The 138,429-nt window shown below is 38.1% G+C and overlaps 1 long non-coding RNA gene across 2 annotated transcripts; it reads right to left on the bottom strand.

The window, feature by feature from the left end:
- Nucleotides 1-52,805: 52,805 nt before the first annotated feature.
- LOC128942901 (uncharacterized) lies at nucleotides 52,806-98,650 on the bottom strand. Of its 2 annotated transcripts, XR_008483653.1 has the most exons (7): nucleotides 98,567-98,650; nucleotides 92,863-93,025; nucleotides 92,651-92,751; nucleotides 90,343-90,415; nucleotides 71,408-71,519; nucleotides 53,631-53,867; nucleotides 52,806-52,997 (listed from the first exon to the last, which is right to left on the bottom strand). It is a non-coding gene; the product is annotated as an uncharacterized LOC128942901 (long non-coding RNA). The 2 variants fall into 2 exon arrangements; XR_008483654.1 differs by lacking the exon at nucleotides 71,408-71,519.
- Nucleotides 98,651-138,429: the final 39,779 nt, after the last annotated feature.

The raw sequence follows: 138,429 nt of genomic DNA, 5'->3' as shown, positions 1-138,429 counted from the left end.
TTCCTTACACCACTCCCTTGCTAGCATAACACAGACAATTAGATCCAAAAGTTCTGTTTAGACCATGTCTTCTAAACAACCAATTTCTGTACAGTTCAGAGCACTGTCAGGGAGCCCAATGTCTCCAAGTATTACTGGAAAGAGAGATATTGTCAGGACACAGTTTAGGTGCCCTGGGTGAAACAGAGAGAGTTACTCCCAGGTGGTAAGCACCCAAGCACCTTAGGCATTCACTAGTACAGAACATATTAAACTTCATTTCTCACAGTCAGACTCCTCACTTCCCTTAGAAGTCAGACACTTTAGGGGGCTAAGAGTACACACTCAAGCACTGGAAATGCACCTGAACATTCCCCCCTTTCTGGGCTTGTGAACAGCTAGGAAAATATCTTCAAATGTTTTCCTGAGTTTAAAAAGACCATCTACAATTTTATTCTGTGGTGACTAATCAAATATTTGCATATGGTTCATTAGAATTAAGCAATACCATGTCTCTCTAAAATTGTCCTCAAGAGAACCAGCACAAATATCTTTACACCCTGGCTCCTTGACGAGAGCTGCTGCAAACACCTGCGTCAGAACCTGCGCCGCCACTTTCCACGAGTGAGAAGTGTTTGGCAGAGAAACAGGCTACCTAAAGGTCACTTCACCTCTCCTCACCTCTCTCACATCCACATCCCTGTCCAAGAGAGCTGCAGTTTAAGATCTTCAAGCTCAGCCTGCAAATGAAATTCTGTGTAAAAGTCAGAAGATGAGGAGGAATGGGAGGGAGGCTGCGGAGCCCGTTTACCAAGGCAGTGACTTTCACAGAGCCCTGAGCAAGCACACACAGCTTTGCAGTGGCCCCACACTGCTGTCTCTACTTGAGCAGAAATCATTTGGCTGTCTGAAATAACAGCACAAACCAGAAGAAACAGTTTTCTGTGAATAATTTGAGTTCAGCCATTCTTCCTTGCAGCAGATCAGACTCAGAGATGATACCAGCTCACTCTTGCATGTGAAAAGCAGTGGGGATGATCAAGTGCAGTACTTATTCAACTGAAGAATGGTGTGGGGCCCAAAAACACAAAGGGATTGTGAGGTGCAATAGGGAATAGGAAATGGTATTCCAAGAACCAAAGAAAACTGCAGTTGGGAATGACACTGTGCACCTGCTAAAAGCTGGAGAAGATTTGACTTTGCACTGGAAAATAATTAAGATTATTGCATTCTAATAGGTGAATAAAGTGAGACCAGGAAGTGGAAACTGCTGATAAGACTGTAGAAAAAAATCTCACTCAAATCTTGTCCCCCTGTAGAATGCCCCAGATCAGCCAAGCCAAGCTCATAAAATTAGGGAATAATAAATAAATGCCTCAATAAACAGATAATTGCCTTGTTCCTGTTCTGAGACTGAGCCACACTGTCTTGAAAACAACATTTAAATAATCCTTCTAGAAACCCCAAATATAAACAAATATTATTTATCTCTTCTCCAAAGCAGGAAATTGAAGTAATGAGATTAAAATATTTTTCCAAAGCTACAATTCAAGCCATTTGCAAATAGGATTAGATCTCAAGATCCTAGACCAGCCTTCTGCACACTAGAATATATGAACTCTTTATTAAGCTTTGGGGAATACTTTCTTAAAATAAGAAAAAAAAAAAATCTCTTTGTCTAAATCTGTGTGTTAGACTGTAAATGTAGTAGTAAGAACAGTGCAGTTTACTGATTAGGAAAGGATTACATGTTGATAAAAAAACCCGATCAGATGGCTGCACACACTGTAGAGCAAAGAAACACTTCACGCAAATGAGAGTGCAGGGCAGGTGCACAGATTATTCTACAGAGCACCAGATGCAGCAGTTGGTTTCACCCATGCTTTGCATCTGTGGGTAACCTTAAAACAGTACTGAGGGGATTTTTTACCTTTCAGTCTTTCTTGATTTGTAGTTCTGATTCATTGTAATCCAGACATTAATATTAGTTACAGGGAGAAAATGAGAAAAAAGAGATGCTTATCAGGGTGTTCTGAAGCTTAATTAATATTTGCAAAGCTCTTTGAGCTTCTTTGATGAAAGAAGCCATAGAGGGCAAAGTACTATCTTATTATTATTATTTTTATTATTATTAATTAGTTTTCTATTGAATTCACTGTGTCAATATATGGATTGTTGAACCCACTTGCTTCACCAATTGTTGTACTGTGCTCTTTACAAGTGGTCTTTAGAAGCTTCATTGTGGTGATTGAGAACATTGAAGAGGAAATAAAACAGAAAATAAAGTCTACTTACAAGTTACAGACCCAAGTTTGAAACAAGCGTTTTCTCCACTGATCTGGAAGAAATTGTTGCCATAGCAATGATTGCATTTGATTACACTGATTATTTCCTTAGGTACTGGACTGTCCCTTGAAACACTGAGCTTCTAGATATTTGGGAATAGTCTGCCAAAAAAAAAAAAAAGTAAAGAAAACCCAAACATGACTTAGGAAGTTTAGTTCTCTGTTGTAGTTATTAATTCCCCTGTGTCCTGCCCATGACACACTCCTCTGGGAGCAGGTGAGGTGCTGCCCGTGGAGGGCTCCAGGGCACAATTGGAGCTGTGGTCACAGGAGGGCCCAGGACAGCTCTGCACGGGGCCAGCAGCCCTGCCCACCCCTGTGCCCAGCCCGGGCTGACTCCTGTGACCCATTCCCTACCTGGGCACCCCCCATTCCCTGCCTGGATGGAAAGTGCTACCTGGCCTCCTCCACAAGGACCAGAGGCATATGAGCAATACAGGGTTTTTCCACTAATTGCCATTTAAACCCACAAACAACAGATGAATCATTGAAAAGAAAATCCATATCTAGAATTCATTTGTAAATCAGTCAAACTTTGACTTCATATTTAAAAGTTAAGGCTACTTGTTTCAGTGTCCACATACTCAATTTTCAACACTTCTTTTCTGTAAAGACAGGAATGTTAATTAAAAATATTAATTTAAAATTTCCCCCAATTATTTCTCTTTTTCATTGAAAACAGTAACCAATCTCATCACAGCTAAGCTCATTTTGAACTCTCTGGGAAATAAATACTTTTAGCTCAGTGCTATTTTATGTACTTCCATTAACTACAGATAGGAAATCTGAAATTAGTATGATTATTTATAATTGTATTTTTTTAAATATCAATTACTGCTTTGTGTTGCTGCTGAAGTTAAAGTACTGGTTGTCAGCTTATGTAAATCTACATTGTTGCAGTGGAAGTTTATCTTCCAGCATCTGAGAACCAGGTTTCTGCATACCAAATTCCAAATCTTTTAGCTGTGTGTGACTCACTAGCAAGAAAAAGCTTCTCCCTCCTGTGCACAAGGGTATTCAAAGGCTGCATTTCCATTTAGAAAAACCATGGTTATACACTTTAGGTAGTGTGCATTGATTTATTTCTTCAGCCAAGGGTAGAGAGGAGCACAGACTATAGGAAAAAACTGCTTTTTCAAGGGTCCCCAGAGCAGCCTCTCTTGTGCCAATCACTCACTTTTATCAGTCACTATTCCCACAGCCATTTCATACACAGGACAGTTTTCCAGCTGGACACCAAGCTTGACTCCATTGCACAGATTTGTTTATAGCTCACACTTCTCCCCTTTCCCCTCCCCCTATTTATGCCAGGAACAAGCTGCATTATTTTTCTCTTTGTGAGGACATCATTTAGTTTTCACTCAGCCTTTAACAAGGTTATACACCCATTAAGAATTAAGCATGTTTTGCCACCAACAGATTTGACCGCTGGAACATACTCATTTTTTAATATAATGCTGTTTTAAAAAAGGAAGGCAAAGCTAAAATCATTATTATGAAAATGAGACTAGCATTTGGAAAGAAAAGACAAGCAATTTCACAGCAAACAAAGGGATCCGTAATAACACGTCTCTATAGTCAGCCAAATGCTTTGATTATTTTTTTAAGCAGTCATTTTCTTTTATTTGTAAATTTGGGATTATAATGAAAGTTGGCAATTGAGTAGGTTACAATTTTAAAAAGATCTGCCAATAGGAATGGCAGTGAGAGTACTGAAAGCTACTATGTGAAATGAATAAATTCTGTGGAGAATATATAAAATCTTTTACTCTTTGGAAGTTTGCATAAAGCTTGGAAGCCTTGGGAATAGCTGTGATTGCAGGCTGGAGAGCTGTGTGGGGATGTCCAAGCTGCTGTGCCCCCAGAGCTGGAGTGCAGAGCCCTGTACAGAGCCCCATCCTGCAGTGCTCTGCCTCCCTCAGCAGAACTGGCACTGGCAGCTCATCCCATGGAGCTCAGCCCTCCATGGGCTGCTCCTCTCAGACGCTGGGATATGCTCACACTTTGCACTGCTACCTCAGAAATGCCTGCACACCATCTGCATTGCATTACAGACATGCCAAGGAGGTTAAGTGTGCTGTGCCTTGTTCACACTGATTTCCTAACTCTGACTTCCTTGATTTCCAAGGAAAATCCATTAGGACCCATCTCATTTGTTTCTTCCCATTGACTACCAAAGGTGCTAAATCATTCTATAAAATGTTTCTCAGTTTATTACCTAGCTTGTTTTATGACTGCAATAATTGCTAGACTTAGTTCTTTAATCTTCAACACATCATCTCAATGAATTCACTTTATTAGATACATTGAGGGCTAAACTGCTTTTGTATTGAAAAACCCTGAAAGGTATCTGACTAGACTTGAAATATCAAATCTTACGACATAATTTCAGATAACATAATGATAGCCACACCGTTCAAGAATATATCCCATCAGAATATTTTCATTCTCTAAATGAAGGATGAGAGCAAACACATCTTAATTACCTATTTGATTGTGTCTCTATAGGTCTCATTGCTTTGAGGCCTGAAGCTAGCATTTCTAGCAATTAAAAATGTGGGCAAACAAGATTCTTGAGGCTGCTGTTGCTTTTAATCCCTGAAAGCTGGATGGTGCAATCCTCAAAGATCCTTACCAAATGGAAATACCGTACTTACAACTTGAAAAATTTTTCACCACAGTGCAGATTTCTGGCTCCTGTCCAAGAAACATTCCCTTCTCCTCAGCCTGCTTCTCAAACCCTGTAGCTGTTCTTAGCAACTGATGATATCATCTGACCTTTCCCTCTATTCTCACTCTCTGAGGGTATGTTCATACTTGGGATTGAATATACTATTGAACTGGAGCTGATATTTAATTCCGAAATATTAATCCTGAAAGAAGAGAATGCGTACTGACTGGCCCAAAATGGATGACACGTCACTAGGGTATCTTATACATAGAAAGCATCAAAATAAACACACAGGAGGTCAATTGCTCTGATTCAAATAATAAAATTCTCTACTTCATCTACTTGGGTTTTTTTCAAAGACATTTATTATTATGCACAGGAATAATATTTAATGTCATGGAATTTCGTACTGCTTAATTATTTTACTGAAATTCTTGTAAAGCTAGAGCTTAGTGTTCCCAACAATGCAAAATACTGACACAGGAGTGACCCCTCAGGATTAAGACAGTTGCCTGCATAGTCCGCCCTGTCTCAAAAGGTGCTCAGTTACTGTTGCCAGAGGACATCTTAAAACCAGAATAGAATTACAGGTTACCTTTCTAGACTGTCTCCCCAGTTTCAGACTTTGCTTTTCAGAGACTAGCTCAGGCAGAAGTGATGTGTGCACATTTAAGAGCTAGCTGACTTGCTGTATACATTACAGCATATGCACTTTAGTCTTGCTGCTGTTTGCTACATTGCTATTGAAATTACTGTAAGGCTTTCTTTCTCACTGATATCAGATACTGCCACTTTTGCAATTACTAACAAAATACTGGATGGAATAAGTATAAACATGTTACTTTCCCCTCCAATTCCTGCATTTTAAAGGCTTTGAAAGAAATTTGAGCTTAGCAATAAAAGCTAGCACAAAAGAAAATGAAATAACTTAATTGTGGAAACTTACTTGGAATTTTTTTTCACTTTCAAAGATATATTTGTACTTCCTCCATATTTAGACACTCAGTAATCTCAAATTATTTCATTGCTCTGTGAACATTGTTGGTAATTTTGATTACACCAAAAATTGGCTGCCTTGGCCAAATGAATTTTTTTCACTGCGTTTTTTTTAATTCAAGTAATTGAAATGCTTATTTGGCTACCACCTATACATATAGGGGGGTCTCCTGTGTGTATAGTGTATATACTTGTCTCTCTAATCTCTTTTGGTCTAACTGAATCAGCTTTCCTAACATTCTGTAGAAGAAAATAACTTCATGGAAATCCTATTCTCCAAAGTAGTTCTTATGTTGACAGATTTATTTCATTGGGTCTCTAAACACATTATTCCTTCACAGATGCTAAGTATATCATTTCATAGGCCATTTACCTTTATAGTTATGGACATTTTAGGAGTATTGAAGTATTAAAATACTAGATCTTAAGCTATATGCACTGTAAGTTTAAAGATAAATAAACTGAATAAGTGTATATACATCTACCTCTCTGCACACTATACAACAAAGGCACGTATCAGCATGAGGTGGGTATAAAGATTTTATCAGCAGAAATTTGGAATAACCTCATTGATTCTGAGTGGTGCAGCCCCAAAATGAATTACAATTGTCAAACTATGAAGAGCTATGCAATGCCAGTAGAAGGTATTACAGGAAAGTTTTGCAGAAATTGATAAACTTCATTAATACTGTTTTCTTGATAGCCCTTGGCTCTTGAGGTTGGCACTTTAGAATCAGAAAATAATAAATTTCATACATCCAGTTGAGATGGGCAGATATCTGTCTACATCACAATGTCTGGCTTCTCTACTTTTTTAATAACAATTTTATGCATGAGTGAAATGCTAGTTTTCCAATGGTATTTTCATACAAAACCAGGTAAGCATATTTTACCTCTAAGTCAGCGAATTCTCTCAGGACTGCTGCAAAGTAGATGTATCTCACATAATTCTGCCTACATCTCCTGCACTGAGGGAAAGCCAGAAGATGTGAGCACTGCAGCAGTCATTTCTGGAACAGACAGCACAGCAGGTTTGTCAGAGCTGCTTGTTGAGGTGGCAGGGGCAGCACAGCCATGGCAGCGCAGGCCAGGGCCCAGCAGAGGCTGGCTTTCATTGAGTGCTCTTGTGACAGCACAACGTGGCCCAGATAAGCAAGCTTAAGGCCAGCTTCATGTACAAAAGTGCAGGGGATCACTTCACACTTGTCACTCTTGGCTGTCCAGATGGTAACAGGGAAACTATAACCACCCAAAACCAGAACCAATTCTCCAGCACATGATCCCTCACGTGGCAACAGCTCCATGGCAGTGATCTACATTTCTGTCTTCACCAAGACACTTTGTACAAGAAACTGCCTACACAGAATCTCCAGGGCATCCTGCCTGCTGCAAGCCTTTCTGCTACTGATCACAGCACACCTGTATTCCATTTTCCACATAGAGGAGTAAAAATAAAAAATCAACTGTAAGTTTAGAGTAAGGTCAGTAATTTTAAAGCCTTCAAACTGGCATGGGTCAAACTATCTTGTGGTTTCTTTTGTCATCCATTACACTTTCTGGAAGTGGTTATCATCTAAAGTACTACAGGGAACATTCCCCTGAGAGGCATTGTGTGGAGCAGAGGGCAGGCTGCTCTCCATCAAAGCCCACAGCTGTGAAATATACTATACTACTGCAGAGCACCACGAGCCAGAGTCTTCACTGAAGTCCCAGAGTAAAACTAATCTTTTTAAACAGACATTTATCCATTGAATCACCAGTATGATAGCCCAATTTTCAAATAGAAACAACTTAAATTAATCCTATTTGAAGGAGCATTTTAAAAGTAACAAAAAAGAAAAAAGAATGGCATTTACTCTTTTATTTATGTCATTTTCAATATAGATAGAGCCCACAGAAATACTCATAGTTAATATAAGAAAGCACTTCTCAATGTAACTATCTTGCAGTTGCTCTCATTATGCTACACTTTAAATACTTGAGATTAAATTTTCCCTCTGAATGTCATTTAAAAATAGTTTTAGGAAAGTAATTCATCCATTTTTTGAGACAGGGGCATTTTTCAAATGTGAAAAATAAATCAGTTATGAGAAAGCTTAACAGCTTCATGATTTGCAATGGGAGTTTGCAAAGTTTGGCAACAACTTAATTTTTAGGATACTGCATTGGAGGTAGAATATGCTCTCTACCAATCAGTCCTAAGTGAACTGTAAGGTTCAGAATTATTATCTGTGCACACTCTTAAAAGCTGACATCAAAATCCCCTAAAAATTTAATCTACACTGAGCAACCTCTTCCCTTTAATAAACATGCCTAACTTTAATTTCTTCATTTTTTTTCTTTAACATTAGAAAAAATTATGGTCCTGGTAAGCAAGTACTACATAATAATACAGGAGAAATATGGCCTTTCAATTTCTTACAGAGAGAGAACCTTATACAAATAAGAAATGTAGCTTATTTAGATTACATCTGCAGTCTATCTTGTTAAAACAGATCAGAGGTTTTCCCTGATTCAGAGCAAGTCGGGTCATGAAAACAGAAACCATCACTTTTCACTTACCTAGCAATACAATTTACCTCTCCAAACCCTTCAAGCTACTCTCATTATTAACAAACTAGCTCAATGTTACTGCAGATGTGCAGATGCCATATGAGGTTTTTGTTATTGTTTCTTTTTATCTGTTGCTTCAGATAACGACATACAGATACAGATATTAAACTGTTGCTTATTTAAAAGATAGTACCAAAACAGAGAAACTGAAGATTATTCTGAATTTTCTTTCTCTTCCCAGGTTTTCTCACTACTGGTTTGATTTAAGCCAGTTACCAGTTTGCTATTAAAGGAAAAAAATCCCATGTAAAGCCATAAAATGAAATATTTGTTAATCATATAATCTTTTCTGTTATGTTTTTACTGAAAAATACTTCGTCCAGTGGCACAAAATAGAGCTCTACTAGTCATGGCAGGATGGAGTGTAAGGGCACTTCTGAGAGTTATAAATATTTGTTTGCACTCCCAGTCTGGGTCATCTAGCCCAGAGAAGGATTTGTGTGGCAGACAAGGCCACCACTGAGTATATCCCCAGCCATCCTTTCCCTCAAAGGGGAAGAGAGGGAGCCCTGATCTATTGAAATTCTTGGATTGCTTGGGCACAGTGGGGCAGGAGTCTTCTCTCCATTAACGTTTTATTTACTGCCCTGGGAAAAAAATGTTTCCCTGCTAGAAATTGATTTAAAAGTGTATCAGGAGATTTTAAAGAGAAAGAGCTGCAAAGAACTCACCACTGTTACAAGCTTTATTAGGAGCTATATTGTAGTGCTACAATTCAATAATGGCTGGAGATAGTATGCTGGTTTGAGGCATAAATTTCCTGTAGTGGTCTCCTGTTCAGTGCTTAGGTCAGGATCATGAAGTCAGACATTCTATAAACAGTTATTATAAAAGTATTAGCCTTCCTGGGTCTCAAAAAGAAGAGAAAAACAAGTCTAAACTATAAGTTATTTTCCTGGCTTACTAAATCACAGGCAGGGTTTTGGTCTTGGTGAGCTGCAGCTCAACAAGGTATTCCACATTTAATCTACTCCAGTCCTGTCATTACTTGTCCTTATGTCACTTTTTCTGAAGTTGCAGCAGACACATTTGCCAGCACAGGTGTATGCAAAGCTCTGCCGTTTATCTTTAAACACAATAGCACTGATTTGGCCCCTCAAGAGCAGGCAGGACAGGCTCTGACAGAGGGAATTAAAGTCTCACTCTGGGCAAAGTTTGATGAGGTTTTCCCACTGTCACATTCAAAACAGCACCAAAGGGAAAGAAATTGCTGTACAGGCTATAATCCATATTGGAAGCCCTCCTTTGGGGTGCAGGGGTGACCTGCTGGGTTGGGGTAGGGGGTGTCCCAGGTCCTGGTGGATGATCATGTCCCTCTCTGCCCTGTGGGGCACAGGGAGCCTAAGCTGGCCCTGCTGAGGTGCTCACAGTTCAGGCTGCAGCCCCTGGGCTGGTGCAGAGACTTCTCCTCACACCTTTCCATACAGGACAGACATCTGGACATGTGAAAGGTACGGGCCTTCGTGCACCATTCTGGAAGCCAGAATTAGAGTCAGAGTAAATCTAGGAGCCATGTAACCCTGTCATTGGGATTCTTCTCCCAAACAATTTCTTATGGTCTAAACTGGAATTGCTGAGCAGCCTTAGGCAAAGTGTGACTGGTTGGGGCTGTGTAATAGAATAGGACCAAGGAAGTGTAAGCACATTTCTAGCCCATCTAAGCAGCTCTGTGACCTTTGCCAGAAGCTTTACTTCATTTAAGTCCATTTGATATTCTACATTTTTGTCCATTTGGACTCACTAGACAGTTAATTTTAGAAGGGGTTGTTCTAGGAAGCTGAATGGTTTTTAATATGTGGTACTGTGTATAAGGGGCTTCCTAGAGGTTTGCTAAACTAATTGATAGCCAAGCAATTAACAGCATTATATCATGATCAGCAAAATATTTCAAGACACACAATATTTACATTTTAGAACTCACTCTTATATTTTATAGTAGCTTCCAACTCTCCCACTCAATAATGAGAAAATGTCCATAATTCTTGAATGGCATCTTTTACTATTTATGAACATGGAGAATGGTTTTTCTGTCCTTGAATACACTTAAAATCTACACAGAAGAGTAAATATTTATCCCAATACATGAGGATTTAGCTGTGTGATTTTGATTTACATTAATAAATACAAATATTTACAGTACATTTCTCCCAGAATTTTTATGCTCAGATTTGGTCAAACAAAAGAATTATGAGGAATAAAGTATCAAAAAACTACTCTTCCATCAAGAATATTCTCCAATATCTAATGCAAGTAATATCCGACTGGAAACACCTTAGCTTAAGAGTCCCCTAGGGTGCTTTACAATAATACCCTTTCTCTATTTAAACCAGTAATATCAGAGGTAACACGAAGAGGAAAGAAGAACATTTGCAGCTTTGGAACCAGCACTTCTGTACCATACAAGATCCCTTTTCTATTCACTTCTAGGATAGGCCAAAACTTTGCAGAAACTGCAATACCACTGACGCACCTGAGCCAGTTTTAAAGCAGCTAACTCAGGCACCAATGGCAGTGTACCCACAATAACACAGAATTCAGACAAGAAAGATTTGTCCTGCACCAGCCCATATCACACTGGTAGTATCCAGCTTTCTCAGCAGTTCCTATAGTCACATGCATTACTGCACAACTTAAACTTCCTTAGCAGGAGATCTTAGGCTATTCTAGGTGTCTAAGTTTCAGCAGTTGTCTTTTTATTGGGAGAGACAAAAAAAAAAAAACATCAATAAAAAATATGCATTGCTTAACTAACTTACTTAACTAACTCTTAGAGCTGAAAATGCACAAACACATTGAAGACCAGCTCAATGTTTTAACACAGCCAACAGTGACGATGCTACCTTGAATTCTGTATGTTGACTGGTAGCTCTGGCTCTTCCTCACTCGTTCACTTCAAAGTTCTCAACAGCAGCAACACTTCCTGCCCCAGTGAGTTGTGGTGTTGGATTTGGTGCCAGCACATTTGTCTTGAGCACTGAGCCAAAGAGGAGTCAGATTTATGCAGAGTTACAAAGTCCTGGTGAGGATGGGCCCTCTCTATCTGAGATGAGACATGCTCCTGGTTAACCAGGTGACCCTGGTTAACCAGCACCACAGTATGAATTTACTTCATACAAGAAGCATGAATTTACTTCACATGCTTTGACAAGATTCCAGCCATAGTCTCCCATTAGCACTTGGCAAAGTCACCTTCAAAATCACTCAGATCTACTTTTTTCTTACATGCATTTTTTCCTTTTAAAGGCTTCCCATGACAAAGACCCTGAGGGAATACTTCTTCCTTTTTCCCAGTGGAATTAATCTATTCAGTGTCTCACTATAATTTTTAACAATTAGTTCCTTTTTCATTAAATTAAATGGTAGTGGGATTATTTTCCCTTGCAATCTGAAATAAAATGTAAACTGAATAAAGAATGTTTATGGCAGAATCTCAATTGAGAGATAGAAAAATTAACAGTAAAATAAGAAATCCACAGATGAGTTCATCCCATCCACCAGGCAGATACCCAGTGTCTGCTGTATGCTGCCTTTGCTGTGTGTTGTGCTGCCATCAGATGCACCCAGCTGCCATCAGAACTGCATTTAAAATAAAATGCTCACTTTGCATGCTGGGAACAATACTTGCTGTCCAGCAGCTCCCCTAATCCACCTTTCTCAACTCACAATTCCCCACTAGGATAAAGAATCATATAGCCAGCTGCACAGATAACACAGTCGTAGCCAACACGCATTCCCACAAGTCTTAAAGCTAAATTTCCATTTAACAGTTTAGCAGCAAAAATCTAGGATTACAGGAATAGAGCTAATAATCAGCTCCTGGGAAAGAACCAATAAAATATTAAAAATGAGTGCAGTGATTAAATAAAAATATATATATAATAAAACAAACACAGTCAAGCTATTGACCCCACAGCATAGGCAGAGCAGCTCTTCTCTGCAAGGAAGAACAGAGCTTTTTCACTGGTCACCCGTGTACTGTTTCCCCTAAGGAGAAAACTAAGGCCAAAAGCTACAACCTTAAACCAACAGATAATTCTCATCTAAATGGTGTTTTAAAACCAAATGCTTCAGGTGTCTGTTCTCTTGGGAAATGACACACATGAGCACAGACTGCAAATGGCTCAACAGTTTCTGTTTGCACGACTGTAAAAATAAAAACAACTAAAATACTGCTATGGGTGTCCTTGATTTTATTCCTTTGTCAATTTAGAGGAATTGAATTATTTTGACTTTTTCCCAAGCTTATATGGAAATACCAGTTTTCATACCTACCAAGAGATACTTTGATGCTATACAAATTAATCACCAGTTTTCCTCTAAAAATCAGGCATCCTCCAGGTCATTCTGTGCCCTCACATTTCCGAGGATGTTTGAAATGCTAAGTTGGCCGTCTTTTAGGTTTTGGGGTTTTTTGTCAATCCTCAGTCTGGGATTTAAAACTGCAGTTTTTCTAACATTTCTGCAGTTATTGTACAGATAGAACTTTTATTCAAAAACTCAGTCATAATTTTTTCAGAGTTCATTAGTTAACCCACATAGCCTGCTGTACAAAACAGATGTTATAAAGCCCATTTCTCAGACTGGAAGTCCTCTTACTGAGAATTCTTTCTTGCATAGTACCAAACTGAAACAAAAGTCATGTCAGTATTTCCAGACTTATTCCTTTAAACTATATTGTCAAAAAAAAACACAAAAAACCATAGAGACAGACCAAGTCCAATCAAGTTTGAAATTCTGGGTGTTTTTCAAACAAGAATGAACCATAGACCCATACATAGACCACCTAAAAATTACTAAAGAACTGGAACAAAAATATAAATACAGATTTTTGATTGTGTTCACCTATGTTTCTCTACCAGTATTACCCAGACTTCTTAATGGGGAATAAAGGACATTTCAGCACACATGAGTTAGAGGATAGTTATATCCCAAGTTTTAAAAGCTGACCATTAAAAATGCGAAATTCTCAAGGTGGAGCTGTTAAACAGGAAAAAAAAAAAGTATTAAGATTAACTGAAATATTTAGATGGTTTTGTCTTTTCTCCAGAACTGACTCTTTAAAAAAGCCTCAAAGCTTCTTTGGCATTTCCTTTTGGTTGCAGCAGTGTTGGTGCCAGCAGTGTGGTTATAGGTCAGCTTTGGAGCCAAACAGGTTGTGGGGTACAATGTCTCTTCTCTGTGTCCCTGAATTATTAAATAAAATCCTCCACCAAGGAATTTTTGTACATACTGGGGGCTCAAGTTGGGGAAGAAATGTAAGGAAATGTGAAAACATGGGATTGAAAGCATCTAAATGAAACCTTATCCATTTTTTTCTAGACATTCCTTTGCTTATTTCCCTCCTTGCTGCAGCACACCCTCCAACAGAAGGTACAATCCCTTTTTACTGCAATAATAACAAAAAGCTTTTTCAACAGATGAACTTTGCAGGAGTAGAGATAGAAAACTTAGTATTTTTCTACAAGTCAAGTAAAACAGCCTCAGGGAGCATCAGTAATTTGCTCACAGTCACTGGGAAATTCTAAAATTATTTATGTCTTATCAAGGTCTTGCTTCCTACCACGAGCAAAAGATTACCCTTCTCATTTTACACAAGGTTAGTTCCAAAGGAGAATCAAATGTCTGTCTTCACAAGAATAATAATTTCACACAAGAAAAGAGAAATTCCTTCAAAAATAATGCAATGATCTCATTGGTACAATTTTTCTTCAATTAGAGCAAAAAATGCACAATTCTCACATTTGTTCTACATCTCCAATTTTTTTCTGTGTACCCAATTAAATGTGTTTGCAATAAACATAAATAGACCTTCTACAATACTGTAACCTTTTAGACAACAATCTCACAGTATATCAGGTTTCCTATCATCACAAAACACCTAGGAAAGTGTAATGTTTACAGCTGCTTCTGTATTTCAAACCTTGACTTTTTGCACCTCCCACGCATAACACACTTTTTGAGATTTTTCACAAGGTGAAGGACACTGATTGTTCAACACTTGGTGTTCAGCACTGGACATAACCCCTTCAGAGAGCATGGCACTGACACAGGGATTAATTAACCGAAAGTGACAGTAACCAAGCCAATGAAATGCAGAGTTTTGTTTTCTGATAGAATCTTTCAAGAGAATAGGTTTTTTTTCCAGATTGTCAAGGAGTCTTGGTCTCTGTTCTAAAACTTGCAAACTGCCTATCTTGAACTTTAATACAAAAAATATTTGCCATCTGCACTGATTGTCCTCAACAGGGTTTACAGATCCAAGAATCCAAGATTTAGAGTGCAATTTCTTGTTGACGTATACATTGTTAGCAATAGCAGCTTCCTGTATTGGCATGGATTGCCTACCCCAAGTGTTCAGCACGTTAAACAGAGAAATAGAGAAAACACAGGTGTCATGTACAGGGAAGGATAAAATCTGCAAGTGCAACAGATCATCCCATGTCTGATAGTGAAACTAACAGTGTCACATAGGGATTCTCTATGAGCATTTTGGTCCATTTCTAGCTATGAATAAAAAAAATCCATGTACAGAACTAGGCCATGCCCACTGATTGCAGAAGCAAGTACCTGAATTGTATTGCTGTTACAAACATCCAGAATTCAGTTTTAAATGTTTGTAATTATTTTTTGTACGTGTTTTGCTGATAGCCCATTACTCGAACCAAAACCACATGGCTATGTGGTGACATTGCTGAAAATCAGCAAGCATTTTGTATTTGGCAGTTAAGGCCAGGGAGTCAGACTGATGAATAGTGCAGAGCACTGTAATAAAAACGTTTGATTCATATCAGGAAGAGTGCATTTGATGGGAAGTGTTGTGTTTATGACACACTAACAAGCATGCAGATTGAGTAGATAGTGTTAGCATTTTCATCATTCAATCTTAGCCACTCCAATAAATAATGCTGGTTTGTGGTTGACAGGACTCTTTTACCACAGTATCTCAGATGAGTATATAAACATTTCTACTTCTAGCCACAGTGCTTTCCTTTGTTAAGGAAATTAGGTTCAATCCCATTATTTATTTGCCATGAACTTGCCAAAGGTCACTAAAATCGCCTTTGGGAGAGGCTGGAAAAGAGCCCAGGTTTATTGCATGTAAATCACCAAAACATTCAGCCCTCAAAACCTGCTGAGTAGAGAAATATAAAATATAAATAACTTGAAATGGCTTTCCTCATACAAGGGTCTAAATGATAGGCTGGCTTTGGCTTAGATTGGATCTTTTTCAATTTAAGCCTTTAAATAGTTAAATATTTCTTTCTAATAAATAATAAATTAATTGAGTATTTCCTCTCATATTTGGAGAGTATATATTTCCTATGACTAGATAAAAGGTATGCCCAAAATAGGTTAGAATTATGAAAGATGACTAAGGGATACAGAAACTTGATTTCTTTGGAAATGCAACAATAGTTGGGTGCCTGACTGCATTAGCTCTAAAAATAAAGGTCCCAGGCAACTACCAAAATCACTTTGCTCTTCAGGTGTGTGCTTACCTGAAATCAGATGTAGTGGCTCTGTTGTACTTCTCTGGAGTTCAAAATCAGGTTACATTTCCAGATCTGAAGTACCCCTCAATTTGCATAATTTGCAGAATCTCTTTTCTCTTTAACCCTAATGCAAATAAAATTATGGATGTCTATAAATACTGGAAATTAATGTAAAAAGCAATTTGTATAAAAAGAGGTTAAGTACTGTTAAGGTACTTACATATGATTTTATAAAGTCTGGGGATGTTTTTTTCCTGTCATTTGAAGGGCCATGTGTGGAAGTTGATGACACAAAGCATGACTAAACTCAGAAAAAAATCATTAAAAAAGGCTAAACTTGCAATGGTTAAAAAGCCCTACTTATTAATTAGGAATAATTTTTTAAAAGTCAAAATGTAAGGTGGAGACAGAAATGAGACAGAAGAGAGACTGGGAACCAGAAGAGATGTTGATAATGAAAGGGTTTGATCTATTGAGAAGGTGACACATCAGAAATTTGCCTGGCCAAAGCCAGGATTTCAGTCTCCCCTTAGACATTCAGAGAAGACAGTTCAACCTGGTGTCATGGTTTAGAAATGGTATTTTCCAATTTAGTCTCACAATAAAGCCAGGCAACTGCTTCCCCTCCCACCCCACTCCAAATGGAGGCACAAAAGGCAAAGATCATGGGTTGAGGTAAGGGTGATTTACTGGAAAGAGCAATGAGGTAAGAAAATGAACAGTAACAGCACAATATTAATACAAAAGGTATAAGAAAGGAAAACAATTTACACATAAAGGCCCTGACAAGAAACAAAGACCAGACTGCTCCAGCTGCCACTTCTTCTTGACTGGCAGGAGCCCCTTTTCCCTGGAAAGGAATCCCTTTCCTTCAGCCCCCAGCAATTCCATGAGGTGGTATAAAATAATCTCTGTGTCCCACCCATGCCCCCTCCTGGCTACTGCAAAAAATTAACCTCGTCCTGGCCAGAACCAGGACATCTGGACAGACTCCTGAGTCACACCCTTACAGAAATTGAATATTTTATCATTAATTTTTGATGAACAAGGAAACCATATATTAAGTTTTGCATCTAAAAAAGTTCGTATTGCACGAAGTTCCTTTATGCACTCTTGGGCTTTAGCTGCTGTCTAGAGTAAGAGTTGTCAGAGTTTGTAAACTGTACAGGTCACATTTGAATCATCTCATCTGCTGTCACTCATGAGGCTGCATTTGGCCACCAGGCTGGGGGCTTTGCTAATGGTTTATCTGCTCTAAAGTCTATGTGTTGGCAGACCTAAATGCAGCATATTCCACAGCTCATGCCTGATACTGTCCTATAAAATAAAACTATGGACATTCATAGCTTCAAGCAATGGGATGTGTGGCACTCAGTGTGCAAAGAGAACATCAACTGCTTCAAAAAAGCTGAAATTTACCTAAATGGCTTTTCCAGAAGAGAAAATAGACATACAATTCCTACAGGGCAAGTTTCTGGCTTACGCTGAAAAAAAAGACATATAAAATCCACACAAACTATCAAATTATCTACAAGAGCAATAATTTCAAAACCAAATCAATTATATGTTTACTCTTTCAAATTGCAATTAATGATGGAAAATGATCATTTAAAAAATTATTTTAAGCGTACATCCTTCAAAGGCACACTGGACAACAACCCTGTGGTGCCCAGAATAAACTATTCCAGATAGTCAACAGGTAGCATCTCAGGAAATGAACTAAAGGCAAGACATGATGTAGCAATTCTGCATTTTCATTTCTTTACTGTTTAATTACACAGTGGTTTTTCCTCTATTGTGTTTTCATATTGCTGAAATAGAGCAAGAGTTTTTTCATTGATGTAAGTATGGCTTGCTTTTTTAAACTAAAAGTTTCTTTAATATAAATGCTAACAAAACCAAAAAAAAAATAAGAATGATAGTTTGTAGGAAAAATGAACAGTTCAATGCAGGAAAGGGCAGCAATATGTAGAAACCCTGGGCCAATTTTTTTCACATAGAAGATTACAGAGAACACATAACTCTCCTAAATATAGAAAGGGTTAAACTTACTCTGTCTTAAATAGTTTGTAGCAGTCTCAGAAAGCAGGAGATAAAACCTCAGAAGATTTACAAATAATTGTGAAAGAGTAGCATATCAAACCAAACACATTGTAAAAATATTTCATTATAGGAAAAAGCAATATGACAATAGTACAACAGTGAATGTGACAGCCTAACAGACTAACAGAATATTGCCCATTTAGAAATGTCCTAGAGGACATACTGAGAGAATGAATGCTCTGTTAATGAGAGATTCCAAAGATGATTCCTGGCAAAAGCAAATTTAGCATGGCCCAAAGCAGCAGAATTAACAAGAGCAATGGAAACAGCAGAGAAAAAAAAAAAAAGAAAAACCAGATCTGCTCACAGAATACAAATAGTCAAACTAAAACAAAAGGAGAATCTAGGTGCTAGGGTTCTAAATAGTCAATTTTATTTAACTTTATACAATCAAAATGATCCCATGTTTCAAATACATGATTCACAAAGCAAGCAACCAAAATCAAGCAAACAATTAAAAAAATCCAAACAGCAAAATCCCAAAGATTAAAAGCTGTCACCAGCCTTGAACAAGCAGAGTCTCCAAAGGAATAAAGGAGCCTGTGCTTTTTGGTTAGAGAATAACTACATTGCACCAGAAATGGAAGAAAATGGGACTTTCCCACAAGTCATTCAGCAACCAATTAAAAATATTGTCCATGAGCACAAATCCTCAGCTGAATGAAGCTGTAGCTAATATGAATTAGTTATGACCTTAGCTGTGGTTCTGTTTAGATCTAGCAGCTGGCAATCCTAGTGGAACACCCATCACTTTGCACTTATCCTTACTTACAGAAAACTTGGAGGCCTGAGAGAACATAACAAGCTCTCTTATATTTATAATCAAAATTAGAAACAGATGTCAAATTATATCCCTGAGCCCTTATGCCCCAGAATATAAGGCACAAGGAAAGGGGCCAGGTAAACATGGTTCCCTCTAGTCACTGATTTAGGAACACCACATATTAGCACTGAGAATGTCTACAGGAATTGGAAGCCATGGTCAAGATCACCAAATTAGAAATTCACATGCCCCATGAATAGACAACATTAAGTAAACCTTAACATGACAGAAAGCCAGATATCTTACAATGTCAGAAAAAGGAGTAAAATAAAATCCCCAAAAAACTATAAAAAAATGTATTGCTACAAACAGTCACAAAGGGTCTGTATATTAGGCTGCCATATAGAATATTGTCTGGAGTTGTCACTTACACTGAAAATTTGTTAATTACCCTGCATCTTGGAATCAGAATTGGCAACAGCTTTGCCATTTTGAATGATGTGTGATATTAAATATCTGTCAGTACAACGAATATGTTTCAAGTGCTGGATGTACTTATAGTTTTTAAAGACAAAATACATTTTTCTTATTGCTAACGGAAAAATCCAAAGCTGAGCTAAATGACAGCAAAGGAGGAGATAGTAAGAGAATTAATTGCCTCAATACAGTCAAGGGCCACAGAAGAACAGAAGTGCACATGACTACGATGAATGACAACAGACATCAGGTACAATACAGGAAATCTTGAATTAGAAGCAAACATTTTCACAAAGAGGATGGCACATTCTGGGAACACATCTCTTAGGCAGAGCAGCTCCTATCCAGCAGAAGCCTGCCTGGACAAAGGTTGGACCTGCTTTGTGCAGGGTGGTGGACTAGAGATGTCTGAAGGTGCTTTGCAGCCTTCATGGTTCAGTGATAAGGGACAGAGCTTTACAGGAGTGTGAAAAGCCACTTCAGTTTTCAGCATCTGTTTCTCCATTTTAAGATTCTCCCAGATATTTCGTGGTTCTGTCTAAAGGGAAAGGCAGGCACTAGGTGGGACAAGATGAGATGAAAGTATAGTAACCAAAACCAACTCAGTTTGAGGGTCTCTGTTACCACAGACTGCAGAAAGTGGGGGGCTGGTTGTTCATCTGTACACAACAGTATTTTGTGAACCACTGCTACTAGGAAGCCCAGGATACAAAGGGATAACAGATACATTTTAAAATTATATTTGTATAACTTCAGTTTTGTGAACAAATGAAGGCTCACTACAGTCCAACCACATCCAAGCACATATCAAACAGCTATTCAGCAGTACAGTTGGAGTTTGGTTCTGAAACAAAATCTCTAAATTCTTATAAACTATTCTGATAAACTTTTTTAAATTAGCTTTTATAACTTACTGATTCTTAAACTATACCATTTTCAGATAATGTATTCTCACTAATTTAAAGAGATGCTTTGAACTGCTCTCCTAACACCATCTCAACAAAACAACCAAAATGAAAAGAATTGACTTGATAAGTATGATGACCTTGCTCCAGGCACTCAGACGTGTACCTTACACCACATGCAGCAGCCAGCAGTTGCCTTCCTTAAAGTCCCCACTATTGATTTGAAATCTGTGGAAAGTAAGCTCTTCATCAATTCTATCCCACAGTTCCTAATGCATTCCTGAAGAGATTGATGTTTCCTGAGTGTTCAGATCTGGACATATTTAAAAAAAAAAAAAAAATCAACATTTCAGAAACTAACATTGTTTGCTTGAATATTTTTCATTTATTTTTATTGTTTCTATCATGCACAGCTATGTGTGATAAGCAATTACAAAAGATCCTTGATGAAATTGCATTATATTGTGTTATGCTTTGTGCTATATATGTGACACAAGACATTTATCTCCAAAAAGTCAAATCAATCAAAATATGAGATGTGTGGAGGACAATAAGGCCTAGTCATACACCTATTTGACTTGTAAACTGTTGGACCTGATTTTTAAGGTAATATGAAATACAGTAGAATGTTTCTTTTATTTTTATTTTTCTAGTTCACAGCCTTATAAAATAATCAATCACAAAAAAACATGGCAGTGATGTTAATTACATTCACCTAAAGCTTGTTTAGAACCAGCCAACTCACACAGCAGTTGTACAGCAATTTTCTCTGGTTTCCTTGAATTGGCACCCAATTAAATATATTCAATAGGTTTCTTCATTGTTATATCAACCATTGCTGCCTGCATGATGTACCATGCTGAATTTTGTAACTTGACAGCAAAAAGTCAAAGCAAAGAGAAAGGAGGTCAAAAATAGTTTCCTTAAAAAAATAATTCCATTCCTGGAATCAAAATGCCACCAAGAATGCCAGTATTTTCCTCGAAAATGTACATAACTTTCCACATTATCCCAGTCATTTGAAAACTACAAATTCTACATAGAGTCTATAGTTCTAGGATTCAAGATAAGCATCAAATAACTCTGAGGAATATTTGACTATTTTGGAGATATTTTTACAATTCTGCTGGGGCTGATGCATTTCTATGATACCTTCCTGCCTTAGCAAGAGAGAAATCAGACACTGATCCATTTGCTCTTTTTTTTGTACATTACTCCCCCTCACGTTCCCTCCCTCAATGGCTGTTCTTCAGAAATATCACAGGCTTTTACACAAAAAAAAAAACAAACATAAAATATCTTTGCAATAACAAGAAACCCCTGAGAATATTTATTCACAGGTATTTAAAGTTTTTTTCATTTATTCCCATAAGGCTCTCAAATATTACTCATACCCTAAGCAAACCTTTTCCTCACTGTCATTCTGTTGAGAGCCTATTCTGTGAATTATGTCTCAAGAGATTCAGCAGTCCTTTGCCTTCCAAAATCTTTTGTGCAATTCTCTTTTTCATTAAAAGCAGGATGTTCCTTCATCATCTCCCCATATAGGCAGAGTAACTTCAAAATTCAATAAACACCTATAGCAAGCTGTGACTGTTTCAGAGGACTGGGAAGCAATGAATACTGTGTTCTAGTTTTTGAAAATCGTGCAAATAATCCATACAATTATGGAATTAAATGTGACATATAACACATGTCAATATTGACATATGAAAGAAAGTTTTACATGTGAACCTAGTGAACAAGGATGATTAAGAGAAACAAAGTAACCGGCATATCACAAACAAGAAAGGTACAACAAATAAAACTGTAACTTTATATTTCTCAGGGCATGAAACACAACATGAAACAGAACCATGTGAGCTTCTAGACTGAAGCTTCCAAGAAACCTGTGAGACTGGCTTAATGAGAAAGCCAGTTTTCATTAACCAAGAAAACAGAAATTTCCTTACAAAACTACCAAGAGCATCACAAGCATTGATTTAAACTTCCTGACAATAGTTTTTTACCCTGGACCCAAAGCAGCCAATGTCCATTTGGCACATCCTCCCACCAGCTGAAAATGTGTGCAACAGTGATACTGAAGACATGTTTTTCTCAAAGGGCCAATTTTTTGGCCAATTTTTTTTTCTCAAAGGGCCAATTGTTTATCACTTTGAAATGTCTGATTTCTTTTACTTCAAACTATCTTTCAGAAAGCTGTCAGCAATTTACTGTGGAGATGGCTGAGAAAGGAGGAGGGAGCTCCTGGTTCTGGAGCATTGCTTGCTGGACATGCTGTAAGGTGAAGTGTTGGTGGGCAGTGTCAGCCACACTCCTGTATGGCAATATGAGGTGCAGGTCCCTAAAGGAGCTGTCAGCTCAGCCTGAGCTGGGACAGACAAGCTGGGCATCCTGGGGGTGTGGAACTTGCAACACTGAGTCTCTCAAAGGAAAGGTTCAGAGGATCAAAACAGCCTGAAAAGTCTGGGAGGAGCTGCATGGCAACTCGCTGGCCTGGCAGTGCTGCTGCTGAAAGGGCTGGCTGCAAACTCTGCAATCTGGCCAGCTCTCCTGCCTGACCTGATTTCTACAAAGTGTTTTCGTGTCATCTCTGTAATCTTGAGAAATATCATAGAGCCTTCATTTTCCAGGAAGAGACTACACAATGGAAATGGAAGTGAAAGCTGCAAGTCCAGAAATGCAAACTGGGAGAAAAGTTTAAATCTATTGTAATTTAAAATTACAATTCTCTTATCACAAAAGCACTACTAGAAAGGGATGGAATTATCATTGTGGTCAGCTCAGTGAGAGTTTCTCTCAACAGGCAAAGAAGTAATAGAAGAAATGTTCGGTTGTCCAAAGAGTAGGGCAGAATGTAATATGAAAACATGCATATCTTTTCATACATCACTGATTTTGTTTCTTGAAACACTGTTACACTCATTTTATCTAAGAAAGGTTATTAAAAGACTGAAGGAGCTCCAAAAATAATTCAAGGTCTTGCTATGTGAATGTCTTTCCAAACATTAAGTATTTGAAATTATTTCCTATAAAAAGCAAAGGAAGCAGAGGGAGCAATAGTGCATGAGTTTCTTAAAGAAACTTGGATAACTCTTCTCTTCCAGGCCTCACCAAAACCACTCATTAAATTAAATTAGACAGTGTAAATTCTGATACAAAATCTGGTAAGTGGCAGATGATAGAAATACAGTCTAAGCAAATATCACTAGAAGTTCGTTCTTATTATACCTCACCCTCTTCAGACTGAACGTTTTGGGGCTGCTACGGAAGGAATCATTTGGATCTGGGCCTCAAATCTAAAATTAAATCTAATCTTAAATAAATAAATGAACCAGCAAGCAAAAATCACCAGCAGCAACCACCAGATTTGGGAGTTAAAACTGTTTCAAAATCTCTCATGCTGCTACTGATTTGAATTATGCCATCCTTTTGTCATTACATGAGCTGTAATTTCCTAAAGTCTAATACAATGAACAATCCCTAAAAACTGGAAAAATCACAAAAATTGCATGGCTTCTTTAATGCAAGGTAAAATGGAAAAATTCACATGTAATCTTAAATATACATCCAAATCCAACAAGTTATAAAAATAGAAAAGCTGATAAGAAACTCAACTATTATTGGCCAGCTGGAGGAAGCCAAGATTGAATACTGACAGTCACCACTGCTGAAAATGATAGTAATAGCAGTCTTTTCAAACTTGCAGTCTAGAAATTTCCTACTTCACCATCTATAGATTATAGACGATGCTCCAAAGACCATTTAAACTGTATTTTCAGAAGAATTTAGCATGTGTGAAAACAGTGAAATAAGTAGTAAAATATGTAAAATATCTCTGCTACAGGGGATGAAGGATGTCTGGAAATCAGACTTTCCATTTATTTACTGGAATTATGGGACGCTGCTTCTGAAAATTTCTTACAGTTTATTTCATTGAACACTTAAAACCACAAATTTGAGACATTTTGTTCTCAGTTTTTTACTTACATTGACATCAGTGCCAAATCTACTGCCATGACTACAGTCTGCACATGCAATGTTCTCTTTCATTAAAAATGTTAAAGTATACTATGACCTCTCTTCCAGTTATTGTGCTTACACACAATAAAAGCTGACAGTAGTTCAAAGGGGCACAGAGACAGAACTGTGATTCCTGACAGGCTCGGTAGGGACAGTCTGCACCTGGCTGGCATTCGGGGGAGCTGTGGCTGCTGCCCATGCCCTGTTCCCTGTATCCCAGCCTGTTGTTGAGACCTTTCCTCACAGCTAAACTGGCTTCTGTGATAAAGAGACATTTGTCAGGGAGACATTTTTCCCTCATGGGTACGGGTACATCTGAGATGGAGGGGCTGAGCACCCAGGTATCAGGTGGGGCAGTACCCATTCCACACCTGACAGGATGTTCTTCACCTTACCACCACTTCCCAGCATGTACAGCTCACTGAAATGTCCTTTAGAGGACCAACTGTTGTCACCAAAGAGATTAAATACCTGTAACATCAGAAATACTGAGTTCTATCTAAAAGGCACTAATTCAGGGGTGTGTGTGAGAGGGTGAAATTTACTTATGAACCTTGTAGTAAGTGTGATTCTTACTTTTCTTAGACAACAATCCTCCTCTGAGAAGCAGTAACTATGGAAAATACTCCTTAGTCAGTGACTCAATCTACAAGTGAAAATAGAGACAGAAATCCCAAATCATCCTAGAGAACAAAGCAGTGACACTTCTTAACATTTTTCCTTTCTTTTTTTCTGGTGGACGGTGTGGGGGACAGGGTTGCAAAGAGTAGGGAAAAAAAACATAGCCAACACTGGAAATAAATCCCATTCATAAGATGATCACTGAATAAAGCAGAATTTTCAAGCAATAAAGCAAGTGGCAGTTCTATTTGTTACCCCTTATGCTTACACACAGATCTTGGTAAAAGAATTGAGAAAATGGAACATTGAATAACAGCACTGGCATGACTGAGGCAACCCCAGTGTAAAGGATGGACTGCTGACCTTCTCTAGCTGCCACATGGCCACCCAATCTCTCTATCACTCCCCCTTCTTGGTAGGACAGGGAGAAAATGAGATGAAAAACCTTGTGGGTCAAGATAAAGACAGGGAGATATCTTGCCAATTACTGTCATGGGCAAAACAGACTTACTTGAGGAAAATGAAATTAGTTAAACAATTAAAATACATTTGGCTGGTGAGAATCAAAGACCAGAGTTAAAACAGTAGGACTGGCCTGTCTGCTAGAATGCCACAGACAGATCAAGTGGAATGCTGCCACAGGGTTAAGTGAAGCTCTTCACACATAAAAGCTCCTCACCTCATCCTCCCCCACACATTAAATCGTTTGCTCTTAAACTGCTTGTCAGCTCCTGCCTTGAAAATGAAGAATCTCTGATTTTGTTTCTAAGTAATGAAGTAGTGACTGCTGCCGTCATCCTGTCAGTCTCTTCCAGGGCCAGGAGTGCCCTGGCTGACACTGTTCAATTAACTCATCATCAGAGGGTGCCACCAGAGCCCCACGCAGGCACACATTTATAAATGGCTCTCATGGATGCTCACTGCACTCTGCAGAGGTAATAGGCAGCCCTCACGTCCTGAGGGCTCACTAAGTTTTGTTCTTTTCTCTGTGCCTGTAACATCCCTGTAATAGCATTCATTTTGTCCTCTCAGCACTAGCAATTCCTCTTCAATCAAAACAAGTGACCATAAGAAAGCATATTAGAGCTTTACACAACAGGCAGCAGGCACACTCCTTGCTACTGCTTTGAGTAAAACCCTGAAAATGGTCCTGATAACATGAATACAAATTATCTGTGTCCCTGTCTTACCATAAAGAGAATGATTGCTAACCACTTTGTTCATACGCAGCTTACACATAGATTTCTGAATGGTAATGAAATTTGATTTACCCCCCTGTGAGGATACAACTTAAGGTAATAAAACATTTGAATCTAGTAATGCATTCAGTATTTTTTTTACTTGCAACTGTGCAAAGGAAGAACTCTGTTCAGATTAGATTTTAGGACTTTCAACCCTACCAAAGTTATTATAAGCAGCAGTTATCGAAATTATCTACCAGCTAAAGATGGTTCAAAAACCATGGGGCCACAGTCATGTCTGGCTCCATAGCTGTTTGTGGGTCTGTCTTTCTTGCTCCACAAAAGTGATATGAGAGATGATACCGCTCAGGCACAATGCCCTGTGGGCATTTGTAGCTAAAAAAATCATTCACTAAGAGTGCACTTTAAATCTAATTACAAAAAACATCTACATGCTGAATTTGGATAAACATGAATCTGCTTATCCTTTTGAAAAGATAAGAGCTTTTCTTTCTTCCTAAGACAATACTCAGCCCTGTGTGACAGGAAATATGCTAATATTTAGAAAGCTCCACCAATACCTAAGCAACACGGAAAACAAGGAATTATATTGCTGAGATTTCTGGAGCATATTATTAACATTTTCTCACATAATTGGCCAAGAAAACAACCCCTGCCACGGGCCTCCTCATTTTCTTTATGGCACACACTCAAAAACAATTAATCATCATCATCATCCCTTCCCTTTAGAAATATTTAGGCAGAACAACAGAGAGGACCACAAAAATTGATCATGACTTCCAAGTGCACTAATCCCAAATCACAGTTTCCTATTTTGATGCTACTTATCCTTGACTCTGCAATTCTATATTCACTGCTTTCCTCTAATGATATTCTTTACATTTACTTCAATATCAGCACATTACAACAGCTTGTCCTTTATTAGAGCACTACAAATCTTAATTTAAGGAGTGAGAGATTTCCTTACTGACCTTATATGAAACTTTCCTTACTGATCTTATATATATAGGCTGTTCCTATTTGGATTTTACAGGAAGGGAAGTAAAGCAAAGAGGAAGGAGTCTCATGCAGTAGGGTTGCACAGCTCATGGGAACCAGACCTAGCAACTAATCTCTCAGATGATGCAGCAAATTTGTACAATTGCTCTTGAAGGGGATATTCTGTGATTGGGGGTCCAAATCTTCCTGAAATGTTCACAGAAGGTTTAACAGTCACAGAAGAAAGCTCTGAAATCACTGTCTACCCTTTTGCTTGTCCTCCTCATTTCTCAAGGCAAGACACAAACAATGCTGAAACCTTCCCAAAGGGCATCATCAGTTTTGCAAAAGCCTCTAGCCTGCTGAAACAATTTGGCCAGAAAACTCCCACAAGAATAATCCCTTAAAGTCTTTTCCCAAATGAATTATGCCCTACAAGAAAGTTAAAATCTAGTCTCCTGTGCCTCAGAACTGAGACTCACTAACTCATGCCAGTCTTCTGAGCCTGCAGGAGCCACGGCAAACAGGTGGGAACGTAGAGGAGGGTTTCAGTAACTCACCCCTGCAATGCATGAACATGTATCCCTTTCTCACACTGAAGTGCAAAGTTATCATAGACAGAACGTTACATTAGAACCCAGGCCCACCCCCCACCTTTTAGTAGCTTGGGAAATTAAACTGTTGTAGTGAAACAATAAAACAAGATCCCTCCCCCCCTCTATTTTCATCACTTAATCAGGTTGACTTCTGATGCAATCTCTTTCCATACACATATGGCCCAAAAAAGTGGTACAATATTGATATATCTTTTCTCCCTAGATTAAAAAAAAAAGTTTCATTACTAAAATACCATTCAGTACACCCTGACTTTTTAATTTAAAAAGCTAGACTTTTAAAAATGTTAAAAATCCTTTATACTAAAAACTACGTCAGAGAATATTTCCATCTAAATACAATAATTATTCACAGAAGAATTATTCTGTTGTTCTTTTCTATTATTTTACAGGGGAAAGAAAAAAACCTGCCAAACTATGCCAAGACAAAAGACCTGTATTCCATGAAACAAAACCAGAAAAAATGCCCAAACTAATTCCAGACCTTGAATCTACTATTTGAGGATGACTGAAAACAGTCTTAGGTGACAGATTTCAGGTGAAACAAACTTTGCATTGGATCCACAACTTTTCTGAATGGAATTAATACTAAAAGAAACCCACAAAATGTATAACAGCAATATAAAATTACATTTCAAATGCAGAACAATGTAAATTTGTCATTTCTACCTCAAAATCCATGAAAAATCTACTTGTTCCTTGCAGGAAGTGACTAACATGAAGGAAAAAAGGCAGAGAAATTTATGCAAATTAACATTGTCTAAAGTAGAGAAGGATTATCAAACCCAGATGACACCAGCAGAAGTTCACAAGTTCAGTGAAAGGGGTACAAGTCTCCAGGCACAACAGGAACCCACATGCATTGCTCAGTTTTTAGCATTGAGCATTCTAATTAAGAAGGGCTGTCTTTACCATAAATATATCTAAGCATTACACCAGAAACAATTTCCTCCTTTAAAATAAGCAGTTATTTTAGTTATTAACACTCATCCTTTAAATTTAACTGCCTTAATTTCAATTTAATTTCTATAATCCAAGATTTTTTGGTTTGCATTCAAATTATCAAATGCATAGGAAAAAAGATAGAGTTAATTAGAGATGAAGTTATAATTATAAGTCCAATTTCATGTTGCTCCTTGTAAAATCTTCCAACATCTTGCATTTGAGAGCTGCATTTGGATCTTCAGCTTCATATACTAAAATAATTTAAGAGCAGCACAGAATTTGTTTCTTTGTCTTTTCTATGGCCTAAATGAATGTAGATATATTAAAATACTAGCAAATCATTTTAAGAAGAGATCAATTTCTTTTTTACAGCCTCAATGTACAAATGTACTTATAGTCCATTATAACACAAAAGATTTTTAAAGAATCTATAGATACATAACAACTAATATCACAAGTTCAAATTCAATCCATAAATCACATTTTTGTCTTTGCATGGTACTTTATTTTCTATTCTTTAAGTATTTTCTCGGTGACTGCAGATCATTGAAAAAAAATGAACACCAATTCACAGCCTCCAGGTGCCAAATGAAAGAACTTCTCCTGCTATTTCCCTAGATGGTTAATAAATTGCCCTATAGGTCTGCCAAGGCATAGGAAAATACAATAATATGTGCATTGTTACAAGTTCATAGCTGTGTAAAACTTATCCAGCACAATACAGATGTGGGATTAACCTGCTCTGAAATTTAGGATGGAGACTCTTCTATGAAAATTACTGAAGGATAATGATTGTCAGAAAGTTTTAAACCACTAAACCTGAGACATCAGAAAAGATTTATGATAAGACCTTAGTACTGCAAACAGCAACTTGTAGAAATACTGAGCTGACAGGCACTGCTAAACATTCTTTGAAGGATCAGCAGCAACAACGTGGCCAGAAAAATACTCCTGGAAAACCACAACCTTGGAGCTCCTCAGTGCTGCACTCCTAATGCCCAGCATCAGCTGGGATTGTGACCCACTTCAGGGATAATCTCCTTCCCCACATACACACACCAGAATACCTGGCAAGGTTATCTAATCCTCCAATGAATACAAATAAAAGCCTCCGAGATCACAATTGATTTTATATTAGACCAACAATTTGATGAAAATATGGATGCATGTCATTCTCTGAAATCTGTTCTGAAGTAACAACCCTGCAAATGGAATACTGTGATACTCTAGGTGATTTGAAGGTGAGCAGACATGAAAATGCCATTCCTTTGGTTTTTCTAGGCTCCAAAATTATAGATGTACAGAGGTAGGATTGTCCTATCTTTAGTATGGTGCAATTTCTCTTTAAAACATTTCATCTTTCCAGGAAGGATTTCATTGAAGCATATTGTCTGATGCCATCTTCAGATCAATTCTAACATTTTAGGATTTGGATTACTCTCATAACTGTCCTTTGAAATGAGTTTGCTGCTATGGCAGATTTTATTTCATAACAACTAATTTTTAAAATGCCAAAAAATATTTAACAAAATGTGGTTTAAGATTGAGTTAAGACTGAATCCATATGGAAAGTGACAAGTTCTAGTGGGTGAAATATGCCTATACATTAAACAGCTTGCAGGAAAAATGTACTATATTTTCATTAAATATATACTTTTATTAAATATGTACTTCTATTATGTTATAAAAACAGTCTAATAAAAAAATCAAAAATTTGTTTAAAGGATGTATTCTATAAACTATTTAAGAAATACAGAATTTGTAATAGGGCAGAGACCGTAATACATTTGTAAATAACCAACCCAAATGTAGTCATCATTTGAAGTAAAGAAAAAGATATGGCAGTGCTCCCTCTACTAACAACACTCAGCGTCCAAGAAATTATTTCTCCTGCTTGTGGCTGGGAAACCAAGGACACCTGAGGCAGCAGGCTGTGCTCTCTCCTTTCCTTGCTCCATGGCCTGAGTGCCTGTGCACACATGCTACGACCTGCAGAAACGTGCTCCATTGCCCTGTAACCCCTGGCAGCTCCACCTCCTGCTCCACATCTGCACAGGGACTGGGAGCACCACACAGGGATCTCCCTGTCCTGAGAGCAGGGGGTCAGCCCTGCCACATCAAGGCACTTTATAAAAGGGGACATGGAAGGGAGCTGTGAGTGCAGCCCTGGCTGCTTTCAGGACCCCAAGGAATGTTTTGGCAACAGCATTTAAACTGAGGCTGATGCCTAGAAAGGCTGATCTGGAACAGAGCTAAATGGACAAAGTAGGTATTTATTGAAAGGCCTTAAAGGGATACACCCTGGGCAGCACAAGAGCCTGGCCAGGGCTACGCTCAGCTTGAATCCAAGATGGATCCCAGTCACAAGATTTTACACTTTTATAAGTTTTGGTTCATCTACATATTGGTTTCAATTGTCCAATTACAGCTCCAGGTCATGAAATCTCAACCCCCTAGCTTGCCCCCTTCTCTTTGCATCGTTTATGCTTTTTGGGTAACAGTTGTCCTTGATTCTCTGCAGGGAAAGATATATGATTTTCACTGACAGCCCTTTAAGACAACCTACTAATACCTAATATGAAGTTTCAGAGTTAAATTCCAGGCAGCAGAGAATCTGAAAAGCATTAAAGCTAAAGCCCAAGGCATTGAAGTTCTGGGCACTTTGGTGCAGGGGTACAACAGACTTTGCAGCAGCAGCCTGGCAACTGCAACAGGCAATTTCCTGTGTACAACTTCACCATGGGGATTATTAGCCAGCTAATACAGCTCTGTAATTAAGAATACCTGTTTCCTGGGGAACTGGTATAATTATTTTTGGCCCTTTTCCCGAGTTTTGCTGCAGTTTATGGCTTAGTAGAAGGGAAGTGTTTGTGTTTTTTCTTTTGTTGTTGCTGTCATTCTATTTTTTTTCTTTAACATTTTAAAAGTCATCTCTCTGAATACCATTTACAATCTGAGATTGTTTTTCAGTGCCACCTGCACATCTCTTGTATACAATATACTCAAGCAGTCACTACATTGAGCCACACTTGTTTTCAGGTCTCACACACTAATGCTCTGGTATATCAGTGGGACCTGCAAGAGCACCTGAGGATAGAAAACATTAATGAGAGTATAATGACCATTATGTGCAACATTAAAATAACTCTTCACAGTCCAAATCTTGGCCTTTTGTGCTGCATAGTTTTATGAAATTACAAATTTACACATTATTGAGTTTTCCTATGCCCTCTATATACAATTCCTTGTGATAAAGCACAACTTACTGCAATAGTGTTTGAGGCAAAGAGGCCATGCCTTTCTCCCCATCCAACAGGACTGACACATGTTGCATTCAGGGAAAAGCAGTGGTCAGGGGATTCTTTACTGCAGCACAGCTAAATCACCTGTGTTAGGTGAGCTGAACTATGGGAGCAGACCAGAAACTCAGCAAGGCTGGAGACTGACAGGAGAATCAGGGAACCAAAACCAGCTCTGTAACCCTTCTCCTGTATCAAAGAGTAAAAATACGTTTTTAGGCCTGTCACCGAAGAGAACTGGTAATCAAGTTACTAAGTTGCATATAAAGTTTTCAGCCCAGAGCACAGTGTTGCACAGGAATCCAATGCAGGAGGAGAAGCATACAGTGATACAGTGTATTACTTTAAAATCTCTCCTATGATCCTACTAATCATGCCAGACTACAGCTCATAATTTAAATTATTCATTGGGGAAGAATAAAAGTTTAATCAATAAACCAGGGTCAAGTCACCCATACTAGAAGTTCAGGAAAAGATGTCTTGAAACTCAGCTGTAAAATATTGTATGTTTTGAAGGAAACCTTAATATCTCCCCTTGCTCCTTTATTCATTAATAATAATAACCCACCACCTCACCTGACCTTTGCCTTCACAGGTTTGAAAGACAGTTTATGAAAATCTTTAGCATCACTGCATTTCTTTACCACTACTTCAGTACTAACAGTACCTCCAAGAATCCTTAATGTTACAAAGACAGCTCTTGATCTTCTTCCAGGCTATGTGTAAAACATCAGTTATAAGCAAAAAAAGCTTCAAAAGAGAAAGATATTTATAAAGGCGGTCACCACTGTTTACTTTTTGTCTTCTGTTTGATGCTGAAGTGCTACAGCACCAGATTGCAACGTGCATTGATACTCCATCTTTTCATAATTGGCAGGGCCATAGGCAAGTGTTAAAATATTCTGTGTAGCTGTGATTGTAGTGCTGATCGATCTCTCTCCCAGGCTGCAGGAAAAGCTGGCAGTTAAAGTCACTGCATAGAGCAATCATAGCAGCACTGACAGGCTGCTGTCAAGCAGGCAGGGGCATTCTGGAGACAGATAGCAGAAATGCCAAATATGAGACAAATGCTCTTGGAATATGTAATAAATCATATTAGCTGTCTGATGTTTCTCCTTGGTGTATTGATCGTGATTAAAATAAACTAATTAGAATCATAATCATGATGCAGTGGTACAGGAAACAAAGAGGTGAGCTATGCAACATAATCATGACGTGTTTTGTAGCAGTCAAGCCAGACCACTTTCTACCTTCCTCACTTATCAGCCAATTACAGCAAGCAGCACATTTCACATCAGGCTATAGAAATGTCAAACAGAAGCCTGGATATATAGCCCTGCCCTCTTAACAACTGCACATAGGTGCTATATTAAGATCTCAATTTGGGCTGCACTTCCAGGGAAGCTACAGGAGCCATGTGAAGGTGAAGTGCAGAAAGTGGATTCCACCTGTAGCCTTCCTGCAGGGCTACAGGGGGTACAAACAGCCTCAGCCTCCCTGCAAACCCCAGGCTAGCAGCTAGAGGTGAGGACAACCTATAGCCAGGCATAAGTACAGAGGAGCTACATGGGACTATTCTGTAGCAGGAGGGTCCTCAGGAAGGTAGTGCCTTGCAATGGGGGTTTTACTTCTGTGACTTGTCCAGGCATATATCTAGAGTCATTTTGAGATGGCCAGGATCAAACAGCACTGATGATGTAGTTGGATATGCAGAAGTTTGTGCTTTCTTGCATTAAAATTCTAATAATTCATGTCATACTATATTGATATGCATTTGCTAATTTTGTGACATTCTATATCCATGCAGCACAACCTGAAATATTTCACACTTTTCCATGCCATGTCATGCAGAAGAAAATAGAGCAGACATATTAAGTTACCAGGCATAGTTGACTAAAGAAATATCCTTATCCATACTAAGAACATCATGATAAGTTTAAACAATCTTTCAGAACTCCTGAGATAACTCCCAATACCAGGTCTTGTGAATTTCTAGCACCCAAATATTTTCAGTTCCCTGACACAGATATTCAAGATACACAAAATACAAGAATGTCCCAATGGATGGTTCAAAAAGGATCAGAGGAGCAACTTGCATCTGGAAGCAGATGCTATGCATCAGTCATGAGAATTTTTACATTTAACAGGGTCTGTATCTTGTTCTGAACCAATGGCTCAATATTAAATCTTCATCCTCTTTTCATGCCAATTTTACACTGACTTAACTCTATTAACATATCCCTTACCTTTAGATGGCTTATTTCAGATTCACATTAAAGTAGATGAGACAGAAGTCAGTGCTTCCTGGGGCTGGCTCCTAATACATTGTTGATGCTGTCATCAACAGCTTAGAATAAATATTTTCCTGCTTTATTTAACCTGACACTTCATTTTATCTATTAAAAGTACAATACAGAAGACATTCAGATTAAGATGCAGATTTGTAAAACCGACAAGACCTACAGTAAATTTAATCTGCGCTAAATGTATGTGCAGGGCAATGGTAGTATCAATGTTAAATCATTCATACAACTTCAGTTATGCATTTCTACCCAGATTTCCTGTGTGCTAATTTCTCAGCAACTTTAATTGCCCATTTTTAAAAGGTCACAGAATTTCATCTCCCATCTCACTTAACAGAGCAACCAATGAAGACAATGTAATGTTAGGATTTTATCTGCTTGGCCAAAAAATTCTAACTCATCTGCCTTCATGAAGGAACATTCTATCTTCCATCTCTACTCAGCCATTCTGAAAAGGTGCTGATTAGTTAAGTGATTAATGCTAATAGTCACTTCTCTAGGTAGCTAAATTGGATCTAAGTGACTAAGTGAAGGCATTGCTATTTGAACTGATTGGGTCCAAATCTAACTACAAAGTAATTAACAACAGAGTGGAAGGTGGCTGGAACTAAAAAACGGGTCTGCAGCAAAATTAAAATAGAGGTAGCAATTCAAGTAAATCTTCACAAGACATGCAGATAAAATTGAACCTTAAGGGTTCAGTTGTGGGTCCTGAGACCACGTAACACTAAGCAGGAGTTTAAGTAATCCTACCTGATCTAAAGCACAGAAAGAGCCTGACAAGCCTATAGGAAGGATGTCCTTCCTTTCTCTCCACTACTGATCACAGTCTCCCTGGAATAAAGCCAGTCAGGCTCACAGCTCCTCCTCATCCTCTTCTCTCTCCCCAAGCTCTTGCAGTGCAGCATGTTTAGCGTACCCAGGCTGCAAGGCTGGATGTCTTTGTATGTAGGGAAACAAAGGGAAAACAAAGAAGCTTCCTATGTAAATATAATTTAGGCCCAAGAACAGTGGAACTGTTTCCATTCTTTGTGTTTGTGGTGGTTTGTAATCAGCTGACATAAGTAACTGTGTCACAAGGCTAATGAGATTGATTAACTCAGACGAAAATGAGGCTGTATGAGATACACATGGCTTTATCTATATTGCATTTTGTTAATTTAGATACAAAATCAAAAAAGGTGCTGTTTTCCACATCATAGGAAGCAGCACCATAGAAATGCTCTTCATGATTTTTATAATGGCATAACTAGACTTATATCACAAAAATCAGATTAGTGTAGATAACTTATTAAGATCAGGGAATTAATTTAATTGAGGCAAAAAACCTACACTTTGGCTTTCAGCAGTTGTGCCACAAAGAAAGAAAAGTAGAAAGAAAATAAGAAATTAGAAAATGAAATTAAACATATATCTGCATATTTAGACTTTAAAAGGGACAGTTTTTACTGGCATGCTTCCTGTTGCAATTCCAAATTTTAGATCTTGTAACAGCTTCATAGGTGTCAAAGCTGAGGTCAATGAAGCCCTACTGGTGTTTATCTACCAAACATGTCAGGATGACCACAAATGCAGAACCACACAAATTATTAAAATCGAAGTTAAACTTTGAACCTTCAAGGTCAGGGGTTTTGGTTTGTTTGTTGTGTCCTGCTCTCCCAAACCTAAAAAGGCCAGCATTCAGCTACTTGACTTCAATTAACAGATCAATTTTCCAAAATACAACAAGAAGCTCCCTCACAAGAGCAAAAATCTTCCAATCTGTTTTGGAACTAGACAAACCAAAATGCAAAAGCTATTTCCCTTTATATAATGAACATTAGCTTTGTTTTTCTTCAAGTCACGTTATTATGTAGAAATGGAAAGCTGGAAAACTTGTTAATCTTCTTTCCTTCCTTCTCTTGGCTTCGTATTGGCATAACCTTTTCTGGCAGTAGTGGGAATGCCAACGTTTTTGTTTCTAATAAAAGAAAGAACCTTTTTCAGATTGTACACCAGCTGCTAAGCATTTCTACAAAGTTTCATTTGAGAATTAATGTGCTTTCTTAAACATTTTCTGCAGCTTTTTTTTTTTTTTGCATGAGAATTCTTTTAACACAACAAAACGACAGTTGCAAAGAGTCACTTGGAAGATCTCTACAAACTCTGCAAAGGCTTCTCCAATTTCCCATTGGGCTAGAACTCCTCTTGTGGTAAGGAGTAAAAACACTCCTGTCAGTGAAACTCAGCAATTTTGCATGCAGACTGAAACATTTGGTATAATAATTCTGTTTCTTGTAGTTACCAAAAAACCCCAACCAAACTCTACCTCTCAAAATGTGACCCTATCGATGGCTTAAAAACACAAGTCCCACACAAGTTAACCAGCTTGAAAAACAGGTCTTGACAGATGGCTTATTTGGGAATGCACAGGCAAACATCAGGTGTCAGAAGTCAGTTGGAAAGAGATACCTAGGTACAGTTAAAATATTGATTTAATTTATGTCTTCTTTATGGCCTTTATTTCCATTTGTGCAACTGTAAAGCCAGTGTTTCATTTTCTGTTTTCTCTTTTTGGAGAAAGAGAAGCACTGATATTATAAGCCAGTGAGCGATTAAATTTCCTTTCAACTCAATTATTTTATTTGTTCCTTTTTTCGCCCCTTTTAATCCTTCCCTCAGCCTTTCCTTCCTTAACATTTAATATTCTATTAATACAAAATTTCAAAGACAGTGATGCTTACCCTCACCAACTCTTTCTTCTGCTCTTATCATTTAGAAAATAGTGGTGTTAAAAATAAGTAGCACCCATCAGCACATGAGAAAACGACACCAGCTGGCAACAGCCAGTGTTCAAACAGCTCTGAAATGGCTGTTAAGAGTCTTCATTGCCAGCTACATATTCCAAATAAATGCAGATACTCCCAACCTCAAAATCACTATGAACTCTATCAGCTGGCTACAGAGACACAGCACTTCAAAGACTGGAGTTGGAGGAAGAAGAGCAAGCACTGAAAAAAGTAATGATACAAACAGCAGAGAGGCACTACAAAAATTTCCCTTCAAGGATCCTAGTTGAGTGTGTTTCAAAACACTTAGACTGAAAGCCTGTGACATGTGCACGAGCTCTCAGATCACAGTTCCAATGGATGTATAAACAACATCCAAATCCAACTGGATTTATTTAATCAGCATTTTTGATTGAAAAAAATATGTTGCCATTGAGAGGAGACCATACTTACAACTTACAAGTATTTTACAACTGAATTATTACATAGTGACAATTTAACAAAAGAATTGTGGATTGCACATGAAGTAGTTTTCCCTTCTCTCTCAGAAATTATCAGAATTTGTAGTAGAGAAACTGCATCAATAATCAGACAGTGAATGGACAAAAATACCTCCCTATCTCTGAGTGAACTTACTGTCTTCCTACAAAAAATAACCACAGCAGGAAAATCTCAGATCTGTGCAACCACAACCACCAGATTTGGACACTTTAAACTAGAGTGATTATTGCTCTCTTTTCCAATGCAAACCAGGAATTATGAGAATATTTACCAACAGGATGTACCAGAATCCATGTAAATATTGGTGGTAAAAATAAATCTATATATGAGGACACCCTTTTTTTGCTCATTAGTGGGATAATTGCACAGTCAGAGTAATAATGGAACAGGACTGTTCTCAATAAAATATTAATATCTTTTCTGAAAAGTCCATTCACAGTTGAAATAAAATGCAGTGCAGAGAGGAGCTGAAAAAAAATACTCCTCACATAGAATACTTCTCTTTCATCCATGTCAATTGTTAACTAATTTTGATTTTTAAACAGTTCAATAACTTTCCAAACAGAAAAAAATATGGAACAGGACGTAATTTGCATGTAGAGAATGAGTGAAGTATGTCATGTTCTTCAGCCAGTCCCCAACAAGGCTTCACAACAATGACAGTTTGCAAGTATAGATAATTACAGATGTAAATTTGTGCCAGCAATGATGCATATGCATCATTTGTGGCATTTGGGTGTCACATACTTCCTCTCTAAATGACATAAATTGTGTTCAAAATAGTTACAGGTGCCAAATGATGAAAATGACAAGCAGAAAAAGGAATAGCAACTGATAGCTGAGCTCCTGTATGGGAAGGAGTGGCACTTGCTGGCAAGAACACCTAATTTCAAAAAATTTGTTCTGTGTAACATGGAAATTAGATAACAAGTAAAAATACTTGGGTGTTAAGTAAACTTAATCAACTCAAGTGTCTAAATATTTATATCCAAATATTCAATTTGGTGCACGCATGAGATCAGCTTCAAAGACAAAGCATTTCAGAGTGACCTGGATGTGCAGATTCCCACACTGTTCCCTTGGATTCAATGGCATTCTTTTGCAGACATTCATAGCAATATCTAGATTGATTTTGTTAAAGACAGTATTTGTATAAAAAGGAAGAGAGCAGAGAGAGACAGAGCACCTACTCTGGCCCCTGGCTGGGAATGGCAAAGGCAGATGACCAAGTTTCCTTACTATTCCTTAGCAGTAGAGTATCCAGCTGCTCTTTGTCCCTCAAAATGTAAGCACAAGGAAAGGAACATTACTTTTACCAAGATCATAGGTACTTATTTTAGTAAATAAATATCTGAAGATAATCCTGGAAAAATAAAATTACTTTGAAATTTCATCAACACAAGCTTAACAAATTAGTCTGCCTTTTACGGACTAATTTATGTGTTTACATCATAAGTAACTGTTGTCATTGTATTGCAGCACCTCCATACTGTTGTCTCCTTATCACAAAAGTTTCATACCTTCCTTGTGCTCCTCAGAGCACTGACTCTTTCTTCTTCACAAAGCAGCCACTGACTCCAGTTCCCCTCTCACCCAGCCACCCCACTCTTTTATAGCATCTTCTTCTCATTGGTTACAGCTGTGGCTGTTAAAGTCAGGCCTGTTCCTAATCTTTGATAATTGGCCCAGCTGCAACTCCTTAGGGGTAAGATTAGTTTCTACACAATCTTTATTTTCTTATATGCTATCCTCCTACAAGTAACATTATTAAAAAGCATTTATGAAAAACTATGGTAGAGCCAGTCATGCGATGCTTCTGTTTGCTTTCTTTTCAGCAGTTTCAATTGAGTTTCTAATGAAGTGTCATTCCCTTCTATCAGTAGATCAGGAATTTACTACTTGTTGTGTTTCCCCCCCACCCCTCACCCCATAAAACATGGCAGTGATAAAAAAAAAGAAATTAGTACCACTGATCTATTACACACAAAGCACAGCTTTGCTCTATTACACTGATTATCTAAATATAATTTTAAAAACCTATGATTTTTTTCTAGTGGCCTCAAAATACATCATTCTGCACTTTTTGATAGTATAGAGAAATGTTAGCTTGCTACAAGTGAAAAGATCTGGCATTTTCACTCAGCTATGCAAGTGTTACCTGAACAACCAGAAGCATAAGGTCTGAAAAAAGTAACACATTATGAATACTATGTTGCAATATGTCCATAAATAATATACCATAACATGAGTTACTATGGTAACTATTTGGATTTGAGATCATTGGGTTGGAACTTTTTTTCTACTATGTAAGAAAAAAATATTCACATATTCGTGGCATTATCAGGTAGGTTTGATTCCAAGCAGGTTACTATTTTAGGTATTGTTCCCTTCTCAAAAATGACTGTAAGATAAAGCATTTTTGACTCAGCAGCTTTTCTTAGGTCACTTACTCCACAGTGTTTAAGCAAACAAGTAACAATTAAAAAAAGGAAAGAAAAAAAAAGGCAGATCCTTTACCTGGAAAATGCTCAAGTTGGGCAAGTTTTGTTGAATAAAACATTTCTTCAGGAACATGTCTTGTTTCCGTCCGTGGTACATTCTTTCAAATTCTGTAAAATCATTACATGTGTGCAAGAATGAAATGCAAGGGGGTTCCTAATGTGGTGGCTGAAGAGGTGGTGCACAAATGTTCAAACAGCAACCTGCAAGTAGGCAAAACACAAACAGCATCATGCCACCTATTGCTTTAGCTACAGAAGAAAGAAAAAAAAAAGTCTATTTTGTTTTAGTTTAATAAAAGAAAATGCAGCAGTAAATGTTAAAAAAATGAATAACCTAAATTTTCTCATTATCCAATTATGGCTTTGTAATGGGCCATATAATTGAAATTTATTTTTAAAGATCAGACATAGGAAGGAAGAGAATCCACAAAAAAGATTTTTAAGAATCATTATTATTCAAAAATTGCATTTTCAAGGTAATATTCAACTGTGTTTGAAAACCTCTCTTGGACAGAACAGTAATTCAGTGAGGTTTTGGTTACATAGTGCCACAAAAACATTTCTGAAACTACTTGCAGAGGCCAAAAATCACAGAATATTTTAAAGAAAGCAATGAAGAAATTGGTCAAAGTTAACAAACAGTACCTGCTCTATACTTGAATGTATTTGCATATAACAGGTACACACATATATATGTATGTGTGTACACATAAAATAAAATGGGATTGAAGACAGACAAACAGCACATATCACTCAGCAAATATTTTCTGACATTACTCTTAGACCATTTTGTAAAAATCACTTTTCTTTTTTTCATACATAAAATCCCCTAACATTAAAATTTACTCTTGTGAATACCTTAACCTTCACTTACATGTTTTAAGCTGAGTAAACAAAAATATAAGTGACCGAACAAAAAATATTATTATTAAAGTAGTATGGTTGGTTTAGAGCTCCTGTGTGAATTTAGTCCTTGTGATTTACCTTTCTGTAAAATAAAGCAAATAGTTAAGCAGGGACTAGCTTTGCTTTGTGCAAGGTTCACTGGTGATTTTTGCAGGGATAAATTTTGGAAGGGTTTCTTCGGTTCGTTGATTGGTTTTTGGTAGCACATTTTTTTACAGCTGTGTTTCTCACTCCTCCCTAACAGCCCAGGAATACACAGGCCCAAAAGCCACAATCATTTAGTGCACTACAGACATATTTTTCAAGGCAAAATTGACCAGGGCTTTTGTATGTGAAAACAATAATTCATAACTCCATATTCTACAGCCTTGCTGGTTTAGGGCGTGAGTGGGGTGTCCAACCATCCCTCAGCACAAGGCAGGAATTTGTACACACAAGATTTAATATATTTCTGCACTGGATATTGATCAGTGAAACAGTCTGTATCCTGCCTTGTGCAGAATATACAACCCTTTTTTCACATTTTAATTGATCATTGATATGCACAATGGAAGGCAACTATCCCCAAGATTTTTTTTTAGGAGAATTATCAGAGAGTGTGATGCCTCATTTGCTGGATAATAAATGTTCCATCATGGTAATAACTGCAGGGAAGGGTATGTTTCTGAAACAGCTTTTCTAGCTGGAGAAATGGATTAGAGAGATTACCATTTCATCAAAGTGGCAGAACAGTTGAGAGGAAATATGGAAGGAAATTTTTGTATAATTTCTGTAGAGTTGCTATTTGTCAAACCCCACTGGCATCAATCATGATATATGTTTTCTCCTGATGCGATCACATCAAAAAAAGTTTCCCTTTAATATGCATGTGTTGGAGTAAAAGAAGAGACAAATAATTCAAATTTCTTTGAATTGTACTATCTAGAGAAGAAATGCACAGATGATACTATAATTTTGATTTCAGTTTATAAGTCTTTCCCAGCATTAAAGAAATCTCTTTAATTTGATCATATTTGCTATAGCAGATTTTTAAACTAAGCGTACCATGATTTCCAGCAAGGCACTCAGTCCTGTGTATAAATAAGGAGCGCATTGTTTCTCAGACATGAAATTCACATATAGAAAACTTGAGAGGTCTGACATTCTTGAAGAATAATGGTGATTAACATGCCTGGACTGCATTCAGTCAAGCACCATGTTAATGGATTTTGGAGAAGGCATTCCTATTGACCCATGCAACCCTGTAGTGAAGTCATTAAAGAACAAGAAATAACCAATAAAAGGCTTTGCTGCATGTAAAAAAAGTAGTTGCTGAATTAGAATAGGGGAGCTTAGAAGTCAGATCATACAGTTTTTTTCAGAAGTGTCTTTTTTATTATATTCTGTTTTCTTTATCTCCCCTCACCCCAAGTTTCAAACAGAACACATTTTCTTTACAAAATCATATCCAAAAAATATAACTAGTTGTGGTATGATTTCCATATGTTGTTCAAGTGAGATTGCAGAGGCATCCAGAAACTTAAACTGGTGGAAATGCTGCCTAGTGCCAGAGGAGTTGTGTCTGCTAGAACATAAAATGTCTGTGGTTGGGATATAAGCATAGTGAAGATTAGTGTTTCAGAGGAGAATACTGAAAAGAAAAAGGAAAATACAGAAAATCAAATAGCTTATCACTCAAAGTTTTGAAAGTCAGCATATGTATCAGCTTATCTGAATAATCACAACTCTTATGCATTTTAGATTAGCCATGCAGAAAGCTATATGCATGCTCCTGAAAAGTAGAGATCAGAGAACAAAAACTGCAGTTCCTTTGAAATCTTCCTAATAATACAAAAGATGTTAAAAATTATAGCACAGAGGCATAATCGCTTTTAAATGATGTTTGTCAGCATTTTTATGAGGTGTCCTAGCCTTTAGCTCCTTGTTAAGAGGCTATAGCATGTTTGTATTTTGTTTAGCTATTTGCATAATGTAAAAATATTACCTAGCAATTAATGTATGTAGATTACATCCCAGTGACACCCCCTTGCAGTGAATTCTGTGTTTCCCTGCAGATGTGTTTGTTATTGTGTCCATAATTAAGCAGTTTTTCTTACACACACCCTGGTATCTAGATGTCTCTGTAGACAGTGTTCAGACCTCTGCTTACACAGCACGCTCCATACTGTGCAGCTGCAGTTTTCCAATAATCTCCATGACTTGAAACACAAACCTGGAAAAACAGAACCCAAAGTGATCAGGACAGCGTGTTATTCCTGGGAAACACTGTGGGACACTCACTTTGCCACATGCTCAGCAGGATTCCAGTGCAGGGGTCACATGCCATGCAATATTACCATGCTGTACACATTTAAGGTTGAGGACTAAGCTTGACAGATGAACAGAACTCAACCCCATCTTCAATCCATGCGTCACCTGCCATGCCAGCTCTGCAGCAGGTACAAAATAGGGCTAGCCTGGAATGTGATCTGGTTTTGCCTGCTGATAAAGTAAATCATAGGTTTAATCTGGTCAAATTAATATTTACACAAGCTTAGAGGGTTAACAACAAAATTTATACCACTATACCTGATCTCCCCTCAGCATTAGCTGAGGATGACAGAGATCAAATCCCACAGACTTTTAGGTCTCCTCTGTTCCATATGTACATGCCTTCTCACAAAGCACTCAGAGTAAGCTCATCAAAGGACATTAATTGTTCCTTCCCCAAAAATGGTAAGTTTTATTGGGGTACATTTTTGGATAGTTTCACAATACTGCAACTCCACAACTCAAAAAAATTGCACAGATTTGCACTCAATTAGTCCCTTAGATCTATGAGAGAAGTGAAAAAACAGGAGCTTTTACACATTTTTGGAAAATTCAGCCTCAGTGTTGGATTTTGGGTGCTGTTCAGATGGTCTGGGAAAAAGCCCAAAGATGGCCTTGGGCCCCCGGGTTCGAAAGGACGAGAGGAAGCTTCAGATTTGTTCTTGGTCTTGGTGTTTATTAATTGCTTATCTAAAAGATTTTCTCTTGGCCTGACAGAGTTCTGCTCAGCAGTCAGCCATGGGCACACACTGAAAGCCCCTGGGGCGGTCACCTATCTTTATACCCGGAGTTACGTATACAATATTTATCATTTTTCTCCAATACCCTCTACCCATATTAACCAGTGTTCCCCTAGTAAGGTCCAATCCCGGAGTGCCAACATCACCACAGAAGATGGAGGCTTAGAGGAAGAAGAAGAAGGAGAAGGGCACGCCCCAATCCCTCCATCTTGCCTCTCTAGACCCCCCTGTACAGGGATCTTAAACCCTGTATCTCACACTCCAATTAACTTGTCCCTTCACCATTCACCCCGGTGAAATCCTCCTATCCTCATACTGATGTCATCTCCCCTGTGGGATCAAAGTCCAGCCACCAGACATTTCTGGCAGCATTCCAGGACTCCCGAGCCCCCCAGTTCTGAGAGACTGAGATCCCACACCTCAGTTCCTTGGTTCAATGGGATTTTTTGTGCCTAGGGATCTCAGTCTGCATAAGGGAATTAATTCCTGCTTTTGGACAGTCAGGGAAGACTGGTGTGAAATCTTTTGTAATGTATCAGTGGTTTAGACTCTATTCTATGCCAGGAGTAATGCACCTAGATCATTCAAGATTTTGGGGGGCCTTTTTGGTCAAATTGCCTGAAGTTTTTAAACTAAAAAATCTCAGAAGGCAATATATTAAATAAATTTTAAAAAATTATTAGCTGACCATAATGTATCATTCAAGATTTTCATGTTATGAGGAGGAATATTTTTACATAGCTATGGCAACATTCACTAGGTTTTGAGATCTTTTTAAAAGGCAGACCACGCTAAAAAAAAATTGAAATATATTAGAAAAAAGTAGGTTAAAAATCAAGCACTTTAAATAGTTTGAAATTATAATCCTTCATAGCTTTTGAAAAGTATGTTTCATTATTTAATTTTCATAACTTGCCAGCTTTACACATTTACTATCTTTCATTGATTCTTCTGATGCCATAGACAGACAAAAAATTGTCTAGAAAAAGTAACAGTTTTAATAAACAAGTGCTGGTTTTAATTGACATTAAAGTTCAGTTGGAGAAACACATGTCTCCATCAACCAGCTGCTTGCTCTAGCAAGAGAAGTTTCACACACAGGAAATGCACTGTGCCAGATGTGTACAAAGAGTTTCTGCACATGTCTAGCTTTTGGCAAGATAGATTTTCCTGGCTTCTCTGGGGATTTTCCTCCTCTATTGCCATCCAGAAAACTCAAACTGATTACAGGCCATATTGAACGACCTCATGTTTCTGTGCTGATTGAGCATCTGCAGACCATCAGTAGTTCAAAAGTCTGCAACTTGCGTAGCACTATTGCAACACCATTTTATCAGATCATCTGAAGATGACCTGTCCATAATTTGTGGCACACACCAGCACTCAAAGCCCATGCAACCCACAATCACAGTTATGGCTCAAGATGTTTCTCCAGGCAAAAGAAAAACTCCATTGGGAAAGAGGTGATGCTAAAACTGCCAGGCTGTCCCTGGGCTCTGTCCACTGTACTCAAGAGCTGCATCCCTGGAGAGCAGCATATCCACAACTGAACTACCAGGGTGGATTCAAACATCTCATTTTCCATTTTGGATCTCATTTTCCAGCATGGCACCTATGAAACATGATTGCAGCGCAGGAAAAAAAAAAAAAAACATTTACTGCTGCTACATATCATTACTCTATCACTGGTCCACTGAGGCATGCAAACATTTTTGAATTCTTTGCCAAGACAACAAAATTGCAATAAATATTATACTGCCAACAGCTTGCATGCTAGAAACAGGAAAAAGAGCAAAGTTTGAAATTCACAATGCATCCCCTGGAAAAGAAATACTGCATTTAGAGAGACCAACAGCCCATGTCCTGGTGGTCAGCAGCTTTCTGTCAGGAGAGCTGCTGTCAGCTCCACTTCCTCCCTCTTGGCAGAAAATGACACTGCTCAGGGCCTCCTTCTTGTCAGGCAGGGAGGCAAAGCTTCAGATTCTTAATTCAGCCACTCTTAGAGAAAATATTATATTTCCTAAAAAGCCGGGAACTTTTACTTAATTTGGATCTACTGGCAGAAACATAGCAATGTCATATGTAAACAGGCCTCTTCTAAAGTCCTCTAATACTTTGCTTTCTGTCTTCAAAGAGATTTCCAAGCCCTCATGAGAAGGTTTATGCCACCCTCCTTTAACTGGAGATGTAAGTGTGTGGTTATGGGACCAGGAACAACAAAGCCATGCAGCATGACTTGTTGAGCTAATATCTGCTACCAGAAAAGTAAAATTCAAAGTCAAAAGTTCTCCAATTATTACCTCTGTACTTACCTTAAAAATTGCCTTATATTTATGGCAAAATATAGTAACCACTCCTGAATGAACACCAGCCAAGACAATAAAAGGAAAACAAGTTTGCCCAAAAGGATTATGAGAACCTCACCCTCTAACAGAAGCTATGAATGGGATTAAAGGATTAGTTAAGCAAACAAACAGCGGTAGCAAAAAATGGTTGAACCAGCTTTTAAACAGCACCACAAGAAAAGGGGAGATAAACTGGCCAGAAATATCACTGGTCTAAGCCAAGGGCCAAAACCCACACTGCTTCTTTCTCCCAGAAGAAAGAGACCTGAAGAGGATGTCTAGGAAAGGACAACTACAAATGTTCCAGTCTTACTTTAATGCACAAATAAAAGGCTTGAATGATCAGCTGAGACTGCTTTAATAATGTGGTGACTGCTTGTAATCTCTTGCTGCATACATAGAGAGAGTGAATAAATAGTTAACTACCTCTTCCTCTCTTCTAGGGCACATCAGGTCATGGGCATCACACTGTAAAAGCATCGTGAGGAACACCTCGACCTCATTACACGATCAAATGCATTGACTTTCCAAAAGAAATCATAATGCATGCTTCTTCCCACAGTACAGCCAGGGAGGCACAGGCTTGCTGTGAAACAGAGAATTCCCTAGAGCACCTATGAAATGAGGAAAATGTAAAGGAGCTTGCTATTAGGGCAGCTGGAAAAGACCACAAAATAATTACAAGAATCTCTGAAATACCATCAAAAAACAAATCATCTTCTTCATAAATTGTATAAGTACAAGGACTACAATAATTTTAACATATGATCTCCTTCTTTACTTCAACATTTAATTGTTGAGAAACACATCATAAATTCAGTAAATTTTCTGGTAGTCTTGTCTTTATGCATTAAAAGCAAAATAACTCTGCCTGTAGTTCCACCCATCTGGATAGTTACACAGCAGAATGTGACTCTAAAATACAGTAATGAAAAGAGCAAACCCAATATACAATACTAAAACCAGCATTCAAGAAATTCCAGATATAAAAAAATAATTAAAAATATAATAATTAATTCCAATGCTAATTCTTCACAAATTAATGCACTACACTAGTAGCATGACTAGTTATCTAAGGTGCCCTTGTTCTGCCAGCTAACCATACTGTGACCACAGTGTCCTTTGATCCTGTCACTGGTCACTCAGAGTTTGTAAGCATGTTTTCCATCTGGCTGATGATGATGGAATGAAACCATGCCCAACATGTTAAAACAGTCATTTGTTTGATTTCAGCTTCTGGCAGACCAAACAGCACCTTGCTCATCTTCTCCATTAAATTACAGTCATCATTTTAGGTTCCTTTCCTGACCCTCTCTTTCTGCCCCAGTTTAAGGACAAGGACCTTTACAGATCAAAATGTCACAGGGCTTTTGCAGAAGTAAAATGTAGGCTCTTGAAAGTTAACAACGCATTCAGTCAGATTCCCTGACTTTCATTTCACAACAAAGTTGGACAGCCACAAATGTTATGGAAATATCATCAAACAATGCAGCTACAAAGCTCCTGTTCAGTTTTGGAGTTACCAAAGCAGAGAAGATTTCAGTAAGAGATGAAATATCCTTTGTTCCCACACATACTAGCCACATCTTGCATAGTATCTCTAGCTGTTAAAATAGTGATGAAAGATCCTTGAAGGAAGTAATCTTACTTTTTTTAAACAGATCTCATGCTGATTTAATTTTTATTTCCCCAGATATTAATAGAGGAGTTATTACCATGCAAATGTGTATATACGTAGTATATACAGAATATACTAGAGCAGGTCACTGCCAGAAGATTTACACTACTGCCCATCTCTTAAATAACTTAAACCTTGCTGTCTAAACATGGCAAGCATGTGATATCTAAACTAGGCTGCATGGAGGAGCTTCCTGCAACAAAAATCTATGAAAGCCAATTGCAAAATAAACTGTAATAGGGAAACTTTTTTCTAGGTTGTGGTATGGATTTTCCTTAGTCAGTTGAATATCTGCATAAGTCAAACAAAGCACACATAAAAAACATGGTTCCAAAACCTATAGCAAAACATGCTGTAAAAATGAAGAACTCTTGTTTCATACTGATGGCTGATGGTTCAATTTTCCTTCACAATTATTTAAAGTTTTTAAAAGCTGTCAAGGACATTTGACAGACTGAAGCCAAGTATGAGGAACTGTAACCAGATCTGACTTACATGGGACTTACTGTCCTGATGTCTGCATACAAGCACTTTCTGAAAGGAAGAACAATAGAAACAAATGAACATCAAGCAAGTGGCTCTAATTTCATCTCTTCCCTCTGCCTAAAAGATCCCTTCATCCTTGTATTTATTATTTCTTCCTCACCACATTTGATCCAAAAAATCTAGAAGTGGTTATACAGTAGTTCCAACATATTAAATAGATAATCCAAAAGTTTTAAGAAATAAAACAAAATACAAGTATATTTAATATATGTTCAACTCCAGAAACTAACTTAATTCTTCCCATTTCTCAATGCTCTTTTTCAGTCTCTCTCCCTGTATATCCTCAAAGGACAATTAACACCCTTGCAGTTATTTTCAGCTATCCTTGTTTAATCTTAGGGATGGGAGAAGTTTGGTTCTTTCATCAGAATCAGAAACACAGACACTCTTCCAAGGAAATTTCAAGTGTTCAAGACTCTCTCCAAGAGTCAAAAATTAATGTATACAGAAAGCTGTCTATTGAACTTTGCAATAAAAGATTTAAAGGACAAGTTGGACAATGGATGCAGTTTGTTCTTTATCTGTGATGATGTAAATCTAGAAAAACCCCAAATTAAACTAACTCTCAGGTTTCATTCATGTATAACTAATAAGAGTGTTCAATCAGCAAAACTTCTAGAAAAAAGGAGCCATGTTCTACTTGAAGAATCCTCTCTTCTACTTGAAGAAGCTTTTCTTCAGCCTGCACTATTCCATAATAAAGTTCAGGGAAGCCTCTGTATCCATCAGTTTCCTATACATGTGCTTACAGTTAAAGACTAAAACTAGAGAAAAGGTGCTTCAGCCACAGGCTACTGATGCTTTAAGGCTTTATTTTCCCCTTTCTTTGGGATTCAGACTGCTGATGGTTGCAGTGCATTTGACCTGAACCAACTTGCTCTAAGCCCATTTAGCTGACACTACAGTTCCTTTATCAGTGAAATCTGAACTTCTGCTACTGACATATAGCAAGCATCACCTCAGCTCCATCTCTCCTCCACCAATACCTGATGCACAGCATAAAAGTCATAATATGCTTCCTACTGAAAATATCATGAAAAAACAGTCATATTTTCTCTTTCTGAAGGACCATATTAAGAATGAATATTTTGCCTAGCTAAATTACTTCTAATAAGAATAATAGAAAAAGAATAAATTGCTTCCTAGTGCAAACCAGGAATTAGTAGCCACCTCAAGGATAAAGAAACCTCAAACCTGCATCTGTATGGGATAACTCTGTTTCTCCAAGGCTTTGATATTAAATTTAAAATTTTTAATATATTTTAATAGCCATTTGAGATGAGGTGAGATTTTGGAAGTTCCACAGCTAGTTGATTGTAGGACATGACAGTAGCCCCATCACAACATGCCACGTAAAAATATTTCAAGAAATGGTGATTTGCCTTGCTTGTGGTTTTGGATGCCTCAGACTGGAAGATAGAAATATGAAGGGGGAGGGGAGAATATTCTCAATAATTTTCAAATTTTTTGGCTTTGATAAGGCTATATTTTTACACTTTAAGGGAAAGATTCTTGAATAATTGGCACATAAAATCCTGGCCAGATTTTTCTTAGAGCTCAGCATTCAATTGTTCCTATTTACAGAACTTACAAACACATTTTCAGGTTTTGAAATAGCTCACATATTTGTTCATCAGTGAAAGCTCTCCAAATTTCTGATCCTAAAAATTACCAAAATTCTGAATGAAAAATTTATTTGTGCCATTTGAAGAATAATGGGGGAGGAAAGTTGCAAGCTAGACTCATTTTCTGTTCCATGGTTATTTACTGAAATTTAATTTGAGCCAGAAATTTCAAAGCAGATATCATTATTTTTAGTGGGGAAAAATGTAACAGTGTTCTACTGAGTTTCAAGCATATTCATTGGCGGTACATTCTAATATGACTGCTGATTCTAAATTATCTTCCCATCTATTTTACTTTACACTTAGTACATCTAACTTGAAGAATGCAATCTGTTGCCTCGGTGTATTTGAATTAGTGGACATTTCACATTTCTCCCTGGGGAGGACAACCTGGGGCTGAGATGCTGAGCATGACCCAGCAATGTGAGCTTGAAGCCCAGAGAGCCAACTGCACCCTGGGCTGCACCCAAAGCAGGCCAGGCAGCAGGGCAGGGAGGGGACTCTGCCCCTCTGCTCTGGTGAGACCCAGCCTGCAGTGCTGTGTGCAGCTCTGGTGTCCCCAGGGTAGAGAAGAACATGGACCTGTTGTGGCAAGTGCAGAGGAGAACACAGGGATGATCTGAGGGCTGGAGCACCTCTCCTACAAAAACAGTCTGGGGAAGAGAAAGGACCTTAGATCACCTTCCAGTACCTGGAGGGTGCCGACTACAGGGACGTTTTACAAGGATGTGTATTAATAGAACCAGGGGAAATGGCTTTAAACTGAAAGAGGGCAGATTTATAGTAGATATTAGGAAGAAATTCTTTATTGTGAGGGTGTTGAGGCAGGAACAAGTTGCCCAGAGAAGCTGTGGCTTTCCCAACCCCGGCAGTGTTCAAGGCCAGGTTGGATGTAGGTCTGAACAACCTGGTCTAGTGGAAGATGCCCCTGCCCATGGCAGGGAGACTGAAACCAGATGATCTTTATGGTCCCTTCCAACCTAAACCATTTTATGAGATCATAAACATGTGATAAATGAATGGCATCATAGACAATTAAGTAATATTACAAGGTAGAGGAACACTGAATATATTCAACTTCTAAGAGCATGGAAAAAATAAGCAACATTGGCTGGAATAATGAAGAGGTGAGAAAAAGAACCCTTTACGGTCACTGATATTTACAGGGAATGTTCTCAAATACACAGCATACAGTCCTAAATCAAAAATGTTAATTTCACTTCATTACAGTATAAATGAACCTAGCCTCTCTCATTTTGGATCAGCTTAATACCCGAGTCTAATCAGTCAAAAAAACCTCAATTATCCATGGTTACTTCATTAATAATATGAAAATCATTCTATGACATATGGTGGGAGTTTATGTATTCCATTACCTGTAAAGCAAGGCCTCAGGTCCTGGAAATAGCTATATCAACCATGAAACTTGCAAGTGATCCAACTGAAGTTGAAAAGAGCCCATTCCTTCCTCTGCTAAAGCCAATGCCAGATTTTCAAATATCCTGTGATGAAAGTGAGACCTGAATGCGAATAAGAAAAAGGCTTTTGTTTGTTTGTTTTCAAATCAAAGATAATAAACATTTCTATGTACCAAGAAAAGTGAAGTGCCTCTCACAGAAAATTTTGAAGCAGTAGAGAAAAGTATTTTATCTGGCAAATGGACTGGCTGTAAACATTATTGAATTCTTTTGCAGTGCATGCCTTTTTCAATGTTCATCTATGCCTACTAAACTTTAATTGTATGGTATTTTCCTCTGAAAAAAATTCATCACTAAGGAATTCAAAAAGCATTTGTTAGAAAAGAGGAAAAAGTGCTAGACAATTCATATTGTTTTGGTTTGCTCTTTAATCATTGCATTTGTTTTGATATTTTACTTCTACAGCACAAGCTTTCAGGTGTGAAAAAATCTTTTAAGCCTGTCATTGAATCTAGACAATGTTGCCTCTATCTTCCCCTTCTCTTGGGTACCCTGCCATAACCTCTGACTCCATGTAGTAAAGTTCATCTTTACTACAAATTCCCTCATCTGGTGCGAGGTCTCAACTGAACCCCAACCCTAATAGCCTCTCCTATGTTTCAGATGCTCACAAAACCCCCTCAGGTACTGTGCCTGTAAATGGATACCATAAAATATAGCCTGCCTGCCTGAGGGAAATCTCTGTTTGCCAACCAAACCCTTGGTATTCCAACAAAATTTACAAACCAGGTATCAGTGAAAGTCATGCATGCTTCTGCAAGACTTTTTTTGCACACAGGTGAATTTTATCTGTTTTTCGTGGTTTTTCCTTACCTCATCCTTGATCTTAGCTATAGCCTGTGTAGCCTACTTACATCTCAGCTTGTACCCAACCACCCTATTCAAAAGCTGCTGCTAAAATTATCCTTTTCATGCTGCTAAGACCCTGACAGACATTCATATTCAAATCAAACCCTTCATCCTCTGTTTCCAGTTCACAGTTCTTCTCTCAAATATAAGGCCCAGAAAAACACAACACATACTTACTGCTTGGCTTTCAATTTGCTCTGATTATTTTAAAACTTTCCTTCTCCTCATTATGCTCTTCAGGCTTTCATGTCTATTGTATTTTTTGTAGTGTTCTCAAGTTTAGTGGTCCATCTTGCTGACTGGATATAAACTCATGAGTTCACAAATTTATATTCTTCCATAAAAAAACATTCTTGAAGTGGGGAGGTCGTGCCAGGAGAAGAGGAGTTTAACCACTACCTCTGTGAGTCACAACAAAATCTAGAAAATGAATCACAATCATTTTGTCACAGTTCATCACACTTCTGAACATTTTAACTCAAAAAGAGATACTTTTAACTCAAATTTTAGGTCATTTTACCTAAAAACATGGAGAAAATCCAAGTAACTTCAATCTAAGATGGTGTCAAAGTATAATCTTTTTGAAACAATGCAAATATTCTGCAAAACTGTTTTGTTGTAAGAAAAAAACTAAAACCTGTAAAACAGGTAAACAGTTCATTTTCTTTCAGAGTATATTGTTGTTTTGTTTGCACTTCTGACTCAAAAAGCTACTGACTCTGGAAAGCCAAAAAGAGAGCTGACAAAAAGTAAAATAATAATGCCCATCTTAGGCCTAATTTTATACTCCTCTGATTTCTTCTCCTATATCACTGAATTCAATTAGCTTACATTTATTTTCATTTAATCTATTTAATCTCTCAGTACTCATCTGTGACTGACACAAGGCACTGTTGCCATTACCCTGCAACTGCCGCGCTTGCTCGCCCACGCTTTTTATCACCAAAGGAGCTCATCCTTTCCATTTCCTACCCATCAACAGCCCAGACACCAAGGCAGAGATAGGGAAAAAAAAAGATCAATTAAAAAAATCAGTTTTATGAAACTCCCCACCTGATAATGTGTGCTCTCAGACACAGACTTGTGTGTCACTGAGGCTCTCCCTGCTGCAGCTTCCCAGGGTTATCAAAACAGTGCTAAGCGTCCAGAGATGCTGCCCATTATCATTTTTATGCTGAAAGCTGGGAGGATATCTGTTCCTTGACTATGCTTCACTTTAATTATGGCAGGTTGCAATTAACACCCTGCCACTCTTTTCTGTTTGCTTTGCTTTGCTCCATTTCCTGCAAACTGATTAAAAAAGAGAGAGAGAATAAGGCTTCCAGAACCTTAGTTTATCCAATAACATGATTTTATATCTGAAAGAACATTTTCATCTTTTAATTCTTTTTCTAATTACTTTCTGTGCCCTGCATTCAGCATTTCCCAAAATTTGCCTATCAATGACATAAAAAGATTATCTTTTTCATGTTACTAGCAGACAGTCAGAGAGTTAAATCAATCTGAAATTATTCTAAACCTTCAACTCATTTACCCCAGCCTTATTTCATCCTCTTACTTCCTGATTCAGGATTTCTGCTACACTGTTGTTATTGAATGCCTAGGGTGAATAGTTCCAGATATTGAAAGAAGTTTAACACTTAAGTAAAATTATGACTTATTATTAGGTTTTTACTGTAGAAAAAGAGAAAATCTTTAAAGATGTTATGCTGAAATCTTGAAAGTATTAACAAATGTTTTATCTAAGGATCAAACACCTTTTGAAGAATGATAGGTAAAGCACAGCAGCTCTGCTGGATTCAGCTTGCACAATTCTCCTTACTTAATGTCTTCTTTTTTTTCCTCTAAGTGGAAGGCTTGAAAATTCTCAAAACCACAGGCATTGGGGCAATTCAATTCACTAAGTTTCTACAGTAGGATTCAATTTTCAGAAGTCTACAAATCCCTGGGAATTTTTCATAATGCTTAGCTTTATAGATCATAGGCAAGATGCAACAGAATTGGAAGAAAAGTGTTACACAGCAAAAAAGGCCGTATAAAAATCATAAAAGAAACCTAAAGATGTAATTCTGTGTGTGTGTGTACAGTAAATTCAATAAACAAATATTCTTTACATATGAAAAAACACGTTTTCCTAAAATTCTGCCTGTACAGAAAAACAGAGTAGACCCCATAAACCAGCACGATGCACCTGCTGACTCCCAGTACAGCAAGTCCTATTTCCCAACAAGGAAATGTTTCAGCAGATGAAAAAGCCTGTGTGGTTGTGAACTCCCAGGGACTTGCTGCCTGGGTGAGATGTGTTGTCAGGGCACCAGTGACAGGGACCAGGCTGCAGCAGTCCTCCTGCAAACAGGTGCCTTTCCAGCTCGAGTCCTCAAGCACAAAGAAGCCAGAGCGGCCCCAATCTCCACATGTCACTGTACTGTAAATTGGAAAACACCTTCTTCACTTGACCATTGAACTCTCCCTTCTTCAGAACAACCCTCTAAAGGAGATCATCTCTTATAGTGCAATATTCAAGGTACACATTAAACAGGGACAAAAGCAAGAGTTATTGTGCAGTGGTTGATCTGTACAGTCAATTCTCTCACATTACATGAACTGTACTAATGTGTAATTTAATTTTTGTAGAAGCCCTTCTCCAGTAGTTCATGACCTTTCCATGGTGCATAGTTAAGGTAAAATTCATTTACTACAGTTCATTATCAGTAAGAATACAACACTCAAGAACAAAACACTTGTTTTGGTTATTCTCAATTGAACTTTGAGTAGCACCAGCTTCCTCTTGTTTGAAATAAAAATGTTACACTGGGTGGGGAGGTAATAGGCCCTCCCTTCTGCCTTGAATCCCCTCTTGCCATCTATGTAAATGTACATCTAACTGCAGTCACACTGCAAGCTTCCAAAAGCAATTCCATTTGCAGAGCACTCCAGCCAAAGCAAGGTTCCTCCTATCCTTTTTCCTCTCCATGCAGGAATGGCCACCTGTGGCAGTATCCTGTGCTCCTCCAGCCATGTTACCATTTCACAGCAAGCTAATAGGAGCAAGAGGAGGCTAACTGCCTGGAATAAGAGGATAAAGGTAATGGAGCAGAAACAGAATAGGAAATATGAGACATTTTAATGCTGTTGTAACTGCCTGCTTCTAGCAATTTTTGGCCCTGTGATTGTCTCATCTAAGATTCAGACTTTTCTGAGTTAACCAAGCCTTATAACCCTGCACAAGGTGTTCATGTTCCTGTCCCTCTGGGGAGCACTGTTCTCTTTCTGAGAAAGACAAAGATAACCTTATGTCAGTGTGACAGAAACCTGGGGACTCAGCTGCATTTTAGCCAAACCCCCAGGTGAGATTAGGCTGAGTTTGAACCTCAAAGCAAGGGTAAATCTGAATTTGTATCCTCAGCTTATAGTGAAGCTCAATGCAGGCATCCAAAAATCAATGCACTAAAGCTAAAAGCTTAGTATGGAGTCCCCCAACCTGATTGCTCCTGATTTTTTTCACTTCTTTTCTTTGACTCTGAGCAGTAGTTTTCAATCAGTAACACACTGATGTCACAGAAGGCTGTACATTCTCACAAACAACCCTGAGGACACTCATTAACCTGAGGAATTCATTTTAGATCTTGTCCATTATGCAAATGAGAGGTACAATTTGTTCTCCTTTTCTGTGTAGCATTATTGATTTACGTAACTCCAGGTTAGTCTTGACAACATACTTTTTAATCAGGAGAAGAAAACAAAATCAGGCTTCTGAGTTCAAATAAAAAGGAAAACTGAACCATAGCTTTTAATAAATTTTTAAAAAGTAGGCGAAACTGCAGCTAAAGGTGAGGTATGAAAATTATATTGACCATACAATGTCTATTTGATGCCAATCAATGAAGTAAATTGCCTGGAATGGATGACAAAGTATTTATCATCCTTGGATTGATTACATAAGCAAAATATACTTATTTTGATATACCAAAAATGGATTGTTCCCTGGGGCTTTGATTCAATGACAGACTTCTAAATACTCCAAGATCTATGCTTTCTAAAACCTATGGCAACTGATCCTTCCCAACAGAATAGTTCTCAGCAGCCTGCTCACAGATCTCAGAGCCAGGTGTGGCTTTGGTGCCACAGGGCAGAGGGAGGGAGGTCTTCAGCCACACCCACCACACAATCCTTTAGGACAGCTCCGGGCCCTGCACATACCCTGGTATCCACCACGCTACTTCCCAGTTCTTAACCCATTTCCTTCAGATAACCTGAGTAACAAGCTGAGTAACTTGCTAAAAAACACATATATAAAATCAGTTTTCCTTGCAGCTCATGGAAAAGCTCACAGCAAGCCAAGAGCAAAGATAAATCATTTAAATGGAGACACCGATCGATGCAGTGATCGTAAACCTGCGGCACAAATGCTGGCTTCTGAGCACGGCGCTTCATCAGGGGAACGCAGGCACAGCCTGGGACTGCTCCTTGCTGCTGCCCAAAGCAGGCAGGCAGGGACAGGAGGCAGACCAGACAATGCGGACAGGGCAAGAAGGAAGAACCCTTGAACATCAAAGTGTTGAGGAGCAGCTCAGTGAGAGGACAGGATTCGATACTTGCAAGGAGCGCGGTTTTCCTCCTCTGAACACAAAAAGCACGTTCAAACTCCCCTTTGAATTTTGTGTCCTCACAGAAATGCAGTTCACAAAGGTGTCCTTTGTATGAGTGATTACAGAGGTGTTACTCTACATTCTCATCAGGATTTTTTACACTACCTATTAAGCACAGAATGTCCAGGATCACAGTGACCGTGAGCTTTCCTTAGGGACTAAATAGAAAAATAGGAAAATAAGTTAAGACCACCTGCCAAAACAGACAAAAAGTCACCCACAAGCAAGAGCCTCAAAGGATTTTGTATATTTTCTTGTACAAGATATGACCTCCCCAAAAATATTCTTGCTTTTTTCCCTTCCAATAAAGAGTGGATTTTGATTTTTTTTTCATGGAGTATTTAGGAATCTTGATGCAGATATTCGAGATTCCATTCAGAAATTTAAACAGGAAAATACAAAAGCCTATTGGGGAACTATATGAAATAAGAAATAATCTGTACTGATATAAGCTCTAATACCCTCCTGAGTCCAGGTTACAGTTGCATTTCAAGGCTCCTTTTTACTCCCTATTAGCTTTCCTGCTCTGCCTGACAAAGAAGGGCACTAGAATGGGTAAATACGGGAATGTTGCACTTTTGTGGTTATGCAGCTGTGGTTTAAATAAAATTTCACAATAAGATAAGCAATGGAAAAGACCTGAGGCACTGTGAAATATCCATCTTTGGCAGTATTCCGAATTTGACTGGAAAATGAATCAGGTGACCTCCAGAGACCCTTCCATCATAAATTATTCTGTGGTTCTATAAACTTTGGGTTTTTGCAATCTAATATCAGTTGATTGAAGGGTTTCTATTTGACTGTAGCTTTGAACAACTACATTTTAAACCAAGCAAACCTGACTGTGACCAACCACAGTGAACCAGGAGCACTTCTGGGGCAGCTCAAGGCAGCAGCCCCTTCACCTGCCAGCAAAAGAGCTCCCACCACCAAGAGGAGCTGTGCCCAGACACCCAAAGCTGCCACCTGCTCTCCCTCCTGCCTGTTTCAGGTTGAAACATTTCTTTAAGCATACGTTTTCACCAGAACAATATAAAAATATTATATTCCCCTTCAGTGCAAGTTTTGAAATACATAAATTGCTTTTTAACTCATTGGGGCTCTGAAATGTTTTCCAAAGCATTTTCTGTATAATGTCAGTGGGACCTCACTGAAGCTATCAGTCTGACAGTTCCTTTTGAGAGTTCATATGTGAAGTGGTTGCTGGATCAGTTGGGTAACGAGCGTGGCAGCCCAGAAGGAAGACAGACAAAAGCTGCTACACACCCATCTGCCCTCAATGTGTGCCTCCATCCTGGCTGGCACCAAGCCCTGTGTGTCACTGGGGCTGATCTCCAGCAACAATCCCAGACAACACCATCCAGAGGGGGGAAAGGGCCAAGCTCACAGAGCCCTGTGTGTCACTGGGGCTGATCTCCAGCAGCCATCCCACACAGCACCATCCAGACAGGGGGAAAAGGGCCAAGCACACAGAGCCCTTCCCTTTGGCAGCATCCCCAGAAATGTTTTCCTGACGTTTCATGCACTGAGATGCTGGCAGGTTTGCAAGAGACAGATACTGAAGGACTCACCACTGTGACACAGTGCAATAGCAAAGAGCTGGACTAATAGGCTCCTAAACACCATCTGATTGCTTTGGCCACCAGAGTTAGCTCCATGGACCACAAGTTCTAAGAATGCAAATTTCAGCTACTCAAAATGTGTGTGACACACTACTTTAAATAAATTAATTAAAAAACAAACTGCCCGAAGCCAAGACTTTCCTAGAATGATGAAAGGGATTAAGACAGCCTTTGCTGAAGAAGAGTACCTAGCTCTTGAGCATTTTGCTTGTCAATGATGTCAAAAATATTGCATACCTATGTTGGAGGTACACTGTTCTCTAACATGTAAATCTCCTATCACAAATTCTTACTGGAGAAAGCTATTCAATCACAGCAACAATCTGCTTATGTTTTAAAATGGGAGCTGAAAGTTCAAAAATAGTTATAAGGTATGTCAAACACAGCCAATGCATTAACCAGCCACTTGCCTTACTCTCCTGAGGGCTGTGAAATATTCAGTTTTACTGCAGGAAAAAAGGAGACTAGCAATACGATTTTTTTCATCTGCCTGTGCTTTCTGCCTGGGATTTAATCCTGCATATAGATACACAATATTATTCCCACCCAAGCTATCTGTTTTGCATCACAAAATGAACCATTCCCCATTTGAAAGGGCTGTCAGTTATCCGTGTTTTGTTAAGCATAAAGCAATACTTGCTATTCCAAATCCCACACTGACAGTCCCTCCTTAGGAATCTGAATAAAGTCACTTGAATTATTTAGAACAGTGAATAGAATGCATTATTCCATTGTTCTATTTCTACAATTAAATCAAGATAACAATATACTTTCAGTTAAGTACATGCCAATGTTTGACCCTGATTGAGACTGAGGTAGATTCAACTCGTGCTTCTGTGAGGCATAAATCATGATACTCCAAAAAAATAGAGGTGAAAAACAGGGCATTCTGATAATCGTTTTAGGAACAAGGGCTGAGACACTCCAAGCAGATAGGACATGTATATGCAAAATGTAAAACCTAGTTAAGGCAGAGTTTTATTGGTATAGACCTGCTAGAGGACACATCTCTTGGATAAAACTGACTACAAACACTAATAACTGCTGCTCACATAGCCTAGAACTTATGTGTTTCCAGAAAGCAATTCAGTTGGCTGATAGATATACTGGATTTTTTAATAAGGTGTTTACCTTTTTCATTCAGACTTTAGGAGGCACAAGATATTCCCGTATTGTTCTTCAGCATATTTTCGTGTTAAATTTTTCATTTCCCCAAAAGCATGGCCAACTCACAGCACCGTGGCTGCTCTACGTGTGCTCCTAGTAATCATTTATGAGGTGTGTTTTTCCTCAGGCCTTTGAATCTTATTCTTTAGAAACACAATCTATTGTGTTTTTTCAGAGAAAAAAAATTCCTAGAGACGTCTTCCCCATCATAAGCATTAGATAGAATTAGTAGTTCAATATAAAGAGATTAAACAAGCTGGAATAATGTCTATTCCAGCCCAGAGATGCAGAGTAACAAGGGCTTAAGAGAAAGCATGGTATTAGAAAACAAAGCTTTAAAGCTTCTTCATCATAAATCGAGTTTATGTTTAAAAGTAATAATACTGTGAACAAAAATGCTGCCTACAAAGTGTGGTTTATGAAACTGTCAATACTTGAGTCACATTTATCTCTAAAGCACTTTTTTTTTGTAAAAGCAAGAAACAGTTTTGTTTTATATGTTATCATCAATGAGGAAAATTTGTAACATAACTGTCCCAAAAGGAAGAATCCAGATTTCAAAACCAAACATGGCACCCGAAGTCAAATTTCATAAGAAACTTCTCACTAATGGCTTTGACATATTCAGAGGATTACACTGATCTACCTCAAGTTTGCTGAAGCCACTTCTATGAAGTAACTTAACTTACAATTGTCCCAAAGCTATTGTGGATGTGGTTACAGCAAAGATCTACAGAAATATCAAACTATCCAAAAGTTGTCCAATTGTCATATTTTATGATAAATATACCCATTGGACCATCATCTTTAAACACATTTTGAAAGTACCCCTAAAAGAAAAAACTGTATTCGGTCATGTCAGTAACTATGCTCAGTAATAAAAATTACTGGGGTAGCAATGAGGTTACTCAGGGGATAATAGCAGCCCTGGAATGAAATGAAATTCCAGAAAAACAAAGGAAGCAAGCCAGCTCTCTTCTCCAAGACACCTTTCCTAATGCACCCATAAATAACAAATCTTCACAAACATAAGCAACATCTTGTCACAGAAAAGCACTACAATGTTTATACAATTTTTCCATAGAGAAAACATGACAGAACAAACTACATGTAACAGATTAGTCACATTACTAAATGTTCTCAGGGAGAACACACTAAGCCACTAGTAGAACTAGAAGGAACAGTCCAGGTTCAAGACTTATCTAACAAAATAGTCTTGTGATTTTAACAACATAATTTCCCTGAATGGAAAAGAAAAAAATTGGTTTTAGAAAAAAAAAATTGAATAAAGAGGATCTATAGAGAATGTAAGTAAATATAGCACAATGACAACCAAAAGAAGTAAATCTTTACCACCAGGGAGTTGAGGAGGAAGCTGAGTGGCAATGAATTCCAAATTTCCATACCTTACCTCAGTTACAGAGTTAAAAATAAACTCTACCAGTCCAGAAGACTGCAGTGTGTCCTGTTTTATTAATTTTTGTACACAAGTGTGACAGTTTGGAGACTATGCCAATGTCAACTCCTCAATTCCACAATTTCATTTGACTTGGAAAATAATCTTTACTATGGACTGAAGCATTCATTCTCCAATTGTAGCTTGACACTTAGAGAAAGACCACATCTGGAAAACCCTGACAGAGAGATCAGTGCCCACAGTTACTGAATGGCTTAACCTCAGGAAAATAATGAATTTACTACCAGGAAAGGATTAGTTTTTCAGTGAGTTTCTTCTTGTTGAAGTAAGAGTCTAGGACTCCTGCTGCATATGCAGTAATATAAAATTGCAGTTTCTCTCCCTGCCATTCCAACCCAAATGTCAAGACTCAATTTTAAAGATAATTCCTTTTGAGCTAAGGAGTTTGTTTTGCCTCTAAAAGCCCAGCAAAAAGAAATGTGGAGAGATCAGACCCAAAGAGTAGATTTTGGGCAACCTGCAGCTCTCTTGAGAGGGCAGAGAGCAAAGCCAGTGCTCAGCAGGAGTCAGGACATCACAACCAAGCAGGCAGGTGTGGCCACTAAGGGATCTATCCCTGATGCAAGGAAACCCAGAGTGCCAAAGCCAAGAAAGGGAGAGCAGACAGGAAAAGCTGGTCTGACCAGGCACAGCACTTTCCAGACTGGCAGCACCTGCTCCAGTTGTTGTCCAGTCAGCAGCATGGATGCTCTTGTAAAAGACATTCTTACAGTTTAGATTTTGGAAGAACTACCTCATGAGGCACTTGCAGAAGGAAGAAGTTGTCTGAAACTCATTTTGACTTAAGCTTTCAACATGTCTCTATAAGTATCTGGTTTCAAGTAAAATGAACATTTATCTTAATTTTCTTCATTCTCCCCAATGCAAACTGTGTCCCTCTTGGTGTCTCCCAAGGAGATGGAGGTTGCAAAAACAATTTGGTTTTGTTGAATTGGTTCACCAAAGCAGGAGGTGCTGTTTAGTATTTTAGCATGATCTTAGTTTCTTCTTCTTTTCAGATGAGGTTAAAAAATGATGCGCTTAGGCTCTTATGCTCTTGGAGTATTTCATACTCCCATTTGAAAATATATGCAAATCAAGCTTCAGAGTCTGGAGTGGCCAGTCCAAGTGTTCTATTTTATCCATTTCAAAAGTTGATGCTCTGTGCTTTCTCACATATTAAGTAAATCTTTCTATATACCCCTTATAAAAATTTAAGCTCATGCTCTTGAAACGTACAAGTGCTAAGAAAAGAGGGGACATCTACAGGATAAAAAAATTATTGGAGCCATAAGAGTTCAAGCAATCCTTGTTCTCTCTGGGCTTTTTCAATTCTGCCAGGTTTGGGAGGAAGGGATTCATCCATTCCTCCAGCAGTCTATTCTGCATCGAAGGCAGACACAGCAAGTCATCAATAACGAGAGGAAGAGATTTTATATCTACAAAACATATGCTGATAGACTTGGAAAAGAACTATTTTTGCTTAATATTTAGCCTCCTCTGCAACCATGCACTGCCCACAAAAAAATGTCCCAACCTTATTATCAGTGCTGTACAAACATTAAAAGGCTGATCAATTCCATTGCACAGCCTGGCTTGGATGTTTATTGTAAAAAACACAGCAATAATTATAAAAAATACATATCTAATAACCACCTTTTCCCCTTACCCTAATTTATGATGTGCAGTTTCCCAGGCAACAGACTAGTCCAGGGAGTCTGTAGACATCTGAATTTTTTTCATTCAAAATATGAACCATTGTTAACTGAATCTATGTCAGCTTACACAGGTTTGCTTTTCTTAGTCACCTGGTGTGCCCTGCTCACAAGTAATCCTCTATATGCTGCAACGGACACTTTATGTGTTCAAACCCAGTATAATAATTTGATTTTCCAAGGCAGTAGAAGACTTTTTCTTGTTTTAAAAAGGTATAAAAATGGGTGCACACAGGTTTGTGATCCCCCCATCATGCCCTCTTTCCCCACTGCTTTCCTAAGCATGCACAGAAAAGAACTTTCACAAACCTCAGATTTGGCATCAGTTTTTGGACCAAATTGTGTAATATCTTCTGTCCCATAAGGTCAAAACCAACCCATTACACTAGTAAAAGAAAAACAGTCAACAAAATGGGTATTTCTGCCTTCAGAACCTCTATAAGCCTATCCCTAAACATCACAAATATGCTGAAGAAGCACATTTAATTAAGAACACAAAATGTCCAAAAGGAAAACGTACCAATTCTGTTAATTGTGCCGTCATTCCTGTAAAACATACCTGAGCAGAAAGTAGTCTGCGACCTGTAAACATATGCACAAATGTTTCTCTACTTCCAAGCTGTCCTTTGTGAAGAGTCTGAGATGATAAACTAGGTCTACAGTGAGAAGTTTCACTGCTATATGCCTGCTCCTCAGCTGAGCTAAATGTACATCATAAAGCATAAGAAGCTATGTAAGAGCCAGTTATGTCTTCCTATTTTGGGATTTTTTTTTTAAACTCACTCAGAACTTACGCAAAGTATGTCACCTCAAGCCTAATGCATGTCATAATCTGTTTTTTCTTGCATTGGTCATGTATCTTCTTCACAGTCTTGCCAACAAGGCAGCACAAGAATCAGCATGTCAGGGACTTCTCACAGCAGTGAAATTCCCATTTGGCTCCGTAGGCTGCTGTCTGTCTCCATGCACTACACAGATGGAAGACAAGTTCACAAATTGAAGACAACTTACCAAGATCTAAGAGTTCAACCAAACACTAAACATGGATTTCTCTTACAGATCAGTCACACATGCAGCCACTGACATCTTCATGGAAAACTGTCAGATATATTGCCTATTTAAAAATAGCTATTTACAATAATACAGAAATCCAGAAAAAGGCAATATTAAACAGGTGGGGAGTTTTGCTGATTTTTCTGTTTGCTATCATAAAAATAAGGGGATTTATTTTTACTGTTACTTTTTTTCTCCAGGTTATTATAAATATAGTATAAAGTCTGATACCTAGGGCCATATTTTCATTCCCCATCACCATCCCAGTGCAAAACCTTTAAATCTGGCCTGAAAATATATTAAGATTCCTGGACCTAAAATAATCTGTGGAAATACTTTGTGCATCTCAAGACAAGACTGTATGATTTCACTGGGTCTAAGTTAGAGCACTAGTGATTTATTTTTTTCATAACATCTCTGACCAACATCTAGTTCTTGTTCTGTTTGTTTCTTAGCTATACAAGAACAAGAGAATGAAGATTTTCCCATCTTACCAGCTTCCCCTCAAACTCAATAACTTGATGTCTGTACTGCAGGAATCTTGTTTAGAAAGCAGATATCATAGGGACATCGTCACTTTTTAGAAGTTGCTGCTCAACCTATCTGAAAAGCCCCTGTGTTTTTAAGCAAGGTAACGGGTATAACTTTTTTATGTATAGAACCAGTTGATGTAGAGAGACAAGTAATAGAAGGCCATAAAGTACTTCCCTGACTCCTTTTATACTAAGCAATGGATTTTCCCCATTGTAATAGACACCTAAAAGCAACGGTTGAAAAAGAGTTAAAGGTACAAGAGCAATTAACTGTTCAAATCAGAAGTGTGGGCACACCAAAATGGAACGAGTTCAAACTTCTGCTGTGCATCCTTTGTTTCTACTGCTACAGAGTTCCAGCTTTCCCACTTCTTCTCTTTTCTCACTTTCAGATTTTCACTGCTGAGAATTATAGGAAGAGAATATGTTTTCCAACAGCCAGTTTAATTTTAGGAACATCTACTTGGTTGCTGAATTTTAAACTCAAATTATGATATGAATTCAACTTTATTGTCAAGAGGCATTTCACAAAAGAGAAAACACAAAAGGATTTGTGGATGAGCTCTTAATTCTGATAATGACTTCTTTTGGATTGCCAGGTAGCCCAGGAGTATAAAGCAATGTTGAAGTGAAAGGGGAGGTAATTCTACCTTCAAGAGTGTAAATGCATATAATATATAATAATTCTCTACAAAACTAGGAAATGCTGACAAATACTAACCTTGGAGAAAAGGGCATAAAAGATGTGCAAAAGCAAAGCTTTTGGGAACTAATACAGGAAAGGCAAGAGGTAATCTTGGAAGCCACTGGGGTTAAAGAGCTAATTACAAAGAATGTCAATCAAAAACAGTTTATGCCACAGAAGATCTCAGTGGCCATAGTCTACTGATCTGGGAATTGGAGGAAATTAATCAATGGGAAGCATGAAGCAAAACCATGATATGAGCTGCTTAACTGCCAAGTCTACAAAAACTCTTAATAGCCATAAAATTCAAATTTTAGCAATTATTTCTCTTTCCTTCCTATTAGCTGGGGTCATGAGGAGGAGTCTGAGGCCCTCAGCTATCCTCCAAGGAGGAGGTTAACAGACTCATTAATTATGAGGGGCACTCTTTTAAGTGCTATTGAGATCAGTGTAAGTTTCTGCAGGGTGTGAGTTCATGCTAACAGTGGCCACCTCACTGTGACCCTGAGCTGTTAATGCACGACTCCTGTTTCAGCGTGTTCACGCCCCATGAACAAATGCTAACATGGCAAATGCCATCATGATTGCTCAGCGCACTCAGAGCAACTTCTCAGGCACCCATGTCCTGGGAATTTGGCAGGCAGGGAGGCAATCTGGTGTTTATACTACATGGCACATGTATGAAACACTTCTCCACTGGTGATGAAGCTAGCCAAGAAGGTCCCAGCTGTTAAGCAAACAAGTATCAGCTGTCATATTCATCACCCCCTGAATGTGTCTGCACCTCCTTGGATGAACGTCCTTGTGCACCTTCCCCAGGTGCCCCCAAACCCCAATGGCTCTCTGAGACGTGACTTCATGACTGCACACTTTGACCCCTCATTCTGTTCAGCAGCTGACCACTCTTCTTTGGGGAAATAATGCTGATGGAACAAGGTGGAGGAACCACAGAAAATGGTTTCATGATTTCAAGATGAGTACAGATAGAAAAGCAAGTACAGCAGGGATGATCCTGACCTCACCACATCATCTCTGCAATCTGTCAGCCCAAAACTGCTTCTGCTTCCCCTCCACTCAGCACAGACCGTGTGGTGTCTGCTGTCACTGCTCACTCATCTCAGCAGTATAATGATGCAAATTGTAGACCATATCTGACTGTGAGAAATAAAGGTTCTATCCATAAATAATGAAGACTTTTTTCCTTACTAATTCATGTTTCTGTTTAATTCTTCAGATTTAAGAAAGAAAACAAATTTTACAAATTCCTTTGAAAATTCTCTAAATTGTATGTTTATAGTTGTAATTTCAATTTAGGGTCCCAAAAAATACTGATTGACCTATTGTAAATGTATCTCTGAAAACTATAAGAATGGCAATATATATATTGGGCAAGCATACAGAATATTTCTGATTAAAACCAGAATACTAGAACACTAGGAATTACTTGCCCTGTTGGTCAGTAGCTGTAGGGCCCTCTGCAGTTTTACAAGACATGAACAATTTAGTTGCTGTCTCCAACTCTCATCCAAATTTCTGTTTCATTGACCAACATTAAGCAAAAATATTACAACAGGACTTCTGAGACCAAGTCAAAAGTTAAGGTAAGGTGTATAAGGCCATAGAAGAGACAAAAGAATAATAGAGCAGAGAACGGAACTTGGCTCTACCTAAGAATTAGATGTAGTCACTCAGCAGAGGTCTGTGAAAAAAGCACTGTAGCTCCAAGCCAGTAAATGAGATACCTCCACTATGGTAATGTGAATCAAACTCCCACATCTTTCCAAATAAGTGCACTGCTGGGCCATAATACAGGTTCATTTCCTCCATTTTTTATGGAAGCAGATAGGAAAGGTTAAAATTCAATTTCACACCCAGGCAGAGAGAAAGAATTTTTTTACCTTGAAGATTTTTAATAAGAAAATTGTTTCATCCATTTTCAATAATCAGCATTGCTGAAGCTAATTCACAATAAGGAACTATAAGTTGCTAACTTTCCCAAGGCCACTTGGCTTTCTTCACACAAACAAGCATCCTAAAATACAGGGTAATCTGAATTTTGAATTTGCAGTTCACTTACTCTCAGTTGGTTATGCTGTTCATACAACCACTTCTATACATTTCACTGATGATGCATTGTGCTGCTCTAAGCTGGCATATTATCAGGTAAGCTGAAGGGCACCTTCACTCTTCTTCACAGATTCCTTTTGCCCCTCCAAACATTATCTCTGCTCCCCTGGCTCCCTAGTCTTTGTTTTACCTTTCCAAAACGTTCATTTTTTGGGGAGTTTGCAAGGCAAAAATAATGAGCTACATCCTGCTAAGGAGTCTTGGTGTCCCAGCCCCGCCAGCCGCTCCTGGCTCTGCTAGCACCCGCTCTGCTCTCCCTGCTGCTCCCGAGATCCACTGAGTCACTGCTGGGAAACACAGCCTCTTCCTCTAGCACCAGCTGCTCTCAAACCCAACAACAAACTGGAAATAATATTAGCTCTCTTTCACAGGATAGAACAGTACCTTATGGCCAGCCCCACTGGCTTGTTTGGGGTTTTTTTCTCCCATTTTTCTTAAGGTTTCAACTGTGTCATTCCCTCTCCCTCACCCTTGAAAACTGAAAAACACAGTTAACCATCATAGTCAACTACCAGCAAGGAAAAGATCACTTTTAAAGTTTCAACATGCAAATTTTATAGTTGGGGTAAACTAAAACAAAGAATCCCAACAACCTCATCACTTTCTCCTAAATCCATATATTTTCATGGATTTCATATTTTCTACATACCTTCAAAATTTATATTATATTCTCTATGTTATGGTAGAAATAATTGCCTCTCCACTGACAACTTGTCAGGTTTCAGGATGATGCAATATGAGAAGACAGAGATATTATCTTCCAGATATATAACAGAAATACTCCTCACAGACCCTTAACTAGTGCAGTGGAATCGAGTGCCACTGCAACATACAATGATAGTAAAAGTTATGCTATCTGAGGTAAAAGACTCCCTGCACACACCTGAGTACTCTCCTAATAATTTTTAAAGGTCTACATAGCATAAAACAATTATAAAAACCAGTTTATTTTCACAGTGGTCTTTTCTGGTTTACATATGAGTCTTCAGCTTCTTTGATCAGTTTTCTAAAATGTTTTGGGTTGTTTTTCTTCTTTTTTTCCACTGTCTGTCCACACCCTTGCTCTTTATCAAGATTTCTCTACGAACCTTTCACCATGATGATATCAAGTACATAAGCAGGCTGCTGAAAAGGGAAGGATTAAAAAAAATAAATGTGTGTGTGTGTATACGTATATACACACGTACCTACGTATGTGATAGCACCTAAGGCAGGCTTCTAATTGTGAATGTGTAAGCAGAGTATTCACCAGGTTCCCAGATGCCTTTTGTAAAGAACTGATTAAGTTCTGAATATTTAGAATTAGAACTAAATATACACAACTGATGTTTTCTACATGAAATATTCTGATCATCCCAGAGGGACCTAATTTGTTATCAAGGGATAAGGAGCCAGTAAGAAAATGCACAGATAAAAGCAAATGAAAAGACACTTTCAGCTCATAATTAGAGGCATGATGTATTCTTTTTAGATTTGATTCACACAGAGAAACCCTTGAGATACTTTTCCCATACAGCTTCATAAGAGGAACAGCAGCCAGCAAGTAAAGCAAAGCATGAGCAGGGCCCTCTCCCCCAGTGTCACAGCGCTGCTCCGGGGCAGGATGCTTCAGGGGCTGGCCCGGCAGCAGGCCCCACATGAAATGAGCTGCCGGCAGAGCCCAGCAGAGGGGCTGCTGTGCCCTGCCCTGCCAGGCCCCAGCTCTGTGCAGCTGCCCAGGCACTGACCTGGCAAGGCGCCACCAGCCGAGCGCTCCCAAGGCACTGCAGTGCTTGTCACAGAGCCGCTGCTGCTGCACGGGACACAGCGTTTGTCCCATGGAAATCCCTGCTGGAGACAGTGACACCAAGCGGGCCGTGGCACAGACTGGGGGCTGCCCCAGGAAGGCAAACTTCACAAAATTCAAAGCCTGTTACCAGCAGCAGAAACCATTCTGATTCCGTGGCTAGCTAGATCAAAAACGCCACAGAAGGTTAATTCTTGCTTCCAGAAGATCGAGAAATGAGTGCAAAGTGATTAGGCAATAATCACAGAACATTTCTAAAATAATGTAATGAAACAGACTCTGATATTGAGACATGCTGGAGACAGACCTAGAACCAGTGTCTAGTTTAAAAGCACACAGTACAGCAGAGGGGACATGAACAATACAGGGCTGGCAACACTGCTCAGGGAACGTGCTACAAACCTTAAAACCCCAGCTAAGCCTCAGAAAAAGCTGAATCAGAGCCGTTCATTTCTAATGCTAGAAATTATATAAAACCAACCTGGCTTTATTTCAGTTACTGAGGCAAAGACCATGTAGCTGATCAAGTGAAGATTGTTTTTCCTGAGCCAGACGATTTAAGGGATTGAGCACACAGGTCCAAGACACTGTAGAAGAATTCAAGCGACTGACTAACAAACAGGAATTTGAACACCTTTTCCTGTCTACCCACAAAGTAGCAGGAAGGCAGAGCTGATAGAGTACACCAGAAAAATGTAATTAAATTCATCAGATTTTTCTCCTAAAAATACCCTATAATTAAATACCAAAACCCTTCCTAAAACAAGATCAATTCTCTTATATCTCAGAATTCAAATAATTACTAGGTTAAAATGAAAACCTTAAAGTGTATCAACCAAACCTTTTCACACTTATTAAATAAATACAAAGACAACACCTTCTGTTTGGGAAATGCCCATCCCATTGTTGCCAGATTATAGTAGAATACTGAGAACAAATATGTATGTCTCATCTTTTGCTTTTTCCTAAGTGCCTGGTCCTGATCTCTGCTAGAGAGAGAGAGTTGTTCTGAAAAAGCATTGTCTCAAGAAAGACAGTTGGAACACATTTCTAGAAGTTTCCAGCCCCAGTGTTGACTAAAAAGCTTCTAAGGGTGAAGAAATACACCACAATCTCTCTTCGTGCTGTACATCCTCCTTACAAAGAAGCCTTTCTCTAATGAAAAGATTTGCACTTGCACAGATCACCTCCCTAATGTTCTGCATGCTTAGCCCAAGCCAGTCTTCTGTTGCTGGATCAGCATAAGCAACAAGTGGAGCCTGCCTGCGGCCTGTACTAAAAGCACAGAACACTCATGTTCTGCAGCCCCTCAGCCTGCAGGAAATCCATCACTTGGGTCAGTGCTTACAGAACCCTCTGCCCTTCGGCCTCTCTGCCAGGAGGAGCTGATGCAGCCCAGGCTGAGCTTTGGGGGCAGCATGGTTACAGCTCTGAGCTGCAGCCCAGCGCACACACCGAGCATCGTGTTGACAAAGAGGGAAACAGCCTTACCTTTCCAATCCAGCTGCACCTGCTAGGGCTTATCCTCAGCAGTAAAATTAATCTCCCATAACTCTATAGCTGTAGCAGGATGTAAAAATGGTTTCTGTCACATAACACACTTAGTGTTGGTTTTATGTGCAAGTAAGCCAAGAAAGGGGTTGCTCACAGGCTTATGGTTGAACACTGTATGAATGCAAGCACTTGCTGGACCAGCTCCCAAGTGCCTCCTTCATTATCTCCATATCTCAAAATTATGACTTCCAATTCAGACTGCTCAGTTTCTCCATGCTATTGTACTTCCTGCTATGCCAAATAGAACATTTTCATATTAATTTTAGCAGATGCTTTAATTTATCCTTTATACTATATTTTATTAATGCCTATTCCACTGGCATCTAGGCAGATGGCCAACTTCAAAACCAAAGTTTTATGGAGGAATTACAAGAATAGTCAGGCAAATGGGTTCTTCACAGCTGGGAAGCTGTTACAGTATGGTATATTTATAGTATATAAAAGATACTTGTGAATAGAACAGATGGTAACTTAAGAAATTACCTGAATTTGGATTTTGTCCTGAATTTCAGTAGGTCCTTGTGAGTTTGACATTCAGCAGTTTTATTCTTTCAATCTCTTCACTTTCTTTTCTAAAATCACACACTCAGGTTTGCTGAAAAAATATACTTTCATAAACTTAAAAAAAAAAATCTTTCAGAAAGGTTAAGCAATAACTTGAAACTGTTAAGGAATCCAGCAGGTCAGCAGATTTTTATAGTCGAAGTTATGAACAGCTGCAGTGTCTCCCACAGATGTGACACAACCCTTTATAAACACATGGCTACCTAAGTACACAAGTGTGACAAACATGTCAGCTCATCACCTCCATGTTTGTTTCATAAGCTATTTGGAAGTAAACTCTTCATTTACAACCACTTAAGTTTTGAAGTTCAAGTCTAGCTGGGAAACTTTGGAGAATGAGAAAAGCTTTTAGAGCAGTTTCCTTGCCAACTGTACCTCAGGTACAGTTTACCGTCCTTTCTGAAGTGATTAAGAGATTTCTACAGCAACCAAAAGCCTTTGGGATGCACATCATGATTTTAGACACACAGTATTTACAAGTTCCTTATATCAAATTATGTACTTTACACTTGCAACATCTAAGTTTATCAGCTGAATTCAAAGGACAGATTTCCAATATCCAAATGACCCATAAGACCCTCACTTCCAGTTGATTTACAAGCAAAAGAATGTTGGTATTTAAACCTGAAAGTCTCCTTCACAACAATTAATCTATGGCCTGGTAACCATTAGCTGGAGTGTTCTGTGCTGCAAGGCCTCTTTTCTTGGCACAGGCACCATTGCAGATTGATAGGTTACCTGTAGCAGCATTTTCTGTATTACAGAACACAACATATACAGTTAAGTTCAAAATTAACTTTAAACAAGAAAAGGTTAAATGATTTAAAAATTTTTTTGGTTACACAGAAAATTTCAAGTCTATCATCTTTGGGGAATTCAGTAGTTAAATGTTACTGCTCAATATCCTAAGTGAGCCTTGGGTTCTCACACAAACATAAATAGAGATCAGCGTTTCAGATATCGCATAACATTCGTTTGTTCTGTTATGTGTGTAGTCACAATCCTTTGTATTAATAAACTAAAATAGTCATTATAAATTCTCTCCAGAGGGACCTGTGAGCATTTTCTGAGGAGCTACAGAATCTGATCAAATGTAAGAAAACAGACTGTAGTTATCCCTTGATTCTCAGATGGCTGCATATCAAGCATGCTTCCCTAACAAGACAGCTCTGAACTCTTCTAATTCAGCTCTTGCTTGTTTGGATCAACAATAGATATGTTCAGCTTGTTGCATACCTCACTCAACTAACCTGCACAAGGAAGCTACCATAAAATAATTGATACAAAATATCATTTCATTAGCCTGTTTTGGAGGTTGTTTTGTCATAAAATCCAATCATGTATTAGGATTTAAGGAAAAAACTATTAGTTATTTTGTCATATAATGACTTGAATGTACTTTTCCACAATGACAAATCATGTTTTTCTTGTACTGGGGAGCCAGGCCTGGGTTGTATGTCACAAACAGCAAGTTCTCCTTAAGACATCTACCTCCTCCCAAAAGCTTTACAAGGAGCCTATGGAGCCTTGTCTTCATAGTCTCTCAAAGTAATACATTTGCCTTCCAGTTAAATATGCATTCCACAAGACTTGACTATACTGCACTGAACTGAATAATAAATATAACTGAATAAATAACTGAATGTTAAAGCAGTTGCATGCTTTTTCATTGCCAGAAAGTTTTCTTGACATTTATATATGTTAGACTTATGGATCATTCTGGAAACATCTTGCTTGCTGCTAAGGTAGCTAGTAAGTGTAAGTAGTCAAATTTGGTTTAAATATACAGCAGTTGAAATATAGGCTTTAATTATGAAACACCTAATATATATTAACATAAGCAAGAATGCAAAGCAAACAAAGACATAATGTATGTTTAAGTTTAGCATTGTTTAAACTCTAAATTAATTTCAGATTATTCATTTATATCAAAGATTAGCCTTCTAAATTCTGATGATTTTAGAATTAACCTATTCTACTTTATAAACAGGAAGTTGCTATCTGGAAAAAAACTGTGAAACCATCTCAATCCTTCTGCTTCCCTGGCTCACTTATTGAGGCAGGCTTTGGTTCTTTTAGGGGTTTTTTTAGCATCCATGGAAAAAAAAATTTTACTTAGCACTAATGAAAATTTTGAAAAAAGAAAAAAATCCACTCAACTAACAAATAAACTAACTCAAGAAGGAAAAAAAATAAAACCAATAAAAAAAAACAGAACCCAAAACAAAATAAACCAAAAATAAACTCTACATCTCTTATTTCCACTGAAATCACTTAGGTCCAAATTCAACAAAGGACTGAAGGACTTGAAAGGCAATTGCTTCAGGGCTTGTCTTTTCAATGCCTGGAGATGATGTCAAGACAGCAGGTCCCAGGATGGGCTGTGCAATGATGTGCAGAGCAGGAGTTTGCAGCACACGGGTTTTGCAGCAGCCAGGCTGTGGGAGGGAGCTGTCCAAAACCAACCAACTTATCGCTGGGAAACAACAGGGTGAGCTCTTTCAACCCTTCAGCTGATCTACCCGGGACCAGAACAATAGAACAAGGAGCCACTGGAGCCTACACTCAAAGGGAGAACCATGAGAACCCCTCTGCAGCTACTTCCTTATCTCCAAGTTCAGTTCAAGGATTGGTGGCTCAACTCTTTCCTAACGCAGGTCTCAAAGTCCAGTCTGACTGCCTTTACTCACCTTGGCAATATTTTTTACAAGGGGAGTACACTAGTATTTAGGCTCTCTGCAATAGAATGTATTGCTCAAAGTGAGCAATAGTGGCAGAATCTATTCCAGGGGAAGGGAAAAAAAAAAAAAAAGAGCAATTGCAAACACTGTGGAAAACTTAACATGGACATTTTTTAGCATCAGAAAATTCTGGAGGCTTCCAAATAAACTCATAATTCAGAAGCATTTGAGAGACAGCAGTGCATCAATAATAGATTTTTAGTAGGTTATATCCTTGAAAGAAGGTAGATTGTAGAGCAGACAAAATAAAGTTGTTGGTGGCCTAATACATTGCAAGTGGTTTGTCACCTACAAGACTGCATTCTTTAAAGATATCTAACACACACATACCAAAAAAAAAAATCTCAAGTGAATTTATTGACCAAAACCAGTTCCACAGAACCAATTAGTATCTTACACAGGCTGCCCTGCAAGGCTTATGAGGCCATCCATCACTTGTCCATTTAACTATTTAGCATTTGTTCCAGCAATTTGTCACACTGTCAGAATGGTAGCATTTCAGAATAGGAGTTTTGGTTGAAAGAAATCTAACTCAGATAGTGCAGATATTTCTTTTCTAATAAGACTTACACAAGATTTATGTTTCTATTATTTTTAACCTTAAGCATCTTGTCTGGAAGGTGAGGTTAATTCTTTGTATTTCAAAGTTTCCACATTTAAATCAATTGTGTTAGATGAAAATTTAACAATATTATGCAAAATGGAATTACTTCAAACTTCATCAACAATCCACAGTTCTGACATCAGGGAGTGCATTATCTTACAGCTGCAGTGCTTACATTTTTATCACTTTTGCCATCTAGTCATTTGCTTTTATGTTTATTTTTGGTGACTTTCTTAATTTCCCTGCACCAAAAGAATCACAAAAAAATTACCTTTCCCTTGAATGAGAGGCAAGGTTTCAACATAACATTAGCGTGTCTACTCACAAGGTGGTTTAGATTTTTCAAGCTCTGTGTATCTAAAGGGAAAGAAAAAGGATTGCTGACGAGTTTCAATTACTCACCTCCAGATATTTATAATTTTAAACGAATGCATAAAAACTAAAATGCATAAGAAATATTTCAAGCTCTGCTATCTCTAAAAGAATATTTGATGTCTATAACGCAGGTACTGGGAACTGTTTCAAAAGACTGGCACTTGCTTTTAAACACATCCAGAACATCTTACCTGAACAACAAGTAGGAATTGGACTAATGCAATTACCACATTAAATGGAAGCAGCTACAATGAGTATGTCAGGCAACCTGATAACACCTTGTCAGAGAACTCTCATGGCTCTACCACGCATGGTGGTGTGTCCACACACCTGCAATTCTGCCACTTCACAGACTCCACCAAAATAAACAGAAGCTATTCCAAAACAACCTTTAGATTTGTTTATTGTTTCAGAAGCAGGACTCTGCTTTTTAATGGTGCGAGCTCACAGATCAGAGGTCTGCTTTCCTGATACCCTGTAGAGTTTCCTGATTTAGATTTCTTATAAAGCCGCTGCAGCAAAGAAGGCTGGGAATCAAATGCCATCTCTGCATCTGAATGCTGTTAAGTAGCTCCCATGGCATTTCTCCCTGACTCTCAGTGTGTGTCTGTCACTAAGCTCACTCCCAGAGATAAAACAGCAAATGTGAACTCCTGTGGGAAAGCACGTCAAGTAAAAACCTTTCTTGAAGCCTTGAGAATGCTCCAGCTCAGTCAATCTTCAGGCCTTCAGTCAGCACAGCCATCTCACCTTGTATACAGAAGATTTTACAGTGTACCAGCATTAGGTAGGGATAATCAAATGTTTAATAAATTAGAAGTGAGTATCTCTGTGTAAAAGACTTAGCAAACAGATAAAACACCAACTACATAATACAGATTAGCCCTGCTCAAACACCCCAAACATTCCCCACTCTGCTTTGCTGAGTAATCTTGGTGTTAAGCATGCTTGACAGATTTGAACTATCTTTTTTATTTGTCTCTACCCATTTCTGTCTATAATTAATTGCATCAGTCAATTATCTTGGTATCTTTTAAATTTCACTGTAGTATTAGTCTGCCTGTAGAGGATGCATCTACCTTAGATGTAGGTTACTCTGCCCTCAAAATAAACAGTATTTCCAGCTACACTCAGAATAGCACAGCAATTCTTGCAATACTGGAGAGGCAAAGTGGGAGAAGGAAAGAACCTGCAGGACAGACCATCAGTTCACAAGAGCCAAGGAGTTGGTTCCGGTCGGACACAGCCAGAACTCCCAGTTGGAAGAGACGGTGCTTACGCCCATAGCGATGCTGAGCCCAGCAAGCAAGAATGTCCAGCTGCAGGTCTTGGGGCTGTGGAACCCCTGTTCACTTCTCTCTGGAGGAGGGTTTGCTTGTTTGCTCTCTTAAATATCTGTCCAACATTAGAAAAACAAAATATACATGGAAAATTATTCCAGTTGCAGAGAGTGACATGAAAAAAAAAAAAACAACTAAACAAAAAAAATCCCTGAAAACAAGTCTGCTGTGTTAAACACAAGCCTGAGGGGAAAACTGCCCACAACCAGCAAACTGTCAGTTCATCTAACCTGTCTTTAGGGAGAATGGGAAAACCTACCAGTGATAGGACAGACAAAGAAAGCCAACAGTAAATACCATGGACTGAGAGACAGTAGCCAGTTCTTCTGCCAGAAACCTGAGGAAATAAAAAATAAACCAGAAGAAAGGATATTCTGATATTTACATATTGCATTCCCCTCTACTCACACTCCTCCTGCTAAAAGAAATAATTTAACAAGCCAAAAAAAGTCCTCAGCCGCTTCTCATTTTCTTTTCATTCCCTTTTGTAAAGGAAGTTCCAGGTCAGCTCCCAGAAGCTGCAGGAAAGCTTTTGGGGGTTTAATAATCCAGAGTTAATAGCCATTCATTTGGCAGGTTTGGTACAGAAGGCGGGTCAGAATTAATTTCTTGCTTAACCAAGGCTGAAATTCACATTTAAAGTGTAAGAAGATATAGCTGTTACTCAAGTCTCATTCAGCAAGAGACAGAGTGAGATGATCGCAGCAAGAACTTGTACTGAATATAAAAATTGTCTGGGAACAAGTACAGTCTCAAACAAAAAGATGAAAGTTGAAAGAAAAACATAAGAAGTAACCCAAATTCATCATGAAGGGCCAAATCAGCCTCTGCCTGCCTGTGTGTAGCTGCTGTCAATGACATGAGAATTGACCTCTAAACCATGGCTACTCCATCAGCTGGCACTCTGGACAGTTCAGTGCAGAACTGATTGGAATCACATAATCAGTTCAAAAAGGTTTCACAATGGCCCTAAATGTGGTGGCTATCAGAAAGGGGGCTCAGAGGTGTAAAGATGAATTACTATTTAAGTAACATTCAGTGAGATACATTTCTACTTCCATCAAGATGGGAAGAGGAAAGTAAGTCTGAAGAAGCAGGATTTCAAAAGGAGTACAGCAGCACTTTCCCTTATAAACCTTCCCAGAGAAAGAAAATGTGTGAAATGAAATAAAAGATCATCTGTAAATAATCACATTAAGCATTGAAATTTCCTGAAAACAGAATCTGGAACTAGAAAAGCTTATATAAACAAAGAAAAACAAAACTATTGGACACAATATGCCTTGTTCTAGGATGCCCTTCCACATTTTCTTCTTATTGTTCCATCTACCTCTTCCCATGTGGTTTTCTTGTCCCACTGGTAAATCTTTAAGGCTGCTAGGAAGAAGAAGACTGTTTTTTCACTGTGTGTATCATGCCAAATGTAAAAAAAAGACAAGTGTCCGAAGTAGACATGTTGATTAGACCGCCATTTAGAAAATGCAATATTTAAAAGCATCAGGTACATGATATAGACATGCTGCTTTGAGTTTCAAATACTCTAAGCATTTTCTTTATGTAATCCTTGTTGGGATTAAATATTTTACCCCACTTAATATTCTTGGAGTGCACTTGGCACAAAGTTAGCCATGTGTAAATAGCTCTTTTGTGGATTCAGGCAATTTTTTGCATCTTCACCCCTTTCAGGTATGGAAAAGTAATTAGAAAATCTGATTCTGAAGCCAACAGCAATGTATTTACATCCATCTTTTACATAAACAGGTCCAAAAGCTTGGGTTCCGAGAAATGTCTAGAAAGGAGCAAATGCAAGAGCAATGCTCCTTGTTGCAACTCCTTCAGAATGTTCTGCTACACCATGGAGATGTGTAGAGAAGCTCTGATGAAGGAAATGCCAGGGGCCATATCAACAGATCTCTTTTTTTTTTTTTCCCCTGTTCTTCCTTGCACAGTTGCTCTCTACTCCCCAAATACCTATAGGTGATTGCCTTTCTGAGGTAAGATGGAATGCAAAATTCCGAGTACAACTCTAAAAGCCCCAAAACTGATGTTTGAGGCAGCAATAGAAGCTGATAACTGGGGCTAACATTGTTTCCAAGGCTTGCTGAAGAATTCTGCATAGTTTGAAGTCGATAGACCATATGATAATGTGGCTATAAGTCACGTTCATTTAGAAAGCAGAACATACTGCTAAAGGCATTCTTAGACTGGCTTAATTGCATCCCTACTCAGAACTGTATTGATTAAAGAAAAACCAAAACAACAAAACAAAGACCCTGTGCTGGCATCACTTCAGAACAAATCCACCCTCTGTAAATGTATAGCCTATCTGGCAGCTCACTGATGGGAAGAGATTGTCCTATACTGAAAGATCACTGGATGCCAGCAGAGATCTCAAAGCTGCCAAGCCCCACGCTACCATTTCTCTCCACACTGCTGTTCTACTCTCAGGGCACCAGGTGCATTGTTAGCATCAGTTTGATCTTTCTGACTCCACCTACTACTGAATTTTCTGACCTTTAATATTTGCCTTTACAACAGAGGAGTGGGCAGATTTAAAGTAATGCTAGAATTCATAATATATTCTACCATTAATAAAAATGTCACACGCATGTATCCAGTAAACACAAAAAGAGATCATCAAATGAGTCCCTAACATACTTGTAAAAAATCAAGTGCTATACATACAAAAATCAAGATTGCCTTATGATTTGAAATAAAATTCCAATGAATTAAGTGGCATTATTCCAAACTCATCATAGCGTACCAAATAAGCAGATGGTTGCCCAGCATAATATGAGGAATTTACTGAAGATGTATATTTTTCTCAAAGAAAACTTGAAGAAAGTACAAAATATTATAAAATGCCTTTTCTTCTAAAGTAGTTTTTGCTTTTACAGCTAATCTGGCAGACGAGAGGATGAAGCCACATGATAGGGCAGTTATATCTTTTACCATATCAGAAACATTATTCTTGTCTCTTATGCTCTTCCTAGAAAACTCAAGAGAGGCAATCCAATTATAACAGCCAGCATAACATGAGATTAGTTAAAATTTCAAAATAGTGTTGAAATTGTTGAAAGTGCTTAGATTTTTATTCGACAGTTCTTTAACTGAAAATCAAACATGTTATTCAAAGAATGAGTCTTTTTTTTTTAAGAGATTAATCATCCTTGTTTCTCATTTAAAGTCTGGGGCCATAGCCAATCTTTTCTCTGTGTTCTCAGAGAGAGATATTTCATTTTGAAAAGAAAAAACAAAATTGTTCTCATCTCCTTTATACGTTGTCATGGTAGACAAGCCATCACAAAACAAAAATTTCTGTTTCACATTTCTTTGGGTCACTTTTCAGCAATAACATCAATGCTAAAATTTTTCTGGAGTTAATACAGAATCTGATCTTCTGATGCTGTATCTGTGGAAAATGTTACCTGAAAAAAGGTTTTTCTTATGCTATTTAGGGAGGGAGAAGAAATGAAAAAGAAATTGTAATCATATGAGAAAAAATTAAAACCATTTTATTACTCCTGCATTTTAGGATTTCCTTTGCAATGTAACATCTCTATTTAAACTCGCTGAAAATTTGGAAGCCTAGTAAACGCAGGAATTTGCTAGTAAAGTGTCCATCAAAGCTCCAATGTTCCATGACTGCAAATTAAATAATTTCCTTCAATAGCCTATGTAGTTAGAAGTATTTTTGCCAATCTGACTGATTTAGTACTAGCCAGAGAACCTCGCTTCAGGCCTCACTTTGAGCTCATGATTAGTTGATGCTGGTAGCAATAACAGTTCCCCATGGATTCATTACATAAAACATTTTACACATTTACTTTTGATTTACATTTGATTGGTATTGTATCTTATCTTACATAAACCAATTGAACTTATAAGACTACTTTCCCAACGAAGGGATTTGAGAGGGGGAAAAAAATGAAAAAAAATTCTCATTAGACACAAAGAATTCTGTGAATTTGGCATGGATTTACTGCTTATTACAAGGGCTGCCTGACACATTTCATTTGTCTGTAGACCCATGACAAATGTAGGAATATAGGTTCAGAAAACAGATACATTTTCTATGTATTATTGCTATGTATTTGTAAAAGCCTTGGAGAGATTATTCTTGCTGGACATTTGTACCGTGCCCTGTGCAAAGTAGTGCTGATCAATGACCAATGGCCCCACTCCACAGGTATTTGTATTGGTTCTGTTTCCTTCTCTGCTGAAGAAACTCTGATCAAGAAGGTGGTAGGAGGATTTGCTTGGTAGCCAAGATCTTTTTTCTAACCTTAAGAACAGTTAGATTGCTAGGATGAAGAGAAGTCAAAATTTTCCTCAGGAAACCTAACTAAATCAAATGTTGCCTACAACCTAAGATACTCTTCTACCATGGCAAGAACTTCTGTCTTAAATGTAGTTTTCAACAATTACATTCACATGTACTGTGCGCATACACTGTAAAGTGCACCACCAAAACATGCTATTTAAGAGAGGCTCTAGAAAGAATTTTGTAGGCTCCTTGATGAGAAAGAGACAATAATCCAATAGCTTCATCTCTTTGAACTATGTAACTAGGGATTTGGGGAAAGTACTTAATAGAGCTGAAAAATAAAGGACTGAGACTGCAAGTTAAAAATACATTTACCAACAGCACTTTTCTCCAGCTAATGTCTTTTCCCAAAATATTATAAATTAGCAGTACCTTTGTGCAAGTACTGCTCAGAAAAGATTCTCAAAATAATGAGTCTTTGGTCTTATATCACAAATCTGCTTATTCTTTTTTTGTCTTGCAGCTGTGCCTTGAAACCAGAGCTTGCAATAAGGCATAGATTGCTGTGAGGAGTAAGAGGAAACTAAGCGCCAGCTCTGTCGGAGAATGACTTAAAGAAAAGGCCATGAGACATACAATTGAGAGAAAAGTATAAGGGAAAAGTAAAGCAGTTTCTAACAGTTCTCAGCCTTCTGATTTGTATAAACAATTAGACTCTCTCAGGCATCATTCTATAAACAATGGAGTTCTCAGATTGTCTTCCCATAACAAGCAGAACACCGTCTCTGGGAAGGCCTGCCATCCTGAGAACAGATGTAGAAGTTTTGGGAACACTGGTTTCTGTTTTGGTTTCTGTTTTTAATAAACAATTGTAGGTATTCTAAAACAAGAGGAGTGGTTAGAAACTGCTTTACTTTTCCCTTATACTTTTCTCTCAATTGTATGTCTCATGGCCTTTTCTTTAAGTCATTCTCCGACACAGCTCCATGTGTACTTACAGCTCATTCAGAGGAGCGAAGACCTGGCCAAAACAGCTCCATTTGTCACCACATTGTACTGCTTGTGCCAGCTCCCTATGACATGTCAGGCCACTTCCTCAGCCTGCATTGTATACTGGGACTGGGCAGAGCTGTCTGTCACAGGACAATTGTACCAGCCATCCTATCAAATAACTCCTGTCACTTCAAGCACTGAGCTGGCCTGACTCTCCTGTCTCTGTCTTGGACAATTACTGAGCATTCATACATCATGGTGAGCACACTGCCCTCCTCCAACCTCTGACAGATGAGAGTGGAGCAGCAGAATGGGATTTCCTTTCAATGTATTCCTGTGGAATTTCCACTTTCCTAAAATAAAAGATCTCTGTAGCTGTAGCCAGTCCACAATTTGATATAAGGTCCATAATAAAAGAGCCCAGCAAGAATTTTTTTTTTCTAGACTTTTTCTCCTTGTTTTAAAAATGTCATACACATTAAACAAGCAACATAGCAAAACCCAGGAAGCCACATGTGTACACAAGTACATTTTCTAATGTAACACATGTAGACTGTCTCCCACAGCTTTAATAATTTTAGCAAGTATTACATTAAACTTTAACTAGCAATGTTGAAGCTCAGCAACAGTTATTGAATTGCCAGTTCACTTCAGCATCCAGGGGCATGGATAGGAAATTATTCAGGAACAATATCACCCTCAACTGACCAAGACACCATAATCTCGCTTACTCCCATAAAACATGCCTGGCTTTGCCAAGCTTGTCCTCTACCTATAAAACATCAGAGAAATCCCTAAGGAAAGGAGAGCTACCAGCACCCTGTGGAAACTTGTACTTAGTTTTCTCCCACTCCTGATAAGCACAAAACCTACTAATTAACTTCTGAGGTCTATTCCCACTAGTGCAGGAAGATGCTGTGCAAGTGAATCAGCAGCTATTTCATTTCTGCAGAAAACAGATGAAGGTCCACATCAATATTATTTTATTTCTAAAAGCTGCTTCTTAAATGCTGAAACACCTTTCATCATGCAATATTTAAAACATAATCTAGTCCTTATGAAATGCCACTAAGGCTGCTGGGAGACTTAAACTCTCTCATGAGATAATGCTCTGTTTATCCACTTCTGCTTCCTCTTCACTCTTTTCTTTTATCTTCATTTCTATTTCCTCCCTCACATCATCATTTGTTAAAATCTCTCTTTCCTTAACAAGCCCACAGCTGAAATTCAAGGACAGTTGGTTGCAGTCCTTTCTATTAACAAAGTTTGAAAGGAGTGCAAAACATTGTTCCTGCAAATATTCACTTTCTGTATGTATTTACATGAGCACATATAGACCACTACAAAATGCAGTTAGTAATTTGCCAGAATATTTTTTGTTTTCTGCACTCTTGTAAGTACATTTCAAAAACTAAAATAAACCTGAGCAGAATTTATGGGATCATAAAACAGAAAAAAGCCATTATAAACTTAGGCATCAATGTACAAAAATTCCCTTTAAGAAGTACAAATATTAATGCTAATATTGTTAGCAGTAGTTCCTCTCAGGCAAAAGGAACTTCAATATGATGTTACTAAAAAGAAGGTTTTACATTACACAGACCTCCAAAAGCTGTTGTCTGATAGCAAATGCTAGACACTTCAATACTTTCTCTTTCAGGTTCCCCAGGCATGGAATCCGTGTATGTCAGTGTGATTCCTCTCCTCACATCTTGGCAGGTTCCACATAATGTTTTTCCAAGTAGCTTGTGTCAGCTATCATATCTTCCCCTTCTCCTAAAAGCAATGCTCCAGTCAAAGAAAGACAACCAAACAAATTGTCCCCTTAAACAGAATCTCTCTTCCCCCTTTGGCCATATAAAGGATGCAATCCATCTTTGTCTGCCAGAAAACTAAAAAGCAAATCTGCTTTTCTATGTAGACCCCAGAGTTTTGGAACAAGCTGGCTGATAAAATGCACATGGTTCAATGCCAGCTTCTTCTTTAAGATCCCAAAAGTTTAAAAGTGCTTGACTCTACTCTGTTTTCCAGGATTTGCTTAAGTACAGACAGGAAAATAATATTCCTTAAAAGCAAACAAACAAAAAATACTACTGGTTTCCTATGCTGCTTAAAAAGACTTTACCTAGCATAATCTAATCCAAACTTCTTTGATGCACCTCCTCCTTGCCAGCATCCTTTTCTTTCCATTCATTTGCTCTGACTGCATTTGAGAATCTATGCCAAGCACACATACCAATTCATGCGTGAAAATTTTAAAACAGCTTTCCATTGATTTTTAGCCATTCCTCCTTATTACAGAAGTCATCACACACAGCCAGGAGTCAAAGAAATAGTAAATTCATATTGAGAACTACACAAGTAAGACATCAAGTTTTCTACTAAGCAGCAGTTTAGCATCTTGGAGCAAGCAGGTGTTCTGCACCATATAATTCTAACTTGTCCCTACCTAGACACTCAGAGAAAGGCTCACAGCCAGCAGGGAGATCCAGACATAAGCACAAACAAAAAATTATTTTTTGGCTGTGGGCAAAATGAAATAGTTGCTGTCTTTGTTGATAAGTTCTCCTAGGAAGAATGTCTCCAAAGAAAATTAAACCGTGAAAATAAAAGCCTGATATTCTCCTAACAGGCTGACTCCTGTGCTGGCTTTATTTGCTCCTTATTTTTCACAGAATTCTACAGTAATTTTAAAAGTCAGTTCATTGAATAATTTGAATTACTTGCTCAGTGCCATCCCATCAGACTTCATTTCCTTTTCACCATGTTGCTTCTCTAGCCAGCCTTCTACCAGTAAAGTTCAGGCTCAATGCTAAAATACCTGGGACATCTGAGCTTGCAGCTCAGCTTGTGTGACACTGACTAACAAAGTGCATGTTCAATCAGGGAACACTGATTCCTGAAATGCATTTCTTTCAACAAGCTTCTATCTCCTCATGGAGAATCTGCTTAGTTTTTCAATAGACCATAGAGCAAAACCTGAACTTCTGGTCTTGCAGGGGCTATGACATGCTCACACTTTGTTGAGGGAATCATCACTCACACCCCACTCTCAGCTACCTCTAGCCTTGCTTCCATCCTCACTGCTGGGCACTCAAACATCAGAGTCCAAGACTCTGTTTGCTTAAAATTTGCAAAGGAAAAAATCAAAATTATTATAAATATTTTCAAAGATAATAGTATGAGCTCTCCATATCAAAATCACCATTTTTACCTCAACAGAACAGATATTTTTTCATAGCCAGAATCTTCAACTTCTTAGTAGCTTTAGGCTCAGTTCAGTGTGACTGGTACCTTAGGGCAATGGCTTTCACAATGTAGTCCACCAAGCACTCAAGTCTGGGGATATCTGTAAGGATAACTTGAAAAGAAAACATTAAAAATTCAAGCTGATTGTCAGTGAGGCTTTAACTCACTATACAGAGATCTGTATCTTCTGTGGAAAAGGTTGAGAGGTTCACAGATCAAAAAAGGTTGAAAACGACAAGCCTATAGAGTAAAATACAAGGAGGTTGAAGTGACTTGATAATTTTAGAGCAAGGTCTAAATATATCACTCTGCAAATGCAATGAACTTCTCTCTCTTTTTCCCTCAGCAAGCTACACAAACATCTGCCCTACAGCAAAGGGATGCCTGCAGTCCATATTCCACTAACAGTGCCCATAAGGACTTGGGCTGGGGAGCAGCGCCATGGAAACACCTTGATCTGATGGGGTTACCACATCCCTCAGCATACCTTTGCGTTTGCACTCTCTTGCTGCTTTTGTCTAGAAAGACAAATAACATGAGAGAAGCTGAAATCACTGTTTTCTCTCTTTCAGGACTGTTGATGCCCCCAGCAAGGGCTCGGCAGGCCATTCTCTCTAATTGTAATTGTTATACTAATTAATGCATCAAGAGGGGAAGCTCATCCCACCATTTTGTGCCCCCTGAGCCTCACACCCTTGATAAATCTCTGCCTCTGTCTGTTGCTGGAAACAAAGTACTTACAGCCCAGGTGTGCACTACTACTCTCCAGGTAACTGAATCCCAAGTGTGTATTTCTGTCTAATAAACTATACACAGAGGTAAAAGAAGAAAGTGAACTGGGGGGGGAAATTCTATTGCACCATTAAAATGAAAAATGCCTTCCCCTCGTTAACAACTCTCATTAAGGCACCCTCTTCCCACTTCACTGCTGTGTTTATCTCCTTCCCTTGATGGCAGGAATGCTGAATCATGACAAGCCATGAGGGCTCAAGCCCAGCACCAGGCTGTCATCCTGATTTAAGTGACAGGACTGTAGTATCTGGCCCCAACTCACACAAAAATGGCACTGACAGTAAAGCAGCATTTGGGGACCAGTGTATAGGGACAGCAGCCTGAAGTATGGATTTTAATAAATCCATTAGAGACAGGGAAAGATACTTTGCCGACAAATAAAAATGGAATATTTTGGAATCATTTAAATGAAAATCAAGAAGACTATAAAGAATTAGAATCTACAAATTACATATATAGTTGAAATAAATATCAAAGAAGTTGATAGAATGCAATTCACATGTATCCCCCTGGTAACATTATTGTTCTCTATAATCCAAATAGGGCTCTTTTTTTGACATTGCAGGACTGGTAGCACAGAGTCTGTGGAGCAAACATTCTGCTGGAATGCTGTTTTGCGTCATTATACTCAATAATAGAACCTTAAATTGCAATAAATATTGAAGTGAATTTTGAGCATATAGGGAAGTCAGCCTGCAGCAAGAACTGTAAGGCATTTCTCTAACATGCAGATGTAACAGAGATTTAACATGTTTCTCTTTCCCCCTGCACACACTTACCTGGAAATACCCACCCCCAAGTCTCCTTTTTAATACACCAAGAAACAGTAACAACAGCAACTAGAGAACTGGGCTATCTGGGACTAAGCCACACAGTGATTTGGCACTGTCACCTCCCTGGGCCATCACCTTTCTTCTAGTGCCTGGCATACGCGCTCCAACACATCTCTGCTCCTCTCCTTGGTGGCCCTTGCCCCGCTCAGTCCTCCCAAAGGCACAGCCCAGGACTCTGTGCTTTGTCCGACACCGCGCTCCTCGGCAGCAGCAAGGCATTTTCATGAGGAGAGGACAAAGAGGTGAGGGAGCACGTCAGTCATCACCAGAAATAATGCATTCCCAGCTGCACTGATGATGGAGGAAGAATATTATTTATGTGACTTCTGCATAAGTACTTTCATTTGAATCTTGCTATTTTGGGGGGAAATAAAAGAAATGCAGAAGATTTTGGACATCTCTGGCCATTATATGCACAAAGTTTACTCACTGCTCCAGTGATCCAATTTTCCAGTATTTAACAGATTGAAAAAAACCCTAATGCAATTTCTCAAAAGCAATACAGCACACAGAAAACAAATCTATGTAATGTACTATCAACTTTGAAATATACTTCACACTCTTCATATTAGCATCTCATCTTTATATTTTTAAGCGTTCAAGAAAAGCTGCAGGAAATTCTCTTGACATAAAAATCTTTTTTCTTCTTAACCCAAGGTATATATTATGCACTGTATTCCCTGCTAGTCAAATCAGACAAAGAAGCATTCCTTTGCAAGAAGCAAAAGACCACAGGAAGCAACAGCAGAGCTTTTCTGAGGGGAATATTTCAGTCAAAAAGAGAGAAAAGGAGAGATGTGGAGAAAAGATCCCTTCCCACATCCTTTGCTTTTGCATATGAGTAGACACAAGAGACAAAAAATGCTCTGAGCAACTGGATACTGCCAACAAAATGACATCTACCAAATTTCTCTCCCTCTTCTGTGACTATGCAGTTGTTCTGCCAAAAGGACAGTCTGCAATGGACAGGAAAGAGCTTTCCACTTAAGACCCTTGTAAGGCCCTTCAAATTTTAGCGGTATCAAAGAGAAATGACTGAAAACATCTCTCTGCATACACAAGAATATTTAATTCTTATGTGGCAGAGCAATCAGCTCTATGAGCACCAACATGCAATGACAATGCCACTTGTTCTGCCTCACCATTGTGTTCATTGCCTACTAGAAGCTTGCTGTGTCTTGTGAAACGGCTTCATCCTAGGCTAACTCACTGCACTATGAATTACCTTCATTTTTTAATCAATGCTATCAAATTAGGAAGCAACTCAGGCAAGAGAAGGAAACACATTTTATATTTACTGCATGCTTCCACATGTTGTTGCTTGTCTGTGTTATTTTCAGCATTACCTATTTAAAGAAGTTGTATGATATATAGAAGACAGCAGGTAGAGTGATTGACTGAGAGTCAGATGTTAAATTGCCACAGAGCTGTGGAAAGGATAAAAATACTTCTCTACCTCAATTCATTCCATAGAAAAAATCCTCTCAGATCTTGCATCCTTATCATTTTTACACTAAAAGGTTTCCAAGTGAATAGAAGGAATAAAGGGTAATTTTTAAAAATGAAAAAAAACCCCCACATTTTCACACTTTCGTTTTCGTCTTATTTTTCTAAAGAGTATAATATTGAAGGAGGAAAAGCCTGCTTGCTCTCAGTTAGGTTTACTAAATCAGTCATGAAGGCAGCTGATCTAAAATGCATCAGCTGTCACCTGCTCAGTCTCAGTTTGACAGTTCAATACCTCCTCATCTTCTGAGAATGGCAGTGCTGAGACCTGAGTAAACCATGTCTGTATGCAAACTGTCACTGATTTTGTGGCATATCATCAGGCCTGATCTCCACGGCTGCAGTGACAACAGGGAACACTACAGCCAATCATCATCAGAGTTAAAATTAATGTGCAGGTCCCCACATTCAGCAGTAGGTGAGGCAAGCCCCATGAGCAGTGGCCAGTTGATGAACTATGTAATTACAGCAAGATAATCTTACCCCTGCAGAGAATGCAAATGTATATCATAAATTCAAGGTATATTTCTACACACCTATATTTTTCCCCTCATCATTTCTTCAGAACAAATAATACATATAAATGCCAGTATAGCCTAGTCAAATTTAGATAGTAAAATATTATTCAGGGCCATGAAAGGACAATCTAAGGCACATCCTCAAGCAGTGACAGTCAGGGTCATATCAGTCACAGGGGTTAAGAAAGTTGCAGGTGATCATTGCTGCAGTAACCTAGGCCAAGCCCAGCCCAGCCGAATATGGAATTTGGCCAGCCAGCTCAACCACAGCACAGAGCTCCCAGCTCTGCCCAGGGCAGCCAGCAACGTCCCCCTAGGGCCCCCAGATCTAAACTCTTATGCACCTTCAGAGCCATTTAACACCTTAAAAAAATGCTCTAAATAAACATAAAAGGGGTTAAACTGATGATTCTTCAGACTCCTCATTTTTTGTGGTATTACTTACAACATGAACTATGTTTGGGCAGTCCAGTATGGTTTGTCTGGTTTGCAGTTCCCGATAAATCTCACATACCTTCTGCACGACTTTATTCAAGTTGAAACCCCTTAGCCTATTTTAAGATGTCAAATCTAAAAGAGCTAAAAACCCAATTCTCTACTACTATCCAAGTACAACCTTTCACTAACCTATCAAGGGGCATACTTGGTGCTCCCAGAGGTGTTTGCCAACCAAACTAGGTGTCAGATACAAACAAATTCTCTGAACAGACTAATTTTAGAGAGTTTTTAGTTAAAGTAATCATGGAAAGCAACACAACATCAAGACCTTATCAAGCAGAAAAGTTACTAGACATATTTCTGTTCTGGAAAAACCTGGACTGAGGACCTGTATCTCTATTGGCATATCTCAAATACTCAAGAGCCACCAATGAAGTATGAGGTATTCAACAGGACCATTACACTTAGCTTTAGGACGTAGCATTAATCATTTTATTTACCTTTTCACCATGATCAAAAAACCCCTTAGACAGGGTCAAAAGTTGTACAGCCTTTGTCATTTTTTTCCAGCTATCAATGGTATTGAGAATGCCTGAAAGCAGTTTGATCTCTCATCTATATAAACAATGTCCGTGCTCCTCTAGCTCTCTATATTGAGGTTTTTGTGAAAAAAGTGTGGATCCCATGAATTTATCCTAGGCAGCAAATAATTTCAAATAAAACATTGCATATTTCTAGACTAAATTTCAAAAAAGCTTTCATTGTCTTTATCATGAGGGAAAGGTATACTTGCAAATCAATTTTGTTTTACACTGCATCTCTTGGTACATGTCTGGTAAAAGTAAAATTTTGCTGGGAAATTACAGCAGTTCTTCCAGTCTACATGGAGTGACTTGAAATAGTCATGTCAGGGTCCACTACAAGCTTCAAATTAAGCAAGTTTTGCTTACTTGATGTTTCCTTTACATGTAGGAAGTATTTTGCTAGAAAGTGACATTTAAAATTAGATTTAACCTTTTCATTCCTCCAACCTTTTGAAGGAGAAAATTTTGAGCATCATTTAAACTGACTAGCTGTGTGAGTTAATAAAAGTGACAGGTAACATAGCCTCCTTATGTCACCATGATGAAGAGAACTGTAATAAAGGTCAGATTTTATGAAAGTACTTCTTTTAAATAAGCAGTTTCAAGGTACTTACATCCATCTCAGTGTAAGAATCATGTTGCAGAGACCTGACAGAACAGTAAGTGTTGTATTCTTCACAGACCTCTCTGTAGAATAAAAAAAAAAAGGCATTATTTGAGTAAGTTCTCACTAATATTTTTTATATTTTATGTCCACTAGTCTTGTGACTTGTATATAAACAGCACTTAAGGTCTCTTGCAGAAGCTAAACACCAGCTAACAATCTTTTAGCTAAAAACCTTACTCATTTCTTGACAATTATTTGTGCATGTCTCTTATTGGCTGAATCAGTCTATGAAAATGTAATTTAAAAAAGAAACAGGAGTAAACATGGATGTACATAAAACCCCAAGCCTTAGCGGCAAGAAATGAATATGTTTTAGAGCCTGTTATGATCTAAAGTTACAGCAAGGACAAAATGTGCATGGTCTTGAACATTGCCTAAACATTTGAATGCCATGGTTGTAATCAACCCTATTTGCTAAACATCATTATCACCTGATAGACAAATAAATTAAGCTCCAAAGCTTTCTCAATTTTGTCTTTGTATGGTGAATTGCAATAGGAAAGACATTGCTCATAAGGCTAGAAATTCTGTAGTGGCTAGAACTTGATCCAAAACAACTCCTACTCATTAGGATGGCCCCACATAATTCATTTGGAGTACCACTTCACGCCGCCATTTGGGAATTACGAGGTCACTTCTAACTGAAAAAATACTTCATCTCTTGTCATCTCACAGCCGTGTTTCTCTACAGTAGCCTTCTCCACTGGCCAATCAATAATAAAAGCAGACACAGAGTCCAGCACTTGGGCAGATACTGGGATTTGCTAAATCTCCATTCCCTTACGGGTTGGGTCAGTTCCCATTGAAGGCAGCACAAGGAACCGGAGCACACCAACACCACACTCCCAGCAGGGACCACTCTGAGCCCCACAGAGGCTGCTGCTCCTCTGGCTTCCCCATCCCTCCCACCCCCCACCCCACTCCACATCTCATTTTTACTGGATTTCCAGCCCATTGCCCCAGACATGATACATTCTTCACCACATAGGCAGTGCATGTTGGGCAGCAAACAAAGAAATGGACTCAGGGCAGTGGGAAATACTTCTAAGGAGAGGAAAAGAACCCTTGATGTGCATGTCTCTAAAGAGGTGAGTTAAGGTAAAGTAGGTTAATCTTTTAACTTGGGTTTTATTCACAATTAAGTAGGCTGGGAGAACACAAACTGGTTAGAAGCACATATAGGCAAGTGTCTCTATTTTGGAAGTGTTTTTATCCCATTCCTAGGGGAAATAACTGCCAAGGCAATTGCTGTCTGAGAACTACAATATCCATTTCTGGTTGAGTTACTGCCCTTTGGCTGTTAGCTGTTCTTGACTTACCTACCCATACACTGATACACCTTCTCTCTTTCCTTGTTTTTTTCCTCAAACAAGAAACATGATTTTTTCATAACACTGTAAGACAACTGATGGAGCCTACAAAGGTACTAAACCTACCCATAATAATTACTACAAAAAGAGCCAAGTATGCAAGCTTAAAATCTCTTCTTTCTATTAAAATATCCTTCTCAACATTTGGGAGTGGGAAGAAAGAAAATGTCTGACAAACTAAAATAAGTCTTATTTTACACCAGCATGATGAGACTCAGATGTATTTTACATTAATTTCATACCAGTTATTAAAAGATTAATAATTTCCTAATAATTGGCTTACTATAAAGCAAATCAGTGGTCTGTGTAACACACTGCTTGCAGACTCAGTAGTCCTAAATTATTTTAACACTTTTTACTGGCCTTGATGAGCACTATTTACCACACAATACTTCTGCATGGTTGTAACATATGTATAGTTGTTTATAATTCTTTTATCAAACAGTATATTTAGTAATGCACCATTTTTACAGAATTCAAACACCTCTCAGACACTACGAAAATTGCCTTTTTTTCCCACATTTATCTGCTCTTCTGGTTCCTTCTACCATGCTAGATCCTTTTGTGTTTGTTCAGATCTCCTTCAAATGAACAAATGCTCTTCTGACACCAAAATGCTAGTTTCCCTATCTCCTTCTTAAAGATTACTGAAAACAACAAGCCTAGAATACAACTACACCTTTTGCTCTCTACAACAGCCACAAGAATCACAAATGCAACTACAGTATAGAGAGAAAAAGACATCATCACAACTAGAAAAAAGAGAAAAGATTCACAGTCACTGGCTCTTTCAGGCCTAAAGTACAGCGTGTCTGTCACAGCTGTTTTGGATAACTTGTGTGACTGGGCATTGCACAGGCAGCTTTTACTGTTGTGAATATTTACCAGAGGTAAGTAGTTTAGGTCACTGAAGTAAGACTGTTCCAGGTATGTCACAGCTTCACTTAATTTTCAGTCACAAACAGCTTTGGAAATTATCACACCATCTATAGAATGAAAAGATAATTACATGGTAATGAAAAGAAGTTAAATGCAGTAGCTTAAAGGTACGTAACAAGGAATTAGTTTTCTTATGCTTCATCTGATTAGAAAATTACCACTTGCAGCAGCTGTACAATTGTGACAGACATCATCTCCATGGTGCTCAGACAGAGAAATCCAAGAAGCATTCAGCTGAATTTCTGGCATATGACAGTTTCTACTGCAAAGCCTGTGTAATATTTCCAGAGTTGCAAGATCTTCAGTAGAAGGAATCCCATACTATAAAAAAATAGGTGCACATACAGAGTTATCAACACTTGGCATTCACAGTGCAATGTTCTTTGCTATGAAGGGACATCCCATCTCTCAGCTCTTCACACCAGCTCTTTTTGGAGGCTGGGAGGTGGACCTGCTATGGGAAAACTCATGTACCACCCCAGACCCACAGAGCCCACCTACAGTTCTGCTTCTCAGGAGCAGGAATACTGTCTTCCCTTTTTTTTTTTTTAATTTCAAACCAGATTTATCAAGCTATTGCGTTGTACTGATGCTTCTTACACCTCTTTTTCATACCAATACCTTATTTAATTTCTGGTTTTTTTGCCTTGGATTTATTAGTAGCCAGCCACTTACTAAACACTTCTCATTTTGCAGATGCTTTAGTGAATTTATTCTACTTCCATTCAAAGAGTCTACTCAAAGTTTTAGGGATAATCGGTAAATAAATTGTAGCATGTACCTTTATATACTTGAAAAAGCAGTTTAAAAACACAGATTAGAAAATATGTTTGGAAGATAGCTTCCAGTTCTGTAGGAGAATTTAATACTGGAAAATATTTTAGAGAGGAATAGGCCTTAAGAAAAAAAAAGGGAGGGAATGAAGTACACAATAGCAGCATAACATTCCTCAATAGCCTGATAGGTTTTATTCAAAGCAATGCTCCTCTCATTGAGAACTCTACAGGGACATTTTTGACTGCATTGTGAATATCACTGCCTGCTTTCAGCTGAATGCAAATGTTTATGTTGTTATTAGTGCCAATAACAAAATTTCACCATAGAACTGTTAACAAATGGATCTATTTCTTTATAATTATGTGCTGTCATTTTCTGGTTTGTCTTTAATTTTTATAAAAGAAGCAGCAGGGAGTCTAGCTGCTGCTTTTTCTCTACAGACTTCTCAGTGGATCTAGATTACATCCTTCACAAAACAATTGTTTGGAATATCAATTGCCTTGCTCTTCAAATAATTCTTGAACAATTGCAGGTGCTATTTACAGACATGGAGCCAATTCTAAAATTTAGATTTTGATTAGACTTTGAAACCAGCTTATGAAATAATTGATATATACTAACAAATCAAAAGATGCTCAAGAACTTTGTGATGGAAAACATAACCATTATTATCATTGGAGCCACAGTTCAGGTCACTGGGAGTGGACACAATTCCATGTGAGACACTACCAGCAAGCAGAGCGAAGCAACAGCTTGCGTGATTCTCATCAGCCATCATTCTATTTATACAGAGCAGGAGGACACAGGGGTCTGTTGCACAAAAAGCACAGGAAAATCAGAGACCCACTGCCAACCCCTATGCTCCAAGCCCATGAGGAACAGCACAGCACTTTGTTTTAACAAACTACTACAATGTCAGAAGTCTTTAAAGCTACAATTAATCGAAACCAATTGCAACACTAGGATCAGTTGCATCTTGGTCCAGATCCATCTTTTCCCAAACTTGATGTAATAAATGAAGACTATGCCTCCAGTGTTTTTGTTCATCTATCACCATGTCAATGATTATTACAGCGTTACAAAACAAAGCAACAGAAAAGCTTAATTTCAAGGAAAATTTATGGTGAGTGAAACACATTTAAACTTGACTAAATGAGAGTAACCAAATAAATCTGATGTTTGCTCAAACAAAAATTTTTGCAACAAAAATAGGTTTAAAATGTCACTGCTGAAGTATTGAAGTATAATTACCGGTGTAGGAAAGAATAAACACTGGTTAGTAAGACCACAATCAGATACATGAGCTAGATAAAAAGACTACCATGCAGACTATCCAGCTGTCATTATAATTGAGTTCTCTATAGTGTGACCTTCAATACTGTCCAAGCTTAATTCTATATGCCTACAATGTCTTAAATGCTCTGCAATTTAAAAGCAATAAGCTTAAAATAACCTGCAGTTTAAGAATAGTAGGCTGGGGGGGAAAGAAAAGTATCACAAACAATCTAAAAGCTAATAGTGAATCAAGCAAGGTCACTGTCCCTTAAAGACAGGAAATCTGCAACAATAAATTTCTTCTTTAGTTGATATTTCTGATTGATCTTTTCCTGCTTTAATACTAAGCTAAAATGACCTATCAGCACGATGAGGAGCTGGTGCCAAACACAAAGAGCTGAAATGGGCATCTGTGCCCCCCTCACTGCCACAGTTCAGCACCTCCACCTGTCTGAGCCCACTGCCATGTGGAACTTGGTCATTCACACACCCTGCCTGCATCCTCCCTTTGCTCCAGCAGGAACAGAGGCAAAACTGTGCGAGGGTGAATATTTTCTCTAATTTCATCTAAGAGAAATAGACTCTTCCAAAAGCAAGTGGCATGACAGGATCAGGAAGGGCCCCCATCACACAGGACAACCACAGCACCACAGACCTTTGCAATGGAGGATGAGCACCTGGCATGGACCATCTGTGCCAATAAACACAGTTCTCAGTCATTGCATAAGCTACCAAACAAATATGCGCCATTATAGCAGGTAGCATAATGCAGTGACAACAAAGACCAATTTGCAACAGAATTATTAGTATATGTTATCAGCTATTAACCTAACTGAGAGGCATTTATCCTTATTTAAATTATGACAAATACACAAATCATAAGTTGGACGAGGAAGGTTTAGGAAACAATGTGGGGAAAAAAGAAAGAATGCAACTGCTGCGCAGGATGTCCAAGCGCAGCAACACATTCACTACTGTCAGCTGTGTAAGATTTAATCTGCAGCCTCACTTTAATAATTTGTCAACTATTTGCCAGAATTGAACGTCTCAGGATCTTGAATCTCTAAAAACTAAGCAATTACAAAAATATCTTTTTGCAAGGACCAAGTAAATATTGCATCATCTTTGCAATCAATGAACCTACATTTCTTAATATTTTGTTTTAGGGAGTCTTAAATCTAACTGCAAATGCTCTTGAGCAGGAGATCTCTGAGGGCTGAGGAACAAAGAACAAGACTTCAGCCCACCAGAGTTTTCTTTGTAAGCTCTCTATGCTGAACATTTTGTAAGTTCTCTACAGCTTAAAATGAAAGGCAGAAAAGTTGAGTGGGAGAAGTCTGTTAGAGAGCTCGAGAACCACATTATTTATTTTTCTTCTGTACTGTCCAGACACTGACCTGCCTCAGGCACACAGTACAATGGAAAACAGAGAAAAGCTGTGGGTTGTAGGAGGTCCTGTATGGCTTCAGCAAGAGTGATACTTACAGGGCTCTAAAAAGAACAGAGTAATTTTAGACACATAAAAACTGTAGAAAATGTTCTTCTCTGTTGTCCTTCTTTGTGTGGACATGAAAAAAGTCAGCCTAAGCCTTGCTCCATTTTGAAAATTCGTTACTGTTCTTGAGATCTTAAAAGACTTGCTTTAATTGCACCTCAGTCTTTGCTGAGTGAAGTGAGGTTGAAGAGGCAGGTGTAAGGGATGTCCCAATCTAGAAAAATGTCATTTTGAAAAGAAAAACTCTTATTTTAAAGCCTGACTTATTTGCAACTACTTATTAGACTGTCACTGAGCTTTGAAGGGTGATGATCCATATATCAAAACTTTAAGGTCTTAATATATTAAATTATAATGGATCCAAGGGGACAATAATGTACTATTGAACAGATAACTACACATTTATAATGGGCAGTAATGGGGATTATGGTCTATGATATGGATGATTAGACCTATTCTGAAATTTATAGAATAGATTTTAACAAAGAACACAAGGAGTTCATGCTACATTCAGCTTCCACAAGGGAGTAAGACAACACAGTGGACATAAGTGACACCATCCTCATCGTCACAGCTGTCCTCCTTTTTGCAGCAGCCACAACACCCCTTTCAGAGGTCTATCAGCAGATGAGGACAAAATGCAGCAGTGCCCAAGATCATTGCTCCCAAAGCTTCCCACAAGTAATTAAATGATGATGCACCATGTAACATACTTCACTCAAACATAACCCCACCTAGAGAAATATGCTATGAATCACAAGATTCACTATTTTCCACAAAAGACATATTCCTCGAAACTTCTGTACTTGGAAATGCCATAGTTAAATTTGCCAAATCTCCATTTCAGGAGGTCACAATGTTTAATAAAGCTTGCCTTACTTTCCCTTCTGTAATGTAGTAATATAGCAAAAGAATGTTTCAAACATGAAATAATATTCAACTCTCATCACAGAACTGACCTCAACATGTAAGATGCATTTCAGCTCCACTTTATTGCATCTCTAAAAGGGGAAAACAGACAAACATAAGAAAATCTAGACACTTCATAGTAATGTCATCCGTCATTCATAGAAATTGCCTTCCTATATTTATCTGGTTTGCTTTCTGTGAACTCAAGAAAATAGGAAATTTATAGAAAAGATCAAACAGAGCAACACAGACTCTTTTATTCAACTATAGAAGAAGAAAAGCCACATAGTGAAGGACAAAAAAAGCCGTCTTATTTATGAAAAATGCCCATAGTAAACAAGGTTAGCTGATAGGACAAACTTAAGTAAATGGTATAAGACAGTTGCTGCATGTGTTTCATGCACACAATATATTCACTAATGAGAAGATAAAGACAGCCTGATTTTAAATCTGAATTATTTTTGCATCTCTGTTTGTAAAGAAAGAATCAACAGCAGTTTTCTACCATCTTAGAATTAATCACATAGCGATATAAATCCTCTATATTTTAAGAACACCAAAAGTGCCATTTCAGAAAAGCTAAATAATGTATGAAATTCAAAAATGTCATTCTTTTAATATCTCTCCTTGTGAAAAAAAAAATTGCAATTACAACCATGATAACTGATTGCAGCCTTCTTTTAAAGCATTACAGAAGTTGTCATTGTTTAGTTAAGCAATTCAGATTCAGAAAACGTGACCTCCCATATCCTGAGGGAGAGACCTATCGTAGCAGCAAGCAATACATCTCTGCACACTTGTAATTCAGAGGCACTGAGGCAAAAACTGTCAAAACATTACTAAAGTCGACAAGGATGTATGGTTCATTAGTCTAGGAACTGATGTGTTATGGACCTCTTTGTGATCAGCCTGATAATTTAAATCAAGTTACAAGTTTATGTAAACCTACTAGTACTCTACTATTAAATTTCAAATCATGCCTTCAACAAAGGCAGTCATAATTGCAGAGATTTATCACAAGGCCATAACTAGCCCCCTATCATGCCAACTAAATCAATAATCAATTTATTAGGTATCATTACTTTAGCAGAAAATCTGTAGCTCTTTTTCTTGCATTGACTTTGAGGACCAAACTGCAACATAACAGCAGTAAGCCAGTCTTGTTCATTAACACAGAATTGGACTGCAAATATTCAATATTTCCAAGCAGTTCCATGGACAGAGCAGAGTGAGCTGCTGCAGCAGCAGAGTTCTCTGCCCCCTTCCCTGTGCTGCCCTAAGCCGGTCCAAGATATCTGATTCTCACAGTACTGAAGCACACTACCTGAACATGAAGCTTCTTCATTTCCCCCAGCTTTACATCCATGAGAAAGAGATTTAAAATATGCAGCCACTCCCATACTCACAGTCAACAGCCCATCTTGTTGTTCGAACAGGACAAAGACTGGCACAATTAGAGTGAAAAGAAGAGACCACAGAGTTGGACTTGCAATCAATGTCTCCATATTTCATTCACTGTAACAAAATAGATCAAGTTCAACTGTAATGGCATTGCTTGCATATGGTGTGATTCTTAGGGCCTGTAGCTGGACTTTGATGATCCTTGTGGATTCCTTCCACTCAGGATATCCTACAATTCTGGGATTTCAAATTTTCAAATGTTAAGACTTCACTTAAGAGACAATCTTCTTTTATCAATGATAATACATGCTGATAGCTGTTTTTACAACATGAGCTTTCTATCTAGAGAAAAGAAAAATAACCTGGAGATGATAACAGTGCTCAAGGACTGCAAATGATCAGTGCTACCAAACAAACAAATAGTTCATGTGACAACCTTGATCCAGGATAAAGCTGCAGTAGTCCTATAGTTAACTGCTTGATTATCATTTGATATTTTTTTCTGAATATCAAGAATTAGTCTAATAATATTGCATTCCATATTTTGAGCACAGAGAACCGTAATTTAAAAGTTTGGTTTATGAAATTTGAACACTCTAGTGAAAGTTGTAATTCCTTCCACTCTGCAGTCCTGAGATACAAAAAGGAGGGGGCAAGTATTGAACCTGTAAAACTTTGCCTAATTCATGTCCTTCTCATGATACACCAGAGTCCATTTCATTAATCACAAGTTTCTGGTTTTATGCACCTTTTCATTCACTTGTGAAAATTACTGCATGAAATATAAAGATTTGAAGAAAGGTTAACTCAAAAATACATTTACCTTTCAAAGGATTTTTTTCCAAGCAATTAATACTGAAGTACTGCATAAAGCCACAGTAAATCCAGTGTTTTACATTTGTGTGATTTCTCCAAGTCATCATTAATTTAAGCATTTATTTCCAGAAGTGCCAGAACGGACATTTCACAAGCACTACCATTCTGTAGTACTCTGTAACCTGTAGCTCTTTATCATAAGACCAATTTCTGCAGATCAGAGCGTGCCTAACAAAAGCATCCATGGCAGGTATGTGTTACTTCTGCTGCAGAACTGCAGTTTTCTTCCAATACACCAAGCTTCTGGAATCCTTTTATCAACTAATTCAGAATGTGATAACAATTTGAACCCACAGGTTTAAATACCTCAGCTAGATTTCCCCGCTGCTGAACTCTACCCCTGCAGTGAGGGGAGCAGCCTGAGCTCCCTTTGTGGGCGGGTGGCCCCTGAGCTCTGTGGGCAGGGGCTTGGGGACAGAGCAGGGACACCCTGCAGACAAGCAATTAAGGACTGGCAGCACGTTCCAACCTTTCAGAACAAAAAACTTGCTTCAGGACACACACTTGTCAGAGTACAACTCCAAAGGGCTATCAGTGCATAAACACGACATGTCCCAAATTCCAAAAGGCTTTTTTCTATGCCATGTAATGTCAAAGTATCAATAAATAAATAAAAACAAAAACTCCCATTACAAGGCAAGAAAAGCAAAAATGATGTTTCTACTCAATAAAAAATTGTGCAATTCGAAAATACTGGACTTAGGACAGGCATAATGTGAAAAGCTCAGGGGACAATGTTGCTTTTCTAGGTGCAAGGTCCATTAGCTGCAGCTCAGACACTGCTGATATCTGAGAGCTTGTCAGATTGTCCCAAAAATGCCCTGGGAACAAATTGGATATTGTCTGGAATGTCTCATTTTGCTGAGGGATGAAACTGTCTCCCTCTAACAGCACCACTTCACAGTATTACTGCACAAATTGCAAGAAGGGTGTTTCCCTGCAGGCCATGATCAGAAATCACTGATGCAGAAGGACTTCCAGAAGACTGGAGAAAGCAAGAATGTAAAACGCCTGCTTTCTCTGAAGGGTTTTCCTCTATTAACACCACTTGCATTTCTGTTTGTAGCAAATTACTTACTATTCCTGATCAGCATTATTGCCAGCACTTGTCTCCTTCCAGAGATGCTATTTTGAATGTCAGTTACTGTGGAAAACAGACACATGCACACACAGAACATGAGGCTACTTGGGATTTGTTTTGAGAGGTATCATCATTTCAGAAGACAACAAAAATAGCTTGACTTCTTTAAAGTTGTGTTTAAAGTCCGTGTACTCATATTGCTCTTTGATGTCAATCCCTAGAAGCAGCGCACAAGAAAATGCTAAGTACAACAATGAAAGAGTTCATGCCATGCCTAAATCTTTTCCATGACATAGTAACAAGGCTACAATGACACAGACTCAAGCAAAATGCATCCCTGCACTGAATCACAGCAGTACAAGGAAGGTATTATTTCATGACTCTGCTTGAAAAAAACCCAAAATATGTTTCTTTACAAGGATGTCCATATCCTACAATGGATTAAAGTTTTTAACTTGGAAATTCTTGAGAAAATCTCTTGGAACATGCAGATACAAGCTTTTATATCAGATTTCTTTTTGAGCTCAGGGTTAAAATGAAATAAGCTTTCAAAGCAGAATGGCTTAAGTTTCTTCTCTCTTGCGAAATCAGATGACACAATGAATGGTGAAAGAAAGCTTGTCTTGCTTTCCCCAGATGATGTGACTTCTTGCATGAGCTCTTGTTTCTCAGAAAGAGTCAAGATCAAGTGCACAATGCTGTGCACTTACAGAATTATAGCTGCTTACTGATTTTGAAGCAAAATTTTTATATGGATCAAACTTTAACTTTTCACTTGAATACTGGTAGATAAACACTAAAGCAGCCTATATTATATTATTAAACAGGTCACATTGCACGCTATCTTAATAATTAAACATCACTTTCTTGATGGAGAGAATTCCTGGCTGAAATTTAAATGTAGATACTCCAAACAGAAATATGCATGAGTAAACATTTGCTGTAATTAATTGAAGACCACAAAATCACCACTAAAGATTTTCTTTTAATATATTTATTTCTGCCGCTTAGATAAAATCCACAATTTTTTCTAACTGATCAAAGCAGAATACCAGAGAAATGAAATCTTAGCAAGGAGCAATGTGTAACTTGGGGTTTAAACTGTAGGTTTACACTTTTTTAACCCAGGTCTAGTCTTCTCTTTCTGCCTTCCCCCTCACAGAACAATGCTTTTAAAAAAAGATGGAGATGACAGATTTTACAAGGCTCCAATTGAAAATATATGGGATTTTTGTCTCAAAATCCCTTTCAGAGCTCTTGTGATTTCCTGATAATTTGATTATTTACATTATCTTTCACACAAACCTCAATTTAGTGACTATATATACACCAATTAAAATTACCAACCTGTCTGCTATATATAATCACAAAAAAGCTCACAGGAGTCTTATTTTTCTCACCAGCAAGCTGAGTCATGCTTGAAATAAATAACACATCCAAATCAGTATAACTTACTGTCTCTATGAAGTCATTATAATTTTCATTCAAAATCAAAGGAAAAAAACCCTTAGTAATACCATGAAAACAAATGGATTTCCAATTCTAATCTTCTCTGGGACTTGGTTTTGTTGGCTTTGATTCCTAGAGATACCTCAAAGATTAAATAGCTTGAGCCCCACTACAGCAGTTAGAATACGAGCATTGAGAGAGACCTTACTAATGCCTCTCCTATGTCTAACTTCTCTCAGCTGGCACTTTCATTTCTAACCATTATGCTGCCTTGTTTGTCTGATAGCTCAAATAATCACCGAACAAAGGTGTTTGTGGGAAGCTGAGTGATGGCGTGTAAGGCACGGGTGAACGCTGCAATCACTCACATATTTATAGGAAGGGGCCCTCGGACAAGCCTCACTTACTCTTTCTGTGCTTATGTAGGAACCAGTCCCATGGCAAGCAGCAGGAGAAGGATCACTCTTAGTCAGTCAGCTCTCCAGTGCCCTGGTTTTGCCATCACAGAAACCACTCAGAGCTTAGGAAAGCACAAACTCAAACTTCAAATGAACATTCATTTTGAAAAGTGAGAAATATCCTAGTCTGGGTATAAGCCAAGCTGAGGCAAAAGGCTAAGCTTAAAGTGCCTGGCAGGTGCCTGAATCCTGTGGGAAGGGAAGGTTTGTGTCACTGCTACAGGATTAATATAAGCTATTTCCACTTGATAGATACAGCTTAGTTCCAATGATCATTCACACAGTGAAATAGAACATAAACTGGACAAAAGGAGCTGTGAATTTTAAGAACATAAATATGCTCTTTTCAAGAACATATTTAGCATCAGAGATTTTATTTGCAGCAATAGGACATACAACAAAGAGATGCTTTTTCCAGGCTGAACACCAACATAACTGAGGCTCCCCAGAGCCCTGACATGGGGCCAGCCAGGAGGGAGACTGCATAATGAAAATGTGATGGAAGAGTTGCAAGAGTTCACACTCAGTTGCCGTGAGGTTTTAAATCAAACATGTTTTGATGGGGAAAAGGTCAGGACTCCACTTCTCACCTGCCTCTCACCAGCACACCCAGTACCAACAGAGAACTAGTTCACAGTCCTGGAAGGAGTGACCAGGAGCTCTTGTCCTGCTACTGAGCCATAGAAATAATGGCCTTTGCCCTGAATGCCCACTGCCACATCAGGCCAGAGTCTGCCTGCAGACCCCAGCAGCTTCCATTCCACGTGAACCCAGCCTGCCTTGTTACACATAAGGAGGAAAGCACACACTGGATGTAAGGCCAAGAAACTTTGATTACAATAGCTGGAATCTTCAAGGCATAGTCAAAGGGTTCAGTCCAGTTTAGCAGTTACAGAAAAGGAACTTGCAATAATAAAAATTCCATCATTAAATAGTACAGTATATTACATTTAAAGCTGGTATATATAGGCACAAATCCTAGTGTAGATTCCTCTCTCTGACAGAAAAAGGAGTGAACTGCTGCTTGGGCTCCCAAGACCAACAGCTCCCACATGGCAGGGGAAAACGAGTCAATGCCACCCACACAGCAATTCCTTCACTGCAAGCAGCATGATATTGACAGTGATTTCTCCAGGATGTCTTAAAAGAGTATTAGAAGACACATAAAAATGGCCTTAAACTTTGCTCTCCCTTTAGTGATTCAAACTTACTGTCACTAAACAAGCTACTTGTTCTTTACTCTTTCCTGTCCCAATATAATTTTTACCCAACTCGTAAGTCTGCATTTCTCTAACTAATCACTTGTGAGTCAGTTAAAACTGGGAGGTCTCTAGTGCCCACTTGTGTGCAACCTCTCATCATCCCATGCCTGTACTTCTCCATGGGGCATCCTGTGTCCTTACCTTCAAGGCCTGGCTGTTCCACCAGGCTGTCTCTCCACACTACACTTCTTTCTTAACTACTAATACTTTGTTCTATGCAAAATTACTATTTGTCACTGCTATCTTTCTGAAAACGCTGCTGTTGTATGATATAGATATTACAAATATTTAGGTTGCTAGCAGAGTTGCCCTTACAGCAAAATCAAGCATAAAAAAGGCTCAAGACATTGTCACAACAAGCTGATTCAAAGCATTGTTCAAAGACAACAAGGTACTTCTGGTGAGCCCCTTCAGAAACACTTAGTTTGTCATTTACAAAATTTAAAAAACCCCAACAAAGCCCCCTCAAAAACAAAAAACTCCAAACAAACAAAAAGCACCACCATCCTATATAATAAATTACTTAGTACCTATAATTAAGTAGTAATACTTATTTCTGAAGGTCTTGGAATATAATGTATATTATATCGGGAAAAAGCAGGAAATGTGTGTTCCCTTGTAAAAGGCTTCTTGTGCAATAAGAATTGCAAATCATAGTGTGTAAGGGAAACACCTACACTGAAAACTATAACTTTTAATATATTATTTTCCTGAAATGATTATTTGAGATTTCAGAACTTTTGTCTTGATAGCAATATTTCTAAAAAAAATTACAATGAAATGTATAAATATATACAGTGCAGCTAGATACACTTCATCCAGTTTCAGATGCATTCATTCATTTCACCTGCTTTATCAGAGAAAAAGAACAGAGCAAAAGTAAAGGAATGTATCTGTAACTAACCTAAGGCAGCTTGAGAGCTGTTAGAGTTGTGTGTGTGAATTTTAAATTGCTTGTTATTTTTTTACTAACATGTGCTTTCTAGTTAGGGCTGTAGTGCAGTATATGAAAGGGTAATGAGCTATCCAATGTCTATTCTGACTGAGCTATTTGTGTCTAGTTAATGCATTTCAAATGTAATTGACAAATTAATATCTCAAACTTTTCCCATTAACAGCATTAAATAAGGAAATTGGTGTTCCAGAATTGTAATCTTATTATTTATTATACCAAACTCCTCTTGTAACATATTAGTTGGTCTAAGTTCTCTTCCAATAAATCAAAGTGAAAGAAAACAAACTTCTTCTATTTATGATCTTCCATTTCTTCCTATTTCTTAAGGTAGACAATGAAAATTAATAAAATTAATTCCACTGTTTATATTCAGGTTCTCAATACTGCAGTGTTCAGTTTATCAATTGTATAAGTTAAGTATGTAGTTAAACAAGAGTCTGAAGCAAAAAATAAAATCACAGTGTGGAGCACTGCTGCTTGCCTTGTTGATTTCAACAAGGTCCTTCAGTACTAGAGGACCATATTTTAAACAATCTTTTTAAACTACACCTTTTCCAGAAAACAAGAAAAAATATAGCCTCTAGACTACTAAATATCACTATGGCACCCTGACTACCAAGGTTACCACAGCAGTAACCAAGAATAGGCCAGGTTTTGCTCCATTTCTAATACTTGAGTATCTCAAACAACAAGACAAGATCAGGTCCCTTCTCTCACTCAAATACCTGCTCCTACCAAGGGTCACAGATGAGATTTTTGGCTTTTTCTGTTGGACACACATTTGCACATGGTTGCTTCTGCTGGTCAGCTGCTCAATTCAAAGGGTGAGGCAAATGAGGGTTTTGACATCCCTTTACATACTGGGTATTTCTAACTCCATACAGTTCCAGGCTGGTGACTCTGAGGACATAGCAGAATTAGAAAATTGGCAGTGCACATCAACAATCCTACTGGTATTTGTATATTGCAAAGCTTGGATTGTTAGGGATACTTTTAAGACTCATTCATATTTTACAGCACTGATATGAAGCAAATCCCACCCTGTGCTTCTGGTGGAGAAATTAACTTTAGGTTTCTCCTAAGCTGACAACAAAGTACATCTCACAACACTTATGGTCCTGACTACTACTTCAAAGCCATGAACGTCCACATTTGAGGATACCATTTACACCTTCAGCTGTTTACTGACAATAACTAACTAAACAGCCTAGATAATCCGCAGGTCAGTTAGATAACTATTCCTCTGAAAAACATAAGCCTGCCACAATCATTTGGAGACAACTATAAATAAACAAACCCAAACCCAAGTTAAGATAATTTATACAAAGTATGCATAATGTGAGTAATTTCATAGAGAAGAAGAAATAACCTACAGCTCACCAAAGTACAACTGTGAATTGATTTTAAATTAAAGATGTGAATTAAACAGTATACAGCTAAATTAAAAAGGCTGATTTCAGAGGAATTGATATCCTCTATAGAAATATGTCACATACACAAAAAAATTTGTTAGATGAAAGGTAAAAAATGTTATGGGACATGTACTTTTGCTCATGCTTTTCAGGTAGAAGAAGAAGAGGTTGTCATTTAAGAATCTAGGAGCAGATTTCTTTTACCTACAATCAAAGATATTCACAGAAGCTCAAAAGTACTAATTGACTTCTGACTGTTGATAAAAAAAGTTTTAGCTTGCCCTGCAACAGTGCACAACGGGAAGAATCCTGTGCCTTTGATAAGTGAACCTTCCTATTAATAAAATATAATTCCTTAACCTGGAAATGCTCATCTTCCAATCCTACAGATCAGCAAATGCAATATGACAGAGCTACTGAAGTACCTTCTACGAATTCCAAGTCAAGCATACAGAGATAGGAATGCAAACACACCATCACCTCTGTAGATAAAACACACAGAAAAGGCTTTGCCACTGTGATCCCTCTACTCTTTGTCCTAAGAAGGAGCTCTGTGTTCTGTTAGGTGTGTCAGCTGAAGAAGCAAAACTGTTGTTTATACCTCATTTCCCAAAGTCACTGAAACATCTTTTTGTAGCACCAGGCAGACAAATTGGAATAGCAGACACAAACGTGTTTAAGCAAAGCCAATAAGCAGCATAATTTCAAACTTCCCCTGTGCCACAGATGTTGCTTTGTTAAGTGATAGTTGAGTATGCCTGCTTTAAAATGCTTGAACCAGCACAAGTGCCACTTCGTTCCTATGTGATGTTTTCATTTGGCTGGACAGGTGCTCTTGCAGCAGAATATCCAAAAAAAGAACATCTAAAATATGTATTCACCAACATCTGTCTTGCTTTGACTTAAAGAACCTACTCAAGTATGCATTTAAGTCTGAGCAAAAAGTTTTCCATTCACTTTGACCTTCTAAAAAAGCTTCATGAGGTTATATGCCAAAATCCACTTTTATACAAAAGTAATCTTCACTACCCACAATGTGGGCACTGGCACTTGGTTGACAGTCGGGGCATGGAAAAAACAAAACTCACAACAAAAAGAAACCTCTCAAGCACCTCTAAAAATATAGAGCTTAAAGCAATATATTTTCCAGCTGGCACATTTTGCAAGCTTTCTGAAAAGGAGGTATAACCAATATGCTGAATATATAATTTTTCAATTATAGATATAGAGACATAAAGATAGTATTCTATTCCTAGTCTATGATAGAAATGTCAATTGCTTCATTTGAGAAAATTAATTTGAATTTGGATTATGGACATTTTTGTGTTTGTTTTTCTTTCCCATCTAGCTATAGCTTAACCTGTGTAGCAGCGTTTCACATTAACCATAAAAGGCATTATTGGTGTAGTAGTAGCAACCTGCTGCTTATCTGCCAATTTTTTCTGTCATGTGTAACAACATTCAACCCAAAATGGTTTACAAATAACACACATAAATATTCCATCACCAGTAAGATGAACAAAAAAGAACTGCATGGGGAAACCGAAAACTACACTCAAACATGGAAGAAAAATGAGGAAAGGCTGTTTGAAACTGAAGAGGATGTTATTACCATAGATATTATACTACTATAGTCAGTATACTAAAACTACACACTGTTTTTGTAATTGGAAACTTGGGATTAAAAAACTTGGGTGTGCTTGTCACCTTAGAAAATACATTATTATTGCAAGGAATCTTATGTAGAGTATGCATTTATACATTCTCCTGTGTATGTTCCTGGAAGACTTTACCTGTGTATCCCTCAGTGTGACAGACTCACAGACACACAGGCTTACAGGGAAAAGCACAGCCCAGCCCTGTTTTGTATCTTCAGCCTGGCAGCAACAAAACAGTTTAGGGTATTGCAACACCTTCATGCAACTGGAAGTGCCAAGTCAATAACCAAAAATCTCGAATCCCAAGTCACAAGCATTTTTTTCTCCAGAGTAAATGTATCTCTCTATGCCAATTGAAACTAAAGAGTATTTATCAAAATCCATGGTTTCTTTGGAGTTTTTTTCAGTTGCCTTATTAAGGCAAGCACAGGAAAATAGTTCTGCAGAGCCATTCTTTTCTAACACAGGATTAATTTTTATATTGCCATTTATTCTTAAACCTCAATATTGACATGAGAGAGAGGCATTGTATCTGAGTATCAGTGTGAGGCAACTCTTCATTAAATTGTTAAAACAAAAAAGGCATTTTGCCATGTAATTCCCAGTCGAAATACAATTAGTCCCACAATTTACTTAAAGTTCTGCAAAAATGCATCATCATCATCATACTGCAAACACAATGGTAGGAGCATCATAAAGCAGAAAAAGAATTCAACTCATGCCAAATTGCTAATACTTAATTTAAGTTGAAAAAAATTAATCAGCTATAATAGTCTTCCTCAATCCATTAAAATGATGTTCAGGAGTTTTTAGTGCTAGAATGTTGTAATGCAGAATGGAAAAGCTAAACTGCTGATGCTACCTACCATTGGATAAAGAAATGGAAATGCAAGGAGCCTGGACTCACAGGATGCTTGCTGGAAGATAGAGCTTTGTTTGTATTATTTGATTCTTCATCTTACTTTACAGTGGAAAATGAGGGTTAATATATCTGTGAAGTTGCTACATTTTTAGCAGCAAAAGTTAAGGCTTTTCTTAAGAGTGCAATACCAAAAATCAGCCTGAGAATTAGGAAAGATATCCAGAGTTCAAACACTTTGGTTCAAATACTAGGAGATACCAACATTCCATTAGTCTAGCCTAGATGCAGCTCAGAATTACATTAAATAGAGATTACATAATCTATTTAATGAACATAAAAGCTGCTAGTCTTGTTCAATATTCTTAACTATTTTGGAGAAACTGAAACAAATGCATTGGAAATTTGAAAATCATTTTCTATGAAAAAGACATTACAGAAATTTTGATGTGTAGTGATAACTGACTTTTGTCCATAATGACGGAAATAAGGGGTAAAACACAAATTCAGAAATTTGAGCTGTGGATAGAAAATTACAAGTGGTATTCAATGAGGAAAAACATGAGGTAGAACTTCTAATGGAAAACCAGGCATATTACATGAAAAAATATTTAGGTGATTTTACTGGGAGATATTAGGAAGAAAACATGAATAGAAAACAGACATGTTCAGAATAAACCAGGACACTAACAAAGACCTACATAAAATTGTGTGGAATTTTTTTTACGTCGCAGAATTATGCATATCTGAAAGCAGACTGTTAAAGTCTACATATCTGAAAAAAATTCCAAAAAGCCAGGAAATATTTATGTTATTGCACTGGTAACTTGGATATATTAAAATTAGTTTAGGCAGAGCACTAAAATCTGCACATTATTGTAAAACCCCATTTTGGAAGGAGAATCAGAAAATCTAAGCTGTCTTTATCCCTAACTAAATTTTGAATAAATTATTCAAACTATACTATCAATGCTACAAGAAAAAAAAAAATCTACCTAAACAAGTATTTCACACAATCCGTTCTTTTAAATTTACCTTCTACAAAAAAAAATTAGTAAGCATTCCTACATAGTATATAGATTAATTTTTAATACTGCTGTGGATGCTTGAATATTTAAGGAGAACACTTTCATTAATGACTACAACAATGAAACAATTTCTTTCAGACCAATCCTTCAACATCTCATCCTGTTACTTGATCCCTCAATCTCCAATTTGAATAAAAATAGATATTACATAAAGGGCTTTCTCATTAAAATGCTTTTCTGACATGCTCATATGCATTATCATCAACTCCCTGAGCCAGTGTGTTATCATGGGAAAGAAAGGCAATGGCCTTTGTAATATAAACAAGGCAATATTTGTTGTTGGTTTCACTTGACTCATTTTTGTCATTTTGGGATCACTGTATTTTGGTGAGCCTTGTTCACATCCACAATTAGGTTTGTTATGATAGGGCAGGCACTTCTTCAGGCTAGACTTTTTCAATTCCCTTTGTGATGTGGCCCAGGCTCTCAAAGGACATGGAATTTGCAGGTATTCATGCACATACACATCTTAGTGTAAAATGTCCATAGCTGAATGAGCCCTTATCATTGGGTTTTCCCCAAGACCCTAAAATTTTCAAAAGAACAGCCTCAGAACACGGCAAACAAAATATAATCCCATAAAATCATAGGATCCATCACGTTAGAAAAGACCTCTTGAGATCAAGTCCAGCCACCAACCTAACGCTACCAGGTCCACCACTAAATTGTGTCTTTAAATGCAAATAACTTCATTTATCACACTGTTTTCTACAAAAGAGATTTTTTTTAAAAATATTATTGAAAGCCACCCAGAGTCTCCCAGTGACCCCAATGCCCATGTGAGACACTTGATATTTTCACACGCAATGCACAATTCCTTTCTCTCTTCCTTTTAATAGTCATTTATGAGCAAAAACAAACAATTCCTATAGCAATCCTAACCAGGCAAACATTTTAAATTGAAAAGTAATACTACTAGGATTATAATGTGATAGGCCATTTATCTGAACAACAAATATAAATTCTTCTCTGAAGCAAACCAGCCTTGTACTATAAACTTAAAGGCCCCATCCTAGATTTGTTATTAAGTCTTTATAGCAATGGGATTAGTGGATGCTATTAAAAATAGGAGCTCCTTTCCTGTGCTTTTTCCACTCCAGGACAGATGCTTTTTGGAAATTCTTGGATTGCAGAATTTGAACCCACTTATCCCTCTCCTGAAAGCTGTTGTGCAAGGCAGGGGCAAGTCTTCATGTTGCTCCACTGACATTCCACCTCTCTAGAAGTCTTCTGGCTGCATCAATATTTCAATCAGCACCTGGGCACGAGCCATTTGATAATTTGGTGGTGAGCAGCTTCCCACCCCCTTGTTCTTCTAATGGCAATTGAATTCATATTAGGAATGCATTTGCTACCAGGAAATGGAAAAGGTCCTGGGGAATATGGACTTTACAAGAGAAAGGACTTTTAAAGGTCTCTTATAAAGGCATAATAAATGAGACCTGTTAGATATTATCTATAATGCACCACCATATATAGTGTGCCAATACCCTCTAGTGGATACACTTGCCTGTGTTTATGTCACCTTTCTCTAGCTAGCATACCAGTCCCAGAGAGTCCCGTATGCCTTCTCATAAAAGATTCTCCTGGCTCACGTGGCAAATTAAGGCCGTTTTAGACCAAAAGTCTCCTTAATTGGTGTTCTGCACTCTATTGAGCGTGAAGGTTTAACATGGTCCCTACAACAGCTTCTCCCTCTCCCAAAAGACATAACTTGATTAAAATACTGATGGAGTTTTATGAAACACCGTGTGCATTCATGTGGGGTAATAAATAGATATTACTGAAGGCAGCTTGACACTTGTGTATTTATTCCTTTCTGTTTACCAGCCTAACAGTATCTTCTGTTACCATAAAATGATTTATACAACTTTGTCAAGCTCAGAACGTGTTGAAGAGGAGTTCACGTGAGCCAGACAGGGGGTGAGACAGAAGCTTCCATTATCAGCAGAAAGGCAGAGTTAAAATTGATTGCCATACATAGAGAGCTTTCTGAGTTGGTAATGTTTTTTTTCATCTGCAAGACAAAGTCCTTGTGAATAAATGGATATCCCTACAGCTTATCTGTAATCATTTGCTATCAAACAGCAGCAAGGAAAACAACCCCATCTTACTGGCTTGCAAGTGGGTTCTTACTTGTCAGCTAATGATGTAAAGATTCTAGGTAGCATTTCCTGGAACTGTTGTCTATATTTCTAAATTTAGCAACTGTTTCTGCATAAAGGCAAGAGTCTGTGCTCAGCTTAAGGAATTTATGGTTTTCAGACTGAAATTCAAGTTCAAGGTTTTAGAAGGGCAGCTAGACAGTATGCATGTGTGTTAAGGACCAAAATGAAAGATCTTTGTATGCAGAGTATTCCAGCAAACTTAAAAATTAATTCTACACTTAAAACAGTCACTTGCAACTTATTTATTTGTATGAAAACATTACTGGAATAAAGGGTGGTGTTGTACTTGAAAATGTTACTAGAATGAATGGTGTCGTTGTATTTGATGTTTTGCAAAAGCACAATTAAAAAAGCAGCCATGCTCACAAATAACACACATCTAAGTGATGTCCAAACCTCCACTAGCATCTTCTAGCAAAATGCACAGATGAAAAATATTCTCTATTACACTTCATGAAACACCTCGAATTCTTAAGGAAATAGAACTTTTGCTTACATCTTGTAAAATCATTGTTGCACATAGTGTTGCAAACCATTATTCATATTGCATCAGCTTTTCTGCAGCAATTAAAACCCAGAAGCCCTTTTCTGATTACTCTATAGCCTAACTGGGCTGAATTCAGGTAAAGATTCAGTTATCATGGTGTGGGGAAGGAATCAAAGCATTGAACAGTAAAATTAAATACAATACTGTATACTCTGGATCTTGACAGACTTAACCAAATAAGCTGCAATTTGGAATTGTGCATGTTGTTCTTCTATAAGGAGCTAACGCCCTCCACAAACAAACAGAGACAATGCTTTCTGATTCAACCCAAAATCAGATAATTTTCTATCTCAGGGTTTAAGTCAAGCCAAAGAGAATCTGAGTAGGTCCTGGAGGGAGAGCTACGGAAAAAGAATAAGCTAAGGACTTGACTTCTGCTGTGCTTCAGAACAGACATGCTTTAGTACTTTTGACAAAATTAGTAAATAAATGGCTTTTTTACTCTTCAATCACTATCACACAGAAATAGATTGAGAGTCTGGAAAAAGTTCCAATTAATCACTACAAATAACATTAAAAACATTTACAATTTTAGAAGTTATAGTATCCTGGATTGGGGTTCTGTTTTCTTGATTATAATTGTTTCCCAATCAGATATGTGGTCAGAAGTGAGGTAGGAGAGACTGAAAATAAAGCAGCAGCAAACAGAATTTCAGGACAAACAGCTGTCTGTTCCACAAGACAACACAAAAATTGAAGACTTAACAGAACTGACCTCAATCAATGTGGAGATTTAATCTGGTGTTTCAATAATCACAGCTAATTGGCTTAAAAATTGCCCATAATTAAAGGACCAAATTCCCAAAAGAATATTTCCATTCTATCTCCTTGGAAATAAGCAGTATTCAAACCAGCCCTCCATAGGAATAATCTGTCAAACACATAATAGAATGAAGTAGGCTTCACAACATGAGAGAAAAGTATTGACATAGATAAACAGGGATGAAATAGCATGGGAGATTTAATTAATCTATTACACTTGAACAGCTCTGTTCTGTTTCAGTGTTTGCTTCTCTAACAATTCTGCAGCCTCAATTTTCAGTGTGCAGGTATATAAATTTTAAAGAAAAGACATCCTTAGCTAAGTGTCTATCATACATGAAATAGAATGACAAAAAGCATTTTTCTATGACATTAATTTTCTTTGGTAAAGAAGTGTATTAATAACAATATATTAGGATCTAATCTAATGTAAGTCATGAGGAAGGATCTGATGTGAGTTAAACCAGGTCAGTCTCTGTCCATCTATTACAAGCAGACTGCAGCCCACTATTTGTCACATAAGTTCTTCTCTTGCCAGAAATTTCTCTTTACCAACTTTCTCTTAGGAAGTAGGGAAATAAACTCACTGCACACATATTTAACTGGGCACTCATAAATACAGAAGAGAAACTGGCACCTTTTCATTGCAGGAGGAAAAAGAACAGAAGCATCACAAAGTACTAACTTCCTCTTCCATGTTGCCACTTCAAGTGAGACCCAAGAACAGAAGCTGCTACCTTGGCCTGATAGCTGCCTCATGGCCCATTTTTAGCCCTCACTCTATTTTTACTAGAACAGATAACACAGAAACACTAAAAACAGCTGTATTTGGCAGTACCTGGATCAGACTTTGGCCAGAAATTAAAGACAGCTTGACTCCTTAGAGTTTCTTCCTGCACTGCTGTGATATTGGATATTTGCCCCTGGCTCTGCAGGAGCCCCACAGGACTCTGTGCACCCCCAGGGGAGAGCTGAGCCCTCACAGCTCTGGCTGCTGCTGCCCAGGGAGCAAACACAGTGCACTCCATTTGAGCAACCAGAAATACTAAAAACTCACTCAAAATTCATTCAGAGATGACAAAAAACAAAAATTAAAAGTTTGCCACAACCATGTGTTTAATTCTTAATTTTGCCTTTTAACATGGCTTTACAGGAGACATGAGAGGGAAAGATGAGCAAAGGCAAGACCAGAAGTCTGAAGGTCAATACAAAAGATTTTACCCCCAGTCACGTCAGTCATGACAGCACAGTCATGACAGCATACATCCCAGGTCCAGACACACTGCTTTGCATCCATGAATATGGACACAGGAGAAAAAAAGAAAAAGACTGAAAAAAAGAAAAAATCTTTTCCTTCCTACATCCTGGCGGCAGACCAGAAATCAATACCGGTTGCCTAAGTAAAATCTCACTCTGACAGGGCCTCCCTGCTGGCTACGCAGCAATACTAATGGTCTTGTAGTGGTCTTTAGACAACACAGGGATGTCAATATAATTTTGTTCCACTTTTCTTGCTTGCCATCTTCCATCTGCAACCAATTCATAACTTCAGTTACTCATACCTTTGCACAAATGGACTGACTCCCCACCTACACATTTAGCTGTCCCTTTCCTCACTCCAGTGCCTCTCTGATCACTGTGACAGCCTTTGCAGTGTGTCCCTCCAAATATGCTTTGCCTTTATTATTTCACTAAAATGCCAACGAAAACTGCCTTTTCCTCCTGGGAGCACAAAAATCTTCTTTTCTTCTTCAAGCACAGTAGACAAAGCCTATTCCCATCAGCCTAAATAAATAAGCAACGGAATCAGAAAATCAGGAACATATATTGAAGGCTTTTCAAATCTTAACCTTAGAAGGCTTCAGAGATATTAGTTAACTCCTTAGGGAAAATATTGCATTTCATAGAAAAATAAAAGTTAGATATGCATTTAGCAGAAGTGTTGAAAACATACAGTGTGTACTTTTTAGTGAGCAACATGAAAAGTTCTAAAGTCTTATAGCTAAAATATTTACATTTTCAAAACAGGCAACTGTCTATAGAGAAACACAGGCACAGCCAGATATAAAACAGAGGATGTACAACTGGATCCTAAACACACCTGAGAGTAGGATGACCACCTTTCATCAGCACAGCGGCCCCGTCCTTCAGGAGTAGGGAGCTCTGAGAGCTGTGAATATTAAGAGAGGAAGGATGAACACCTTCCATCAGCGCAGCAGCCCTGTCCCTTCAGGAGGCCAGGCTCTGGGAGCCATGGAGGCCAGGCCAGGGCCTGCAGCCCCAGGTAGGGCAGGGCCGGCTCCGCCAGCGCCTGTGGGCACGGCTACCAGGAGGCACCGGCTCCTCCAGAACCACCTCAGCTGATGCAGAAAAGCCTGTGAGAGAAAACAGTCTGTAATACATAATTCACCAGCCTCACAAGACCACTGTGAGAGTTAAACAGAGGGGAAAATGCAATAATTCTCAGTGGCCCCTGCTGGGTGCCACAGGATGCCCAAGGCCAGGGCAGGGCTGCAGCTGGGGCTCCCCCAGGCCCCACAGGCCGTTTGCCATGGCTGCCTCTTGCAGGCTGAGCACAAGTGGTACCGATACTTGAGGTAACTCAAGTGTCACACTGTGATCTTGTATGAACTTGTCTTTAAACACAGGAGCGCCCTCACCTCAGAGCACAGCTCTTCCCCCCTCAGCCTGGGGGGCAGACTGTGCCACAGAGCGTTTGGTACAACACAAACCCACACCACAGCACCACAGCTCTGGTTCTTAAAAGCACAGCACAGAATGCAAAACAAAGAACATGTTAACAGATGAGAGTTTATGCTAAGAGATGAGATTTGAAGGTACACAACCACAAGGATATGGAAGATTCACAGTGGTCCATGGCAGAGCAGCTTGAGAGCAGCCACATTGATGATTCAGAATAACAGGCTCAGTTCCTCATCCCCACTCCTCAGTCTTCTCCCTCCCTCCCTACCTCTGGCAGCCCCCTGATCTCCAGCTATTCCAGCTGCTCACAAGAACAGTGAACCAACAAAGCAACACCTTGTATTCCAAAAATCAGTCACAAGAACTGGATGGAAATCTGACATGGGCCCAGCCCATGGAACATAGTGGACATAGGAGTTGTTTCCTGTAGTCTGCAACCATTGTTAACTATTGTTTGGGTACAGATGAAGTACACCAGAATAAAAAATAAAAAAATCAACCAAACCTCCAGATTACAGGTATTGATCTCAAAGACATCCCCCTGAATTCACAATGCAGCAAGAATCAGTCTAGTAGAAACCAAGTAGATTGTTATGGAAGACTCTTCCTTCACATACTCCCTACAAGTAATTTTTTTCTGTACTATTTTAATTTGAATAAAATATTTCTTACAAGAATTTATATATGGTTTGTTGAAGGGTAAGGATTTGGCCATTATACCAAGAAATCTTCAGCAGTTGCTCTTGTACATTCAGGCACAATATAGAAGAGTGGTTCACATTATTTCCATAACCAAGGCCACTTAAAGAATTTTATTGCTTTCCTTGCTTCCTACAAGGCATTTTACCAAAAAATGTATTGACAGTTTCAGAATGCCATTGCTACGTAAAGATATGGATTTTTTAAAAAGCATTTTAAGAAATCAAGGAAAATGAAAATTAGCATACAAATGCCTTATGTGAAATAGAAGCACTGGGGAAGATTAACACCTTGCAGGGAAGAACTAGGAGACAAGTGTACCAGAAGAGATGAGAAAACTTTCAAGATGAAAAAAGAGCTAAAAATACTGGGAATCATGTGGAGGAGCTAGGGAAAAAATATGGAGCAGATGAGAGCCTTTGGGAATTCTTATTGCATGGATGGAAATGACAGATACACATCACTCCCAAATGAAATTAATTACTAAATACATGTTTATTTTGTCAGGATGTCCCATCTTGTTTTGCTAGTTTATATTATTCACAGGGTATATTCAAATTCCCTGCTAATATATTATAAATATATGTGCTATAGGCCCCTTAGTAAAACTGATGATAAAGATATCTGTGTACAGAACTGTTTTTAGCATATCAGCATAAAATTAAACAACTTGAAACTTCATTTCCAGTACAAAGGCTATTTATCTTTAAATAAAATGCTTCTCAGCAATTAGTAAACATTCCACTATATTACTGCAGGGTGATAAGATTAAAAGAAATTTGTTATTTTTAAGCTTGCTATAAAATATACTGAACTGTAAAATAACACAAAGATAAATGCAAAATATCTCACATTTGGCTAATTAAGAACCAACATTAGTTTTCCTTATCTTAACCAAAATATGGACCAAATCCCTGGTGAGTAAAAGTTAGTCAAGTCTGTTTACTCCAGCCTACACTGCTTGCAGCACAGATCTAGGCTTATGCCCTGGCCTGGGACTTGCACTAACAGTGTGAGCCCTATCAACAACTGATAGGATGAGCTTCCTACTAAAATCTCTTGTGTCAGCATTTAGGATTAACTTGGAAAAAAAAAATTAGAGAAAAGGCACAAGGAAGCAACATCATCAATAAATCAGAGCTAAGGGGTGGAAAGGGAAAAACAAAAGAGAAATCATATTCCTTCATAAAAATCAGAAACTTCCATAGAAAACCAAAACTTTTTACACTGAATTTTTACTAGTGTGCTTACAAATGAAAATTATTTGTGAAGTTTGAAACTGTTATTTCACATGTTAATAATCCAGGTATGATTCACACCAAAAAGAGAGACATTTATTTGTGGAAATAGTATTAAATTCTCACTGGGATAAATTTGCTAAGAATTTGTTATATTGCCTAGGGGAAAGACATCACATTGAATTCACATGGTAAGTGTTAGAATTGCAACCTCTGTCAGATTTGGACAAACTCTCCTCAAAAATCCATTTCCAAAAATATTTGGAAGCCAGCTTTCACAGAACTAAGGATAACCAAAACATAAAGTCTTCAAATATGTCATAATTAGCATAGCCAGCTTCATTAGTGGAAAAGCCAACTTTTCCAGAATGCTTATGATGGAAGTGAAAAGCATTAGGAGCTCCTCCTTGTACTCAGCCTAATACCGACATGAGAATCACATTGTTCAGTGAAACCATATGATATTTCTCTCTTCCCCCCACCCTCCTCCCTACCACACACACAGGATTCAAAATCAGAGAGCTGAAAAGTATTTATATTGTCCATTTGCACTAGAGGCAATTCTTCAGGAAAACACTGTGTTTTGTTAGTTCAGCTCCTGAATTTAAAAATAATCATGATGCTCAGGTAAAGGAAGTAATACATAGATAGCACTGTGCTCAGCTCAGAACAATCCAAAGCATGGGAGTGCCAGCACAAGAGAGCAAAATACCACATCCTCCCAAATCAAAGCCTGGAAGTTACCAGTAGATAAAGGAGTCACACATGAAGATACAAGCCCTGCATTCCTTAAGTGTGCTACTAAGGCATCTCTGCTTCGGATCTCAACGTGTATTATATGGTTTTGAACAGCTGTTGGTAGAAACAGATGGAATTTTCCCATTCTAATATTTAGTCATATTTTCATTTATTTATATTGCAACTTCTACATTGAAGCAAGTGAGACTGGCAGGTGCAATGACACACTATCCCACTATCGTCACAATGAAATTGGTAATCAAAACTTATTAGTCCTGATGGAAAGCAGTAGTCATTGCTATTAGGATACTTCTTAGTGTACTGTAGCCTTAAATTGTTTTTATTTTAGGACACTGAAAGTTTGAAAATTTCCCGTCACTTCCACTGTTTATACTATGCCCTTGTAATTCTTCACAAAAAAAAAAAATCTTCACAGAAAAGACTAAAAAAACCTAAAAAAAACCCCTAAAATAACCTAAAAAAACCTAAAAAAACCTAAAAAAAAACTAAAACAAAAACTACAAAAAAACCCTAAAAAAAACTAAAAAAACCTTCACAGAACAATCACATAGAATCAGAAATAAAAAGCTAGACAATATAATTGTCTATTATATTAATTTAGTTTTCAGTTAGTGCAGTCCCAGATCCAACGTCCTAGTCTATGAGGTTCCCAGCCTTCTGCTCCAATTCAGTGATTTCCATCAAAACAGAAAGAAAGAACATGAAATTTTTATTACAACTTGATCCCTGACAATTTTTATTTCAAAATTATTCCATTGAAAAGACAGACTAAAATGGTTTTTAAGCCTTAAAAACAGTCCAAAGTGAAAAGCAACTATGGGAATTTCTCGTTCAGCTTTGCTCTATATATAAACACACCAAGAGATTTATACAATAAAACAGGCTAAGATGCACAGAAGAAGAAAGAAAAGCAGAAAACCAACCAAAATTAAGTACAGTCTTAACTTCAAAAGCTTCAAGGAAATGTTCTCTTTTCAACAGAATTTTAATGGGACAAATGTGGGGGGCAATGTACGTGTGCAGTGAAACATCAGCTGTGTGGGCAACAACCAAGGTGATGCTCTCAGCAGGGTCAGATGTTACATTTACCCAGCAGCAGTTAGGATCTGGTGGGATTTGGGATCATACTTAAAGCTCACTCACAAGTCTTTTCTCCTCTCCACAAGAGGAGAAAAGCAGCCTGTGTGCCTTGCATAAGGTCCCAGCACAGCTCTTGCCTCGACAGCTGACAGAGCAGAGTGGTTGCATAAGTGTAAAAAAAAGAGGCATGAGAACATGGACTTGCCTACACAAACCAAACAGGATATCAAGTCACCATAACCCTGGGTGAGGGATCACAGAGAGATCATGAGCAGTACCACAGTGCAGAATGGTTTTTTCTGCCTCTGAAGGAAATTATCCAATACTCCTTATTTTAACATTGCAAGGAAGATTCACACATTCTATTAGAAAGCACTGTCTTGCTCTTTTCCTGGCTGGTGGCCACCACTGAGACTCAAATCAGTTATTGCAGAGGTAAAAATAACATCTTGCAAAGAATCATTAGAGGCCATTTCCTCAGTTCTCCTATTAAAAGATAATTTACTATATCAGGAGTGACTATGTGGTGCCTAACTATCAGAACAGCATTACATATGACAGAGAATCTGGAGCTAAATTTAAAAAAAAAAAATCAAAAAAACAAAACAAAAGGTAGTTTTTCCATCTCCTCCTTCCTCAAGGTAGTTTTTCCATCTCCTCCTTCCTCTGTACCTAATCTTTAGCAATCTAAAGCTAGGAGAAGAATGGGTTCAAACTAAATGGAGCTGCTTCTTCAGAGGTGCAGGGCAATGAGGAGGTTTGCAGTAAAATCACCAAGGCAGGACCAGCTGCCTCCCTGCAGGAGGACAGCTGGTGTGCTGGGGCAGCTGTGAGCACTAGGCAACACTGCACTGATTAACCTGTCTTGTTACAGTTAAGACAAAAATTAAACAAATCAGTCACATTTGTTTTTCTAACTGTGGTACAGCAACAACAACCAAAGGTAATCACCTGCTTATCCTGGCTCCTTTTCTCCTACCGTAAAAAGAACAAAGAGAATTGGGAATTAGCTCAAACCCTGTAATGCTTTGAACTGTCATGACTTGTGGTCCAGCCTTATTCTTTTTGCTCAGCAGTAGCTGTGCCCCACATCAGAGCAGAAGGCATCCTACCCTATGCCTTGCTCCCACACCAGTGCCAGGCATTGTCCCACAGCTAGGCGGTGGCAAAAATCTTTGATAGACAATAAATTTCCCTGGATTTGCCTCACAAACTCTTTCACATCAAAGAAGCTGCTGGTGTGTGAATCTCTAAGGTTCAGAGTTCGCTCAATTTGGATGAGCCCTGAAACATTCACAATTTTATTCAAGTCACCCTGCCCAGGATCTCATAGCAGGAGCAGACTTCCTTAGGGGATTTCTGGCATTGCAACTTTCTGTTCAAGTGCTGGGATATGCTCCTATTCTTAAAACTGAAAACATTTCATTAAACATTTCAGGGCATTTAAAATAATACTAAGAATTCTGTGTAGCCAATTGTCAAAAATTTGTGCTAGATAAGGGGAGTCCTTGTTCCAGATTACTCTACCACCATTAGTTATGGAAGTTTCAAGCATATATTTTTTCTGTACTTTGTTAAAAGCCAGTTTCCCAATTTCTGGCTAATATTCCAGAATTAGAATTCCCTGAATTCATCTGCTTCTGTCAAAAAGAAGGCTTAGAGATTTTAGCTGTTTTCTGGAGTAACACATATAAAAGAAAAAGCTCACCGGCTCAAGAAAAGATTGATTAGTCTTCTAACTCTTAGGCTTCACTGTATATTCCACTGTGAGATGCCCCAAAACCAAAAAAGCTATTTTAGGAATCTTGAGTCTCCCTCTTCCACTCTCTCTCCATCTTTATTCTTAAAGATGCCTTCTTCCTGTCCTTTAGAGGCCATGGTACTCTCATTTCTCTGAGAGAATGAGCTTTCATTATACACAAATATAAAACCACAAAGTGTTTTGCATGAGCTCAGGCAGCACTACAGAAACTACACTTTATTTTACTAGGTCTCCCAGATTGTTTGCAAGAAGTTCAGACTAATGTTAATTTTCACAACTGCATAATCATTTGCATTTCCTCAGGCACAGATTCTCTTTATTATATGTGTGTTACTTCTTCAAGCCTGTAAGTGTGACCAGGAATAGCTGTGTTCTTACAACATCACACCGTCCATGGTTACCGCACTAAACACACTAAATAGCACCTGCCAGAAAAACCTCCCAAAACAAAAACTCAGGACCTAAATTTGAACTTTTGTCCCTCTTGAAATCTCTCTATCACCCCTTGTTTAAATTCAACATATCGATTCAGTAACAATTTGCCTGTTTCACAGACAATAAAGTTCCTGTACATTTATAATAAACAAAACATATTCAAATTAAACCCTTCAAGAAGCTAGGATTAGAAACATTAATTCCTGGTCTGAAAACAATTAAGGTACAGTCACTAGAATTGTTGTTCTTCCTCTTGATCCCTTTATTCACAGAACCATAAAATATGCTGACTTGGAAGGGATTCACCAGGATCATCGAGTCCAGCCTCCGGCCCTGCACAGGACACCCCAACAATCACACCCTGTGCCCAAGAACATTGTCCAAACACACTTGTTGAACTCCGGCAGCCTTGGTGCTGTGACCATTTCCCTGGGGAGCCTGTTCCATGCCCAACCGTCCTCTGGGTAAAGAATATTTTACTGATATCTGACCTAAACCTGCCCCACCTCAGCTCCACACCATTTCCTTGAGTCTTGTATTTGGCCACAACAGCAACAAGATGAGCATTTGCTCCTCTACTTCCCCTCATGAGAATGTTGAAGATAAGCTCCTGTGGATTCCCAGTTTGTCTCACTCTCACGGTAGAACAAAATTCCACGATGCAGTACAGCAATTCATGCAGAGAGGAAAACCACAGACTATTTCAGGAAATGCTGGCTGTGCTTTCTTTGTGGGCTACAAAAAAAAACCCCACAACCCAAACCCAAAAAACCACAAACCAACCAAAAAAAATCACTCCAAAACAACAACAACAGAAGCATGGGAGCATTATTTTCCTAAAAATACTTTTTTTTTTTTTGTTTTTAAAAATATTTTGACAGACAATTCTCAAAAATATTTATAGCACAGCTTGAAGGAAACAATATAGATATCATCTCATTGCACACACACTGTAAAAAACAGTATTTTACTAGTAAGAGTTCACAAACCAAAACAATGGGATGGATCAGAGGAGAGAAGAAGGGCTATTATCCCTACAGGTACAAGTAGTTACGAGATTCCTACAGAGACACACAGAGACATAGTGACATGCTATAAGGCATGAAAAGTATGTGACAGAGAGAGAAGAACCAAACCTTGATTTCCTCGCTCTGCTCTCCCCCCACCAGTCTTAGCCACATCTTTTCACAAGGCTGGGCACCATTTTATGGATTTACAACTACAGAAATGCACAGACAGATTTAGAGAACTTGGAAAATTAATTTTAGTTGCCTTGTTATACCAGCAAGTGATTGATAACCACAGCAAGATCTGAAAACACTGAGGTGTTTGCAAGATGAGATCCACTCAGTATTTTCAGACAGAACCATACCATACCATTATATTACCATGAGAAGCCTTGTGATAGTTTAGATAGGAAAGGAAGCTTGAAATCCACAAGCAGGTAGGGGAAAAAAGAAACCAGTTTATAGTCAGAACATCAGAGGAGATAGATGGGAGAAATAGGAGGTTTTTTTGCCACTTTGCTCATGAAAAACAAGGAGAGAGGAGGGTATTTCCCCTTCCCCCAAGTCAGCTGTGCAAGATCAGTTATCCATAGACAACTTAGGATGATTAAGAAATCTCAGATTGTTTGCCTGATATTCCCAATAACTCTGCTATTCACAGATAAAGGTCTAACTCAAGCCAAAGCCAATTTCAAGTTTCTTTGTAGCTTTACTCTACCAAGCAGCACAGCTGTAGCAATGGCCTCATTATGTATATTACCTACTGATTTCACACTTGAATCCATTTTAAAGTCCTCCATGAGCCTTCCTATTAGCTTAATAATGAAAAGTATATCAAAGACCATCTTGCTAAGTTGAGTGAAAAATTCAAAGCAGTCCCAGTGAGACAGAGCTGCTGAAACCATGAAATAACAGTGGTCACTGAATTCTGCTCTCATTGTGATACTGTTAATTATTGTATTTGGGACCAAAACCTGAACATCTGAGACAGGCAGAAGGGGACAAGTTTTTGTGTCTTGACAGATTTGCCACTGAATGTAAGAATCAAAAAATTAAATTTAGGCAATTAGATGGCTGAACATCATCCCTCTCAGCTGTTTTGTACTTCACCCCAAAATCTCATCAGGGCTTATAGTACATTAATTTAAACAACTCATCTATGAATAAGGGAGAGGAGTGTCTAGACATTACAGCACATAACTGCTGTAGCTACAAAGCAAAATTTCATTACAGCATTCTTTTCTAGACATGGAAAAGAATCCCAATTTCATTATCACCTGCAATGATAGCTGTATTTTTTTTATTCTACTTAATAAGAAAGCAGTAGTCCAAACTTCTGTCAAAATGAAAGAAAAATAAAACAAGCCAGTGTCTAGGGAAAAGTTAAAATTTCTACACCAAAGTACAAAAATGGGTGGATAGAGCAGTTTCTCACTGAAGTTCTGGTGGGTAGAGTACCTAATTTGAAAGAATTTATACCATCAGTTAAGCAAGATTTTTTAAGGAAAAAGAAATATTTAGTTGTCAGCATCCTAACAGTCCAAACTGAAGTGTAATCCTTGGGACCACCCATGTGTTACTTGTCATTAATAAATGACAACAAATGACAATAAATTATGACATCCACATAACCTGTGCACTCCTTTACAATGTGACAACACAGAAAGAGTTTTGGTTTAATTTCATTATTTGGATTTTTATTATTTAAATTAAAACAAACAAACAAACACATCTGCAACAACTCACCAGAACCACTAAGCTGCATTCAGATTAAATTGTCTGTATAGCATATGGAGATGGCTGGCACCTGTTTGTGGTGAAAACTCAGACTCCTCAGATTTAAGTGGAGAACAGAAAATTAGTAGAAGAAAGGTACACATATAGAGATAAGCAAGGCACTGACATGGAACATTGAAGAAAGACATTTTAATACAGTTTTAGGGAGCACATCCCTGGCTGAGGAAAATATCACATCTCATAATTTTCCAGAGGATTCTCATCACTACACAAATAGTCAGAGTTGGTGAGAGAAACAAAACAAAAACACTGAGAACACAATCTATGATCATGTCAAATGGGACATCTCCCAGCTGAAACAATATCGTTCCACTTTCCTTACTGAGGCAGATATGAGGCAGAAATGTCTCAGAGCTTCTTTCAGGAGAAAGTAAAATGGACTGAAATTTTTCAATGCATTATGTACAGAAGCAGAAAAAGATTTTGAGACCAAAAGCTTACATTTTTATTAAAACAGATGACATTTCCCCACTACTTGTTGCTTACAGAACTCTGTTATCATCACATCTCCCCACTTCCCAGGAACAGCAGGTTCAAGAAGGAACTGGAGAGATTACTGTGCAAATAATAAGCAACTATTTCAAGAAGTAACAGCTCAGAGAGAATCAGCTATCCCTGTACTACTAATAACAGTTTATTTTATTTCTTAAGTACTTGAGTTCCTTTTGTGTATGGCTGTGAAGGGAAGCTTCACTTCAGTGCACTCCAGACCCAAAACCCAGAAGATGACAGAATAATTTAAATTAAAAATATTTAGGGCCTTATTCCCTCCAGCCTCTTGATCTTCACATTTCAGTTGCTGATGTTTCTTGTTTCAGCTACCCTAAAATGACGAATACCTCTGGGATCCACACAGAACCCAAACCATCAAAGCAAAAAGGGATGACATAGATGTCCCATATTTGCCCATGTAAAAAGCAAGAGGAAAACATTAAGGTGCCACAAAATATTGTGCCAAAAACTGAATTGAAGTAAAAATTAGTGTTTCCTAAGTGAAGGCAATGGGACAGGAGAAAATCTTATCATAGTCTAGGTAGAGGAACATGAACTTTAGATCTGTTAAGAAAAGAAGGATCCAATTTCTACACTTCTTAAGTATTGGTTAGAAGGATACAGATGAGAATGTTTTTATGGATAAGATCAACAGGCATAGTTTCAGATTTTAAAGGATTGGAGAATAGCTTTAAATACATGCACACACATAGGAACCTGGTAACATTGCCCAATAAGTAACTAATAGATTTGTGGAGATTTTTTTCTTGTATAGCAACAGGAAAAACATAAAATTGCATCTTCTTAAGAAGAAAAACATTTAAGTCCCAATTCCCATAGTCATGAGGAGGCTTGTAAATATTTTTACATACTTTAATATCATCCAATTATAATTTTGTGCTAATTGCTTTAATCAGCCCAACCTGAAGTGTTATAGTTTTTCCCATAATTAAGGAGTACCACATGACAACCTGTGCTTTTCAGAGCTATTATAGTACTTTCTAATGCTATAATAAACAAAGATCATGCTTCTTAATTATAAACAATAAAAATTCCATACACATTTAATTATATGCTACAGTGAAATTCCCATAACTTTAAAAAAAGCTCTGCCATGATTATTAAGATGTTGCTAATGTGAGCTCACACTAATGGGCTGTGCCCACTATTAATGTCAATGCAAACAGTTTACATCAGGAATCTGTATCTTCAATTTAAATGTTAATGGACTGAGTCTTTTTCATTTATAGTGCAAGAAAAGGATAAAGCTGCTGAAGCCAATGAGATTATGTGAAACTGCTAACTAGCTTATTACTGGCTCTATCTCCAAATGCATAGTATGGAATATAATCAATTCTCTCATACCTATATCCTTATGTCCTGCCAAAACAAAGAAAAGCATATCCCTAATACCAGTACATACTGCATTTGAATCAGAGCAAAATTATAGGTCTTTCATGTGAATGAGGCTAATAAATAAATATCTTAACTTGTATAAACCATGGATTACCTTTAGGCCAAAGGTTAACAGGGCACATTCCAGTCCAGCACATGAAATGTGAGCAGACCCCAAGGCAGCAGTACCATGCTACTCATCCCTTCTGCACTTCCCAAAGCAGCAGCTCCTTCTCCAAGGGGTCTGTGGGGAGGAACTGCAGTGATGGACAAGTGCTGAAGCATCACTGCTCACTCTGGATGCCACTAGTGGATGCCTCCCCAGCACACAATTACAGGTTTGAACAGGGATCACTCATGATTTTAAGAGATGAGTTTAGATATTATTTCCAAAAAAAAGCTAATTTCTGAAATTTGCTGTCTGTGAGTATATGACATGACACTCACTAGATAAATGCCTTTGATGTACACAGTTTACATATCAGCTCCATTTTTCAGACAGATCAGACTATTCTCTCACACCAGATAATGTGATACTAGATAGTATCACAGCGACAATTCAGATGGCAAATAAACAACCATGTATAAATAAATCTGTCTATAAAAAAATGCCCAGAAAAGTAATTTGTATTGTTATATATATTGCTAAGATCTTCATAATAATTTAGAAAAAAAAATTTTAAAAGGGATAGTTTTGCATTAAAACACCACTTAGCTGAACAGCTGCTCTATTTCAGGTACTTCCTGTTCTATTTTGATTCTGTACTTTCACCAGCCAGAGAAACCAGGTTCCATTCTATTTTCCTTCTTGGCCTCAGCAACACTCACACATTGACATGTCCTCTTGAAGCCTACTACCAGTTCCCACAGCTTATATCGCCTCATCATAAACCCATGATAAGACTACCAGGGGACAAATCTCACAAGAAAAGGTAAATGTATTCTCCCCTTCCCTATCCCAACATTATTGTGTCCCCAGTTTACAGCCACGGTCATCATGAGCTGTAGGAATTTCTACTTCCAAGAAGTTCCTATAGTCTAAAGCTGGAATGTCAAGGGAGGTATTTGTGCTGTGTTTTCTGCATTTCCCTTCCAGAATTTCTTTCTTCCTCTCATTTTCTCTTTGCTTCTTGCCAGTAGTTTCAGAACAAGCCTTAAGTGGCAAGTAACAGGCATTAATTAGGCCCACTGGTGTGCTGTTCTGCACAAGGAATCCTTCCTTGCCACAAAGAGCTTATAGACCATTATCTCCTTTTTTTAATCCTCCATTGTGCTTTTTTTCTTACTGCCTCCTGCCCACCTTTTCTTCCCTGCTATTTAAATTTTAACATAGAGGTTTTGCAATACTCTCTTATTAGAGCTGCAAGAGCTTAGAATAAAAAATCTGTATTAAATTAATTATTTTTATTTAAGACCTCTCAAGACCAAAGAAAGCATTATTAGAAGTCATGGGAGAAATATCTGAGTCCCAATCAGCAAAGTTAAGACCAAAGTTCTGGAATCAAATGTCAATACTGAGTAAGGAGAATCAGGTTACATGCTTAAACAACACAACTGGAAACTGTAATAATTTAGTGACTTCTTTGCTAGTCAGTGATAACACCCTAGGGATATTATGGTATTTAAAAAGTGATCTTAGACTACATATTCAGGCCACTTCTTAGAGCACATCTCCTTTCTGGCCAGCAGCACTCTCAAACTCTCACCCACAAGACAACATGTTCCCTTGTGTGACCATCCTTCTGAAGCATCAAAGTAGGACAGTTCTAAGGAGAAAAGATAAAATGAATTCCACTGTGCTTGGCTATGTCTATGAAATTGTAATATTTGCTTTTTCCTGACTGCTGAGGATTGCGAGTCCCATATCTTCCTCTCTTAGAAACAACTTCAAACTTCCCTGGTCATTTTGAGATTCAAGGTTGGCCTTTGCAGCCTCACTTCCCTTCTTTCCATTTCAGAAGAGTAAAATGTCAAATTTCCTGCAAAAAGTAGGAGAAAAGAAAGACATTGCAGCACAGGACAGGCAAAGTGCTTGATATCTTTATTTCCATCAGCAAGAGGAAAAATAATTATTTCCGAAGGTTCTGTAAGTCCTTAAAACAACTAGAAAAGCATAGTTGCCTGAAGATAAATGGATTCTTCCCTAATCCCTTTGTAACACATGGACTACCATGTACTATTGGTGATCCATGAACCACAGCTGGCCAGTCTCATTTTAGACCCCCAGAGATTAAACCTATCAGATTGTCAGCCTCCTGACAGACTGGGACCTGCCAAAAAGAATTAATTTTCCATGGTATTATTTAAGTGTCACTAACCTCATCTAAGGTCTTCTAGAAAAAGAGCTTTTCCCACTTGACTACACTTGGTCCTTGTTGTGTCACCGTTTCAACTGTGAATGCTAAATTTTGCCCCTACAAGCTTACATACAGTTTTGATTGCCTTCAGTGTGCATTTACTCCAAGTACACATGTACCGAAGTGGAGTGACAGTGCTACTACTCTGAGAAAAACAGATTAATATCAGGCACTGAGTGCACTAATTGAACACTGCACTGGTCCCAGCACCAAGTGATTAAAAATCCAAGGCACCTTAAGAGAGAACAGAAAGTAGATAATTTTCTTCCTCAGAACCTAAATTGCAACTAATGCTTCTGCTCGCACTAAAACAGCTGAATACATCACTCTTCTTTAAAAGATCTGAACTCAGAAATCTTCTTAACTATGTGGAGATCACTTCAAACACTTTTAGGCTGGTGTTTTGGTTTTTGGAGAGCATCGTAAGCATGCTGGCAGCTTTTGTTCTCATCCAGGGATTTTCCAGAGAGCAAAACACACCATTTTTTCACTGGTTCCTTAATACTGACATTGCCTGCAATGTGGGCAATCATCTTACTTGCTCTAGCATAATTTCTCTTCTACAGTTCCAGTACCAGCCTCAGACGCTCCATACATCCAAAATCTGCCCACAGTAAATTGAGATTCAAGGAATAATCTGCAGGTGTTAAGAGCAGTTAAGGAAAAAACAAGAGTGTGTCATATAGAGGAATATATGCCATTCCTGGAATATATTAATGACACAGGAACAGGTGAGAATTTTGAGAGGCCAAGAAAGACATTGCTTTCCTTCCTCCTTTATTTTGATACCTTATTTTGAATTGCAATTCGAATACTTATTCATTAAAATATTTTCTAGGATCAGTAAGATTGGTAGAATTTGTACCTGACCAGGATTGGTACGATGAGGGCCATTATGAACATTCTATTGCTGGTCTCCAATACTCCTTATTTGAGTATCTGTCAGAAGACTTGTTATAAACTTCTTACAGAATTTGTAGCTGTCATTTCAATTGCTTTGGGATGAAATGTGACCTGTTTCCATCCAAGCGGAAGCCTTTCAGGCTGTCTGTGTGAAACAGACCAGAAATAGAAGTGTTTTCTTCATTGTAGATGCAGCTTCTCACACCAATCCCAATTTAAACCAGAAATATCACAAACAAATCTAAAAGGTGCAGACTTCAAATCAAGATTAGGAGTTTTACATTTGTCAATCAGCTGCTGAGCTAATGTTCTCTGGTACAGAAGAGAGTGGGAACACATCAACCATTTTAGGAAACCATGTTCAGACGCTACAGCACAACAGTTCCAGCCCTGGCATTGGAAGCAAGATCATTATGGCAGGGCCTGCCTGGCTTTCACAGCAGAGTTTGACTCACAAGGACCATCCCAATCACAGGTCCTTGGCAAGGCTTGTCCCAATCCTACCTCACAGCCTCTTGGGCACAGCTTGCCCCAGCTACTGTTGTTTGCTCTTCAAGTAAGTTTCAAGAGTCACAGCTCCATTCTTGCATCCTTCCACAGTGCCTAAAAATTTGAAATAGCACCTTCTACCACAGGCAGTATTTTTTCTACTGCAGGAAAAAAAATATATGTAAACATACTTCTTAATACCCTAGGTTTTATGTTCCAGTTAGGAGAATAATTACAGGTTTTATTACACAACAACTAAAAAAAAAAATTCATTTTCATAGGTTCTCCAGAACATATTTTAATTTTCATCATGTTCTCCAGAATTTGCCTCATCTTTATATAGTATCATAAATTACTTTTATAGTAACATAAATATAGCAATAGTCAAAATTGGCAGCAATAAATAATTAATCTTATATTAGGATTTTATTAGACTAGAAGATGGCTCAAGCTGCTGAGCTGCATCTTCACAGGACTGTTACACGACAATTTGCTGGAAATTTTTGATTCTTTATAAGCCTGCAGGCAATGCTCAAATTTCAATTCTTTCTGAAAGCTCTAGTTTAGTTATAGACATCAACTTAGGAACTAATCAGAAATGTGTACAAGAAGTAGAGTTACAACAGCATTCTAATCAAATAACCTAATTCATTCCCATTTAGGCCAAGAGATGCATCATGGTCCCTGCTGACACAAGGAACATGAAAGTGTTAAAAACCACAATCTTCTATTTCAGCAAACAAAACATTTAGATCATTAGGCAGTCAACAGAGAAGATTTCTTTGGAACAATCTCCTTTTCCCCCCTCTCAACACTTCAGCCTTTGGTGATAAAGAGAGCGTATTGGACCAACCTTACCCTATGTCCCCTTTTCATCATCCAGCAAATTACAGCTTACAGGCTTCTGCAAAGTCTGTTTGTGCCACTTACTCATACAAGCAGTAACACTTTTCAGTGTGAATGCCATGCCAGGAGCCCATAAATGAGACATTTAAACAGGCAAAGATGAATAAAAGCTACTTCCATAGTATTTTAATGTGACCTAGAAACTGGGAATTGAAACAGCGCTGACAGTGGGAACTCAAGATTTTGCAATCAGAGGGTTTGTAATAGGCTCTGAACACCAGGGAAAGAGAAACTGGCTATTTTGTATGAGAGAAGTAGTTACAAGAAATTTTTGCAGAGAAAAAAAGTGGGAAATACAATGAAGGAACAATTTTTGTAAGCTTCAGCCCAAACTTTTTTTGGATGGGTGTCATAATCAGAATAGATTTCAACAAATCCATTAGGGTCTGGAAATGAGAGCTAATTCTGTGCTGAGGAAGTAGCACATGTTATATGAACAAACTGGAACATTCTAACACTGGTGTTACTTCATTGTATATAAAATATAGATGGGCTTGATCATTTAATATTTTCAGTAGGCATTCCCTACCTCTGATTTTCAAAAAGAGACTTACCAGAGTAAGAATAGTCTCTCTCAGTCTCAGATATTGCCCCCCACTGTCTTGAACACACAGTAATTTTAAAGCATTTTAAATACACATAAAAGTGTTTTAAAGGTTGTGTATTTAATTTAATTTGAAGGACCAAGATTTCCTTCCTAGTAATCAGGAAAAAAAATTACAAATGCAGAATCTGAAATGTTCCAAGTTTAACAAACACAGTGAAAAGGAAACAGTTCTGTTCCTTTGCCATGCCTGAAAACAATGATATCCCAAATTCTGCCAGAGGAAAAATAAATGACCAAAGAACCACAACACTACTGTTCCAGCAATTCACCCTACACAGCTCCTCCAGCCCCACAGCACAGCTCAGCACTGATAACCCCCACTGATGCCTCTTCCTGGCCCAACCCTTATCAGCTAAAGGGAGTCCAGCAGACAGGCCAGAAACACATGACATGAAACAGTTTGAGGACTGAGCCACACAATGCTTTGGAAATGCTTTCCACACTCTGAGCTCAGTTTCAGTAGCCAGCAGAGTACTAGCACTAGCCAGTGCTGCTTCAGGATGGCTGGAGAGAAAAGTGTTCGAACATGTCACAAGTTGGGGAAATATCAGTACTTAAACTTACCACTGATAGCTTAGAGTGGTCTGGCTGAGCAGGCTGTGATTTTTTTTTTTTTTTTAAAGGTGTACAGAATTATTCAGAAATTAATTCTATCAAGTGCAGCTTCAATCTTTCCCATGGAGAGCAAATAAAAGCAATGTTTAGCTACCTGCACTAAATTCTTGATGAATCCATAGTGACAGAGTATTTTAGAACTGAACAATGAATACATTGATGAAGTTGAGATCAGCTCTTGGACAATGCAATAATTTGCAAAGAAGAATAAATTTTTGATCTAAAGAGTTCACTAAGTTACTTACCACTTAATCAAAAAGCACAGTCTTTTCTAACTGCCCTCAAAAGCACTTCATAATAGCAATGAACAGATTTACAATCCATCTTTGATTTAGGCAGAAGTTCATTGCAACCATCTGAGACATCTGCCTCTTAAAACATATTCTGGGTGTCTGCCATATATTGCCCCTCTGATAACTGCTATTGAGAATCTGCACAATTCTGGTGACAACTGAGGGGATTGCTTTTTTCGTCATTAAGAGACTTCTCATTCCAGAAACTCAAAAGTTGGACATTTTCTGCATAAGTATAAGTCATCTCTTCTGTTCAAGAGACTTTTTTTTTTCCAGTTTAATAGCATCCTGCACTGTAACACTTGACCTTAGAAATATTAAGAAAAAATAATCCAACCAAAACAAAACAAGAAAAGCAAAAAACACATACACATCCAAAAAAACACCAGCAGCACAAGAAACTTCTCACTTGGTTTCATCTCCTAATTCATCATCAACTAGTTGAAGAACTAGGGTGAGTTGTTCTCTATCACCATGAAAGAGTTCAATTTCACAGTACTAAAACTCACCACTTCATAGCAATAGCTTTGATGACACACCAGGGTAAAGCCTTTATAATATAAAGCATGGATACCAGGAATAAATACTCTTCTGAGGTCAAGGGAATTGGATTGCATAGAAAAATAAGACCTCAAAAGCAGTATAATAGAGGTATTCAGGGTGATGGAAGTGCTCAATAAAATAGAGCTTTAGATATTTTTACACTGATGAAATAAAAAAATTTAAAGGATCACTCACAACTTAAGAAAAGAGGAATAGCAAAACATAAGCAGATTAAGCCAGGTAGTTAAAATATAATATAGCACTTGTGTTTTTCACAAGAAATATAAGCTGATACACTACAACTATGTAAAGAGAGATAGTTCCTGAATGCCTCAGCTAGCCAGTATTACAGTTTCTCATGGTAGAATTTTATGTGTTTAAAGAAAGATGGCAAAGCTGAAGTTACTGCAGGTAGAGATCCATCAGGGAGGATGTGACTCTCCTTTAACAACACAGTTATCACACCTCCATCAGGCAGCACATTGATTTGGCATGCTTAAATCTGTCATTATCTTTTCTGATTAATATCAAAATTGCTGCTTGCTGATCACTTAAGTAAAGGGGCTTTTGTGTGGGGGAAAGGGCTGACAAAGATCTGATGTTAAGGCACAAAGAAATAGAGAGACAAACAGGGAGTTCCATTTTCAAGAGAATACCCTTTCAAGACATTATCCCCCAGGGCCACTGTAACAGAATGCTGTATTTAAATCAGCAGGTCGTGCACTAGAAGATGGTTTAACTGCTAATTAACACTAGATGATATGCTGAAAATTACATGCTAATTAATTCTCTGTAGATCTAAGTGCCCTTCCTTCTATATCATTTTCAATGAACATATTAACATGGGGAATAGAATGGCATTAATTACAGATTCACATGACAAACATGTGAAGCTATATAAAATAGTTGATGGAGGTTAACTAAAAAGAAAGATGTGGGTCAAAGTTGTAGACCACAGGCCACAGTATCATAAAGATACTCCACATTAAAAAGAAGAGGGCATATATTACCCATTCAATCTTCCTGTCAGTTTGATGTTGCTCTCTTGTATTAGATTTTCTTGCAGGAAGATCACTATTCTGAAAATTGGATTCATGTGTGCAGAATAGTCTCACAAAATGAAGGCAAGAAATGGAAAGTAAATAATCTTGTTCTTTCAGAAAGTGACAGTGATTACAGGTTTGGGTGGTTTCTTTTTTATAATGTAACTATTAACCATCCCCACATCACAAGAATTTGAAAATAGCAGAGAAATCAGTTGCGTAGGTTATAGAAATAGCTAAAGAATCAATATGCTAAATACTGGTGCAATAGTCCCATTATGGAATAAAAGAAGCCTTTTAAGTCAAATATGTATGATAAACATATACAGAGTTACTGATTTTTTAGCTTGTAATTTAAGGTCTGGAGCTTCCCCAAATAAAGTAAAATCCAATCACTACAAACAAATCAAACATTCAAATGTAAGATATTGCCCATACTTCAAAGGTCTCAAACTCCAAATACAAGCTATAGGTCAATCCAATTCAGAGGTTGAAAAATTATACAGAAAAAGCAGTTATAATGCTAAAATTACATTTTCTGTTTGTCAGATAATGGAACACCTACATGCATGGCTATTTCTGTAGTTCAAAATCTTGAGACTTTTCCCTTCCAACAAAAGCAGTGGTAATTTGTCATTAGAGAAACATTAGTTACCAAGGCCTTTCCTTGATACTGATAGAAATAGATAGATAGATGTAAATGTCCTTTATTTTCCCCATAGAAAGCTACCTCTTCAGTCAACATATGTCTTTCAATTAAAAAATAAGCAACAAAAACAAAAGCTACACACAAAAACAAAAGTGCAAGGCTTCCTAAAAATTAAAATTTTACCTCCATAATGTACATTTGTCTATTGGAATTGAAAATTTCTGCTTTATTTATACACCTGAATAAGATCATTTGGGGAACTTTATTAAAAGTAATGCTCATCTCTAAATAACAGATAGAAAAAGGAGAATATTACAGAAGTTTTGTTTTATTTGATTTTAATAGCACAATAGCTAACACCAAATTAGGAATCAGGGAAATTGGTGCATGGTCACTAGTAACCAAAACTTGTGCCCCAGAGGACTAAACTTTTATTTGTTCACAGTCTCCAGGGAAAATAGCTGACATTCAGTCATCTTAGAGTTTCCAGACTAAGAACCAGAACATGCCCACATGTATAGATAGTTCACTATCCGAAATGACCAGAACCATCTTTCATAGGAGATGCAAATGCACAACTTCAAATAAAGCTTTTCTCCCTAGCTCAGAGTGGTAACAAAACTTTACTGTATGTTTAACATTTTTCTTGTTAATAAGTATTTAACTCTGCTATATAAGGTAAAATACAAAAATCCAGAAAAAGAATACAGCCAGAATTTTTTACTTTGCTAGAGACAGCCACAGAACACATGCAAAACAGTTCCAGGTGGATCAACAGAAAGCAAAAATAAAGCCTTACCACAGCTTGTTGAAGCTTTGTAGTTCTCTGACCAAAGGAAACATCCAGTATTAAAAATCTTTTTACAAAGACTTTAGCACGTGCCTGCCTAAATCAGCTTTTAAAGCTGGCAAGAAAACACCAAAGAGCTTAGTAAGATACTGAATGGATGGAGGATAAAAGAGAAAATTGGTGGTGGGATGGGATATAAAGCAGACGAGAAATCAGATTTAGGTGAATCTAGTTTAGGCTGATCATCAATCTCTGATTCAGCTCTAACCACTGCACCTGGTCTCATTTGAGAAGTCCTTACTGCACAAATTTCATTTCACATTTTCCATCCAAGATATTCAGAATTAAAAAGAAAATGTACTGTAGGCACTATGTAACTGTCCATAAGCCCCTTTGGTCATGACAATAACCTTTGTGGAGATTCCTTATCTTGGAAGGGTGATCCTCTAAAGCACTGACGAACTTTGAATACAGCTTGAAAGTTTTTAATGACAGCTCCTGCACAGCTGGGTGAGCTGAGAGGTGTGTTGAGTAAATTAAAAAGTTGTGTAAAGTAGTTATGCAACTGCAGCCAGGTGTAACATGTCATTAGCAGAGCCAAGTTACCAACAGCTACACGTCTCACCTGTTTGTTCCAAACAGTGTGGCTTTTGCAGATGGATTACATTTACTAAATATTTGAAACCATTCTTAGAATAGATGAGTGAAAACAATTGTTCCCAGATGGGTGTTTTTTATATGCCTCCCATTTTCCATCACATCTCTTCCTTCAAGTGTCCTCATGCATTAGGCCCCAGCTGTATTCACAGACTTTCACAGCAGCTCTGTATTTATAGACACAAAAAGAATTTGAACTCTGCTTCCTTGCACACTGAAGTTTGCATCACATCTGCTACTGTCAGACAGTCAGGTATTGTCTAACCACCCACCTTGTGCAAGACAGGCAGAGAACACTTAGCAGAAACTGATGAGGTTCTCCTTGACCCCACCACTAACCAGAGGGTTTTGAACCCTGCAAAACTTACCTTCCAATGAGGAGACAACTCAAAAAATCCTTCATTCCCTCCCCACAGACGTTTTTACCTTTAGGGCTTTCTAACAACTAGGCTGCAATATTTTTCAAGCATGAGTAACTCTAGTAGTATCTATTGTTTCTTGAAGACATTTTCTTCACTAAGAAGCACCTACTGAGATACTTAAGTGGGACTTCTATGGCTTTTTTTGCCAACATTTAAGTTAGGAACCATTAACACAAATGTAAAACATCATAACTGAGCCCACAGGGAGCCTTCTGAGCCCTCTTGGCCACAACTGCTCTGAGAGAAGCCCTGCAGACCCATTATATATGGTACTTTCTAGATATATGATATCTGACTTTAAAAATGTAAGACTTTTCCACATTGTTTACAATTTTAAGCTTGAATTCCTTACAGGAACAGAGATCACCAATAAACCCAACTACAAACATCTTCTGTACCAGTTGAGGAGGGGTGGGTTAGCCTTGAAAGGGCAACATCGTTCCACTGTGGGGGTATGCAGTTTCTTCTATTTGAAATCTAATCTGAAATCTCTTCACCTTAACTTCTTCCTTCCTTGCAGTCTGTGAGAATACATCTTCACAAAATAAGTTCCAAAGATTGTTGTAACAAATATCTGCTGAGTACATCATAGTGGTAGAATTTCTATTTCTTAAATATTAAAAAGAGGATTAAGATAGGGAAAACTAAAAACTACTCCATATCTTGCACTTGTACACTAGTAAGCAGAAGACCAGAATGTTTTCTTTATTTGATGAAAATTATCTAAACATAAATAAGCAGGATGGTTTAACCACAGCACATTAAGTGATTAACACATACAGTACCTTTTTAACTGGGAGTAACTACTACTCACCACAAAGCAAGTACCCAGGGAAGCTAGGACCCCATGAGATACTGACACATGTATTTTTATTTAAAGATGTGTATTTACATTGATTTTCAAATACTTACTGTCAGCTTCTTCTATAAATTAGAGAAGTACTCGAGTTTCTGTTAGTGCCTTAACCCTTCACTGCTACAACAAGCTGCAGCAGTTGCTCATATCATGAAATTTTCTCAAGAAGTTCTGTAAATAACATGGTTAAAAGAATGTGTTAGTTTCTTAACTTGAAGATTAAAAAAAAGGACTGTATATTTATATACATGTGAATGAGTATTAACTAAAACATGCAAGTATATATTGACTACTTAGCTAAATACTAAAAATTCAAGTTGCTCAGTCTCCCTGAATAGGATAATGATGGTATATAAAATTAGTTGAGCCATCACAGTTGCAGTCATATCCAGTGGATTTATTTTGCCAAATTTAGAGCCAACATCTAGGAAATACAGCATGTTCCAGTGAAGAAAAATTCACATTAAGTTTAAGCTTAATCACAGATTAAGTTCACATTTCTTTCTGAAGTTTCAGATGTAGGAAAAACTTGGAAGCACTCACAGAATCAGCACACCCTTAGCTGTGGGGACAGGTAGAAGTTCTTCAGGGGGAGCCCTGTGGCCAGGGCTGATGCATCCTCCCTTCCGCCACAGTTCCTGTGCAGTGCCTGCACTGGCTCCCCTCCCCACCAATTCAGGGGTTCCCAGAGCTCTTCACAGGCATTGCTTGCATCCCTGCTGCTTCCTGGACCAAACTGGGCTGGAGAGGAACTAAACATTCCAGTGTTCCTTTCTGGCCAGAACAGGCTTTTACA

The sequence above is a fragment of the Melozone crissalis genome, unplaced genomic scaffold (genome assembly GCF_028551555.1).
Source record: "Melozone crissalis strain CALT ecotype California unplaced genomic scaffold, PUWL_Pcris_2 ptg000045l_1, whole genome shotgun sequence".
Taxonomy (NCBI): Eukaryota; Metazoa; Chordata; class Aves; order Passeriformes; family Passerellidae; genus Melozone; species Melozone crissalis.
Note: the sequence above shows the minus strand (reverse complement) of the source record. Positions and strands in the feature narration are given on the sequence as shown.